Source organism: Cervus canadensis, chromosome 4 (genome assembly GCF_019320065.1).
Source record: "Cervus canadensis isolate Bull #8, Minnesota chromosome 4, ASM1932006v1, whole genome shotgun sequence".
In the NCBI taxonomy this organism is placed as follows: domain Eukaryota; kingdom Metazoa; phylum Chordata; class Mammalia; order Artiodactyla; family Cervidae; genus Cervus; species Cervus canadensis.
Genome location: NC_057389.1, coordinates 55,717,888 through 55,841,841, shown reverse-complemented (window position 1 = coordinate 55,841,841; position 123,954 = coordinate 55,717,888). Strand labels below are relative to the sequence as shown.

The 123,954-nt window shown below is 43.9% G+C and overlaps 4 protein-coding genes across 15 annotated transcripts; 2 read left to right on the top strand and 2 right to left on the bottom strand.

Moving 5' to 3' along the window:
- The first annotated feature begins 22,762 nt into the window (after window positions 1–22,762).
- Window positions 22,763–37,974, top strand: DELE1 (DAP3 binding cell death enhancer 1). 2 transcript variants are annotated; one of them, XM_043465173.1, is made up of 14 exons: window positions 22,763–23,695; window positions 24,367–24,481; window positions 24,572–24,695; window positions 26,184–26,331; window positions 27,829–27,990; window positions 28,240–28,328; window positions 28,430–28,523; window positions 31,287–31,429; window positions 32,577–32,735; window positions 32,829–32,921; window positions 35,286–35,445; window positions 35,975–36,061; window positions 36,394–36,636; window positions 37,398–37,974. In XM_043465173.1, exons 1-13 carry the CDS (start codon window positions 23,665–23,667, stop codon window positions 36,633–36,635), a joined length of 1,647 nt encoding a protein of 548 aa, XP_043321108.1. In that variant the 5' UTR covers window positions 22,763–23,664; the 3' UTR covers window position 36,636; window positions 37,398–37,974. The 2 variants fall into 2 exon arrangements, with proteins under 2 accessions (XP_043321108.1, XP_043321109.1); XM_043465174.1 differs by lacking the exon at window positions 35,975–36,061.
- Window positions 37,975–42,772: 4,798 nt separating this feature from the next.
- PCDH12 (protocadherin 12) lies at window positions 42,773–55,767 on the bottom strand. The gene is made up of 4 exons (XM_043465172.1): window positions 52,316–55,767; window positions 49,217–49,314; window positions 46,965–47,116; window positions 42,773–43,620 (listed from the first exon to the last, which is right to left on the bottom strand). Exons 1-4 carry the CDS (start codon window positions 55,193–55,195, stop codon window positions 43,154–43,156), a joined length of 3,597 nt encoding a protein of 1,198 aa, XP_043321107.1. The 5' UTR covers window positions 55,196–55,767; the 3' UTR covers window positions 42,773–43,153.
- Window positions 55,768–65,676: 9,909 nt separating this feature from the next.
- On the top strand, window positions 65,677–83,462 carry RNF14 (ring finger protein 14). 10 transcript variants are annotated; one of them, XM_043465160.1, is made up of 9 exons: window positions 65,677–65,821; window positions 68,187–68,362; window positions 69,564–69,733; window positions 70,753–70,904; window positions 73,619–74,146; window positions 75,106–75,334; window positions 79,138–79,310; window positions 80,252–80,382; window positions 82,030–83,462. In XM_043465160.1, exons 3-9 carry the CDS (start codon window positions 69,580–69,582, stop codon window positions 82,085–82,087), a joined length of 1,425 nt encoding a protein of 474 aa, XP_043321095.1. In that variant the 5' UTR covers window positions 65,677–65,821; window positions 68,187–68,362; window positions 69,564–69,579; the 3' UTR covers window positions 82,088–83,462. The 10 variants fall into 10 exon arrangements, with proteins under 10 accessions (XP_043321095.1, XP_043321093.1, XP_043321092.1 ...); XM_043465157.1 differs by having other exon boundaries at window positions 65,790–65,888; XM_043465161.1 differs by lacking the exon at window positions 65,677–65,821 and adding an exon at window positions 65,895–66,141 and having other exon boundaries at window positions 68,187–68,332; window positions 69,552–69,733.
- Window positions 83,463–95,351: 11,889 nt separating this feature from the next.
- Window positions 95,352–107,001, bottom strand: GNPDA1 (glucosamine-6-phosphate deaminase 1). 2 transcript variants are annotated; one of them, XM_043465154.1, is made up of 7 exons: window positions 106,498–107,001; window positions 105,502–105,631; window positions 102,154–102,255; window positions 100,445–100,627; window positions 99,282–99,466; window positions 97,469–97,643; window positions 95,352–96,786 (listed from the first exon to the last, which is right to left on the bottom strand). In XM_043465154.1, the coding sequence occupies exons 2-7, from the start codon at window positions 105,623–105,625 to the stop codon at window positions 96,686–96,688; spliced, it is 870 nt and encodes a 289-aa protein (XP_043321089.1). In that variant the 5' UTR covers window positions 105,626–105,631; window positions 106,498–107,001; the 3' UTR covers window positions 95,352–96,685. The 2 variants fall into 2 exon arrangements, with proteins under 2 accessions (XP_043321089.1, XP_043321091.1); XM_043465156.1 differs by lacking the exon at window positions 105,502–105,631.
- Between the last annotated feature and the right edge of the window lie 16,953 nt (window positions 107,002–123,954).

The following is a 123,954-nucleotide window of genomic DNA, read 5'->3' as shown; positions in this document are numbered from 1 at the left end:
TACTTCCAGCTCTTCCTTCATTATTCCTACTTCATTCTTTCTCTGCAGTCTTATCACTTCACCTTGATTCTTATCCTCCTAACACACACACACACACACACACACATCTTTTATCTTCTACATGATTCTCCATCTCATTTGGGGCCATCATACTAAATAAAAGGGGCTGAATTTTCAAGCTAGGAGAGAGAATCCCAAGTCACGCTCTGTGTGTGTGTGCGTGTGTGTGTGTGTGCACGCGCGCATGTGTTTGTATCTAAGGATCACACGCATTCAGTGTGCATTCAATGGTGGATCTGTAACAGACTTCTGAACTCACACATTTGAACTGTGTACTTATTTGCCTTCTATCCCCTCTGTATAAGCCTTACAGCCCTTGAAATATGTCTATTTCTTTTCCTACTATCTACCTAATCTGCCTCGCCTCTATCTTTGTTATAATCTAATTGGGAAAGCCTACTGGTTGTCAGTAACAGAAGCTGATTTATGATAGTGTATTTTTATTTTTGCTCGACTGGTTTCCTACTTACCCTTCATTATACTGACCAGTTTGTCCAAGAAGTCATTCCACAACTCTTTGAGAGCTTGATTCAATGCAGGAAACAGAAACTACTCTAGGTGTTTTAAACTGAATGGAATTTAATATAGGGAATTGAGTCCTTACAAAAATATTTTAAAAGACTTGTGGAGTGGACTCCTAGAAGTTGTACCAAGAGGGCTAGGACATATTCCATAATCAGAAATGGGGACTCAAAAAGCCACCATTGGAACTATTGAATTAAAGAACACACTGCCAAAGTTTGCTGTCTAGGAATTAGGAAGAAGAGACCAGGAAGCTGGAATAACTATTGCAGAAGAACTGCACCTCTCCAGAATCCTGCTTACCAGCAGAAAGCCCAAAATAGTAGAAAGAAGGCCTTTTCTACTTTTCTGCCTTCCAGTCACACAAGTGCAGTTAACTGGAAGGGAGTCAGGGAAATGTAGTCTAGCTTTCTAGTCTCTAGAACACAGTAGAAGAAAGTAATAGGAGAGGATGCATGCCCACTGACCCTATTCAGCACTAATTTGGACCTTGCCCTTTAGCAGTTCACAGACTAGAGGAGAAAACACCAGGATCAATGCAGGCTAAAAAGATGAGCCAGAAAGTATCTGTGACAGACCAAATTTCAGCCACATGGGGTCTGGGACCTTAATGGTCTTAAACTGAGTCCAGACCTAATTTGGAGCTCAGGCTCTGCTAATCACTGGAGGAATAAAACTGAGGTGAATGCATGAGGGAGAGGTGGGGAAAAAAGAGACCATGACCCAGTGTCCACAATAGTTCTCATTTTCTAGACAGGTCTCTACACAGTAATCCAGGACCCTAAGTGAGATTCCAAGAAAACAGAGCCCATGCTCCATAGTAGATCCTCCCTCATACTGGCTGGTTTGGGTTTATGTGACCCTGTCTGGCTCATCTGTCACTTACCTCAAACCATCAGTCTAAAATAAGCCCTCAGGATCACCACTGGGAGAAGAGAAGTCCAGAGGGGAGGCTAAAATGGGCCTGACTTTCAAGCAGGAGGCCCTGAACCTGGGCATGTTTTCCTGGGGAATATCCAGGAACTGGCACCTTCCAGCAATATGTATCTGCTTCCTCCTGCAATTCCAGATGTTTTGCCATCTTTCCTCTTCTTTGACTCTAGGAACCAGGAGCTGAGTCTAGGTGCTTCTAGGACAAGATCCCAAATAAATCCCAAGTTTATAAATAGTGTCAGTTTCTATCTTCTGAGTAAGTATGAAAGTCTAAGGATAAGGGGTAGGCTGGCATTTCCTCATGGGCTTAAAATTGTTGTTCAGTCACTAAGTCGTATCTAACTCTTTGTGACCCCATGAACTGCAGCACACCAGGCTTCCCTGTCCTTCACTATCTCCCTGAGTTTGCTCAAACTTATGTCCATTGAGTTAGAGATGCTATCTAACCATCTCATCCTCTGCTGCCCCCTTCTCCTCTTGCCCTCAATATTTCCCAACATCAGAGTCTTTTCCAGTGAGTCGGCTCTTCACATCAGGTGGCTAAAATATTGGCGCTTTGACATCAGTCCTTCCAATGAATATTTAGGGTTGATTTTCTTTAGGATTGACTGGTTTGATCTCCTTGGAGTCCATGGTCCACTGAAGAAGGGAATGGCAAACCACTTCAGTATTCTTGCCTCGAGAACCCCATGAACATATGAAAAGGGCTTAAAATGGAAGGTAGTATATCCCAATGGGTAAAAAATTGGCCTCTAGAGTCCTGTCCTGACTCAACTGCTTCCTAGTTTGGCCCTAGGTGACCTTGGGCCAATGACATAATCTCTCTGAGCTTGTTCCCCATCTGTAAAAGGGAATAATACATACTTGCCTCTCAAGATGGTTGGAGAACTAATTGAAATAATTATATATGTAACTATTGTTAAGTGCTTGATTCAGTTCTTGGCACATTGTAAGCTTTCAGTAAATGCCAGCTATTAGTATTTTGCTATTATTATCGATGTCGTACATTCTCAGCAACAAACATCTTCCATTTTATTTACCAGGAGACATCTAGAAGAGGGCTTCCTCATACAAGGCTTGCTCTAGAATTATAAGTTCTTAGTCACGATTGGGAAAAGTGGGGAGCCAGACCAGGCAGGATGCCCCTCAAGCCTGTTCTTCCAGCTGAGAAGTCTCTGTCACCTTAAATCCTAGTGCTGTCCCTGTGTGGACCCATTCAGACATCTTAACATCACCCAGGGAAGTGGACCTGATGTCACTCTGGCAGGTTAGGAAAGGCAAGACTCATGATATTCACAGGCCCAGGATTTTAAAAGTTTGGAATTATCTGCTCTGACCTTTTGTGTCCCCTTTTCTCCTTTCCTTTCCTCAAACCCTCCAACTTCATTTAAATTTTATTGAACATCTACTGTGTACCAGGCAACATGTTAGGCACTGGGGGTACAGTGAGGATCAGAGAGAAAGACAGCCCCTAACCTACTGGAGCTCTCAGTTTTATTGCAGCCACAAACTATGCAACTATAATGACACAAATAATCATTTAATTACAGTTACAGTGATGCATCTAAGGAAAATGACAGAGAGTAATGAGAGTGGATGATGGAGGAACTTAACCTCCCTTGTTTGTCTAGAGGAAGAGGGAGCTGGCAGGAAAGGCCAGATCAGACCTGAAGAATGGGTAAGAGTCAGCCAGCCACGCAGGGGGAAGTGCCCTGGGCAAAGGGAGTTCCTGCCAAACTGTTAGATGATAACTTTATGGTGTGTTGCCTTGACCAGAGGTATTTGATTCTTGACTGGGGACTCCCAAAGGGATAAATATTTAATGGTGGGATTTTTGAGAGACATGTGACCAGCTGATAGGGTCAGGAGGCCTTCTCAGCAGCCTTCGAACCACACCATGTGGCCAAGAAGCCTATCTCTGGGTATGCGTTCTGTGTTGGAATGTAAATGCATGTTTGAGACTGTGAATGTAGGTGCAGGTGTGTATGAATAAATGCAGAGCTATAACTAATAATTTTGACATCTGGGCCACGCAGCAGAAACATATCTTTAAATCCAGGGATACGCCAACTCATGGGGGAGTTGCAGGAGAACCAAGAAGGAAAACTTACCCTGCATGCATATAGGAGCCCCCATCAGTTAAACCCCACACCTTGACCTTGGATATCCCAGATCATCCATCTCTGCCAAGTGTCAGGGGCAGACTAAGCAGCCCTGCTAGTGAAGCATTGGTATTGAAGGTGTGGGGGGAGGAGAGGCTTTAAAATTTGCACAGTCTTTTAGAAAATTGATATTTAGAACATTGGCATCCTCCTTATTTTTGTTCTTGGGCCCTTGGTGAGTGCTATGTGCTCAGTTGTGTCCAACTCTTTGCAACCCCATGGACTGTAGCCTGCCAGGCTCTTTTGTCCATGGAATTTTCCATGCAAGAATATTGGAGTGAGTTGCCATTTCCTCCTCCAGGGGATCTTCCAGACCCAGGGATAGAACTGGCATCTCCTGTGTCTCCTGCATTGCAGGAAGATTCTTCACCTGCTGAGCCACTGGGGAAGCCCCTGGTGAGTGAGCATACCTTTATTGAGACTTTGAATGTATGCATACATCTATATATGTGTGAATGCTGACTGTACATGCTTATGTGGATATGAATAGGTGTTTGGGACCAGTTTCAATTGTGATAACGAAGAGTCTGGGGCCGGCAGGCATGTTCCTGTGTTCCTCCTCTCCCATTATGCCTGTCTCCACTGATCTCATGAGATGCAGAGGCTAGGATTATCTGCTGGTCAGGGCCGAGTCCTTTCATATTCATGGACCGAAAATGTACTGACCACAAGGCAAGCAGAAATAATACGCTCACCTTCACCTCCATCCCATAAAGCAAGTGGAACCTAGGCCCTTTGCAGTGAATGAGCTTCAATAATTCATCCCAGCTGCGGGTGTGGTATTGACATAAAGCTAATTTAACACTGGGGAAGCCAAGGGAGGTGAAGAGCAATTATGCCTTCACCTGCAGCCTGGTCACTCTGCTAGCTCTCTGATGCTATGTTGGAAAGCAGAATCCTAGAGTTGGAAAAGGTGGGGGAGGTCACTTATCCCTTTCCCTCCTTGTAGGCAGTTGACTTTCTGAGGCTGTTAAGATGATGTTCTGTTTTCTTCTTGAGAATATTCTTGAATAGAGACTTCCCATCCCCATTTCAGGACTTGAACTTCCCAAAAGTAACAGAGATGTTTCTTAGGTCAGACCAAGTTCTCCTGTATCTCTTTCTGATGAATCAAAACCATTGGCACTTTCTATAGGGTGTCATAGGTTTTGGAGAAGTGAGGTTGAGGGTTTTGCTGGACAGAGAGGGAATCTATGGTTAATGTTTTAAATGACATCCGACAACTCCATTTGATTTTCTTTCTCAAAAATAAAAATCACTCATTCAACATCCAAAAAATGCTCATTGAGTTCCTTTCTTCCTTTATTCAATAAATGCTTAGTAAGCACCTACAGGTACTAGAAGAACCAAACAGTCTGAATCTTTGCCTTCATGTGGTTTTATATGATAACAGGAGAGAGAAACATTAAACAGATACACACATGAATAAGTGCAAACTGTTGCTAATGCTACTTATTTGTATTCATTCACTTATTCAAATACCAATACAATGAGGGAGAGTAGTAGGGAACAGTTTTGGAAGAAAAGGCCTCTCTGGAGCCCTGAAGGTTGAGTAGCCTGGGAAAGAAGGTGGGAAGAGTAAAGGAGGGGGGGAAAGGCACGTGTTCAGTGCTTTGCTTCTTGCTGCAAGTAGATGGTGAAGCTTTCCTGGGGCCTGATGGGAGAAAAGGAATTGGAAAAGAGAGCTGAGTTCAGACTTTGCCTTTGCCACTTTATAGTTAGGTGGCCTTGGGCAAGCTACTTCTCTCTTTCAAGTCTCAGTCACCTCTTCTATAAAATGGAGATGGTAACATTTCCCACTTTATAGGACTGTTGTGAAAAATTAAGTAAAATAATGTTCGAAAGTGCTTACCAGTGCTTGGCATATGGTAAGTGTCAATAAATTACTATTATTGCTATTATGATTATCCTCAAACGCTGCAAGTTCTTTATTACCCCCAGGCTTTGGCACAGTTTGTTCCCTCTGCCTGGATCACACCCCATCCCCTTCACTCTCTTATATGCATCTGTCAAGTAACAGCTGAGATGTATTTCCCTGGAAGGACTTTCCTGACCCTAGATCAATGGCTCTCAAACTTTAGTGCATGTAAGAATCAGTGTGTGTGTGTGTGTGTGTGTGTGTGTGTGTGTGTGTGTGTGAGTACGGCTTATTACAAAGCAGATTCTCAGTCTGACAAAGTGCCATGGTAACGTAAGATGAAGCATCATGGGAAACTGAAACTGAATGAGAGACACATAGGAACTCTCTACTATCTTTGCAACTTTTCTGTAAATCTAAGATTATTCTAAAATATTAATTAAAAAGTTTATTAAAAAGAAGATTCCGATGCAAGTCACAGCATAATGAGATAACACCATATACTATTAAAAAGAGAGAGAGAGAGTAATAAGCGCTGGCTAGGATGTGGAGAAACTGAAACTCTTGTGCACTGTTGGTAGGAATGTAAAATGGTACAGCTACTTTGGAAAATAGTATGACAGTATGACAGTTCCTCAAAAACTTAAATAGAATTACCATGTTCCACCAATTCCAATTCTGAGTATAACCCTGAAAGAATTCAAAACAGGGTCTCAAACAGATATTTATACATCCATGTTCACAGCAGCACTATTCACAATGGAAGCAGTCCAAATGTTCCTTGATGGATGAATCACTAAACAAAATGTGGTATATACATGCAATGGAATATTACTCAGCCCTAAAAAGGAAGGAAATTTTGACATATACTACAATATAGATGAAACTCGAGGACCTAAATGCTAAGTGAAATAAATCAGTGACAAAACAATGAATACTGTATGATTCCATGTATGCGAGGTATTTAGAGTAGTCAAATTTGTACAGGTGGAAAATATAATAGGGTTTCTAGGAGCTTGAAAAAGAGGAAACTGGAGGTTTTTTTCATGTGTATAGAGTTTGTTTTGCAAGATGAAAAAATTTTGGAGAGAGGTTGCACAGCAATGTGAATATACTTAACACTATTGAACTATACACTTTAAAAAGTTAATGGTAAATTTTTTTTTTTTTGGTAAATCTTATGTTATGTATATTTTACCGCAATTTAAAAAATTCAGGTAGCAGATCCATGGGCCCCATCTTCAGAGCTTTTGACTCAGTGAAGAAATGGAAAAGCTGACCCTAAAATTCATATGGAATTGCAAGGGACCCTGATTAGCCAAAATAATCTTGAAAAAGAACAAAGTTGGGGAATTCACATTTCCTGATTTCAAAACTTACCATAAAGCTACAATAATTAAAATAGTGTGGTACTGGCATAAAGATAGACATATAGATCAATGGAATAGAATTGGGAGTTCAGAAATAGACTCATATATCTACAGTTAATTGAGTTTTGGCAAGAATGCCAAGAATATTTTATGGAGAAAGAATAGTTTCTTCAATACTTGGTGCAGAAAAAACCAGAGATCCTTATGCAAAAAGAAAGAGGAGAAGAGGGAAGAGAAGAAGAGAAGCTGGACCCCTACTTTACACTATATATAAAGATTAACTCAGTGTGGATCAAAGGCCTGAATATAAGAGCTAAAACTATTACACTGTGAGAAGAATGCATAACAGCAAATCTTCATGACCTGGGTTTGGCAATGGTCTTAAATGTGACACCAAAAACACAAGTAACAAAAGAAAAAATGGACATATTGGACATCATTGAATTTAAAGCTTTTGTGCATCTAAAGACACCATTAAGAAAGTGGAAAGACATTTTGCAAGTTATATATCCAATAAGGTTCTACATGGAACTCTTACAACTCAGCGACAAAAAGACAAATAACTCAATTTAAAAATGAGCAAAGGGCTTGAATAGACATTTTTCCAAAGAAGATTGTTCAAGTAGCCAATAAGTACATGAAAAGATGCTCAACATCATTAGTCAGGGAAATGGAAATCAAAACCACAATGAGATACCACTTTACATCCCCTAGGATGGCTGTAGTAAAACAAAACAGAGCAAACAAACAAACGAACTCACCAAAACCAAAAACAACTGTTGGCAAGGATGTGATGACCTTGGAGCCCCTGTACATTTCTGGTGAGCATGTGAAATTGTGCAGCCACTGTGGAAAACAGTTTGGTGGTTCCCTAAAAAGCTAAAACATAGAATTAGCATGTGACCCAACAATTCCACTTCTAGGTATATACCCAAGAAAACTGAAAACAGATACTCAAATACTTGTGCATGTATGTTCACAGCGACAATATTCACAATAGCCAGAAGGTGGAAACAATCTAAATGCCCATCGACGGATGAATGGACAAACAAAATATAGTATATTCGTATAATGGAACATTATTTGTCAATAAGAGGAAATGAGGTGCCGGCATATGCCACAACATGGATGAACCTCAGGAATATTACAAGTTGAAGAAAACAGGCACAAAGTGTTATATGTCATTCATATGTGTATAATTTCATTCACATAAAATATCCAAGATAGGTAAATCCATGCAAAGCAGGTTAGTGGTTGCCAAGAGATGCGGGGAGGGGAACATGAGGAATGACTGCTTGATGGGTGATGAAAATGTTTTGGAACTAAATAGAAGTTATGATTGCATCATGTTGTGAACATGCTAAATGCCACTGAAATGTATACTTTTAAAGCTATTGTTTGTTATGTAAATTTTGCTCCGATGAAGAAAAAAGCAGATTCCTGGCCCCACCTTCAGAGTCATTGACTCAGTAGATCTGGTATGAGGCCCAGGAATCTGAATTTTCTGCAAAGACGTTAAATGCCTGATGCAGGTACAGGTACATATTTTGAGAAATAGCACTAAACTGTCTTAAGTCTCCTGTTGATACTTTCCCACAGGACCTAAGCTTCTGCTTTTGTTCATTGCTTCATTGTTCAGTGGCTAAGTCATGTCAGACTCTTCTGACCCTACAAACTGTGGCATGCCAGGCTTCCCTGTCCTTCACTATCTCCCAGAGTTTGCGCAAACTCCTGTCCATTGAGCCAGTGATGCTATCTAACCATCTGATTCTCTGCCGCCCCCTTCTCCCCTTGCCCTTGATCTTTCCCAGCATCAAGGTCTTTTCCAATGAGTCGGCTCTTCACATCAGGTGGCCAAAGAATTGGAGCTTCAGCTTCAGCATCAGTCCTTCCAATAAATATTCAGGGTTGATTTTCTTTAGGATTGACTGGTTTGATCTCCTTGCTGTTTAAGGGACTCTGAAGAGTCTTATCCAGCACCACAATTAGAAAACATCAGTTCTTCGGCACTCAACCTTCTTTATGGTCCAGCTCTCACATCATACATGACTACTGGAAAAACCATAGCTTTGACTATATGGACCTTTGTTGGCGAAGTGATGTCTCTGCTTTTTAATACACTGTCTAGGTTTGTCATAGCTTTTCTTCCAAGGAGCAAGCCTCTCTTAATTTTGTGACTACAGTCACTGTCCACAGTGATTTTGGAGCCCAAGAAAATAAAATCTGTCACTGTTTCCACTTTTTCCCCATCTATTTGCCATGAAATGATGAAAGTAAAAGAGGAAAGTGAAAAAGTTGACTTAAACTTAACATTCAGAAAACTAAGATCATGGCATCCGGTCCCATCACTTCATGGCAAATAGATGGGGAAACAGTGGAAACAGTGGAAGACTTTATTTTGGGGGGCTCCAAAATCACTGCAGATGGTGACTGCAGCCATGAAATTAAAAGACACTTACTCCTTGGAAGAAAAGTTATGACCAACCTAGACAGCATATTAAAAAGCAGAGACATTACTTCACCAACAAAGGTCTGTCTAGTCAAGGCTATAGTTTTCCAGTAGTCATGCATGGATGTGCGAGTTGGACTATAAAGAAAGCTGAGCACCGAAGAATTGATGCTTTTGAACTGTGGTGTTGGAGAAGACTCTTGAGAGTCCCTTGGACTGCAAGGAGATGCAACCAGTCCATCCTAAAGAAAATCAGTCCTGAATATTCATTGGAAGGACTGATGTTGAAGCTGAAACTCCAATACTTTGGCCACTGATGCAAAGAGCTGACTCATTTGAAAAGACCTTGATGCTGGGAAAGATTGAAGGCGGGAGGAGAAGGGGATGGCAGAGGATGAGGTGGTTGGGTGGCATCACTGACTCAATGGACATGAGTTTGAGTAAACTCCGGGAGGTGGTGATGGGTAGGGAGGCCTGGCGTGCTGCAGTCCATGGGGTCGCAAAGAGTCAGACACGACTGAGTGACTGAACTGAACTGATGGGACCGGATGCCATAATCTTAGTAACATACTTCATAACTGAAATTATTTTTCCTCAGCTGTTTCCCCCAGCCTGCAAATTCCCTGAGGGCAGGAATTCCCTGTCTTCCTTATATACCGTAATATTCCCAGCATTTAGTAAAATTGCCTGGATGTTACATGCACTTGATCAATATCAGGTGAATGGAGTTACTGAATTGGATTAACTAGAAAGGGTCAGAATAAAAGAGGGAAATCTTAAAGAGTCTCTGGCTCAAGAACCCACAGTCTATGCAGTGCATCCAAGGTTTCAACTCCCTTCTCTCCATGAGTTTCACTGCGTGATGAAGTGTATCCTCCCTGGTGTGGAAACCAGCAGACTCTGGTTGGGTAAAGCCTTCCCCAGGACCCAGATTGGGGTCCCCATGGGAAGGCACACAGCTAGGGAGCTCCTGGCCAAGCCTGGGGACAGCAGTTTCGGTTCTGGGACCCTCAGACGTGGCATCTAGAGGCACACACCTCTGTTGGCATCTCTTGGCTGGAAGACTCGGCCAGGTTTTCCCAGCCTCCTGGCTGATCCCAGTGCCTTTTGGCTGGGTGACTGCTCTTGTTCTTGGCTGCCTCCACGGTGTCTTGGAGCACACCGTCAGCAGAATGGCTTCCCTCGCTGTCACTCAGCTGGGCCTGAGCCATCCTCCTGTCACCTGTGCAGACTTCTGACGCCTCACCACACTGCAGGAAGCATGATGCAGCCCAGAAGGTATAGGTGAGATACCCCAGGAACTAGCCAGAGCCTCACGCCTAGACCTCTCAGATCAGGCCTGTAAAATGCAGTTTTCTCCTCACTGCTGTTACCCCTCCCATCCAGGCTCCCTAGGGTTACCCTCCCCTCTGTGTCTTCTCTGAGGGGGCGAGTGAAGTTTCCCAGCTCTGCACTAAGCTTATGACTGTCAATTAACCCTAAATCACCAACCACCACCCCCCACAGACTTATATTTACATACCAGATATCACAAAAATAGGAAGACAGTGTGTCTCAAAGGAAAAACCAGAGCGTTTAAAATTTTTATTACTGGCTAATTACATATGTGGCATTTCTCCAAGGCCCCCAATATTTCCCTCAACATGAAAAAAGTTACTTCCTTTGAGCACATACTGTACACTAGGAAACAGAGCTTAATACTTCTGTGCATTACCCCATTCAGTTCTCACAGCACCCTACCAGGTATGTGATACTTTAGAAGCTTAATTGTAAAATGTAACAGATACACAATGTCTAAGATGTCTAAAACATGTATATGAACTGCTTGACACATACTTGTCCCCTATAATATATTAATATAATAACAATATTATAACATTGGTATACCATGTATTATTATCACCTATATCTGGGGTAAACATTCCCTTGTTTTTCTTCATAGTTTTATTACCCATGTATGTATTCCTAGGGCTTCCCAGGTGGCACTAGTAGTAAAGAACCTGCCTGCCAATGCAGGAGACATAAGAGACGTGGGTTGGGAAGATCCCCTGGAGAAGGGCATGGCAACCCACTCCAGTATTTTTGCTTAGAGAATCCCATGGGCAGAGGAGCCTGGCAGGCTGTATATGTAGTCCGTTGGGCTGCAAAGAGTTGAACATGTCTGAAGCGACTTAGCATATGCATTACTAAATCATATAATTTTCTTTTGTTTCTTTTAAAACTATACATGAATGGAATAATACAATATATATCCTCAAAAGGTTTTTTCTTATCATGAATCTATGTGGAATTCATTTATGTTGTTTTATATATCTGAAGTTAACTGGTATTCATTGGTATATATTCCACTATATGAAATACCACAGTTTATATTTCCATTCATTATAGATGGACATTGGGGTTGTTTCTCCTTTTCGGACCACACAAGCACTCTTGTACATGAGTTCAGGTGTATGTGGGTTCATAATTCTCTAGCACACATATATAATTAGTAATGGAATTGCTGCATCATAGAATATGAGTATCTTTAGCTGTAATGAACAAGCCCAAAGATTGTTTTTCAAAGTGGTTGCGTTTAGTGTTGTGTTTATCCCTCTCATTTTACTGATGAGGACATGGATACTCATCAGCAGGATCACTGGTTCCAGGTGGAGGGGAGCTAGGATTTATACCACGTCAATCTGACTTTGAAGATCAGGCTCTTTACCAGCTCACTACCTACCCTCTGCTCTAATTAAGGTATACTCAACTGCTGTAACTAGAAAGCCAGTAATAACTCAGTAGTTTAAAATGTAAATCTCTCAAATAATGGTCTGAAGGGAATGTTTCAGATCAGTAGGCAGTTCTGTTCCACAAGCCATTAAGAAATCAAGGTTACTCTAGGACTTTGTCATGAAATACATGGTTGAGGCCAGATTGCTGCCATGTTCGAGATCCAGCTGGTAAGAGAGTAGAATCATGTGTAAACCCTACTGGTCCAGTGGCTAAGACTCCACACTCACAGTGCAGGGGGCCCAGGTTCGATCCCTGATCAGGCAGCTAGATTCCCTATGCCACAGCTAAGAGTTTGCATGCTGCAGCTACAGATCCCATATGCAACAACAAAGATCAAAGATTTCGTGTGCTGCAACTAAGACTCAGCACAGCCAAATGAATAAATATATAAAGATTTTATGTACATGTAAGGTTTTATGAATTTGGCCTGAAAGTGCTCTATATCACTTCTTAGTCACCTGGCTATACCTAGCTGTGATGGATGGTGGAAAATATAGACTGACTAGACAGACATATCCCAGCTCAAATCTATTACCATGGAAGAAGGGGAAGATGGATTTTGGTGGATAATTAGCCTCCTCACCAGTGTATTGCCTCCCCTCCCCCCATTATTTCTAGAGTTGTTTCTTCCTTGCTTACCTTACTTATAATGTTCCTCTTCTTTTCTATCTCATGGCAATCTCAAGGATAAATTATGTAACAAGTAGTAGGTTTCTGTTCAAGAAGAAGGTAATGGGGGCCGCGGGGGGTGGAGGGAGGGCTTGCCTGATAGCTCAGTTGCTAAAGAATCCTCTTGCAATGCAGGAGACCCCGGTTTGATTCCTGGATTGGGATGATCCACTGGAGAAGGAATAGGCTACCCATTCCAGTATTCTTGGGCTTCCCTGGTGGCTCAGCTGGTAAAGAATCCACCTGCAATGCAGGAGACCTGGGTTTGATCCCTGGGTTGGGAAGATACCCTGGAGAAGGGAACGGCTACCCACTTCAGTATTCTGGCCTGGAGAATTCCATGAACTATACAGTCCATGGAATTGCGAAGAGTCAGACTTGTCTGAGTGACTTTCACTTTCAGGTAGTTGCTGAGCAAAGTGAACAGAAGTGCCCTCCTATACCATCTCATTCTCTTTAATAATATTTTGAGGACTTACTTCTTGTAAGGCACTGAGCACATACAGAGACATCAAACATTTCTATTTATCATATAAGGGAGTTCCAAAAAACAGCTTGTGTGGATGAAGAGTTAAGGACATGTGCACCTACAGAGTGAGCTTAGAACCAATCAATCACAGAGTCCCAGATATGTAGCCATGTCCTGCCCTGCAGGGAGAGCCCCACAGAGCACATGCAGAGAAACTTGGACTGGATGGAATATACATAGGGAAGGAATGTGCTTCACAAAGGATGTGCTACAGAAAAATCTCACACTGAGTAATCCCTCCCTTCTACTCAGGACAGAGATACAGCCTTGGGTCTTAGCAACAAGGGCTCTTAAGGCGCTTGGTCTGTGGAAATCATGATTTGTTACATTCAAATAGTCCCATTCAAGGGTCTGTGGGTTTCCTGATACCTAGAGGCACCCTCAAATAGAAGGGGCTATAAGGAAGTGAGTTTTCTCTATCTGTGGGGAAAGTCTGTATGGATTAGGTGGAAGACAGGATGAGATGCCCTGTAGGTGCTGCCCAAATCTGGGCCTGTGTTCTAAGGTTAGAGGGATATTGTTCTAAGATGTCAGACATCCTGAACCATAACTACTAATCTTTTCTTCTGCCTCATGGAAAAGAGGGTGTCCCCTTTCTGCTGCAAATGGCCTATCCTGAGAAACCTGGAGGAACAGTGGGGCAAGAGTTGGGAGTGAATAGGGTGAGGATCAGAAAGACATAGGACTGTGTCCTGGCTCCAAGCTAGTCAGGCAAATCTCTTAACTACTCTCAGCATCAGTGTCTCATCTGTAAAATGTAACTGTATCTGAGGAAGAAACAGTAATCATCCCCATTTTACAGGCTCAGAGTAGTTTTACAGGTTCATTTTAGAGGCTTAGAGTAGTTAAGGTGCTCAAGAATCCACCTTACAAAGTGAAGTCAGGATTCAGACTCAGGCAGTCTGACTCTAGAAGTGAAGCTCTAAGAATCACTACTGATGTGGGGTGTGCAGGGGCGGAGGTGGGGGGGAGGAAGAGATACTCTTTAATATGTTTAATGCAGACATCTACTGTTAGATGGAGAATAAGTGTCTTGGCGTGAAGGGAGGGCAGTACTGTGGGTGGGCAGGAGGGAGAAGGAACAGACTGGAGTCTCTCCTGCCGTTTCTTTGTCGGGTTTGCAGGCACCAAGCAGGGCAACAGCCTTGTTAATGGGGCCTAGGGCTCCTGCCCCGCCCCAATCCCCCCAGAAGAGGACCTGCCGCTGCCTTCTCCACGGGGTGCCGCTCACTCCCTTCCTTCTGGCAGCCAAGGTTTGGAGGAGGGGGGAGGGGTACAGCGGTGGGCACAGTTTATGCTCCTCCAGAGCTTCGGAGTAAGATTTCCCCAAAAAGCCGTATTAAATAAATAAAAGGAAATTCAGCAGATGGAAACATGAATCAATGAAAACTCCCATATGAGTGCAAAGATTTATGTCAAAAAACGAAACATCAACATCTGGGAGCTGCCGCGTCTCCTCTTGGCTGCTCATTTGGAATGGATTCTCGGTGTCGCTTTCCGTCCCTTTCTAGCCCTGGGAGAGGACGGAGAGAAAGAATGAAACCCATTTTTAAAACAGTCATTTTTTAATCAGAAATGAACGCTGTTTTCCCCCTCAAGGCTGGAGGGAACGTGATCCGGACTACGGGGGGCATCGCCGGGAGAGAGGGCCCTCAGCAGGACGCGGAGGGGCGCCCCTCCTTCCCCACACCCCCGCGGCTCTCTGGGGTCCAGTACCTCCAGATTTCACGGCCGCCGCGGCCACGGTAGCATACATACCAGTGCCCACCGCACTGCGGCCGCGCTCCACGACTCCAGGCGCCCGCGGCCCCGACCCCTCACGTGGGTGGAGGAGGCCTGCGCAGAGGCGGCTGGGTGCCCGCCCCTACCCGCAGTCCGGCCCACCGCCAGGGAGCTCATCTCATCTGGGCGAGCCTCTGCGTGAGTTCCTCCAGTTCCGGGGAGAAGGACTGGGGACATGCTGAGAATAAAATGTAGGCTTTGAGAATGAAGCACACGGATCGAAGACACCGTTTAGCCCATAGGTTGGGCCACGCAGGGATTAAGAGGGCAGGCATTGGCATCCTGATGGTTCAAATCCCATATCGGTCACTGCCAACTGGATGACCTTGAACAAGTTAACCTCTGAGCCAGGGTTTCATCATCTGTAAAATGGGAATTATATCATCAGCCTCCTGGGGGACTGTGAAAAGTAAATGAGAAAACACACATAAAGTGCTGTATTCAGTACAAATATACATAAAATTGAATAAATGTTAGCTATTATCATCAGGATAAAGGCTTAGATTCTCATCATAACCTACAAAGCTCTGCATAATCCATGCTCCAAGCTCTGTGGCCTTGGAGAAGCCACTGACCACTCCATCCTAGGCTCCAGTCATTAACTTCTGCACTGCAGCCTAGCTCCCTTGCACCTCAGGACCTTTGCACATGCTGTTTCCTGTGCTTGGAAGGCTATTTTCCACCTTCCATTTCAACCCAGGCTGCCCATTATTAGGGCTTCAGTTTACTTGTTATGTCATCCAGGAAACTTCCTGATTCTCCATTTCCACCCTCAAATGTAGTCTCTGCTCTGATACTCTCATAGTAGCTCTGGCTTCTTACTAGCAATGCTCCAGTTGTAATATACCATAATTTTTGTTATATGTTTAATGTCTATCACTCCCTGGACAGTTCACACCATGAGGCCTGGAGCTCATCCTGTTCCATTCATTGTGGAATCCCCAGCCCCCAGGACAGTGACTGATGTAGGCCCTCTATTTATGGTGAAATGATGGGACTCTGAGACCAGAGAATCTTGAATCTTCTATATTGTTTTACCACTTCCTTCCAACAATAAATGTATTTACTAAGCAGGGCGCCAAGGGTACAGATCCATACAATTCTATTGCTGACCTACTAGAGCTCATAGTCCCATAGCAGAGACACACATGTAAATAGAGGACAACACAGATAGGGTAGAGTGTGTGGGGGGGATGGGGAAGACTGTCTACAAGGATGGGACCCTTGGTTCCAGGTGGTCTAAGTGGACTAAACTTCATGCTTGACCTGCATTATCTTACTAAAACTCACAACTATTAGCTAGGCCTATTATCATCCCTGTCTTCACCAATGGCCCAGCGGCTAAGAATCCTCTTGCAATGCAGGAGATGCAGGTTCAACCCCTGGGTCAGGAAGTGGAGGAGCAAGTGGCAACCCACTCCAGTATTCCTGAGTCAAAACTCCCATGGACAGAGGAGTCTGGCTGGCTACGGTCCAAAGGGTCACAAAGAGTTGGACATGTTTGAGCAAGTGAGCAATTATCATCCCTATTGTATAGATGAAGCATAGAGGTTAAACAACTTGCCTGGGATCACAAAGATAGCCATGGCAGAAGTGGCATTCAAAGAGGGGTGCATTCTGCTTCAGGCCCAGAGCTCTTAACTACTTGGCATTCTGCCTCAAAGCAAAGGGCTCTCGGTGAGGTTCCTCTTCCCGCCCACGACCCCAGTTCTGGTTCTGGACCAAGTGAGAGAGGGGCACTGCCCCTCACCACGTTCCTGCTGGTAGAAATCCCGCCACCCAAGCAGCGGAGAGGGAGGTGGGAGCCAGGCTGAGGGGCATGTGAAAGCCGTACACCCTGTTCCACACAAGAGCTTAATGAGGAGGGTTCACAGGATGGCAAAGGGGACGTGCAACAGCTCAGCTAAAAACAGGAGTGCCTCTGGCTTCTGTGCTGCGGAGCCCCAGCTCTGGAGGGAGGCCCCAGCCTAAGCCAGCTCAACGCCCTGAGGGTGTTGTTCTCACCTTTCACACCCACCCTGAAGCTCCACTGATCCTGCTGCTTTTCCTCTCACCACCCCCGGGGCTTTTTTTTTTTTTTCCTTAAAGGCTGGATTCACCTCCTTCATTTGCTTTCTTAAAGGCAGCCCTGCCTGTTCTCCCGGATTCCAAGAATCAGCCAGCTTTTGGAGGGGTTACAGGGGAACTGTTCTTCAGTCTTATCTGCTTGAGCCTGGCTGAAGCTAGGTCAGAATTCCTTTGAGGATCTGATGAGACCACTCCTCTTTTTCAGCTTCCCCCTCCTCCAGCTGCATCTTTTCAACCAATGGCTCCTGCAAATTCTGACCGGAGGACCTGAGGTCACAGCAGGACATCCAGTGGAAGAGACTAGCTGGTGATGTTAGGAAAGAGAACAAGGGTAAGGCTGATAATAGCTGCCATTTATCGAGTCCTTTCCGTGTGCAGGGGTAAGCACTTCGTGTGTGCTTGCCCAGTGAATCTTCACATCAACGCTGTTAAGAAGGGACCCATATTATCCCCATTTCACAGACAACGAATTGAGGCTCAAAAATTCAAGTAACTTTCCCAAGTTCACGCAACTATAAAGTGGGGTTGGGGGGTACTTCCCTGGTGGTCCAGTGGTTAGGGCTCTGTACCCCCACTGCAGGAGGCATGGGTTCAATCCCTGGTCCAGGAACTAAGATCCCATATGCCTTGGGGCAACTAAGACTAGATGCAGCCAAAAGTAAATAAATAAAAACAAACAACACAAACAACAACAAAGAAAGTGGTAGGGGATTCAAACCCAGGCCATTAGGACTCAGGAATTCAAGCTCTTAACCACTCTACTCCTGTTTAGGAGTCAGCAGCCCAGGATAGTCAAGCAAAGAGCAATGGACAGAGAACTGAAATGTGGTTAGTGCTGTTACTCAGTGTCAGGAGGAAGAAGCAATGGCAGAAACAGTAATCAGGAGATAAACAAACATAGGAGATCCAGTACAAGGGAAGCTGGAGAGGAGACAGATTCAAGGACCTGACACGAAAGATGGCAATTTTTACAGGACTTGTGACTTGTGACACTCTGGGGTGCAAATCATCCCCAAAGTCTCCTTCTGGAGAAATCTAGAGAGAAAACTCACTCCATGGACTCCAAGTCTACAGTCCTGGGCTCTCCTGGGATCCAGCTGCATCCTGCCTTTGGGGCTCCATTAGCTGTCCCCCACTCCTCCATATTCTGATTAGACTTTTCTAGAAAGCTAGCTTCAACGAGTTTCTAATATTTGCAGTAAGACTCAAAAGTAATGTGGGGGTGGGCAGAGAAGGGAGCTGAACGAACCCTGAGTTCAAGGTTTATTCCTGAATGGTTGGGGAAAATGATACAGTTGACAGAAATAAGAGAGATGATGAAGCAATTTGGCATGTGAGAGTTAAGGAGTGGATGGTCAACTGAGTCAAATACTCAGGGTCAAGGAGGCTGACTGAGCAAAGGCCCAAGGGTGCTTAATGAGGTGGTCTTTGATGACCCTGGTGACAGCTGTGTCAGAAGAACAGTGATGGAAGCAGGGAGGCAGCTGAAAAGTGAAGGAGTCAGGAAGGAATGGGAGGCAATGTGTGTGTTAATTAAGAAATCTGACAGTGGAGAGAATGAAATAGGAGCTGAAAAACACAGGAGGATCAAATAAAGGATGTTCTCCAAGATAGGAAAGGCCTGTGTATATTTCATAGAAAGAAAAAAACTAATAGATATATGCTTGTCATGAGGGTCAGGATAATTATAGAGACAAGGTTCCAGAAGAGACAGGAAGGGAATGGGACTAGGAACAAACACAAAGTTTGGCCTTAAGACAAAGAAAAGAGACAGACCTCTTCAAATGAGTCTGTGTTCTTGTCATTTCCTTCGACTCACATTCATGCCTTACATTTATTTGAACAGTGTGCAGCTAAACATCCACATCTGTGCTCATAGCAGCTCTTCAAGTTAGAGCCTTCTTCATATCACTGTTTGTTGACCATGTGCCAGTCAATGATGTGTTACCTCATGAGAAGGGTTACAACTATCATTCCCATCTTACGGATGAGGAAACCAAGATAAAAGATTATAATTCACTTGACCAAGGTCACTCAGCTAGTAAGTAGGAGAGATGGATCGGAGGCCAGTCAGTCCCATTCCAGTGTTCTTCTGTGCTCTTCCTGAAATTTTAAGTTGAAAACAGTTGCCTCTAGGTAGTAGGATGAGAGGGTAGGGAGCTGTGTGTGGCACGGGTCTGCAGGGTTTTGTTATAAGCTGTATAAGTACCATTTGACTTTTTACTGGAGTAGGCTTTCCTTTAACAGACCATTTCTTAAGTGAGGGGAAGAATCACTGAGCCTGGCACAGTCCCTGCTCTCAGCAGACGAGCTCTTCCTTAACACAGTTCACACTTAGGTATGAACTGTTTGACCACCTGGCCAACCTCATGTCCAGATCCTACTGGGAATAGCAGGCTTTCTGTGACATGTTTTTGTTTGTTTGTTGTTTCCCTAATACAAAACAAAATGAAAACAAAAACTTACACAAAGGAACTTCACTTTAGTCCAATGGTTAAGACTCTGAGTTCCCAATGCAGGTGGCACAGGTTCGATCCCTGGTTGGGGAGCTAGGATCCCACATGCCACAAGGCATGGCCAAAAAAAACCAACTTGCACAACACAAAGGAGTTTGCACTTTTTGATAATACAAATTCCTACTAACAAAAAGCAAAAAGAACTGGTATTGGTGCTCAGGTGATGACTCAGCCTTCTCAGTGATGAGGGTGAGGTCACTGGCTAGAAGGGACGGGATGATGATGAGGGCTTGACTTTCTTCAAACCATCCCCCACACAGCAGCCAACAGTCTTTTAATATCCTACAGGCAGGCCTGATCATGCTTATCCTTCCTTCTTTGATGCTCTCCAGACAGAGTTGAGACATGGGGTAGGGGTGGGGACTATATAAGACTTTGTGATCTGGTCTCACTTACCTCTTCAGACTAAAGGGCTATTGCTATCCCATACCACCCCTGCCCTAGCTATAGCCTATAGATCTTAAATTTTGCTCTCTTTGCCTCCCTGGGCCTTCATACCGGTTGTTTACCCTTCCTGAATTGTGTTTTCCCATCCCTTCTTCATCTGATTAGTTTCCATGCCTCATCATTCAGTTTCATAGTTTAGAGGTCACTGCCTCCAGTAAGTTTTCCTGACTTCCATAACTAAGTTATGAGCCTCCCCTGGGTGTTCCCATAGCACTCTGTACTTTGCCTACATTCCCTAGTATTCATGCCCTTTTGTCTTCCCCCTCAAACACTGATGTTCAGATGACCCTGTGAATTGCTTTAACCACCAGAGTGAAGAAGTGACCCAGGGTAGGTTCTAGGACTAAGCCTGAAGAAGCCTGGCAGTTTCCACTTCTGTACATTTAAAAGCTCTGAGCCACTATTTATGAAGTTCAGCTACCCAGCTGGAGAGGCCCTGGGACTACATGGAGAAAGAGGCCTAGTTGAGCCTTCATATGACTCCAGCCCCAGCTGCCATCTGACTGCCACCTCAGTCATGACAGATCCCAAGTGAGACTAGCAAAATTGCCCAGCTGAGCCCAGTCAATTCACAGAACTGCGAGAGATAATAACATGATTGTTTTAAGCCACTAAATTTTGGAGAGTTTGCTGTGCTGCAATATATAACTAAAGGACAATTTGGGGTTTTAACTATGAGTTTGCTTACCCTGCCAGACTATTCCATGAAGGCAGGGGCCACATCCAGTTTTTAAAAATTGTTATATACTCAGGACATTCCCCAACACAGAATAAGGTCTCATATATTTGATGAATGCAAATTAAGAACATCTACAGAATGAAGGCAACAACAAATGTCTAGAACATTCAGTGTGTTGACTATACAATGATATCAAGAAAAGGTGATTAACTGGACATCTGGGCAGTAAGTTCCCAATGTAAGTGAGATAGCTTAATTTTATAGAAGGATTTGCAGAGCAACCTTGGGAGCAGAAGAGAAAGGCTAATGGTTTGGGCCTGGAAGTTCAGGCCAAGGTAAAGGCAAGGGAACAAAGGTGTCATCCCCGATAGTACTCCCCTGGGCAGCACTAAATAGGTGATCTGGCATATCAGTGAGGACTGCAGCTGCCCTCGCCAAGTACCCCTCACTCAAATGGTCTGTTAGTGTTCACAGGCTTCTAGTGACAAGAGACACCGAAATGCCATTCTACAAATAGAACTAGACATCATCTTCAAAATTTTTCAACTCACTTTAAACACGGAGGGCCTTCAGTGTATGTGGAACGAATACATTTCCGCTCAAATCAATAAATCCCATGACTGAGGTCTGGTGGTCTTGTCTGAAATAATCATCAGCACGAAGTGTCTAGTCAATTCAATGGGTATCTTTCAAACACCTTCTGTAGGTTGACAGTTTGTGTCAAGCCTTATGTGGGACACAAAATGGGAAAATGCCATCCCTGCCCTGAGGGAGAGAACAGGGGAGACTAGACTTACACAAATGAGATAATTAAATAACAGGACAACATATAATTACTGCTAAATTGTATGGTAAGAAACTAAGTGCTACAGGAATTGGGAAAAGTGGAGAACAGCAAGGGCTCGAACAGTTGAGGAGTTGTCACTAAAGAAATGGAGGTGGCTGAGCCTTAAAGGAATGAAACCAGCTCTCCCTCATCTCTCGCTGAAAGGAACGAGGCAGAAGTTCTGGAGGAAGAAGAAACCCGAACCAGCACGCTTGTTATTTTACTTTGATGCAGCGACACAAGGAATGTGAAAGGTGGCTGCCCCAAATTCCAAAGCGAGCATATTTCTGAAGTTTCCCAACATTCGCACTTCTAGGCCTTTATCAGTTTCTTGTGCTTGCAAGCCTTTTTCCCTTCTCCCTTCACCTGGTGAATTCTTACTCGTATTTAAAGGTCCAGCTCAAATGCAACTCCTTTTCTGAATTCTCCCACAGTATCCAATAATCCAGTGCTCATGCTTCCATTGGAACGTGTCTATGCCTTTGGCCTACTCACTTCCTCTATTGCTGCATTAACACCAACTTAAACTTACTAGGCTTTTACTATCTGTTGGGAACTAAACATTTAAAATGTGTTATTCAAGCCTCACAACAACTACATGAGGTTATTATTTTTCCTATTTTATAGATCAAGAACCCAAGATTTAAAGTGGTTAAGTAAACTGCCCAAGAATACGAAACAGGAAGTAAGGAGGCTGGGATTGGAACCATTTGTGGAACTCCAGAAAAGAGAGGGAAAGTGAAGTCGCTCAGTTGTGTCTGACTCTTTGGGACTCCATGGACTGTAGCCTACCAGGCTCCTCAGTCCACGGAATTTTCCAGGCAAGAGTACTGGAGTGGGTTGCTTCAGAGGCCACTCTTAAAATACTAGACCATGTCTTCCTGGAGGCTATAAATGCCTTTTACTCATCAGTCTTCTCAGATTCTAGGACGGTGGCTGACACATGGCTCAAAATTTGCCAAACAAATCAATACACCTATCATAACACATGCCTGGGTCTAAAGGTATGTACCCCCCACCCTGGTACTCTTTTACCTCAGATAGAGACTTGCACCAACCCAGCAGTCACCTGCCAGGGAGAAAGGTGGAGGGAGAAAGTGTGAGCAACTTACATTTGAATTTGAGATCCTTTATTTCATGGATTCAACTGTGGGAAAAGAGGATTGATTCTTTGCCCAACAAAAGAATACACAGATAACACTGGCTTAGACTGAAGATAAGAGCTCTGATTAACAGGCGGCCAGGAGGGGGCCAGTCTCCTCTTTGAAAGCAGCAATTCAAACCAGAAATTTGTTCCTGTCAAACCAGGAAGGAACAGGCGAGATGACTCCATCTGACCCTATAATGGGGCAGCCTGAGGCACTGACAAAGGAGGGGCTCGGCCGGGGGCTACACAGTGAGACAAAGCGGAGCCAGAGCCGAACCGGAACCCCACGTGCAGTTTTTGATCTCCCATCAAGTCGAGCCGGGTCTGCAAATCCAAGCTGATGGCCTTGGGCGGAAAGCTCGGACTACTGTTTTACTCCGACGCAACCTAAGGCTCCTCTCCTCCACCCACTGGGTCTGGAGTCCCCACCTCCTCTAGCCTCGGGGCATGGGGAAGATTGTTCCCCCTCGAGCCTCCAGGGGTCTGCAAGGTCGTCAAGCACCACGGAGGCCGCTCTCGCCCCGCTTCTCAACGGTCCTGTTTCTGAGGCGGTTCAGCTTCGCCACCTGCCACCCCGTGTCTCTGTGTGATCCTTCTTGTGCAGCCAGCAAATGACACCTCTTCTACGGGATGCTGGGCCCACATCCCCGTGCCCTTGTCGCAGTTCACCTCTCCGCTACCCCCAAATACGCCTACACCCCCACTTCCTTTCGCTGATTGCCGTCCTTCCGGCTGGGCTCCCTTCTAATTGGCTGCCGGCAAGCTTCCTAAGGGACTCGGCCACTCGGAGGGCGCCACAGCGGCCACTCTAGCCGCTGTCCCGTGGTTTGGCCTCCCTCTTTCAGCCGCGAGCTCTATGGTGCTGGCGACGACATGTGGCGGCTGCCGGGACTCCTGGGCCGAGGTAAGGGCCGTCGGAGCCCCGGGTCTTAAACCGCACCTGAGACTTGGAACTGAGGAGGGAGCGGCCAGGAGGACCAAGCTGAAAGCAATAGTGGGCGGTGCTAGAGCGGAGGAGAGGCAGAGTCGTAAGGGGCGGGGCTACAATCTGTGTCAAGGGGTCTTTGGAGTTTGAGGTGTGGTTAGTGGGAAGAAGGTGGAGCGTAGAGCCTAGGAGTTGGTGGAGTTATTGGAAGGGGAGGAGTCAGGTAACCGGAGACAGTGCGCAGAGTCCTGGAAAGATGAGCGGAGTAGGCGGAGCCAATGGAAAGACGCGAGATTATTATACAGACCAAGAGCGCCAAACTGAGCGAGAGTTTCTGTTTGAATGAATGGTCGTTTTAGAACGTTGTAGTGGTTATCAGAAGGCCACTAGAAATCACTCAGGGAGCTTTTTCAAAACAGCTCAACCCTGAATGATCCTGGTTTGTTTGGTTCTGGGGTGGCACGCTGGAATCTGTTGTAGGCAAAAGATTCTTACGTGTATCCTTGTTAAAGAACCTCTGCAGAAGCAAGTGCCAGTGTTTCCTGGGGTTCCTGGGGTGGGGCTCTGTCAAGGGTCAGAGGGAAGACTGGTGGATACGTCCTTGCCTCAATCCCATTCATGTCAAAGTGACTGATCCTTGCTCTGTACAGCTCTTCCCCGTCTCCTGGGACCTGGCTTTCCTGGGGTGACCCCCAAGTCCTCCAGCCCAGATGGGCCTCAGGCTACCTCCTCCAATCTGCTGGTTCCTGTGCCCAGTTTTGACAGGTGAGATACTGCCATTCTGTCTCCCATGTGCTCCCTGGTCTCCCTCCACCCTCACTTAGGCCAGAACTTGATAGCCTCTGTTACATCTAGGTCCAGCCCCCACTGCCCTGGCCCAGGCACAAGCAGGGGCCCAAAGTCCCATGGATGGAAGGATGCCTTCCAGTGGATGTCTGCTCATGGCTCCCGGAACACACTGTGGGATGCCATATCATGGGTAAGGCTTCCCCGGTCCTTTCCTTGACCTTTATGGTGGATGAGAATAATCCTGTTTGGAAGTGTAGCCTAGAAACAAGAACTAGGGCATCAATGTGCCCACACTCAAAATTTGAATAACCCATGGTGTTGGAGCATATTTGGGGAGATATTGCTGATCCTGTTCCCCCTGCTCCCCATGTATATAATCCTCCTTTCATTCAGTAAACATTTATTGAACACCTTCATTGAGTCAGGCATTTTTTTGCTAGGCCTTGGGGATATAGCAGAGAACAAGGTAGATATGATTCTTACCTTCATGACACTTCCCAAGTAAATATTACTAAATAGCTAACTTTTAATTTATTAATAGATTCTCTGTAGATTATCTTATTTAATCCTTACAAAGCTTTACAGAGGAAATATAATATTCATTTTATAGATGAGGAAACTCAGGCTCTGAAAGTTTAGGTAACACTCTTATGAGCACACAGCTATTACGTAGAAGAACCAGATTTTACTCTGGAGCTCATGCTGTTAGCTACTATGGTCTGTACCTTGGTTGCTGTATCTAATATAGCTTGTAAAAGCACTTAGTACACATCCTAACCTGTAACAGTACTTAGTAAATATTTGTTGACTCTGATTTATAAAGGCAGAGGTTTAGTAACATGAGCTGACAGGAGGTCTATCAGGGCAGAATCTTTGCCTCTCAGGTTCTGTTTTTAAGATACCCTAAATGAAGTTGACACTCACATCATTCTCATGTCCATCATTTCTCATCCCTCTCACTTTCATGCTGTGTACTTTGGGCAGGAGGTTTGACCTCTCTGAGCCTCAGGTGTTTAATCTTTAATTTGGTGTCATCAGCAAAGCTGAGCCTGGAATGTCTCCACACCAAGGGCACTTCTCTCTGGGGAGCTGTGGCCTAGGGGCATAACACATCCTGGAGAGGCGAGTGTTTTCCCATTCTGTCAATGATATGAACCCTAGGGTGATCCTGTAGTGAGTCCTTCTAGAAACTGGGTCTGGATCTCAGGGGTCCTGATGTCACTCCTGAGCTCTGTCACTACTGCCCATGTGAAAAATCCTGACCTTGTTTATTCAGTCACTCACTCATGCATCTATTCAACATTTATTTATTAGTGCTATATATATTAGGTGCCTGTATCTAGTAGATTATATGTGTAGATAGATAGATAGGTCTATATCTACTAGACTATATCTGTGGTCTACTAGGAATACATCGGTGAGCAAAACAGGTATGGTTCCTGCCCTTGTAGTGCTTAGAGACTAACAGGAGAGACAGACCTTGATGGATAATTGCAGAGATGACTGTTTAAGTACCAGTGTGATCTGCGTTCCACAGGGGAAGTTTGGGTGCTTGTGAGAGTGTGTAGTGGGCAAGCGGCCACAGCCAGAAATCAGGACAGGCTTATCGAGGGAGTGACATTGGACTGTAGGAGTTGATCGATGGAGAGCTGTGTCCATAATATGCTGTCTTCCCCAGGGCACTCTGGCCGTGTTGGCCCTGCAGCTGGCGAGGCAGATCCACTTCCAGACGTCCCTTCCAGCAGGACCTTGGCGAGTGGAGCACTGCTCTTGGTACAGTCCGCTGGACCGCTTCCTCTCATCTCCCTTGAGGCACCCTTGTTCCTGTGAGTTCTTGGTCCCAGGGATAGGAGGGCTGGGCTGGGAGTTTCTCTGGGCCAGGAAGCATCTCTGGACACTCCTCAGGAAAAGAGCCATCAGAGGCTCCTTGCCTTTCCTATCTGCAGTCAGAGGAAGGGGAATGGGAGGAAGTTCTATCCACCCAGGGTGTGGGCCACACCTGCCTCCAGGGTCCCTCCCATGTCCTCCCCTCACCTTCCGTGGAGGGAGCCATGCGGGGGTCCAAATTCTAGGTATGGCTCCCTGCCCAATTCTCAGCCAGTTAGGTTATTCTCTGGTTAGTCAGTCATTAAAAGGTGAATCTTTGTGGTGGTGGCTTAGTCACTAAGCTGTGTCCAACTTTTGCGGCCCCATGGACTATAGCCCACCAGGCTTGTCTGTCCATGGGATTTTCCAGGCAAGAACACTGGAATGGGTTGCCATTACCTTCTCCAGAGGATCTTCCCAACTCAGGAATCGAACTCTGGTCTCCTGCATTGCAGGCAGTACCCCTGCATTGCTGGTGGATTCTTTACCAACTGAGCCACCTTATTGAATGGCTGTCATGTGCCATGGTACAGAGGCAGTGCAGTGCAGTGTAATGGTTACAGGTCTAGAGTCACACTGTCAGGATTCCAGCCCAGAACTGCTGAAACTAGTTTTGTGTCCCTGGACAAATCACTTAAAAAACAAAAAACAAACTTACTTATTTTTAGCTGTGTGCAATATTCAGTGCCCTAGAGCATGTGGGTTCTTAGTTCCCAGACCAGGGATCAAATGTGTGTTCCCTGCATTGGAAGGTGGATTCTTAATCACTGGACCCCCAGGGAAATCCCTGGATGAGCCACTTAACTTCCCTGTGCCTCAGTTTCTTCACCTGTAAAATGAGGAAATAATAAAACACACCCCATAGGTTTCTTGGAAGGACTAAATGAGTCAATACATGTGGAGAACTTAGAACAGTGCCTGGCATGTAGTAAGCACTCAGTAAGTATCACTTTAAGTTCTTGCCTTTATTATTATGACTACAATCATTATCAATATTACCATCAAACCAAGTGCTAAGTGCCAGGCTAAAGAGTGAATAAAGTAGATGCCTCCCTGTGGCTGAAAGAATTGAAGCCGAGGAGAGATTTATGCTTGAGGGATATGGGTATCAGCAGAAATGTGGGCCCCTTTCCACCCCAGTGGAGGGAAGCCAGCCAAGGAAATGGAGGAGGAGGCATGTGACGGACATTTCTCAGGAGTTTCCAGATTCTTCCTTTGGTCCCTAAAATCTCAGGGAGGGCTCAGTCAGTCCCAGTAGGGTGAACTGATCCCCTTCTCTCTCTTTTTTTTTTAAATTTTATTTATTTGGCTGTATCACATGTGGGATCTTAGTTCCCTGACTGGGGATCAAACCCACGCTCCCTGCATTGGAAGCACAGAATCTTAACCACTGGATCGCCAGGCAAGCCCTGAACTGATCCCCTTCTGATATGACTGTTCTCACTGGCTCTTTCTAGCACTGCGGAGACACATTCTGCCTAGCTCTGATAGCCCAGCTCCCAGGCACACTGGCCTCGGGGAATGCAGACTGGGCCAGGAAGAACCTTCCACTCAGCCCAAGAGCATCTCTTCACCCAGCTCTTTGAGAGCAGCTAGGCATCAGGACCCCTCTGAGGAAGGTATGGCCCCAGCTACTAAAAGCAGAAGGCTGTGGCGGGGTGGGGTGGGGGTGGGGAATTGGGCAGGTGGACTTTTGTTGCTGCGTATGCCAGCTAAGGGAATTGTCATTCTTGTGAGTCCTCATGCTTTCTGGGGCAATTTGGAATTATTTTGGTTTTTGGCAATGGTGCTGGCTGGAAGGCTGGGGGCACTAGGAGAGTGGGAGAAAAAAGAAATAACACCTTCCTCCTTTGCCCTTTCCCTCACAGATCCCAGTGACATCAGCTTCCTGCATGCCAGCAGTAGCTTCAAGTCCAAGCCGAAGCCGGCCCAACCTCAACCCACTGACGAAAAGCAGGTATTGTCCAGATGTGGCCACCTGGATCCCCATAACATTTCCTTAAACAGGCAGCTCCTCCCAGGGAACTGTCCCATGATGAGTCTATGTTTCTTCCCCAGGAACAAGAGAAATCAAAACTTTCCCTCGAGGAGGCCGTGACCTCCATTCAGCAGCTCTTCCAGCTCAGTGTTTCCATCGCTTTCAACTTCCTAGGTAACTGGGTGGACCCTGCCTCAAGGAAGGCAGATGGGAAAATGGGAAAGATATGGGGTAGGTCAAATAAGGTCAGGGCAGCGAATGGTTTAATAATAACATAAATAAACATGAGAGAGTTTATTTTCTCCAAGGTATGTTGACCAAAGCTGGCATAATGGCTCAGTCGTGTCAGGGACCTATTCTCAGTCCAGTGGTTCTGCCATTCTTAAAACAGGCTAAAGGTCCAGTTTGCCTCATACGCAAATACTAGCCAGCTGGAAGGGGGAAGGTGAGAAAGCTGAAAAACCACTCCTTCACAACTTAGAAGTTGCACACATTATTGTCCAGAACGAAGACTTGAAGTTATATGTAGTCTCAGAGTAGCCTCGGAAATGTAGCCATTAGTTGAATGACCATATGCTTACCTGGAAATTCTGTTACTGTGTAAGAAGGAGAAAAATCTTGGGATGACACTTTGATTTTCTGCCATACTTAGGCAAACACAGTCTTCTGAGGTTTGGTGCAGGCCCTCAAGTGCCCTTACTTACCCACGTCTGGAGACCCAGATACCTGTCCAACATTTGTCCTATTCTCCACAGTGACCTGGCTTGTTTCAGGCCTTCTCATGTGGAGACCCAGATCCCCGGCAGCATCTCTTGGAGTCTAGTGGGCCTGTGGGTGAAAGGCTGGGATTCATTCAGTACAGATGTATTAGGCAGTCACCTTTGCTAAGCCCTGTTTTAGTTGTTGGAGACACGGTGATTCACAAAACAAAGTCCTTACTCTCATAGAGCTGCTGTGTGAGCTGAGGGAGAGAAAAACAATAAATTGACAAACAAAAAAGAGAATTTCAGTTGATGATAAATCTTACGGAGAAAATTACACAGGGGGATGCATTAGTGACTTGGGCAAGGAGCGGCTCTGATTTGGAAGGCCTTGACCTGACTGAATCACAGATGGAAAGATCCTTGACCTGGCTGACAAAAATAAGCCAGTCTTGTTTCCATTTGGAGAAAGCTTTCCAAGCTGAGGGTATAGCGAGTGCAAAGGTCCTGAGGCAGGATTGAGTTTTGTTTGTTTAAAGGGAAAAAAGCGTGAATGTGGCTGGAGCTCTGGGGTCACCAGGAGACCAGAAAGAGATGAAATTAGAGAAACAGGCAGGGGCCAGATCAGATCAGAGCTTCTGAGCCACAGTGGGTGAGACAGGAAGCCACTGGAGGGTTTTGTACTGCAGCAGGAAGTGGGCAGTCATGTGATCTGATCTACTTTTTCAAAGATCTCTCTGCCTGTGGAACTTGCCTGGTGGTCTAGTGAGATCAAGGCTCTGTGCTCCCAATGCAGGGGACGTACGTTCGATCCCTGGTCAGGGAACTAGATTCTGCATGATTTAAGTACAGCCAAATTAAAAAAGAAAAAAGAAAAAAATCTCTGCCTGCTGTGTAGACAAATGTGGATCATAGGAATGCCAGAAGGGAAACAGGAAACTAGCTTGGAGCTGATGGTTAAACAAAACATGATGGTGACTTGGTCTAGGTTAGAGGCAGAGGAGCCAGTGTGGGGAATGGAGACAGGGTGGGATCCTTCGCCCTCTGGAGTCTCCTCCTCAAGGACAGAGGGCTCTGTGAACCCTCGACAGTGAGTTTTCAGGCAGCCGGGAGGTGACTCATTCACTGCTGGCTGAATGGAACCCAGCTTCCACCTCATTAGCTTTTTGTGATTTTTGATGGGCAGACAGTCTTCTGAGAATTTTCTTGCCCATTCCTTCCTTCATATACATATTCATTTATTCAGCAAGTGCTCAGCACTGTGGCAGAGCACAAAGGGAGCGTAAGCCATAATCATATTTTGCATTTGTATAGAGCTTTCACCCTATGCAGAGTTATTTCTTCTATATTCTTTTTCTGCTTCTGCCTCTGGGATTTTACAGTCTAATTGAGGAGACAGGGCTTGTACTCTCAAAACAGTTTAGTTCCTAGAAAAAGGCTTATATATGAAGTAAGTGCCAGAAGAGTGTTTAAAGCCTGAGTGTGGTCTGAAGATTCTAGAGCAGAAACAGGTTGGGATGGCCTGATGATGGAGGCAGAAAAAGGCATCCCAGGCAGGAAAAACAGAGTTGAGAGTAGGCTGTGCCCAGCCTTTTCCCTGTTTTCCTTTTTGTTCGGGTAATAAAAAGGACACGGGCTTTGGAGCTGAGCTCTCTTATATTATCTCTCACAGTTTCCTTATAAAGCAGGATTAACAGTATCAGCTGTATCAGTTACGTTATGTTGGTGACAAGCAGCCTAAACCCACTTTGCTTAACCTAAGCACAAAAGGAATCTATTGGGATCTATGGATTCCTGCCAAAGAATCAGAAAGGACAGGAATCAGAGAGGCTCCAGAGATCTAGGGGGCAGTAACTGAGCATCAGTGTCTGCAGAGCGCTGCCATCAGAATAACCTGCAGGAGCTGTTCTCTCTCCTGTTGCAACCAGATCAAGATTCAGATTCCTGAGAGAGGGTCTCATTGGTTGGGAAGAGCAGAGGTACATTGATTGACAGCACTAGGGGGAGGACTGTTCCCAAAGGGAAATTAGGATGCTGTTCCCAAGAGAAGGATGGAGTACAGGAGGGCAGAACCCACGGATGTCTATGGCAAATCAGTGAAATATTCAGAGGATGGAAATACATACATGCAAAGTGTCTAGCACAAAAAAGAAAGGAAGGAGCCTCTGGGTATCTGACTAAGGATGTGGGGAAGTTCACAGAGGAAGCTGTGTTTACACCCTGTGCTTTCTTACAGGGACAGAGAACATGAAGAATGGGGACTACATGGCAGCCTTTTCTTACTTCCAGAAAGCAGCAGACCGCGGCTACAGCAAAGCACAGTACAACGTGGGCTTGTGTCACGAGCATGGCAGGGGCACCCCCAGGGACCCCGGCAAGGTACTGCACCTCCTCCTGCGTCCAGGCCCATTGCATGTGCTGCATTGCCCATAGTGACCTCCAGAAATGAGCAGGGGGCAGGGCTTGGGAAAGTCCAGCTTCTCTCTCCAAGCCAGGAGGGAAAAATAAATGTCTCCAGCTTCTCAGAATTTAAACTCCAAACACAGGAAGGCCAGGGACCTTGTCTTTCTTCTTTGCAGCTATATCCTCATGACCTAGAATGTTACCTTGATGAATGGATTAATTAATTCTAAAAAGTAGGGTAGGCAAAGATGTTGTACATAAGAATGTTATTTCTTAGAATTGTATATGATGGCCCAAAAAAGGGAAGCAATTTGAAGTTCCCCCAATAGAGAATTGGTTAGTAACATCTATGTTGGCCTTAAAAATGATGTACTATATCTAGATTTATTTACAGGGGAAGGTATTCATGGTGTATTACTTTTTTTAAACTAGCAGCTTTTTTAACAGTTTTATTTATTTTATTTATTTATTTTTGGCTGTGCTGGGTCTTCATTGCTGCATGGGCTTGTCTCTAGTTGCAGAGACCGGGGGCTGCTCTTTGTTGCAGTGCACAGGCTTCTCATTGTGGTGGCTTCTCTTGTTGCAGAACATGGGCTCTGGGGTGCATGGGCTCCTGTAATTGCAGCTCCAGGACTCTAGAGTACAGGCTCAGTAGTTGTGGCGCATAGGCTTAGTTGCTCTGCAGTATGTAGGATCTTCTCTGACCAGGGATCGAACCTGCATCTCTTGCATTGGCAGGTGGATTCTTTATCACTGAGCCACCAGGGTGTAGTGTTAAGTGAAAAAAAAAATAGGTTACAAAAAGTGTAATTCTCTCTATCCCTACACACACACACACACACAGAGATATGTGTGTGTGAATACATATATAATGTCTATATATATGTTAATATTATAGCATATGGGGGAAGGCTGTACACTAAAATATTAACAGAGAATGATCTTCAGAAGGCAGGATTTCTTGGAATTTTGTTTCTATTTTTGATTTATTTGTATTTTCTGACTAATCTATTGATATAATGATTATATATTGTTTAATTAAAATAATTTTTTAAAACTTCATTCTGAAAAAATGCAGCCTACAGAGTTCTCAGTTGACTGGATGTTTTTCCCCTCACCCCAGGCAGCCTTTTATTACCAATTGGCTGCCAGCCAGGGCCACAACCTTGCTCAGTACCGTTATGCAAGGTGCCTGCTACAAGACCCTGGCTCCTCGTGGGACCATGAGCGGCAGAGGGCAGTGTCCATGCTGAAGCGGGCTGCAGACTCAGGCTTACGGGAGGTGAGTGCCATTGGTAGGGTCTTTCCTGGGTACTTGGGTCATGTGGAACTAGGCAGTAACCAGAATACCTTTCTCCTTCCTCCTTGACCACAGGCCCAAGCTTTCCTCGGGGTGCTTTTTACCAAGGAGCCCTACGTGGATGAGCAGAGAGCTGTGAAATATCTTTGGCTTGCAGCCAACAATGGGGTATGAGGTCTCCATATCCAGGCACGATGGGGATCAAATTGGATAAAGGAAGGGATTTGGGAATGGGTACCGTGCTTAGAAGAAGGTTGACAGGAGCATTGGGCCGGCTTTAAGCCTTAACTCTCGCTAACTTACTGCGTGCCCCTTGGGCAGGTCCAGTGGTGTGCTGGTGTCAGCTCACACCAGCGTAGAAGAATTGTCGTTAGTTTGAAATCAGCTGTGGGGGGAGCATTAGCACCATGGAATTGCCAAATGCTACACAGCTGGGCTTTTCCCTTTAGAGAGCTAGTTGTTAGACATTTACTAGCATACTACTGGACTGGTCACTTATTTTCCTCATCTCTAAGACTGGAGTAATAATGCCTGCCGGACCTGCCTACTGCTTCACAGGTTTGTTGTGAGGATCAGGATCTAACTGAGATAATAAATGTGAAAGCACTTTGAAAAGCGCACACATAAAAGGTGTACCATCACAAGGAACTTAGTCTAGGGAAGTCAGAAGACACGTGAGGTGAAGACATTGAGCAGTTTTGGGGGTAGAGGATGTCTGGTTGTCTATGAAGTAGGGATTGGCATCCAGGTAGCATGACCCAGAGTCTGTTCCAAAGAGTGTTAGCATAAATAATACAAGGAAAAAATGTTCAGTTAGGTTCAGGAAATATTGAGTTAAACAGATATTTTTAATGCAGGAAATTTCAAAGCTTTATGTGACTGAATCACTGAAAAGATGTCTGTGGGTCTGCTGTATCCTCAAGTGTCTTTGACCAGTGTATATATTTTTTGAGTTGTATCTTGAAGGACCAGGAGCCCTGATTTAAAGCCAGCAGTGGCCATGTACTAGAATTTCCCTGCATAAGGGCTGCTGCTCCTCTTTGCTTCCTGGCCATCATGGTGATGGCTTCGGTGAGCTCTTGGGCATCAGAATACTTCTCCTTTTTCACTCTGTTCACTCTGTGTTGTCCAAAGTATCTGCGGCGGTGGCATGCATGCTCAGTCATGCCTGACTCTTTGTGACCTCATGGACTTGCCTGCCAGGCTCCTCTGTCCATGGGATCTTCCAGGCAAGAATACTGCAGTGGGTTGCCATTTCCTACTCCAGGGGATCTTCCCAACACAGGGATTGAACTCACCTCTCCTGCATTGGTAGACGAATTCTTTACCACTGAGCTACACGGGAAGCCCAAAGTATCTGCAGTACCTGTCAAAAGGGGACCAGTGTCACCAAACAGTACCAGCCTCTGTGCCTGCCTTTCCATGAAATAACTGCAGAGCCTTCCTAGAGCTGGGTGGGCCTCGGGACCATGTGAGGGACAATCCTGGGGACACCCTGGCCTGTGTTAGTCACCCAGCAGGCCAGGTGGAAAAGTACACAAAGGGATGTTGTATAACACATACGTGCATAAAAGCATGGGTATTTTGACCTGACTGTGTTCTAACCTGGCCTGTAGCCATGAGTCTACCGTATTTATTACAAAGATTCTGGTCTACATGTTACAGAACTTTCCAGAAATTTGACTTTAGAAGGCAGAAGAGAAATGGAACCATGATTAGGAGACTGAATATAATGAAAATATTTATTATAGAGAGGGAGAGAGTATTGATGTGGGCAGTGACAAGTATGATAACAATAACACTAATCTAGACACTTTGCATGTACTGACACATTTAATCTTAATCACAGAGTTAATAAGGTTGGTGCTGTTATTAGTCCCACTTTACAGATGAGGAGACAGGCACAGAGACATAGACTGTCATGTCTGAGGTTACACAGCTGGGAAGTGGTGAAGCCAAGACTGGAACTCAGGAATCTGGCTGTACAGACTGGGTTCCTAATGCCTACCTGATACTGCTAGTTCTCAGCGAGAGAGAGAGAGGACCCAGAGCCAAAGGCAAAGGGATAAAAGCGTTTTAACCTTTCAAAGGAGGAGGAACACATTCTCAGTAACGTAGGCTTTGTAACCGTCCAGGTAGAGATCAGGAAGGCATACAGGGCTTGCAGAAGCCCAGCCTCTACCCTCTATCAGGAGAAACAGCTCCTGGCTCTTTCAGGAAAACCTAGGGGCCTGACTCCTTGTGCTCCCATAGCAGGACTGAGTGCCTCTCATAGACTTCGCTTCTGCACACTTTCAGTACCATCCTCAGCAAGTTTCCACACTGCTCTGGCTGGAATCGCTCTGGGTGGAGGGATCCCTGTTTCCTCTGTTCTGGGTCTCTGGCTCTTCAGAGTTGAGATCCCTTGGTCCGGTAAGGGAGTCGGAGCTGGGCCTGACCCTGCAGGCGTGAAGCGCCAGCCTGCTGACTGCTGCACCTTCCTCCTGCCCAGTGTTTCAGTTCTCAGTCCTTCCTGTCCGTGTCTTCCTTTAGGACTCACAGAGCAGATACCACTTGGGAATTTGCTATGAGAAGGGCCTTGGGGTACAGAGGAGTCTGGGAGAGGCCATGAGATGTTACCAGCAGTCAGCAGCTCTGGGGAACACGCCCGCCCAGGAGAGGCTGCGGGCCCTCTTCTCCACGGAGGCAGCAGGTACAGACGAGAATCACAGCCATCAGGTCCCTCCCTGAGCTCCGTACCCTGCGATAGAGAAGCAGGTGACGGTAGCCTTCTGTCTCTCTGTTACTTCCTGCTCCAGTGGTGTGTACGAGCCCAGCTTTTTGAGTCTGACAGATCAAACCTGAGTTTTAACCCTTGCTCTGTCACTGAACTTGGATTGCATGTACTTGCACCTCTGTTTCTTCACCTCTGAAAACTCATTAGGTTGTTTCTGTCCTTTAAGAGTGGAGTCTCTGTTTTCCCCAGTACTGTGGAAGTCCTGTAATCAAATCCCACCAGCCTTCAAAGTCAGATTTCCTGGGGATTCCCAGTCCCTTTGCCAGTTCCGTGGGCTGGGAAGCCTGAAGGGGCTCAGAACCTTCACAACAGTGGGAGAACTTCTGTGATACAGTTATTTTCCAGTTTGTGGGCCACTCACCTGGCGGGTATGGGGTTTAATTTTATTGTGATGGTGTCCCCTCCTACCATCTCATTGCGGCTTCTCCTTTGTCTTTGGATGTGGGATATCTTTTCTTGGTGGGTTCCCACGTCCTCCTGTCGATGATTGTTCAACAGCTAGTTATTGGTACTCTCACAGGAGGAGATGAGGGTATGTCATTCTACTCTGCCATCTTGGAATCAATCTCTGGAAACTCATTGAGGATTAAATGAGATGACAGCCAAGGGCTTAGCATAGCCTGGCGCATAGTAGGTGTTGAATACATGGTGGCCTCTCAGATGACTCGTCAGGAGGGACACTCTCCTGAGGCTGCCTCCAGGCCCTAACTTACGGTCTAGGGCTCTGGGAGCCCTGCTCACCCCTGACTCACTCTGGCTGACCTGGTGAACAATGCCAGGGGAGCCAAGTCCTTCAAGAAACCCTTGCTCCAAAGTAGAAGTCCAAGAACACAAGGTAAGAGTTGCTCTCCCCTCTCCTCACAGCCCCAGGGCCCAGCGACCTAGCAGTGAGAGGACTGAAGTCGTTTTCTAGCCCCTCTCTCTGCAGCCTGAACAGGAGCCTGCTGGCAGGAGCCTCTTGCCTGCCACACGCCTCCAGCACAGGGAACCTTGGCCTCCTCTGTAGAAGCGGGCATCTCCGAGCCAGCCCTGGAGCCCCCAGCAGGGCCATCCCCCGACACCCCTACCCCTTGGAAAGGAGTCTCGTCAGACTGGGTTTTGGCTAAGGTGAGATAAGATGCAGTCACCAGGACCTCTCACTGGTGCTGGAGGGAGGGGCGGGCAGGGAGGAGGTGAGATGGCAACAAAAATAGGGTGTCAGTATCCCTTTCTGGGGTGAAAATTCCGTGGGAGTGTAGGTTTTTGAGCCATTTCAAGTACATGGCTAATAGATGACTCCAATCATTTCTCAAAGGCCCACAAATGAGCTGTGGATGCATTCACAGTCATTTCTGGTCTGTGCATAAAAGATTCCTTCACTGACCTGGGGAAAACATTATACTGAAGGGGCCAGAGACCCTGGTCCTCGCCTTGGCCTTTGTCTTTGAGAAATCACTTCCCTTCCCCATGGCCTGGCCTCAGTTTCCTCAGGTTCAGACTACATCATTTTTTGCCAGCATCTGATGTGTGTGCCTCCGGTGGTTCACAAGAGGATTTTAGGTAGCATTCAAACTAATATCTCTTTGTTTTAGTATTTGTATTGTTAAGATATATTATAAAATGTGATTAGCATATTATAGTTTCACAGATATTAAAAAATAGTGAATCAAGTTCGAGAAAAACCTTTGACATTGCATAAAGGGAGCACAGATCCCAAGAGGTGGCAAAAGTCATGGGGTGGTTCTGCAAACGCCTACACCTCAGGAAATGCTGAATCATGTTGCTTTTGTTCATCTCCACTGGATCCACGATTGTCTCCATTTCACCTTTGATTTAGAAGGAAGGAGCTTAGTGTCCAAATGCCTGATGTAACTGTTTGACTTTTTCAGGCCTCCACACTTCACTCAGCCCTAAAGATGGAGCCTGCGAGTTCTCAGAGAGATACCACATCTTGAATCCCAAAGAAGAGGCCAGTTATCCACCTGCCTCCCCAAAGAACCTTAAGTACCTGGCCAGCACAGTCAAGAAGAGGGAAGTGTATAAAGACCCAGGTTCTGGCCACATCCCTTCGAAGCAGTGGCCTGACTCACTGTGTTGTTTCCTCAACTATAGACCAAGGGCAGCGGTGTCTGCCCTCCTACCCGCCAGGGCTGAGGTGGGACATTTCACTGCGAAAGGCCCTTGGTGCACACTCAGGCCCGAGGAGGCAGAGTTATGCCCTGTTTCCATGGGTTTGTGAGTCATCAGGCCAGGACTAGGATCCTGCCTCTTGACCCCTGGCCCAGGGCTCTTTCGCACAGTTCTCACTGAAATTTTATGTGAAAGCCTTATTTTCGTCCTGCCGACAGGAGGGAGATTGAGCCCCAGGAGTCTTGGTACCAGAGAGTGTAGATTTCGAGATCCTCGTTTGTGAAAGGTTTGTGCCAGAAATGGATGGGAGTTTAATAAAAGAGATACTGGAGATTATCTCATCACTCTTGCCCTTGAGTATGTTGGGGAAAGCCAGGGAGACGGGCAGGGGAAGCTGAAAGCTGAGGCTCCATTCTCATATCTAAACTCTCCATTAACCAATTTAAAGGGTCTTAAAAGCTTCTCCAAGAGAGCGACATAGAAAAAAATGATTTCTGAGTCAACGCTAATGACTCCAATTACTGAATTTGTGCATAGCTCTTCCCTGGCTTCTGGATGTTAGCCCAAGTTCAATAGCAGAGATGTGGTGAGGGTGCGGGGTGGGAAGAGCCTGAGGACCAAGCCCCTAGAAACTGTTCAAATGGAAAAGACCACCCAGCATGGCTAGCTCCAAGTGGGGAGGATCTGGGGAGGGGAGTTCTCCACATTTCTCTCTCTGCCAGCCGCACCCCCTCCCACTTCTAGTGGTCTCGCCACTGGAGCCCTAAGCTTCCTCCAGCTCCTGCGTCTCCCCTGCCCTCTACTCACTTTCCAGGGTTGCCCTATACACGGGCCTCACCCTCCTGGTCCCCTCCTGTGACTTCCTCCCACAGATGGTTCCTTGGAAGCAGGGACTTTTTCTTTGGATTCCAGTATCCTCAGCACTTAGCATGAGGCCCTGTTGTGCAGGTAAGGGCTCAAGATACACACTGGTTAAAGCTCAGGGTTGGAAGCTGGGCAGCGCACTCATCTCTCTGCCAAAAAAAAAAAGGTTTCTGTGGTCAGATAAGTTTGGGAAACGCTGCACTAGACATCCCCTTTTTATAGATTCACAATATACATCAGCATATTCAAGGTTCCAAGAAGTCCTGCAGTAAAGAACTTGGTTAACCGGGTGCTCCCCTCATAGAGCTGGGCAGAGCCCAGCTCCCCTCAAATAGCTGGTGAGCCTTCCTGGGGCACCCCTGTGTAAAGTGTCACTTCCTGCCTTTCCATGGAGCCACGCTTCCCAGCCTCTTACCCTCCTTTTGTCCCTGGGGGTTCTCTGATTATCAGCTCCTCTGGTCATGCCTGGGGCCAAGGGGCAGTTCAGACAGTCTGGGGACCTTGGGCCTCCTGTGGTGATGGCCAGGTAGGGCTCTCCCTCCACCTCGGTTGTTACAAATTAAGTACTAATCCAATCTGGCATGCCAGATACAGAGGGGGGATATTTTTAAGCTCCCGTTGTGGAGAAGGAAGGATGGAGAGTCTTGAGAGGAATGTTGTCAAGGGACCAAAAATCCTTGGCTGTTTCAGTCCCTGCGGTCTCTGTACAGCCCCAGGGGATGGGCTTCCTCGCAGCCCCTGGAACCGCTGTGCTTTTGCCATTAAAATTCCTCTATTAATGACTCATTGTCAGTGCCCTGAAAGGAAATGTGAGGGGAGGCTAGGGAGGTGGCCCCTGTTAGCAGGGCCAACCTGGGTCCAAATGACCCAATGTTGGAGCCCTGGTGCCCTCAGTAGTGAGCCCTTTTGCCAAGGCCCTGCTGCCTCAGTTTCCTTATCTGGAGACGCTGTTTTCAGAGGGCCCTGCCGCTGTGGCTTCCCTGGTGGCTCAGTCGGTAAAGAATTCGCCTACTGTGCAGGAGACCCGGGTTCAATCTCTGGGTTGGAAAGATCCCCTGGATAAAGGAATGACTACCCACTCCAGTATTCTTGCCTAGAGAATTCCATGGACAGAGGAGCCTGGTGGGCTATAGTCCATGGGGTCACAAAGAGTCAGACATGACTAACACTTTAACTTTTCACTGAAACTGCAGACACTGTTTGGTTCATTCTATCTTCAGTACAGGGCATTTAGCAAATGTTCAGTAAATTTCATTCAGTGAATGACTGATTCTATGCATTATCTTCTCTCCACCTGACATCAGCCAGTGCCAAGACTACCCAACACATAGGAATTGCTTTAAAATATTTAAATGAGTCTGTGTACCCCTCCCCCCACTGCCATTCCTAGTGCTACTTCTGACCCTTTGTAATTACTCATAAATACAAAATGTTTGTTGAATGAATGTTTCTGATCATGCCTCCCACCCCTGACTCACTATGTTGTACCCACTTACTCAGTCGGGACTAGAAAATACTGACCTATTTTCTAGGTGCACACTGCGTGCCAGGCTGAGCCTGTGCTGAAACTTCCCCTCCCCTTCCTGTCTTGCTGTGTTGGGGATTCGGTTCTCTCCAGAGTCCCAAGGGTGGTAGTTGCCATATCCCTCTCATTTCAGTCAGAGGAGAGGTAGGGTCAGTGAGCTGCCAAGCTGAAGTTGGGTGACAGACAGGGAGGCTGCCTGTCAATCTCGAAACTGCCCCCGGGCTCCAAGTGAGCACTGCGTTGTGGCGCTCCTAGTGCTGGAGAATGGCTGACTATTGATAAAAAAAAATGTCCCCCTGCGCTTTCCAAATTAAGACGACATTTAACCGAGTGCTCGCTAGCTCGCCTGCTCCTTCAGTCTCCCGGGGGACAGAGCCCATCTTGGTGAAAGATGTTTGAGCATGTCCAAAGCCTCAGCTCTGACATCTCAGCTGATGTCAAGAAGTTTCTGTAACCTTTCCGTTCAGCACACTTAGTTCTATCAGCATACGTACTGTCTCACTCTCAACTGTTTCTTGGGGGAAAGGGCTGGCATCAGACCTTGGAGGGGTTGCAAGGTTTGGGCAAGAGCACCAAGGCTCACCAACATACACCCCAGCCCTGATCAAAGGTCGGTTGCCTCAGAAACAGCTCTACCTACAAGTTCTCCAGATTCTGTGGGGAATCGAGGATCACAGTGGTCCTTAATCTTATTTAGGTCACAGACCCCTTTGAGAATCAGATGAAAGCACTGTCTCCTTCTCATGGGAAAGTACGCATCCTCCCAATTTTGCATGCCATTCAGCAGATCCTTAGATCCCAAAGCTCGACCAGGAACCTCAGGTTAAGGACCCTTGATATATCAGAAAGAACATCATCTGAATTTCAGATGTAGAAGCTAGCTCTGCCACAAGCCTGCTGTGTGGCTCTGGGCCAGTCAGTCCTTTCTGCCTTGCTATTTCTTTGGCAATAAAGCGTTCAGACTCCTTGTGATTAAAACTGCCTGTCTGTGGAGGTTTAGTGATTTAGAGCAGTGCTGCTTACCTTTTTTTATAGGTCACATGTTCCTTTGAAAATCTGACAACTCTGTATCTTCTGCCTAGAAAAAAAGCCTGTACACAAAGTTTTGCCTAGTATGCAGGGGTTCCAAGGACTACAGATTTAGGTCTTTTGAACTAGAGGGAGGCAATGATCCAATTGTGAGCAATGGTTCCAGTTTCTTTAGGTCATCTCCTCTTCTCATCTCTTCTCTCCATCTCCCAACATCAGCTCTGCACTGAAAATCCACTAGTGATTGGGGGTGAGCACTGTCTGCTCCAGTGCTATGGTTTTCAGACTGTTTTCATGTAATGGAACCTGTTTTTTGTTTTTTTTTCTCTTTTCTAATGAAGTCTTATACCTGGAGCTCCAATATAGAGAAAAGGGAATCCTGTAGCATTTCTGTACCCACTGTTTCATTTTTTCTTCCATTCAACAAGTATTCATCAAGTGTTACTTTGGGCCAGGTGCCTTGCTGCTCAGATTGGAGACCCTACCTGCTTGGTGTCCCCCAGCCTCTTTCATTGGCTTGGGGAACCAAACAGCTTGCAAATCATAGATCTTGTAAAGAGGTTATTCTGCCTTGGAGTGAGATGTCAGAGACCAAGAGACCCTGCTCCCAGAGCTCCTGAAGCATTTTGGGGGCCCCATTTTATTCATCTGTAAAATGGGATAATGTAATGATGATGCCTCACGACATTCCAAGTATGGATGATTTTCATTATCCCTAGACGGGAGTATGGTTGGCACCTTTCAGTGAACAGTGAACATGTGTTCTGAGCTCCGGAAAAGGACGAAAGGAGAGGCACAGAAATTTTTTCTTTAGTATCAGGGAGACCCTCCACATTGTTGAGAAGCTGAATAGACTAAACCTTGGGAAAATATTTTGCTGTTTTTTTTCATCCCCTCCTCCCCTGGAAGGTTTGCTGCTGTCAGTGTCAATTTCATAGACCCAGTTCACACACTGTCCTCTAGGGCCTGAATTCACTGCTGTGACAGAGGAAGGTTTACCCACAATCAGTGGGTCTGGAAAGATGACTTCTGCACCTGAAGGGCTGCTTGCTAGGGAAGGACAGGAGTCTGCAGAGGCCCAGCCTGCATCAGGTCAGTGACAAGTCCCTCTCATTCTGTGCTCAGAAGAGCAGAGATGTGCAGCCTGAGAGGCTTTGGAAATATACTTTTCAATGTTTTTCCTGAGGGGATTTCAGGCAAGTCCACTCTGGCAAAAGCCCACCTGTGGTAGCTCTTCCTTTGTTTTCCTTGGCTGGCAGTCTAGTGCCAAAGTCAAGAGCATGGGTTTTGGTGTTGGACAAGCCTAGTTCCAATTTCTGGCTCTGCCTCCTTTCTCTGCTTGATCTTGGGCAAGACACTCAGCTTCTCCCAAGTCTCATGGCCTTGTATCTGAAATGGGGATAATAACACCTCCCCTCCTCGGGTTGTGAGGAAATGAAATTAAATCCTATTGTAAAGACTGGTGCCTGGCCCCTGTTAATACTCTATAAATACTCATGCTTTTCTTAGCTTTAATTTTCAGCTGGAAGCGGATTATTTGGTACTGTAGCAATAGGGGAGTGAGGGTCAAGTGTACCTGTGTCCATCACCGCTGACCTAACACTGTACACCCTCCCATCTTGGCCCACGGTGATGCTCCGGCCAGCGACTGGATGACAAAGAACCCTCACTCTGCTCTTCCCTCCTCCCTTGCCCTCCTGACAGGTGCAAACAGGGTAACCACCCACTACTTTTCCTTTATTAGTAGGTCAGAGAGCTTTGCCTGGTGCCCCAGGATCCAGTCCCCAACCCTCCAGTGTGCAACCAGGCCCTCCTTCCTGCTTGGGATGCTCCTTGGCATCTGTTTTGCAAAGAGGATTAACCCTCTGTGCCCTTCTTCCATGTGTTTTGCCAGCAAACACTTAGCCACAAACTGCCTCCCTCCTCCAAAAATTCCACCAGTAGAGCCAGCACTTAACATCGGGTTGCTTTGGTCAGCCAGCTCTTTGTCCTGGGGCTCCCGCCTGCTTTGTGCAGCCTCCGTCACCCTAAAGTTCTCAGGCCACCTCTGGTCAGTGAGTTCAAATATTAGAGACACCAGTTCCTGTCCCAAAATCCTCAAGGCCTGGGCTTCCTAACATCTCCCGGGGTCCCCGGTTCCTGGATCCACTGGCCCCTGCTGCTGCTGCTGCCACTGCTGGTCCTGCTCTCGGCCCCCTTGTTTCCAGCTAGGCCCGTGGGGCCTTCGGAGCCCGCGGCCCCGCTGGTGGCCAGGTCTAGACTGAGGGTCCTCCCGCAGACGGAGAGCCGCCGCAGCACCTCGGAGGCGGCCTCCACCGGCACGGCGGGGCGCTGCTCCAGCAGCATCTCCAGCAGCGAGCTCATCTCCGACAGGAAGGTGCTGGCCAGCCGCGTGCCTGTCGGGCTCAGCTCGGGGGCCTTGCCGAACGTCTGGAAGGTCCTGGGCTCCTCCGAGGTCGCAGAGTCCGGGGAGAACACGTTGTCACGGTAGTTGGTGGAGAGGGGCAAAGAAAGTCTTGCCATCCAGGCCGGGTCGGGGACGCTCAGCCGGTCCAGGGCCAGGCCTGCAGGGGGCGAAGGGGACGCGGTGAGGGCGGAGCCCCGGGCGGACGGGCGGGGCGCCAGACAAAGGAGGGAAGGGAAATGGGGGGGACCGATGGGGCGGCCGGAGGGGGGCGGGAAGGAAGAGGCCCTGACAGGGAAGCGCGCCGGAAGGCAGGAAGGCAGCGACTGAGGTTCGCTCGTGAGCTGGAGTGAGGACGCGGCCGCGGGAGGAGGAAGGCCTAGAATTAGAAATTGGCCTCTTTCTCAAGCATCTCCCAGTCTCCGGGGGCGTTTCGGGTTTAGGTGGCCTCCATCCATCCCTGAACAGCCCGGATTTTCACTCCCTCAGGACAGACACCACTAGCTGAGCATGGGGGCGCTGGAGGGATTCCCCTTTTTAGCTAATGCTGTAGTTCCTGGCTTGGTGCTGCCTTCCTTTCCTATTCATAATAATAATATAATAGTGACCGCTTATTAAGTACTTCTGTGCCAAGCAATTTACATAATTATCTCATTTAACCTCCACACACACCTTTGAAGTCAAGAGTATTTTATGGATGAGGAAACAAGTTCCAGGAAGTTCAGTCATTCATCTACTAGGCACCCAAAGCCAGATTTGACCCACAGGTCTGATGATTGGAAGCCCCCTGTAACTGTACCACTGAGACCCACTGTCTGGAGAGCTTGCCCTTCCTCTCTCCCTGGATGCTAGGTGCTCACCTGTGGTTCTGGTTTCCCTGGCCTGCTAAGGTCTGTACTGTCACTCACTCTCAACACCGCATGCTCTTGACACTGCAACCTTTGCCTCTCAAGCTGCAGGAAACCCTGTGAAGGGGCTGGCCGCCTAAGAGCTGTCCCAGGAAAGGGATGGGGCAGTGAAAAAGTGTCCCCCTGACCCCAAATCCCACCATCACACTTCTCCTTTTGCCATCTCTTCAACAGAAAATCCTGTCTTAGGAAACCAGTCCCAGGCCCAGTGATAGAGGCCAGGGCAGAGGAGACAAAGCATAGGCCTTGTGGTTAAGCATCTGTATCTTTAAAAAAAAAAAAAGCACAACATTTACTTTAACATGTATTTAATACTTAAGGTGAGCCGGTTTAAAATCTGTGCATAGAGTGAAAGACTGGAAAGGGATAAGTCAAAGTGTTAGCTGAAATTGCCCCGGGCAGAAATGATTTATTCCCTTTTTGTTTATCTACATTTGTCTCTATTAACCAAATATTACTTTTGTGATTTTGAACAGTTATTCCAAAATACAGCTAAATGCTGTTTCTATTGATAAATGAGTCTTGTTCTTGCCTTGTCAGTGCGGGGTTAGGCAGGCTGTGAGGCAGGGTCAGCCCCTTTCCTACTGGTCCAGCCCACACCCAGGGCTTAGTGAATGTTTATTGAATGATTGAATGAACATAAATATTAACCCTGGACATTTGGGAAATGTAAACCTTAGTTCCCTGAGACTCTGGGGTAATAAGGTTGAAACTCTTCTGGTGTTACAGAATCAGGCTTTTCCTTGTACAAGGGTCAGAGAGCTTCAGAAGGAATGAAGCTTAGAATGAGAAAATCAGTGGAGTGTAGGAGAATGGCTGAAACATGATGGTGAATTCACTCCGAGGCAGGTGGGCACTGGGCAGACCAGGGTTTGATTTCCTAGCTTTGCAGCTTATGAGCAGTGTGAACTTGGAAAACTTGCTTAATCTCCCTGAGCCTCTTTTTTTTCTCTTATAAAGTGGTGAGATAGTCACACTTATCTTGTAGGTGGCTATGAGGATGCAATGAGCTCATGCAGCCAATAAAATATGATCATCATCACATCCTCCGGCGGGGCTTTTATCTGGTGCGGCTGAGACCCCAGTGTCGGGCACATTCACCAGTAGCCCCATCACGGTCCACCCTGTGGGCAGCGCAGGCTCCGCTACGGTTGCTGTGCTGTTCATTCCCCGACTTGTTACCATCCTCCTGTGCTCCTTGCCCTCTGTGCTATGAGGAATCGGGACCACGTGGGAACGAAGCCCACAGGTTCCCGAACAAAGCTGGGGCAGAGAGCTATAACACCAGCACTGAGGTCATCTGAAATTTTCTAATAGCCAGATTTAAAAAGTAAAAAGAAAAGGTGAAATTAATTCATGTAAGTTTTTTATATTTAATATCATTTTATCATGTAATCAATATTTTTAAAATTATTAATGAGATGCTTATTTTTTCATACTAAGTCTTCAAACTCTGGAGTGTGTTTTATACTTCTATCACATCTCAGCTGGTCCAACCATTTTCACACATGGCTATTGGTTATTGGAATGGACCTCATAGCTCTACATTCTAGACAATGCAGTCCTATAAAGTTCTCTGTATTTGTGCTGTCCAAAGCAATATCCATTAGCCACATGTAGCCCTGGAAACATGGCTGGTATGACTGAGGAACTGAATTTTTCATTTTACTTAATTTTAATTAGATTTCATTTTACTTAATTTTAATTTAGAGCCACACTGCCTGGGTTAATAACCATAGGCTACACAACCTTGGGAAAATTATTAAAACCCTGGCCCCTCAGTTTTTTTTTTTTTTTTCCTTTATGAAATGGGGATAATGAATAGTCCCAATCTCAGAAGATTTTCTCATGAGGCACTTAGAAGAGGAACTAGCACACAGAAAGCACTCAATAAATGTTAGCTATATTTTTTTAACCAAGGAAAGGGAAATCCCTGCCATGCCTTCAGCACACAGAATATGTCCAGATGAGAAGTAGATTATTAACTGTGCCACAGAAAACCACAGCGTAGGTCAGACTTAGTGTGTGTTTCTTGAAGGAGGCTGACTGATGTGTGTTGGGGGGGAGGTATGGGGGTGCTAGCAGATTCTTGAGTTCTCATGGTAAAGAGATCTTCAAACACATTAAAGAAATGCAAATGAGTGGCGTAGGAAGTAAAGAGAGGTCCCCTAATGGTAGGTGGGCCCAGGTTGACTTCCCTTCCATCACTGATGAGCTAGGTGATTCTGGGCAGGCTGTGTTACCTTTCTGAGCCTCAGTTTGCTGATTTCTAAGTTGGAACTCCTAATGTCTACCTCAGAAAACTGTGTGGAAGCTTAACTTGAGATAATGCCTACAAGATGCTTCCTTAGTACCTGGCACACACCAAGAGCTCAGTAATTGTTCACTATTCTTTGATGACTTTTTAAATGCATAATCAAAGGCAAATCTGGTCATTAAACAAATGAAGACCTAAAGCTCCAGGGGAAGTAAAAAATGTTGCTGATAGTCTTCTCCAGAAATAGAGAAGACTGTGTTTCCCTGCAGTGGATTGGAGCAGCCCTCTGAAGCCTGGGCACAGGAAGAGACTGTAGGGGCAGAAGTGGGAAGTTCCTACCTGTGTGGGGGTCCAGGAGGTTTGACAGCTCTTCTTCTAGCAGCTGCTTCACAGAAAGGTCCTCTTCAGGGTCCAGGGGTCCTTCTTCCTGGTCTGGTTCTGCCTGGCCACCAGCCCTGGTGCTTGGGCCATCTGTGTCTGGGATTGCACTCCTGCAAAGGAAGCCAACCCATTCCACCAGTGAGGAAATTCACACACAAATTCATTCATTCCTGCTTATGAATATTCTGCTATTAATGCCAGCATTCATTCATCTGCAAACTGAACTGGGTTCCCAGCCCAGGCTTCAGAGTCAGACCAACCTGGGTTTCTTGATCCCAGCCCTCTTGCCTACTCTGAGTCTGTTTCATCTTCTGTAAAATGGGAGCGATAAATAACATCCCCCTCACAGGGCATTGTGGGAGTAAAATGAGGTGTCACAGGTAAAGGCCTTAGCACAGTGTTGTAAGCACTCAGCAAACAGAAGTGACTGAATGCACAGATATTATTCACCATTGTCCCTCCATTCCTTCTCATTACCTAGTACAGAGTAGGAGTTTAGTAAACCTTGGTTGATCCAGCGCAGTCGCCCTTCCATCTCTCCATCCCTCCATCCAAGTATGAGTTCCAGTGATGGCAGGGTTTTATTTTTTCTTAGCATTTATTTTTATTTACTTATTTGGCTATTCCAGGTCTTAGTTGTAGCATGTGGCATCTAGTTTCCTGACTAGGGATCGAACCTGAGCCCCTTGCGTTGGAAATGCGGGGTCTGAGCCACTGGACCATCAGGGAGGCCTCCAAGGGCAAGGATTTGTGTCTGTGTCATTCCCTGCTCTCTCACCAGTGCTCTGAACAGAGGTTGGCACATAGTAGGTGCTTGATAAATACCTGGTGGACTGAATGACTGAATGTTCCCTCCTCCTTGTTTGAGGCTAAATCCCAGACCAGAAGAGCAGGTCAATAGAGGATGCAGCTGAGGTAAGGCATCCCAAAACTACTAAGAGTCTACTATGGGATCTCTTGCTGTCTCCCTGGCCTTTCCTCCTATGGCCCCTCTCTATCACTGAGGAGGCCAGTTCCTGGGACTACCTCGGCACAGTGGGCAGGCCTGGCTTCTCATCCCAGCATCTGGGAAGGCTCCCTAACAGCCTTTAAGGCCTGGAGTCCTTGCTGCTTTTTCTCTATGGCCATTTCAGCAGGAAGGTGGCAAGTTTGCAAGTAATGACAACAACTAATGTTTATTGAGCAATTACTCTTGAGTCAGACATATGCTTTGCAAGGTATATTCGCCTTCTCATCAAACCTTTCACTTCTGTAAGGGCTTCTCTTGTTATCATCCTCATTTTACAAATGAGAAAACCAAGACTTGTAAGATTATGCATCGTGCACAAGGTTTTCACAGGTTAAGTAATGAAGTCAGATTTCAAAGGCAGGCTGAGGTGACTCTGGAGTGTGTGTGCTCACCCCTACTCTACAGCATTTCTAGCTATTTTTGCCAAAAACCAACCAAACAAAATGACTATAAGTTGTCACAGCAAGAGCACTGAACTGGAAGTCAGTGTCCTGAGAGCCAGCCTCAGCTTTGCCACTCACTGGTCATTTGACCTTGAGCAAATTCACTTTAAGGGGAAAGGACTTAGCATTGTTTGTATACCTCCTTTGTTCCAGGCACTGGGCCACAGGCTTAGAACACTTGTGGTCACTAAATTCTTACCCCATCACTACAAGGAAGTGGCGACCTCCATCTCACAGATGAGAAACTGCAGGCCTGAGGCTTGATCTGACTTACTCAAGTTTACGTAGCTGGGTAGGATCAAACTACTTAGAGCCTCAGTTTCTCCGTCTGTAACAAGAGGGAGTTAAATTAGTTGTCCTCTTGAGGTCTCTTTAATTCTAGGACAGCCCAAAGAAACACACCCACATACCCATATCCTCAGCCAGGAACCTTCATATTATATTTAAGGGTCAAGAGCAAGAAGGCTGAACGTTATAGATTTAAAGTCCATAGTCTAGTCCCTCTGAAGTCAGAGGACGGATAGAGCCTCGGGGATGAAGTCATTTCCTTGACTCTGGGTCCTGTAAATACTATTAATACAGTAGCTCCAGGACCAATCTGTCTGGGTGGGGGGATGGATGCTGTTCGCTGCAGTCTCCCAGGGGAGCAGCATCTGGAATGTGCTCACCCTTCCTTGCAGCACAGAGGCTGCAGGGGTGAGGGCAGGCTGGTGGGGAGGGGGCTTGAGAAACCAGAGTTGGGGCTACGTGCTGCTTACCTGCCGCTGCCGGGCTTGGCCAAGTACTTATTTCCCCGGTGGTTTGGTTTGGGCTGGAATTGGCCCTGATGCAGCAAGGACAGCAGCTGGGAGATTTGCTACAAGACAGGAAAAATCTGTTGACTCCACACAATTCCGACCCAGCACACTTCCTCACCGGATGTTTCCCTCAATGCCGGCGCTTTCTTTTTATAGTCTTTCCTCCAGCTTCAGATGTTTGTGGATTGGTTGGGGGATGGTGAACGGTGATGGTGACGGAGGCAGGGACATGTGCAGGCAGGTTCCCTGCTTGGCTTTGTGTCAACTACAGATTCCCGGGACCTGGGTGTCCGAGAGAAAGAATAAGGGTCCTCTGGGGGACCCCATGAGACCGGCCCCCGGTGGACACTGTGAGATTGGTGTGGAAAAGGCATTTCCTGACTATAAATGTATTATTACTTTAATAAGGATCATCTTAAAGTGTTGTATCCCCCTCTTCAGCAGTATTCAAACACTCAGCCAATGTTGGTGGGTCAGATGTAACTATGTTATAAGGAGGCAGAGGGTGTCTTTGAATCATTTATTCATCCTTTCATTCATTCGACAAGTATTTAATGAGGGCCTGTTTGTGCCAGGGCCTGTGCTTGCTATGGGAGTAAGAATGAGATCATGGCCCAGTCGCTGCCCTCAGGGAACTCCCAGTCTGCCTGGGAGGACAGTCAGGGGAGATAGGGCATGTGGGCTACTATGGGGGGTTACATCGGAGTTGGGAAAGGATAGAGGTCAAGTGGAGCAGATGAAAGCCCCTCACCCAGTTTAGAACAAGGAAGGAGTTGTGTGTGTTGGGGGGTGTAGCTACAGGGGGAAGTCATTCACTTATTTCAACAAATGTTTTCTCTGTTCATACTGCATCACAGGCCCCTGTACTGAGACCTGGAGTTTCCATAGAGGGTTAGCAAGTGGAGAGAGTGTGAGGGTCTGGGTGAGGGGTGAAAGGTCAGTCAGAAGGTGCTCAAGCTGAAAGGCCAGAGGAGACAGTGGAGTTTCAGAAAGGCTGGTGAATGGAACAGGGGTGGGTGAGATGTTCAGGGCCAGGCCGCACAGGCTCTTATGAGGGAGGCAACAGACCAAGTCAAAGTTGTTTCTAGCTTGTTGTGTGATGACAGGCAGGTTTTTAGAGGTACTCAGATCTCAGTTTCCTCATCTCTAAGGTGAATCTAAATATACTACCCAGCCTCCTTCACAGGCTTGTCAGGATTAATTAGGTGGTTTGAAAGTTTAAAATGCTCCACAGAGTCCAGGGGTTTGGGCTGTTACTCCTAGAAATGTTGTGTCTGCCTCCCGGGCCCAGGTTACCTCCCCTCTGAGGAGATCCCTCCGCCCTTTGGGCAGCTGTGACAGAAAGGGCTGACCTCAGAGGAGGTCTGGAAGGGGAGGTGGCTGGGACTGGGGTTTCACTGTGACTTGGGAGTGTCAGGGCCCCACTGCCCACCTCAGAGCCGTTCCCACCTCCTGGCCCAGGCCCAGAAGCCCTCCTAAAGTATCTGTCTCCCTTTTCTCGAGTGACAGTCGATACTTCAGGGACACTCCTTGAGTGCCAGCCCCTAGGTGATGTGCTGTCATTCAGGGTCATTTCACAGCTAGAATCAGACTCGAGTCAGACTCAGGTTCAAATCCTAAATCTTCCCCTGCTCCATTTCCCATCCTACCTTAAGGAATCCTGAGGCTCAGTTTCCTCAGCAATAAATCAGGGGATAATAACAAGACCCAGGTCATGTGTTGGTTGTGTATATGAGGATTAAATGAGTGAAAGTCTATAAATCACTTAGTAATAGATCTCAGGATAAGCACTTATGAACTGTCCAGTGGTATCTAATCTCAGGTCATTCTTTAGTAACCCAAGGAAAAGGATGCTCTTATACCCATTTTGCAGATGTGGCACCTGAGACTCACAGGAGCTATCTAGCAATTAGAGGCAGGGCTGGATGGAATTGGAACCCAGATCTGACTCCACTGCAGCACTGTGCTATTGGAAAGACACAAGCATTAGGCAAGCTGCCTCTTACCCTTAAGTCGATCTCACCTGGGTGCCCTTCTCTCTTTCAATATGGTCACCCACAGGGCCTGCTCTCTGCTGTCTCTGGCAACCACCAGCACCATATTTAACACAAAGAGTTTATTCAATAAGCATTTGATGAATGAATAGGTGAATGAATGAATGACTCTGGGCAACACTTCTGGGGCTGCATAGAGCCAGGGCAGGACTCCTCAAAGAGCAGCTGGGCCACCTCCAGGTGGCTTCCTGGGGAAGAGGTGGGGGAAGGAAGCTGTGTCCTTGCTCTGCAGGAAACATGAGCTGATGGCCTGGCTCACGACAGAAGTGTGCCTTGGGCACAGGGAAATGATCTGGGGTTCAGAGGAGTTGATATGGGTGTGAGATCAGGCCCCATCCCAGAAAAAGCTTTCCCATTTGTGTCCAGTAAACCCTAGGTCACTGGACACAGCCATTCATCTTCCCATTTAATCTTCAACCCCCTGGGAGGTAGACACAGGTAAGTTTGGTATCACAACTCCTATCTTATAGATGAAGAAAATAATATAAAGTTGCCCAGCTCCTAAAGTGACTGTGCCGAAATTTGAACCTAGATCTGCCAAACTCCCAAGTCCCAAGGTTGTTTCCATTGCCCTACCCAGCAGGCCTAGCTGGCAAGCTCTGGGGTCTCAGGCAGCCCCTGAGACCCGGGGGCAGTAATGCCCATGCCAGCTTGCTTCACAGGGAAAATTGCCCAAATGAGATGAAAGCAGGTACTGTTAATCACTGCCTTTGCTGTGTGTCTGCTTGTGCCAGGTGCTCTGAGTAAGTGCTCAATAGGAATTAAGTGACAATTCTGTGAGGCAGATGCTCTTACTGTCATCCCTGCTTTATAGATAAGGAAACTAAAGCTCAGAGACAGTAAGTCATTTGTCCAGGAACACACAGCTAAATTCTTTTGACTCCAGAGCTGAACCACTGCACCCAAATGCATCCTAAGGTACTTGGTGAGCCTAAGGAATGTATGTGAGGGTAATGGGGTCTGATGCTGTTCATGGTGGTCCAGGGGTGACCAGAGAGAGAGGTACCTGAACAGGAGGCGAATCCACGGTGAGCTCCTCTACAGGGTTCCGCTCCGCAAAGGCGGCCACAGACAGCCGGACCAGGCTCCGCAGGATCTGACGGGGGCCTGACTCTTTCTCAGGGGCTACTTTACCATTGAGATTCCGCTGCCGCCTCAGGGTTGCAGAGGAGGCTGGTGGGCTCTGCAGGGCCTCCTCGCTGCCCTGGTCTCCAGGCACTCTTCCTGTGGGGCTGCCCGCAGCCTTCAGGGGCCTTGATCGGGGCTGGCCTACAGCAGGCTGGGGCTCGGCAAGGTTCAGGTTCTCCCGGGAGGCGTTCCTCTGCCTGGGATGGTTGAAAAGGAGGTTGACAGTGTCCTGCAGCACCTCTCGGCTCTCGGCCAGCATTCCCTGGTTGCCTTGGTTACGCAGAGTCCTGTACAGAGTCGGTGTGAGATGAAAGGGGGCCTGCAGGCAGGAGTCCCAGCCTGCTTCCATCATTGCTTCCTCGCCCACGTGCTTGGGGGGCTGCCCGACTTCGCCAGGCTCATCCACCTGGCCCCTGAGCACAGGCACAAGGTGGATGTCCGTCTTCTGAATGTGTTTCTGGGGCCTCTTGGGCTGGTGACGGTAGGTGGACTCAGCCTCCCGACAGTTGTAGGCCCTGTTGTCCTTTTTCTCCATCCGGCAGATAGACGTGATCAGAGCCAAGATCGACCCAAAGACGGCAAGCAGTACAACCAGGCAAATCACTGTGAGTACCGATGTGCTCAGGGCCCCTGGCTCACGGGCTGAATCCCTCAAGTGGTCCACACTGGTGATGAACAAGACCTGCAGCAGGGCTCGGGTCTGCAAGGAGGGGCTGCCTTGGTCTTCCACCACAATCTCCAGCTCCCACTCACTCCCAGTGAGGCTGCTGGCATTGGTGATGTTGATGAACAGCTGCCCCAGGTGGGGGTTGAGGACGAAGACACCGGCTTCGTTCCCACTCCGAATGGTGTAGAGAAGCTCTCCATTTGCCCCCGAGTCTGCATCTCTTGCTATGATAGTCACCAAAAGGAATGGCCGAGAGCTGGGGGTGGCCTGTAGTGGTATGTCAGTGCCTGCTGGGCCCAGGCCATTGGGATTCTCAATGGGCACCAGCAAATGACCTGTGGAGGCATTTACAAGCACCGAGAGGCTGGCTCTCCCATTACTCAGTATGGGGTGAATCACCTCTGGGGCATTATCATTGACATCCAGGAGGCTGACCCGAACAGAGACACTGGATGTGAGCTGGGGCTGCCCGCTGTCCTCTGCAATCACCAGGAACTCAAAGCTTGCCATCTGTTCATAGTCCAGTGACCTTTGAGCGGTGACCTCGCCTGTGTCTGAGTCAATAGCTACCAAGTGAGAAACTGGGGAGTCCTGGATGCGGTATGAGATTTTCCCGTTAACACCCAGGTCTGCATCATGGGCCTTGATGGTGATGAGGTGAAGAGAGGGTAGGTTGTTTTCCCGAGTGGAGACCTGGTACCTGCTTTTCTCAAACACAGGTGCATTGTCATTGGCATCACTGATCTGAATGCTGAGCTGTTCCTTGGCTGATAAGGGCTGGGGTCCTTGGTCTTGGGCCAACAGAGTGAGGGTATATTGGGGCCACTGCTCTCTGTCCAGTGTGGCGTTGGTTAGCAGCATGTATGTGTTACCATTGGTCCTTTTCAGCCTGAAGTGGCCCAGCTCTTGGCTCAGCCAACAGTAGACCAGACCATTGTTTCCTGAGTCCAGGTCGTTGGCCATGATGAGAGCAATGAAACTGTCCTTGGGAAGAGCTTCGGACACCAGCAATGGTTGGGAGGCCCACGTGATGTGGATGCTTGGGACATTGTCATTGACATCCAGAACCTTGATGAGAATCTTGCAGTGGGCTGGGATGGGATTGGGACCCAGATCCCTTGCTTGGACATCCACTTCGTAGGCCGGATTCTTCTCGTAGTCTAGGTGCTGGAGCAGAGTCACCTGGCCCGTCTTAGCATCAATACTGAAGGTGTTCAGCACCTCCGGAGGCACGTGCTTACTGAGAAAGTATTCCACCTCCCCATTGGGGCCTTGGTCAGGGTCTGTGGCGGTCAGGTTTATGAGGAGAGTACCAGGGGCAGCGTCTTCTTGGATTTCTAGGGCCAGTGAGCTCTCAGCAAACACAGGGCTGTTGTCATTGGAGTCTAGGACGCTGACCTTGACCAAGCTGGTGCCTGACTTGGGGGGATTCCCACTATCATAGGCAGTTAACACCAGATCAAAAAATGAGTGGATTTCCCGGTCCAGCTCCTTCACCACCACCAGTTCTGCATGTTTTGTCTGATCGGGCCCCACAATGACATCCAGGGCGAAGTGCTCGCTGGGAGACAGGGTGTAGGAGTGCAGGGTGTTGGGGCCAGTGTCTGGGTCCAAAGCTCTGTCCAGGGGGATCCGGGTGCGCAAAGAGGCGCTCTCAGAGATTTCCAGCTCCTGCTCACCTTTGGGAAACTGCGGCTGGTGGTCATTGATGTCCAGCACCTGGATCTCCACGTGGATGAGCGCCCGCTCCCCTGTGGCCAGCACGTCAAAGGACACCAGGCAGGGATCCTGCTGCCGGCAAAGCTGCTCCCGGTCCAGCCGCCTCCCTGTGCTGAGCACTCCGTCCTCAGAGTCCACCTGGATGGGGAGTCCCTGGGGCAGCTGTAGGACCTGGAAGGCAGCTCCTGCCTGGCCAGGCCCCTCCTCCCGGCCCCGTTCCTGAGGCAGCTTCCCTATCACGGTGCCAGCCGGTACCTCCTCTGCCACCTGATATCTCACAGTGAGAGTGGCCACCTCCTGACAATCCCCTGAAAGGAACAAGTAGCCACCTGGCCCCAAAAGTCCCAGAAGAAGTGACAGAAGTCGCATCATGCTTACCGCCAGAGTGCGCTAGATCCAGAAACCGCTAGAGACCTTCAGGGGCTGGGCGAGTCCTCCAGTGTTTCCTGAGGGGCTTGATTAGCCCCGTTCTCCTGCCCCCAGCCCTGTTGGCACAGCCTTGTCCCATCATTAGCTAATGGAACTAACAGAAAGAAAGGCCATCTTCATCAGAAGAGATGTGAGAGGTGCAAGGACCGATGTGGTAAAATTACCAGGGGAGGCCCGGTACAGAGGCACTGTGGGTCCCCGTCAGCCAGTGATGGACAAGAGTCGGTCCAAGAGGGACTTGACCCAGTGAAGCAGGATGTGGGGATCTGACTTCCAAACAGTTGCTGGGCCAGGGAAACAGAGAAGCAGCTTTTTCCTATGGAAACCCCACCTACAGGAAAAGGGAGGGCTGTGAGTTTCTATGCCAATTAGAGAAAGAGAGTTTCCGTGAAGCTGAGTGGCCTGCCGCTGAGGAGGATGCGGCTGGGGACAGGCCGGATGGGAAGGTGCTGTCCATGTGGCAAGGCAGCCGCTGAGGGGAGGGGAGCCCCTGCTGTGGCCAAGTAAGCAGAGAGCCTGAGCCCCTCCTGGACGAGTCACGCCTCGGCCTCTCTTCCTTCCTTGTCTCTCCTTGTTTCCTTCGTCTCCCGTTATTCCTCTCCCATTCCTCTTTTCCCACCATTGTCTACCTCTCAGTCTTGACTCTGCCCCCATTACCCATTTTTGTCTCAAGGGAAGCGGAGCTGATTAAGAGAGTGGCCATCAGAGCCGAACTGCCTGGATTCAAATTCTGATGCTGCAACTTCCCAGCTGGGTCATGTGGGACAAGTCACTCAGCCTCTCTGGGCCTCATCTTGCAAGTGCAGATGGGAATAAGAACAGTAGACCTCTCAGGCGGAAATCTTGGGGATGAAATGGACTGTGCGTGGAGAGCCTGGCCGAGTCATGGGCAATGACATTGTTCCTGGAGGTGGGTGTTGTGGTCTGCACAGTTTGGCCTGCCTTGGGACTGCCTCTGGCTCCTGCACTGGCCGTGGGGCAGTCCCTTGCCCACACAGACGGGACCGTAAAGGTGCCCGTGGCCTTGGCTCCTGAAGCACAATGACCTCTCTGACCCGACAGTGCACCCTCCCTCCCCCTTCCCTTCTGGCTCCCCAGCCTCCCGGCCCATTGTTCTCCACATCTGGTCCAGCTTGAGCTCCTATCCCGGGGAATCCCCCAGCCTCCCACTCCTTGGTCTTGGAGGTTTTTATATCTTTCCCTCTCCCACACTTTCCTCTCCCTTTCCCTCCCTTCCTCCAATTCTTCACTCCCCACTGCAGTTCTTGTCCAAGAGTCATGTCACAGAGATGAGACCCAGGAGGGGGCCAAGGGCGCAGCTGGCTTGGGTGGCCTTGAGGTGGCTTGCTCCTTCTCATTTCCTCCTGTCGCTGCTGCCCCACCATTGTCCAGTCTTGCCCTTTACCTTGAGGTTGAGTCCAGAGGTTTGTAAAGCATTTGATGTGCTGGGAGTTAAGGGCCAACTTTGCCTAGGTAGGTGTTTGCAGCTCAGCCCTTAGGGCTGGAGGTGCCTGTTGGGACAAAAGTCACTCCAGTCAGGCCACTGGCCTGGAGGCTTGTGGCCATTTGGATGGCGTGATGAGGACTTCCTTGGCCTAAGCATCACCTGTGCTCCCCTCTGTACTTTCTTTTCCACCCCCTACCCCCTGCCCCTTACTCCCTGGAGATTCCCAACAGCACAGGGTCTGAATCCAATCCACAGGGTCTGAATCCTGGCTCTGGAGGCAGACAGAGCACTCACTAGCTTGGAGACAGAGCACAAGTCACATAACCTCTTTGGGCCTCAGTTTCCTTCTCTAGTAGAGCATGGCTATCCTGCATCTCCTGAGTTTGTGGTAAGGATTCGATGAGATGATATAAGTGAAGGCTCAGCGCAGTGCCTGGTACAGAGAAAGCACTCATTACATGGGTCTAATTTACCTGGTATTATTTGCCAGGCTTTATACCCTGAGTGCAAATGGTAAAGATGGTCTTGCATTTGTCCCTTCACTTTTTTCTCTGTCTTCTCCGCCAGGAAGTCTCACTTCCCAGGGTGTCCTCAGCTTGGGTGCAGGCCCAGGCTACCTGTCCTGCAAAGAGAGCCAATGTGGGCCCCAGGTCCTCTGGTGGTAGCCTGCATGGTGGCCCCACTGCCTGACCCTCACTCATCCTGCTATGTGCAAGGCAGTGAGCAGGACAGAGTGACCCCCAAGGGACTCGTAGTTTCAGGTCAAGGTGGGGAAATGAAAGAAGTGGGTCCAGTGGAGTGGCTCTGGATCCAGGTCCTCCTGGAGGACCCTTAGATGCACCCAGAAGGATGTGGAGGAGTGAGCCAGAGGAGGTGGGTGGGCAGCAGGGAGGCAAGGCGGGGGGAGGGAGCAGGATGGAAGAGGCCTGAGGTGGGTGAGCTGGCTCCTTATGGTCCTACAGGAGGGTCTGTGGACAGAGGAAGAGGAAGTTGGGCTGGGATGTCAGCGGGGGCTGCTGGATGATGGCGGGCCTGGGGCCCTGTGCTAAGGACTTGGACTTTGTCCTATAGGCTATGGAGAGCTTTGGAAGGGCTCTGAGCTGCATGATGAAAACAGCAGCTACCTGCCAAGCCTTGTGCTGAGTGCTTCACATACATCATCCCACGCCACCCTCACAACAGGCCATGGGTGAAAAAGCTGAGTATTGAGATTGGGTAACTTGCCCAGGATCATGCACATTTGCCTTCCAGAAAGCCCCACAGGCTGCACTCTGGGAAATGGATCAAAGGAACGGAGAAGAGGGAGGAAAGGCGGCCAGCTGGGAGTAATGCAGGGGAGCTTTGGTACAGGAAGCTCTGGTGCGGAGAACGTTTGCAGAATGCCATCTGGTGGCCAAAGGCAGAGAGGCAGGGAGGTGGGTGGCTGGAGTTCACAAATGTCCACAGCTCCAGGGAGAAGGACATGGCAACCCACTCCAGTACTCTTGCCTGGAAAATCCCATGGACGGAGGAGCCTGGTAGGCTACAGTCCATGGGGTCACTAAGAGTCGGACATGACTGAGCGACTTCCCTTTCACTTTTCACTTTCATGCACTGGAGAAGGACATGGCAACCCACTCCAGTGTTCTTTCCTGGAGAATCCTAGGGATGGGGGAGCCTGGTGGGCTGCTGTCTATGGGGTCGCACAGAGTTGGACGCGACTAAAGCGACTTAGCAGCAGTAGCAGCACAGCTCCAGACCCCTGTTCTTGTGCTATGTGCAGTACAGCGGAAGGACCTATACCCGGGTGATAATCATTTCTCCTAGTGGGAAGCCAACTGTGGCCGAACACCCACAGAGATAATAGAATTCAAGATTTTACCTGAGCTTTTTTTTGGCGGGGGAATGCTGCTTACTTCCTCAACCAGGGGTCAAACCTGTGCCCTCTGCATTGAAAATGCAGTCTTAACCACAGAACCACCAGGGAAGTCCCTTATTTGAGTATTCTTCAAAGGGCATTTGTGTGTGTGTGTGTGTGTGTGTGTGTGTGTGTGTGTGTGTGGCCTTGACTGGGACCCATGGATGCAAAAAATGAACTCACAGGTCATGAAAACCTTTGGATTTCGTAGGTGGTTTATTATTGTTCTCTGTTTGTTTTACTCATGTCGGGGGCAGGAAGCTAAGACAACCCTTTAAGAATCCAAAGGCAGCAAAGGAAGCACCAGAGCTTTTAAAGGCTATTGTCTCTAGGAATGAGGTCCCCATTTAGTAATATTTCCTCCTCTTTTTTGGCTGCAGGGTCAGTTGATCTTTAGCAGCCACACGTCAAGGGGTAAAACTGGAATTTGTTTGGAAAGCCTACATCACCCTGAGTCTTAAAAATAGATTCAAAGAAGCAGAAGTTGTTTCAAATCCCTAAGTCTGAAATATTTTTAAAAAGAGGGCAGGCTTGGGCTTCCTGCTTGGAGGCCTTGTTCACCACCAGCCTCTGGGTTGCTTACACTTGGGTCCATCACTATAGGGGGAGGTCGGAGAGTGAAGTGGGAAGGGTCAGGGATCAGAGGATCTCTTTAAATACCTGGGGTCCTGAAGAACCTTGAGGGGTCAGACCAGCAGGGTGGGACTCTGACACTTAAGGGACTTGAAGACCAGTTGGACGAAGGCTAAGATCATTTCCCCACATTAGGAATGTCCTGCTGGGCTGGCTTCCCACCCCCAGGGCACCCTGTGAATCTGCCCACCTGCTGCCGTAGTCACCATCACCAAATCAATGCACCACCAAAGTAGCATTAGAAGCTGGGAGGCTTCATTCTCAAGACCTTTCTGGTTGGGGAGGTGACTGGACCACCTAAGATTTGCCTCTTTTTTTTTTTTCCCAGCAAAACCTTATTGAAGTTGGAGGCATTCTAGCCTGAGGCATTGACTGGGAGACTCAAGGACTTGTTCTGGGTCACCTGTTTCTGCCCCACAGTTTGTGGTCTCTGTTGGGGGCAGATCACAGATGTCCAATTCCACCCAACTGGGTGGATTTCTGGGCCCACTGTAGAGAGAATACTTAGCAGGGAGAAATTTGCTAAGAGAGGACTTTTCAGGAAATGGAAAGGTTTTGTGTCTTGATCAAGACTGGTATCTCTCAAAAGGGTCCACGTATCATAGTCACTTGAAAAGCTTTTCAAAATACCAGGAACAGGGCAATTCATACTTTTCTTTTTTCCAGACTGCCAAAGAGAATTTTATAATTGCCAGCTCTATTTCCCTCTCTTTGAAAATGCTTCATCTTTCATATCATTTGGGACCAGATTGGGTAAGTCGATCGGACCTTTTTGCTGGGAAGAGAGGCCTAACTGATCTATATAATAAAAGGGAAAATAGATGAGGGGGAGGGGAATTGCTGAAGGTTGAGGATATTGTGAGGGGGTACCTTAGAGAACAGCTGAGGCTGTGAAGGAAGTAGGTTGATGATAAGGACTTTCTGATGGATAGTTGTAAACTGTGTAAACTCCTGTTTATAGAAGTAAACTCCTGTAAACTGTTGTAAACTCTTTCATGGTTTTCAAGAAAAGTGCAAGAAAGGATTTATAATTTATTTTGTGCTTTAGTAACCACAACACAGCCCCCAAAACTGGACCACATAAATTCTGAGTTAATAAGGGTTACACTTATGTCTCTCTCCCTAATCTTCAAAGGAGAAGAGGGCTACTTCCAGCATGTAGGTTTCAATTCTGATATACTATAGGTCATTCTACCACACACCCCTTTTCCACCCCAACCTCATTGAGAACCACTGACATAGAGCTTCTTAAACTTGTTATTTATTTTTAAAAATTTTTGGCTGTGTTGGGTCTCTGTTGCTATGTGCAGGCTACTCATTATGGTGGCTTCTCTTGTTGCAGAGCATGGGCTCTCGGATGCGCAGGCTTCAGTAGTTGTAGCTCACAGGCTCACAGAGCTTCTTAGAAGCACTAACAGCCTGGTAAGGGCGAACTCTGCAGCCATCAGGCCTTTCTCACCAAGCATCCTCCTGGTCCCCACCTTTCTCCTATATCTGTATCAATGCTCAGCAGAAGCTCTGTGCACACTGGTTCTTCCATATTTCTGCAGGCTCTTCTGCCTGCTTCTCTGATTCTCCCTTTGGTTTGCCTTCCTTCTGACTCCCAGGTGTGGGCATGTCCACCAAATATTCTCTTCAGCCCTCTCTTCTAATTAGGGTTCTTAGCCCAGAAGTAGGTTGCCAGGTTTAACAAATAAAAATATAGGGTGGGGGCGTCCGTGGGGGCTCAGTGGTAAAGAATCTACCTGCCAGTGCAGGAGACATGGGTTTGATCCCTGATCTAGGAAGATTCCACATGCCATGGAGCAACTAAGCCCCTGTGCCACAGCTATTGAGCCTGTGTGTTAGAGCCTGGGAGCCACAACTACTGAAGCTCAAGCATCCTAGAGCCCACGCTCAGCAACAAGAGTGGCCACCGCAATAAGAATCCCACGCATTGCAACTAGAGAGTAGCCCCCACTTGACGCAGCTGGAGAAAAGCCCGTGCAGCAATGTAAACCCAGAACAACCAATAAATAAATTTTTTAAAAATATAGAGTGACTGTTAAATTTGAACTTCAGATAGTGAAAAAACTTTAAGTATTTTTATCTGGCAATCCTATCCAGACGTTAAGTATGACCTCACCACAAGTTCTCTGTTTTCCTTTTTCCTCTTCTTTTTATTTTTAGAATTTTGGTTTACACAGTGAATTTGAAAATCTATCAGTAAACACAAAAATCAAACATATTGACTGGGAGCATCATCTGTACATGAATATTCAGAGGCTGACTTTGTTGATTGGCCTTGTTATGTATTCAGCATTTCTGGGTGATTCTAGGATGTAACTGTTCTCACACTAAAAGAACTACCCCTGAGGAGGCTTGGATCACATTCATTAATTTATTTGGTCATCCGGTCACTCATTTATTGGGTGGAATTCAGCATGTTCTTCTCCATTTGCAAGGTCAGTTTTTTTTTTGGCAAGAGAAGTAGCTAAATAGCTAAAGTTGACCCATATTTTCCTTTCCTCTAAACCATTGGTTTAGTTTTCTTTCTTCACATAGAATCTAATCAGCCTAATTCTCACCTTGCTTCAGAAAGATTCTTGCAGGAAGGAAAATGAGTCTTCCCATCGTTACATAAATTCTCATGGGGCTCCCCTTTATAAGTTTATGACAGCCAAGAGTTGAGCCCGGAGCTCTGAGAGAAACAGCCATATGCTGATTTATGATGGCAGCTGCTGCTAAATCTCACCCCTTTTTCCTTCTTACAGTGCCATGTTACCTTGGGGTTACAAAACTCTTTTCACTGTTATTCAGGGGAATAATAATAAAGTGCCAGGTTGCAAGTATAAACATGATCATTCTGTGCCTATTATTGTAAATCAAATTTTACCTTGGATCAGAAGCACAGAAAACATTTTTATACTGTCAGCCACTGCAAGCCTTTTTAGGAGTCTGTTTTTATATAACCCTGGGATGACCTGAGGTATTGTTTGAGCTGTACTGACCAGGGAAGCTGGCCACATTGGTTAGTCTGGCTATTTCTCCTCACAGACCTGAGCACTTTCCTTGGGCAAAGTGTTAACCTGATCTAAGCATAGTATTAGGGTTAATAACGTGGGCTCAGGACTCCAATTGCCTGGGTTCAAAGCCTGGCTTTGTAATTTCCTATCTGTGTGACCATGGCAAGCCACTTAACTTCTCTGTGATCAGTCTCCTTAGCTTTAAAATAGGGATGATGATGATGGTAATACGTTACAGGGTTACTGTCATGTTTAGCTTAGTCCTTGCAGAACATTTAGAGTGGGGCATGGGACATGAATAGTGCTCCGCTTGTTAATTATTTATAATTATGCTTTTAGCTCTCAATTTTTATTTTTGAGTACAAAGCCCCTGTTTTAAAGAAACACCAGTTTTTCAGATTTCCAGGTGATAGTGGTAAATTTTTTGAGATCCACAGAGTGAGGAAGTATATAACGACAGGAGATCAGCTATGAAACTTCTGCACTGGGATGAGGCCTGCTACTATCCAGTCCTGTCCCAGAGTTGGGGCAAGACTTTCCCTTCCACACCGCTGCCCCTCTATATGTCAAGGCTTGTTTCAGGAATGCTTGAGAGAGATGGCCATTGAAAAGGAGGCTGCCCTCCCCGCCCAGGCAGGTGGGACGAGCTCAGCAAAGGCTCTGGACACCATTGGATGCCAGTGATGGACGAACCAGTGCAGGTCCTGATGGAAGGCCTGCTAGTCCCTACAAGACCAGACATATTTTGTGACTCACTTTTGCTTTTCTACCCAATGGCGGGGTCTTGACCTCTGGTCTAGGTCACACATCCCATTCTCTCCTAGCCCTGGACTCCATCATCATCTAGTGTTCATGAGGACAGGGGATGGAGTTAGATGTCTTTCTCTCTGTATTTTCATTCTACCTATCATGACATCATAAACCGTAATCCTGACTTCCCTGGGGCCTTCTCTTTTAATTCTTAAAGCCAGAATGACTTTATTCTGTCTGTATTTCTGTTTCAACAAACCCTAATTCTTTTACAAACTACATGAGAGGGTCAGATTGATGAGGAATTGGTCCTAATATTATAGGTCACCACTGAATGACACTGGTAAAATCATTTTACCCCTTAGCACCTCAATTTCCTCATTTGTAAAACAGGGAGATGTGATTACTTTGGTCATGGGGTCCTAGGTGTAAAAATGAAACAATGCACGTAAAATGCTTAGCACGGCAGAGGATTAGGCATGTAGGGAAAGCGCAATTTAAATGATGCAAGACCAGGCACATAAAACCAAAGCTACAAAAATCTTATGGAGTCTAAAAAGAAAATTAAGTAAAAAATTCTCTTTATCTAAACCTAACCTCCAAAGTGGACTCTGCTTAGTCCACTTTAAACATTCATCCGAACTATTAACACTGCTTTGAAATTTTTCTATTCCCTCTGTCCTGTGACCTCTGACATGCAGCCATGACATGATGTCACAATCACCTTTTACTTTTGACTTTGTGAGAATTTCCTGACTTGGTTCTTTGTATCCCTCGCTTTCAGCAGCTGGGAGATCTCTGGCTGCATTCATGATCTCGTCTCTGAGCACTCTGCAGTAGGGTTTCACTCTTGGTTTTATTTCCTTTGGCTGAATATGAACAATATTAGTGGATGACTTCAGATATTCTTCTTCCTTCCTTTGTCTTTTTAAGGAGTACATTTCTGGTTTTGATGTCTGTTACAGAGATAGCTAGGTTTCTGTTCTGTAACAGTCAAGATTTATAGTACAGAGGATTAGGACTGATTATTTGCATTTCAAAAATTTCCCTTCTGTGGCAGTCAGGAAGCCCCTCCAGTACCCAGTTTTTTCCCACTTGGCTTTTCCTTTCTTCTGCTTGCAGGACCAGCAATGTAATTTGTGAAGCCCAGTGCAAAATGAAAATGCAGACCTCTGTTTTCAAGTGGCTACTCCATTTTACATCCTCAGAATCAATATATGAGGATTCCAATTTCTTTGCCACTTCACCAACACTTGTTATAATCTGGCTTCTTTTTAAACATTCTTTATTGAGATATAATTGGCATACAACATTATATTATATTATGTTTCAGGTGTATAACATAATGATCCAATATATGTATGTATTGAGAAATGATTTCTACAGTGAGTGTAGTTAATATCCAACACAATACAGGTTTTTTTCTTGTGATGAAAACATTTAAGATTTATTCTCTTAGCAACTTTCATATATAATTATGTACTATATTCACCATGGTTTCCATAACATCCTAGTGACCTATTTATTTTATAATTAGAAGTTTGTGTCTTTACCTACTTGCCCACCTCTTGCCTCTGGAAACCACCAAACAGTTCTCTGTATCATGAGATTAAAACTTTTTTTTTCTTTTTATTACAGAGGTTCTAGTGAGTGTGAAGTGGCTTCTAATTGTGGTTTTTGATTTGTATTTCCCTGATGACTAATGACAAGCCTTTTTTCACATGCTTACTAAACATTTGTATATCTTCTTTGGAGAAATGTCTATTTACATCCTTTGCCCATTTTTATTTTTATTTTATTTTATTTTTTTTTTCATCCTTTGCCCATTTTTAAATTGAGTTATCGGTCTTTCTGTTGTTGAGTTGTACGAGTTCTTTATATGTTCTGGCTTTTAAACCTTTATCAGACATATGATTTTCAAATTTGTTCTCCTGTGGGTTGTCTTTTCTTGATAATGTCCTTTGAAGCACATAAATTTTTAATTTTGATGAATCTAATTTATTTTTCTTTTATTTCTTGTGCTTTTGTTCCTAAGAACCTATTGCATAATCCAAGTTCATGATTTACTCCGACATTTTCTTCTAAGAGATGTTTTAATTTTATTGCTTACATTTAGGTCTTTGATACATTTTGAGTTAATTTTTGCATATGGCATGAGGTAGGGGACATGTAATTTTAATTCCCACTCAGCCTATACGCTTTGGTAAATTCTTGAACCTTTCTCAGTTTCAATTTCCTCACTTGTAAAGCAGGAATAACAAATAGTATCTAAATTATAAGGTTATAATGAAGTGAAAATTTACATAAAACCATGAATACAGGACTTGAAGCATCCCTATGCTTAATCAACACGGTAGTTATTACTGTTACAATATGACCAATGAGTGAATGCCTTCATAGTGGAGCTGCCAGAAAGATAGGTAGCATTTCTGAGACCGGGATCCCGGGAGGGGGAAAAGGCTTGCTTTCTCTACTTGGGGGAGCAGGTCTACCCCAGGTATTTCCCTGCCTCATGATTTACCTCTAGTGATTGGTAGAAATTCTAATTCCGACGCACATTCCCAGCAGGGACCCCAGAATCTGCATTTGTGTCAACGTCTCCACAGGCATACTTAAGTGTGGTGGGCAGCGATACAGTGACGGTGGTCGCGGCTGCAGCGCCGGTTTGACCCGCGGGGGGCGGCCGAGGGGCGGGGGCGGTCACGGCGTCTGCGCAGAGCCCTTCTCTCTCCGAGGCCTCCCAGCCAGATCCGCCCGGCTCAGCTGACAGCTCCGAAGACGGAAGAGGCGGTCCGCCGGTTGAGCCGGGCGTCTTCAGGCGGGGCCAGCGAGTGGAGGTGAGGGGACCCGGAGCTAGGTTGGAGGGCGGAACTTTTGAGCCCGGCGCGGTGGGGCAGCCGGAAGGTACAGTGGGAACTGCGCCCCAGGCGCGCGAGGCAGAGAAGGGCGGCCGGGCCGGGACTGCTTGCTTAGCAGGCTTCAACTCCCCAGACCCGGGACCCGGCCCGGCTAAGGTCCCCGGGGTGCCCAAAGGAGGAAGGGGAAGTTCCAGGCCCTGCCCCTTCGAGACCCCTGGGCGGGCTCACACGCGCGCAGCGTCCTCCGTTTCCAAGCGCTGGGGCAGGTAGCAGGGCTCGGGCCTGCCACCCAGTTGTAGGTGAGTCGCACAAACAACGACTCCATACGCCCCGCAGTGAGCCGTGGAGACATGGCAGCGGCGTGCTGACCACCCCCGACTCCCCACCCATGGCTGAATCCTTCATGCTGTGGCTTGGGAGAATGAGTAGGATTTTCCCAGGCCCGAGGGAAACCCGGCGGAGGAGGGGCCTCCCTCACTCTTGTAGCGGTTTCCGGTTTGCCTGAAAGTAATATTAAACTTGAATTCTGTAGTCTCGTGACACCGGGGTTTATTCTTGTTCCTGTGTTAACAGCTGAAGAAACAAGGTGGTCTGAATCCCGTTTTATTTTTATATTAGTTCTGTGATCTTGAGCCAGCGTGGACTTAAAATGTCATTTTTCTGTGTTTAGTGTAAATAGGAGTAGGACTTTCTTCATGGGGTTGTGGGAATCTAACGGGTTAGTGCATTTAAAGGGCTTACCACAATGCCTGACACATGGGAAGAGTTCACTCTTTTTGCTGTTATTGTGACGACCAACCCAACGTGCTCCTGGTGGGATGTGGCGGTGCAGTCCCTGAACCTTGATTCTAGTCTCCCACTGCAGCAACCACATCTCACCCCAGTTCAGTTCTCACTTTTTCTAGTGTCTAACCTAAAGCACTGCTAGATTCTGAGAGCAATATACGCAGAGGCAAGACGCTTGATCCTCGCCCTTAAGGAACTAATTTAGTCAGAGAGGAAGCGCAAGTTCAGAAGAAAAACTGTAATGCAGGATAGGGTGTGATAATGTCATAGGAAAGTTACAATAAAAAAAAGTTTTCTGGATTTTTAAAGAAAGACATGCTAATTGGAAGTTTTACATGGAATAGGGGCTTTGGAGGTGGGTCTTGAAGACTGAATGAGTAGAATCAAAGAAATTTATGTCAGCAATTTTAATTAAGGGACTGGGACCTATGGCAGCTTCAGAAGCTGGGGTCTGGTGAGTTGGGTCATGAGGAGCTGCCAGTGGGAAACAGCTTGGAGTAGAGTTTCTTAATCCTGGCTGCACATTAGAATAACATGGCGAACTTGGATGACCCATGTTTGATTGAATTGCTCTGGGGTATAGCCTGGGTATAAATTCATTTCATCTCATTTATAATGTTTGAACAGGAAGAAACAAAAAGCTTAATTACTTTATCACCATGTACTACAGGTGGTAAAAAGCATTTACAATTATGTAAGGTGATGTGAAAAGACTTAGTATATAGTACATAATACATAGTAGTGAATGTGAAGTCGCTCAGTCGTGTCCGACTCTTCGCGACCCCATGGACTGCAGCCAACCAGGCTTCTCCGTCCATGGGATTTTCCAGGCAAGAGTACTGTAGTAGGTTGCCATTTCCTTCTGTAAATTGATCCTAAATTTCGTTGTTAGCTTATTTGGGAGTCACACATCTAAAAATATGGTTTTAAAATTATTGTTTTATTTTTTTTGCATTTTTAAAAAATTTTTTGCATATTTTAAGGTATTCATAGCATTCTCCAGAACCCATCTATTGACCAGTCTCCCTTTCTCCTTTATTCCCAGTTGAAGAAGCCTGGTAAAGCATTTAGAATAGGACTTAAATGTTTGTGTGTGAGCACTTTTATTATTTTGTTTTTAATTACCCTGCTGTCTTGCTTCAATTAACCTAATGTTGAGTGTCCCTGGCAGGCTTAATTCATTAGCGGACAAAAGGACTAACTGGAGGGGTAGGAAATGAAGGAATAGAAGAAGTGGAAGAGGAAAGGAAAAACAAAAACAAGAAAACCGAAGGAAGTGGTTTGTTATGGGGGCATGTTGTGCTGTCATCTCGTATGACCTTGGTCTTCTCAGCTCCTCCCAGGGCTGAAGGCAGTCAGATAAGAAGGGCACTCTGATTACTGGGAACATGTCCTTTGAACCACGTGGCTCAGTTAGGCTGACCTAGGTGAGTAATATGCAGCTGTAGACTAGGATTGACTGTGTTAGGATGTGCTTGATTTAAGTGGTGGTTACAGAAATTCAGAATTTAAATTTGGAGACGGTGCTAACACCATCTTTTGTATTTTTTTTCTGCAGATGGCAGGATTTCTCTAGTATATCTAGTATGAGTTCTACATCTTGGCCTTTTATCCACCTTCAGCAGTCTCATCTCCATCATCTTAAGAATAAATGAGATTTGCATGAGTTCCAAACTTGGGGCTGAAATACAAACTCCAGTGCTAATATCCTTTTCTTCTAGTTGTTATTAACAGGTACTAACTGACCTTAAATAGAATATATCACTGTGTCTTAGGGACACAGCTTAAGCAGAACCATTATCATCTGCTAGAAAATGTATTTTTTGAAAATGGAATCATTTTAAATGAATTTGAGTTTTGTAGTGTCACCTTTTTATAATGTGAAAAACCACATCCTAACTTTTCTTTGTGCATTCCAATTTAGAAAATATTTGAACCAAGAGGGAGCATATTTGCAAATACAGTTATAGTCTAGTATTTTAATCGATAGAATGGTAATTTTTGGTGGTTGTTTTATTAAAGTAATTTTCACAGATTCTTACTACATATTTTTTGCATGTTTGAATTATCTGACTGTGGTGTATCTTTCAGTTGCTGTAATTAAAAAGCATTTGTACAGTTTAATTATAGCATATTTTCACTGTTGGTGTTACCTAAAATAGTGGTAAATCTTAAAATTGATTTGATATTATTTCAAAAATTTAATGTTATTTTGCTGCTTCCTCAGTTATGTCTCACATGTTTTCATCCTTGTAACAGTCTCTAGAGGGGGTGTTCTCAAGTAGGAGCAATTTTCTTCCCCCTCCCCAGTGGCAGGGTGGTGGTGGATATTTGGTTATGTCTGGAGATGTCTGTGATTGTCACAACTCTTGAGGAAAAGGCGTGCTGTTGGCATCTAGCAGGTTGAAGCCAGACATGCAGATTCATGTCCTCTAATACACAGGACAGCCTCCCACGACAGTTGTCTGTTCCAAAACGTCAGTGGCACTGAGGCTGAGAAAACCTGCCGTAGAGATTCCTGTGGATTTAAAAAATTCATTTATTTTTAAGAAGTATATCAAATATACCTTGACTGCTTTTGTGAGCAAGGCACTTTTCTAAGTTTAGAGAGCAAGTCAAAGTAGTTTGTGAATTGTCCTTGAAAAAATTTTTTATTGTGCTTTCTTTTCTAAATCATACCTAACTGATAAAGTCAGCAATTATAAGAACCACAGCTGTCCTTTTTGAAAAAGGCTGTTACTGTGCTGATCTACTGGAATGTTAGATATGCCTGTCACTTTTAGTTAGATAGAAAAGTGAGAATATTGATTAACTCTTTGCAGTTGTTTTTGAGGAACTTTCTTTAGGGGGGAATGGGGTTGAGGGGGAGGGCCATTAGACTTTTCCAGACTTTGTGCCTTTTCTGTTCTTAACTGACTTGAATGATTGTCTTCAGCTCCTCAGAAAATTAAATGTCGTCAGAAGACCGAGAAGCTCAGGAGGATGAATTGCTGGCCCTGGCAAGTATTTATGATGGAGATGAATTTAGAAAAGCAGAGTCTGTCCAAGGTGGAGAAACCAGGATCCATTTGGACTTACCACAAAATTTCAAGATATTTGTGAGCGGTTAGTTAATATTCTCTTAAACAGATTTTTTCTAGATAAAGGTTATTCTCAATTTCTTAGTGTACCCTAAGTTATTTATCATCTTGTGTTTATAGGCATTAGTGATAGATGGTAGTATTACAGATTTAATGCCTGTTTCTGTTTTAATTGAAAATAAAGGATGAACAATTTTCAATTTAACTCTGCCTTTTTGATCACAAATATTATCCTGCATATTTCATGCTTCCTGATCATCTAACTAGCAGTTCATCAGCTGTGAGTCATTGGCTGTTAAATAGGGGTAATAAAATAGAAAATGAAATAATATATGTGAAAACACTTGGAAAGATTTGGTTGTTGTTAATACTATTTGGTTTCTAGAATCTTTTCAACCACCATAAACACATGACACTACTACTCTGTGACCTTTTGCTTCAGAAAAAAATTAAAAACTAGTACTTTTGATACCGTATTCACAGAAGACATGAACACTTTCTCAATGTTTCTAGTGTAATAGCTTTAAGTAAAGAAAGGAAGTGTGATAACTGAAAATGAAACTTTGATTGTGAGGGTGTTATATGTTGTAGCTTGCCCTCAGCCTGAGATCATTGCATTGGCATAAATTCTCCCAACTCTGATTCGTTGGAGTTGGCACATGCTTGTCTAAGTAGGTCATGACTTTTTGATAGAAATAATGTCTTTTTCTCTAGATTGTGTCTTTAATCATCTACTATAAAAAACAACAAAGAAAACATTGTGTATTACTTGCTCACTAGTGTTAGGAATTATACTCAGAAGTGTAGCAAGAATAAGTTGTATATCTTCATTTTAAATTTCATGATGCTTAGTAGATTTTTTTAAGAGCTTATAAATTTTTTTAAGGTGGTGGCTCCAAAGTAAAATTAAGAACAGAAAGTGCTTTGGGGGAGGGTTTTTATCCCTTCAACTAAAGCATTACGTTTTTCTTGAGCACTGCTCAGCAGTAATGGACACTCAAGTGTTGACCAGCTGATCCTTTCTAATCTTTGTTTTTGGTTCAGGCAATTCAAATGAGTGTCTCCAGAATAGTGGCTTTGAATACACCATTTGCTTTCTGCCTCCACTTGTGCTGAACTTTGAACTGCCACCAGATTATCCATCCTCCTCCCCACCTTCATTCACTCTTAGTGGCAAATGGCTGTCACCAACTCAGGTTAGACCCGAAACTTAATTTCTATCCGTTTTTAGAAACTTAAAAAATCATCTTTAATTGAAGACTACCTTGATGATCTTGAATTCAGTGCATGAAGAACAAATGGGCTTGATGTTGTAATTTTTTCCCCTTCATGAATTGTAATGTTAATAAGTTGAAAATGTTTGGTGTTTTAGAAAGGAATGGCAATAATTAGAATGATTAATCATTTTGAATTGCAGTAGGAGTAATTTTTAATCAAGTATATTGTTTCTCTCCTTTTCTTGCTATTTTCCCATTTAATCTGTATTGTAATGGAGACTATAGGTCATCCTCATTTTCCTCAGATGTTGGTATTGCTTTTTATTTTTTTATCCATTCCTTAAATGAAAGATTTAATTATAATTAGGACTAAAATTGAGTTAATGTAGCTTTAATAAACATTCCTTAAGAACACATAAGAGCGCTTTTGTTTGTAGAAGTCTGTGTATTAGCAACAGTTGTTGACTGTGCTCATGTAATGTGAATGCACACAAATAAAAGTGCATATGATTCCTGTAGATATCTCATTAAGGCTTGAGATCTTATATTACGAGCTTTCATTTCCTCTGAGTCATATATCCTTTTCTAGTAACAACGTCAGCTCTTGATTGAGACATAAATATGGTTTGAAGCTAATATAATGTATTCTGGAGTAGATAATGGATCAATAGCAGGTACTTTTCTAGAAGTCATGATGAAGATTGATAGGCTGATGTATTAAGACAAAAGCTGTCAGAGTTACTTGACCTCAAGGAACAGCTTGTCAGTTTTTCTTTTTTGATCATGTAATTCTCATTCCTACCACTGTTCATCACCAGGCCAATCCTTAGATGAGAGTGCATTTGTTAAATTGAACTTCGAGTTTAAAAACAAAATTAAATTTTTAAAAAAGAATAATACATGTAGAATAAAAAGGAGTTTCACCTTGCATTTTAATATCTTTGTCAGAGGCAACACATGCAAGACAGTGGATTATTTATATTTAGATTACTGAGAGTTGACTAAATTATCTAGACATTTATAGTCCCATTTCTCCAGAGAGCTCTTGATACTTTATGTTCATGCATGTGTACACATGTGGAGTTTCAGATTCCAACCAAATAGCATCTACTTAATGCTGGCTTTTAGGGTGTAGGGAGAAGAGAGTTGCTCATTATTTTATGTTACATAGCTAAAATTATAGTAGGACTCTCTGTCAAGTAAATTTTTGTCCATATAATTGACATTTTAATCTGTTTCCTATGCTCCTTCCTTCAATTCTTGTTTGTTACTGGTCCCTGATTCCTTGGCTTTTTGAATTGCTCCTGTTGATAAGGAAGTTGACACATGGACCTGTTCCTCACTGAATTTGTTTGATAGATAGAAGTGGGTTTAGTTTTCTAGTATTTTCCCTATTTCTTTTCCAATATATATATACAAACAGTGTCTTTCATGCTCTTCTCTTTCTGCCTCCCTTGTTCCTCACATGTATGTACATCTCAGATACCTCTTTCGAGAAAGGACTAGAGAAGAAAAGAGGATGGAGGAGAATGACTTCTTCCTTGGACTTGGTGACTCAAACATTCAGAGCTTCCCTTTTAGTATTTATTACATTTTAAAGATTTCATCAGGTTTCTTATTGATCATGAAAGCACATTTATGCAAATGTGTAAAAGCATTTGTTGTCCAGTCTTGAACAGTGTTTAGTTTTGTGCCCATATAGAGTTTAGTGAATAGCATTACGCAGTATAAGGAAGAGAATGTGGTTCTTTTTCACTTCAGATGTCAAATTTACAAAATTTATTTGCATCTGGAAGGCTTATTCTTTGATGTTTACCTAAAAAGAAAAGCTGCTTATGAGCCTGAGCTCTACTTAAAAATCTTCTTATATTTGCCTTTCAAATTGAACAGACCAATTTTAAGGAGGAAAAGTCAAAATAGTTTAAACTTTGGTTGCGTAACTTAGGAAATGTGAGCTTTGCCTATGGCAGTGAAATCATGTTAAGGGCTTGTAATCATGTCCAGGTTCAATATCAGTCTGCTTTCCTCTGTTAACCAGGATCTGGTGTAAGCTCAGATTGCTTAGTTAAAATCAGCTTATAAAAAAAACAAAAACAAAAACAAAAATCAGCTTATAAATTGGAATAACAAGGGCTCTGAGGTTAGATTCTGTTAGTGATTTTTTTCACATAAGTTGACTTCTTGATACAGCTGAAAGAATTAATTTTAAAGCTTGGATGGTGTTTTTAAATTGTTTTTTGCTAATCTTTATTGTAGGGTACCAACAGTGCTAGTACTCCAAAGGACTAGAAATAGTTCATTTTAAAACTAGATCTCTTCTGCTACATGAGATAGATAGCAATACTAAAGTAAAGAATAATAAAGAACAGAAAAATTCCTCCATTTCAGTAGCCCATATGTAAACCTTGTTCTACATCTGGTAGACTCTTAACTGTTTCTCTTGTTTTATGGGGCTTCTTTTAGCTTCTGACCTTGTGTCTGTGGCTCATGTTGCTGAATAGTTTAAGAAGTACTTTGATAAGAACACTGATGCTATTGTGCAGCACAGTTTGTCACAGAAGTGAAAAGAATACTTTCTACTTCCTAATAGGAAGTATAAAGGTCTAAATTAAAAAGATTTCAAGGTAAATTAGGAGTTGACAGCATCATCATCTTTCCAAACTCAACAGCATCCTCATGTGTTTTTCCCCTAGCTATCTGCTCTCTGCAAGCACTTAGACAACCTGTGGGAAGAACACCGTGGCAGCGTGGTCCTGTTTGCCTGGATGCAGTTCCTTAAGGAAGAGACCTTAGCATACCTGAATATTGTCTCTCCTTTTGAACTCACGATGGGTTCTCAGAAAAAGGTTCAGAGAAGGATGGCTCAAGCTTCTTCCAACACAGAGCTAGATTTTGGAGGAGCCACTGGATCTGACATAGACCAAGAGGAAGTTGTGGACGAGAGAGCCGTGCAGGATGTGGAATCATTGTCGAGTCTGATCCAGGAAATCTTGGACTTTGATCAAGCTCAGCAGATAAAATGCTTTAATAGTAAATTGTTCCTGTGCAATATCTGTTTCTGTGAGAAACTGGGTGGTGAGTGCATGTACTTCTTGGAGTGCAGGCATGTGTACTGCAAAGCCTGTCTCAAGGACTACTTTGAAATCCAGATCAGAGATGGCCAAGTTCAGTGCCTCAACTGCCCAGAACCCAAGTGCCCTTCAGTGGCCACTCCTGGTCAGGTAACTCTTCACTCCGCTGACAGCTGCTCCCTAATTCTCTCACAACTCTCCAAAGGGAGGCATTCTCTCAGGAACTTCTTGATAGGGCTCGTCAGAGCAGTCTGAGGCCTTGGAGCCAGCCCACCAGTTTTATTCTGTCCATGATCTTTATCTAAACAAATGTAAATGCTCCCTTTGCTGGCTTTGGAATGGGTGGTCCTTGGCAAGGATGAGCATTAAAAAAATAATTCTGGTGATTTACTCTGTATTATCTGCTAAGAGGGGGAACTACTACCCAGTCTGTGTTGAGGTTGGGATCTGGAGGGGTTATCCCTTGGGATGATTAACCAAATGTCTACAGACTTTAAAGATAGCCTGCTTGGTTGTTTCTTCTTTAAAAAAAAAAAAAAAATCAGCTCCTTTGAGGCATAAATGTACTCATTTAAAGTGTACATTTTGCTTTGTTTTGACAAATGGGTAGACCCATGTAACCACCGTCTCAGTCAAGATCTATAGACTTCCCATACTAGCTCTGTTGGTAAAGAATCTGCCTGCAAAGCAGGAGACCCTGGTTTGATTCCTGGGTCAGGAAGATCTGCTGGAAAAGGGATAGGCTACCCACTCCTGTATTCTTGGGCTTCCCTTGTGGCTCAGCTGGTAAATAAATCACCTGCAATGCAAGAGACCTGGGTTCGATCCCTGGGTTGGGAAGATCCCCTGGAGACAGGAAAGGCAACCCACTCCAGTGTTCTGGCCTGGAGAATTCTATGGATTGTATAGTCCATGGGGTCGCAAAGAGTCAGACACGACTGAGCCACTTTCACTGACTCACTCACTCATACTTGGTTTGATTTTGAAGTGAGATATAGGGTTTTATTTTCTGTTCATCTGGTTTTTATGCTTGCTTCCTGAAGATCTCCCTCAGGATCAGAACTGGTTGGGAAATCATCAAACTTAACGACGTTTATGTTTCCCTCAAGGTCAAAGAGCTAGTGGAAGCAGAGTTGTTTGCCCGTTATGACCGCCTTCTCCTCCAGTCCACCTTGGACCTGATGGCCGATGTGGTGTACTGCCCCCGCCCATCCTGCCAGCTGCCTGTGATGCAGGAGCCCGGCTGTACCATGGGCATCTGCTCCAGCTGCAATTTCGCCTTCTGTACCCTGTGCAGACTGACCTACCACGGGGTCTCTCCATGTAAGGTGACAGCAGGTAGGTTGTAACCATGTGAACTCAGTCTCCCAGCCCTCCCCCACCCCCTAGAAAAGAGACTTATCACTTCAATTCTGAATTTGGAAGAATTGTGTTCTTCTCTGTTGGTTCAACAGATATTTTTGTGTCAGTTGCTGCCTACATTCTGGGAACATAGCAGTGACCAAATGCCCTCATGGAACTTACATTCTAATGGGGGAGATAGGCAAACCAAATAAATAAGACTATTAGATGGTGGTAAATGCTGAAGAGGTAAAAAAAAAGTAAAGCAGAGACAGTGTGCTCTGAAGTGTTCTGAAGGGGAAGGCATTTGGGATTTTATTTAGAAAAACCCAGTGGGCAGAGTGGTTTGAGTAGACTTGAAGGAAGTAAGGAAACAAACCATGCAGATACCGAGGGGGAGCATTCTATGGAAGGAATGACAGGGTAATTTCTATCTATGAATATGGAATAATGTAGATCCTGGCAAATGCAGATCATCTGAGCTATCACTGTTGTTTCCATGGTGCACATATTTGATCAAGTTCTTTCTCAGTGAGCCCAAGAGGCCTCAGAATCTTCCTCAACACAGTGCTTTAGAAAGCCACCCTCTATTGAGGTAGGCACAGGAAGTGAAACCTGTTAGCCATTTCTAATTTAGATAAGGATTGAGAAATCAGGCCCTTGACATCAATTTGACTAGACTTTGGTGACTTAGTCTTTCTCAAACCAACAGGGCTGATGATAATAGCTACTTCATAAGGTTATTGTAAGTTTGAAATGACCTATTGTAGTGCTACTCAAAGTTGTTATAGCTGTTATACTGGTCAGTGACAGGGTAAATACAGAAACTGAGAGTCAGGGTTTAAAACTTTTGTAGCAATTTCATTATTGCTGGCCACTGACTAAATTTTATGTCAATCAAATACAATAAGAATTTAGGCTTATATTTTTTGTCTTTTTATTCATTTTTATAATAATTCATCTGATTATATTTTGCAAAAGTCCTTGACAGAGTGGGAGGAAAAAACTGGTTCTTCACTGAAGTTTGAGAATGGGCATTTTGCATGTGAAATGCAAAATGGTAACTATTTTTTTTTAATTTGTATATTATTTTTATTTTTAAAGTATAATTGATGTATAATTTGTGCTAATTTTTTCTTTACAGCAATGTGATTCAGTTACATTCTTTTTTATATTTATATTCTTTTTTATTATGATTTATCACGGGATGTTGAACATAGTTCCTTGTGCTATACAGTAAGACCTTGTTTATCCATTCATATATAATAGTTTGCATAACCCCAGCCTCCCCAATCCATCCCACTCCTGGTTTCCTTGGCAACTACCAGTCTGTTCTCTATGTCTACAAGTCTGTTTTTGTTTTGTAGATAGGTTCATTTGTGTCATATTTTGGATTCCACATATAAGTGGTATCAAATGGTATTTGTCTTTTTCTTTATGACTTTACTAGTAGGATAATCTCTAGCTGCATTGATGTTACTGCAGATGGCTTTATTTCATTGTTTATTATGGTTGTGTAGTGTTCCTTTGTACATATGTACCACATCTTCCTTACTCATTCATCTGTTGATGGACATTAGGTAGTTTCCATGTCTTGGGTATTGTGAATAGTGCTGCTGTGAATATAGGAGTGCAGGTATATTTTTGAATTATAGTTTTACGTGGATATATACCCAGGAGTAAGATTGCTGGATCATTTGGTAATTCTATTTTTTGTTTTCTAAGGAACATCCAAAGTGACTTCCATAGTGGCTGCACCTTTTACAGACCCATCAACAGTGTAGGAGGATTCCCCTTTCTCCACACCCTCTCCAGTATTTGTTATTTGTAGACTTTTTATTTATTTATTTATTTATTTTTTGGTAGACTTTTTAACGATGGCCATTTTCACTGCTGTGAGGTGGAACCTCATTGTAGTTTTGATTTGTAGTTCTCTAATAATTAGTGGTATTGAACATCTTTTCTGTACTTATTGGGCCATCTGTTTGTCTTCTTTGGAGAAATGTCTATTTATTCATAGTTATTTTACCCATTTTTCCATTGAGTTGTTTGTTTTTGTTGACCTGTTTTGTTGTATGAACTGTTTGTATATTTTGGAAATTAAGCCCATGTCGGTTGCATCATTTGCAAATACTTTCTCCCAAACCATCTCTTTTTATTGATGGTTTCCTCTGCTGAACAAAAGCTTGTTAAGTTTGATTAGGCCCCATTTGTTTATTTTTGCTTTTATTTCTATTACTTTGGTCAGAAAATGTTTTGCCTCTGTTCTCTTCTGAAAGTTTTATGGTGTTATGTGTTAGATTTAAGTCTTTAAACCACAAAATGGTAACTATTAATGCCAGTATTGCTAGTTACTGATTGTTAGCAGAGAATCATCTCCAAGAAAGGACCCTGACAGGAGAATGAGTAAATGGAGTACTTCCAGTCACCTGTGGCAGAGTTTTGTAGAGGTTATGGGCAGATGGGATGGAGAACTTACCAGAGTATAATATAAGCCTTTACTTGAGACTTTGGTATCCTTATCATTGAGAGGCTAAAGTACCTTCCAGGTATTTCACAATGTTTGGGAAAGAAATCAAAGATAGGCTTTGGGGGCTTCAGCAAAATTGGGAATCTCTTTCTTAGTCTCTATATCTATATGTTAGATATTACCATACAAAATATATGATACACTAATAATTTTATTATTTTGAGAACATTCGAGCAGCATCCTCTGTCCTTAAGATGTCTCGGAATACAAAAACGCTTTGAACTAGTAGAGGAAATACAAATGAAAGGATTTAAAAATACATGTCTGCTGCATCTCAGTAGAAGTGTTGAAGTCATGGGAATGAACAACACAGAGAAAGGATTCATAGGTGAAGGAAAAATGCAGATATAATTCTGCTCCAGAAGTTGTCTACTTCTAAATAATATGAGGAAGGTAAAATAGTAAAAGAGCCAGAACATTGTTGAGAGAGGTCTTTAATTAATTGTGTTGAAAAGTTAAGGTAATAGAATTGTGAGCAGAAGCCTTTGTTGACAAATAAAGCCTTTGGAAATAGCTGCCCATTCCATGTGATAAAGCAGTAGAAACCAGATTGTTGAGAATTAAGCAGAAAAGTTGGTAGAAAGGACTTTTCCTTTACCTGTTGGTGGTAAATTTTATTCACTGGCTTTTTTCTTATATATGCAGAAGTGAACCATTGGTCTTTGCCCTTAAATCAAAGGTGCTTTTGTTTAGTTTGGCAGGTCTTATTATTAAATGGTGAATGATGCTGACTTAGTAGAAAATCAACGTCTGTTTCAACCTTTGTGTCATTTGATAAGTCAGCCTTTAAACTGTACTACTAGTTGTACTAGTTGCACAAAAATGTCAACATTAATAAGTTAAAATCAAAGGAAAAAGATAAGCTATTATTCTGTCAATTTAAGAAGTCCAGCTTTTCTACTTGGAGAATTCCTGTCTGTTCTTTGTCTTTCATGCATGTGTAATTTTTACCTAGTTACAACCTAAATATACTTTTTGCTGGCTTCTGTAATGAGTATTTTAATTGAGTTGTAGCCATCCTAATTATAAGTTTTAATAACTAAATATTATGTCATTAAGTGGTTCCACACATAATTATTCTCTTGGACATTTAATTTGTTTGCCATTGTTATATGTGTCTCTTTGCATATAATTTTACTTTGGATTAATTCCTTATGATAAAATCCCAAGAATAACATTATTGAATAGTCAAAGGTTATGATAATTTTTAATGATTTTTTAATGAGCTTTACAAGTTGTATAAAAGTTAATTTTCCATTTCACCTTCTAGAAAAACTAATGGACTTACGAAATGAGTACCTACAAGCAGATGAGGCCAATAAAAGATTTTTGGAACAGAGGTATGGTAAGAGGGTGATTCAGAAGGCACTGGAAGAGATGGAAAGTAAGGAGTGGCTAGAAAAGAACTCAAAGAGCTGCCCATGTTGTGGAACTCCCATTGAGGTAAAAGTTTGGGGACAGACTTGGAGACCTACCTACTTGCAAACATGTTATGATTTCCTCAAGAAGCCTTTTAATTTTGAACTAATTAAAACACATTTTGGTATTTATTAAACCTTCTTGGAAGATTCAAATTTACTACTAATTATTGTTACTGATATTAAATATATGTAGACTTCCCTTTTCAGAGTGCTTTCCTACAGTGATGGTTTTTCTCACCTTGTATCCACCTCAAAATTGAATGAGTTATGAGGAGGCCATACTAGAGCTACAGTCAACTCAACTCATCTATGTTATTTTAAAAAAAAAAAAAAAGGCTGACTTCTCCAAACTATTTATCCTGGAATTTAACACGTCTTTTTAACAAGTTCCTGCTTATGAAATACAGATATAAGTCAAAATAGACAGATAAATCTATTGCTTCTTGACAAAACCTTAAAAAGGTTTAAAATCAAAGTATATGTTTTTGTATTTGATTCTGTTGTTCCAATCCATTATATCTGAGCTAACCTGGATGATGATGCCCTAGTTACTCCATTGAGGAAACTGGCCTTCTATTTAACCACTTTGACATGCCTCAGCTCTGATAGAATGGGAGACTTGGGTACCAAATGTTTACTTAGATTTATGTAAAAAGTTTAAATACCACATATTAAAGCCAAACATTTTCATATCAGTCTAACTACATAATTCACATATACATGTTTGGATTGTTTTTACTGTTTATCAGAAGAGATTTTGCTTAGTATCTAAGTATTTCCTGTATTTCACTTGTAACGCCAAAGAGTTTAGGCATTAATATTTACCAGTGTGTGTTAACCTGTGTTTCTCAACCCTGCATTAGAAAAGGGAGACGATAAGGAGAATGTTGTACCAAATCATTTTGTCAAGTGCATTTCTCTTTTGCTTTTACAGCCTTGATATTTTTCTCTCTTTCCCACCAGAAATTAGATGGATGTAACAAGATGACATGTACTGGCTGTATGCAATATTTCTGCTGGATTTGCATGGGTTCTCTTTCCAGAGCAAACCCTTATAAACATTTCACTGATCCTGCTTCCCCGTGTTTTAACCGGTACGTTTACACAGAACTCCTAGTCTCAGCAGTTTTGGGTACTTGATTTGCAGACCACGAGCCCAGTAAGTTTTAGCTTTGGTACTTTGTTTATTTAGAGGATTTTCTTGTATTTTTAAATATTTTCTTATATTTTCTTTCATATATTTTTCATATTTTTCTTTCATATATTTTTTATATATTTTCCCCATATATGCATTTTCTTGAAAATGAGTTTTATGATGAAAATATACTATCTGAAGATTTTCTTTAATTTATTATCCTCCTCAACTTTTTTAGTGAAAAATTTCAAACATACAGAAGAGTTGAAAGGATAGACTATGATATCTTTCACCAAAATGAACAATTGATAATATTTACCATATTTGTTTTCTAAATTTATTGCTTAACTACTTGACCATAAGTTGGAGATATGATGTGTCATCTCTATATACTTCCACACATCTTTCCTAAGATAAGAAAAGTCTTGTACATAACAGTAATACCTCAAAAAATTTAACAATGGCATACTGTCATCTAATAAAATATTTAAGACTTATCAACTATTCCTCAAAATATCTTTTAAAGCTGTTTTATTATACCAGGATCTAATCAGGTTTAATTATTTTATTTGATTCTGTTTCATAATAGAGAAAAGTATTACCCACTTTTTGTTTGTTTGTATGGAGTGGAACATTGACCTTTTGAAGAGTCTAGGCTGTTGTCCTATATAACCTTACCTCCTGGAGTTTTGTTTCTCCATGGTGCCTTTTAGTTTGCTTCTCTTTCCTCTCTATTTTCTGTAAAGTGGAAGTTAGCTGTAGAATGGAGTTTGACTAGATTTAGAGCAACATTTTTGACAGGAATACTTAACAAGAGGTGGTGTACTTCATGTTGTATCACGTCAGATCCATAATGTCAGGCTCTCTCACTATTAGCATGATGTTCAGTTCTATCATTTGTTCCATTGTAAAGGTAAGGTTTTTCTTTTGTTATTAGTGAGTGATCTGTGGGGTGATTCCTTGGCACAATGTGAATATTCTTTTTTCCACCAGCTTCAGTTTCAACATCAGTTGATAATCTTTGTTAATAGACATCTGTGGGGTACCTTCAATCAGTTCTTGACGTTATGAAACTATGAGTTGAAGAAACCAGCTCTGCCTATGAACCACTGGAAATAAAAGTGTTGAAAATACAAATGTTAAGTAACATAAGAGAAGGAAAAGAAATTGGCAACTGTAAAACATTCTACTGGTGGAGAGTACAAGCAAGGTGAAGATGGAAAGGATGGAGTGATTAGTGTGTAGTAAAGTTACAGTGTTTTGAAGGAGTGTAGCTTCTAGACTGCCTGAATTTTTCAGTCTTGACTTATTCCACATATTATACACATTGAGTGTCAGTTTTTGTGATACCTGTCTCCCACTATCGTTTCTCCTTGGCCCTTGAGAATTGTCTGGATCCTTAAAAAAGGGTTGTTCCTATAAACTTTAAGATAGCTTGTTTAGAGGGATTCACATTTCAGCCCTTCCCAGTAGAATAATTAAAGGAAAGGAAAAGATATACAAAGATGTTATCAGAATAGTGCAGAAAATATATTTGAAAAAAGGAAAGAAATTATATTCAGTTTCTATCAGGTATATTAAAATGCACCTTGTTTTATGCGTCCAGGTTGTTCCATGCTGTGGATGTTAATGGAGATATTTGGGAAGATGAGATTGAAGACTAATTAACTTCTGCTGCTCAAGATATGGAAGTGGAATGGTTTGCCCTAATCTTTTGTCAAGTATACAGAGTAACTTTGTAGGATATTTAGGGTGCCATTGATTCAGTCTTCCTGTGTAGAAGATATGGAGGAACAAGGTTTTATTTTCACGTGGTACTACTGATTAAGGCACATGTATACATTTTTTCATTGCAGCATAATTGAAGAAGTATTAAGCCAAAGGTTCAGAAAATGAAAAATAGAAAATATTAATATTACAATGTGCCCGAAGCTTTGAGTAGTTAAAAATTAAATATTTATTTTCTTCTCCAAGCTTTAGGGAAAGAGAGACGGGTCAAGAGTTAAAGACCTTTTTATCTCTGAGAAGCATCCCTCTAAGACATTCTGTGGGAGCTGTCTCAGTAGTACTCCTTAACACCTGGGGTGGGTAGAAGCCTTACTAAAATTGTGCCGAGAGCCTGATCTTATTTACTTCATGTTACATTCTTTCCAACCTGAATTTCTGCTGATTTTATTTGGAGGAAGCCCTTTACTTTAACTGATTGGATGGCCCAGTGTCATTTTGATCTGCTTCTTTTCAGAATAGAAATTTACAGATAATTTAAAAAATATTTTTTAGTACATAAACACTGTAGGTCACCTGATATATTTATCAGTGGTCTATAGTCCACTGGTTTTGAGCCAAGTCTAGAATTTATTGATAGTGGCTTAGAAGAATTTCAGCCCTTTTAAACTTTGCTGTTTCTTCTAGGCAGTAGAGCTTAGATTCAGAACGACTTGTCTTTGCTACCTTTTGTTCTACATTCTCTCCGGTTGACCCTTGCCCTGTCTTTCATTGGTAAGGACAATTTTAATATTAGCTCCAAAAGCTCATAGTTTTATTTCCCCTGCTGGGATAGGAGAAAGCCTAATATGTTCCCAAGCTGAACTTTAATTATCTGCGTTTTGAACACTGCACCACCATAGTTCCAGTGCTAAGTTTCTGAATTCTTTTTAAAGGGCTTCTCTAATGTGCTATGGAAATTTGTTTTCCTATCCTCTTTTTTTTTTTTTTTTGGCATCAGCACTGTTCCAGGGGATGATTTTGGCTTGATACCTAGATCCCTGTTCTTGAGTTTTGTTGGCTTTTTGAAAAATTGTCTTTCCGTATGGTTTGGTGAGTGGGTTGGTAGCAAAATAAGATTTTTGGTAAAAAGGACAGAAGAATTCAGCTATAGCTGTGAACATGTTCTTTTTTCCTACCTTGTCATTGAAAATTGGGGAATCACTTTTAACCATTTTATGTGTGTATCCAAAGAGCACGGACTGTTTCTGGATTGTCAATGAGGATGCTAAATCTTAAAAATAAAAATTATTTAAAACTTGTCTTATAATTAGAGCAGAGTTGCTGCTGTGTGTTCTGTCACCAAGGCAATGATCACATTTAAAAACTATATGGTGTATAACACATATTCTTAAAGTGAGCAGAAGAAAGTGATGGAACAGCATCTCCTCTTTTACCTAAGCTTGTGATTAAACTTAGATTTTAGGGCCCATATTTTGTTTAATCTACATGGACGTCAGTTCAGCACATTTTATATAAGAGCTAAAGTTAACTTAAAAAATAAGTTGAAGATAAATGGAAATTAAAACAACTAATTACATATAGTACATATTTAAGAAGACTGACTCTTCTCAATGACTGGGTAAGATTGTTCATTTCATACCTTTCACTGGTAGCCTCTCAGAAGCTCTTAGGTTCATGGGCTAATTTGATGTTGCTAGGGGTTATTTGGGGCTGTTGTACATTATGTTCATGATGTATTGAAAGTAGGAAAGACGTCTTAGTTTTGTGAAAGAAATGACAGGATTTTTCTCTATGATTTAAAAAAAACACAACAGGTCCTTAGCCTCAAAGACTTGTTTGTTCAACTGAGTGTTTTTTCTTTAGGTACAAGATCTTCACCCTTTAATTTTCACAAAGACAGTAGGACTTATAAAGTCTTATTTTTATTTATTTATTTAATTTACTTATAATTTGCCAATCAGATAGGGCAAAATGGTGCACAATTAAAATTTTTTTGCATACACATTGATTACTAATGAGTATAATTTTTGGAAATTTTCATTCTGTGAATTGTTGTTAAGTTCCTTTGAATTTTTTAAAAATTTTTATTGGAATATAGTTGATTTACAGTGTTGTGTTAGTTTCAGGATGAAGGCCTTTTTTACAGTTGGGCTGAGATTTGCCATAAATTGATATGGACCTTATGAGTCCTTTTGATGGGAATGAGAGAGCAGAGGAGGATCCCTTTGAAGATTGCTAAAGCAGTTTTGAAGAGGGTGCATCCCTTGATTTTATAGAAAAGGTTTGGATCTAGAACTGATAAATGAAAACAACCTGCTAAATAACTTTTAAAGTCAATATAAAGCTTTTGTGACTTTTAAAGCTTGGGACTGAATCAACTTAAGCGCCTGCTTTTGTCACTTGAGGTAAATCTTGTCTCATTCATTTTTTCTAAAGTAAACATTTTGTTTTACAGTAGTTTTAGATTTTCAGAAAAATTGCAAAGATAGTACAGAGTTCCCACCTACTCTACACCCATTTCCTTACTCTTTTTTTTTTTTTTAATGTGGACCATTTTTAAAGTCTTTATTGAATTTGTTACAGTATTCCTTCTGTTTTATGTTTTGGTTTTTTGGCCTCAGGGCATGTGAGATTTTAGCTTCCCAACCAGGGATTGAACTTGCAAACCCTGCACTGGAAGGCGAAACATTTCCTTATTCCTTTTTTTTTTTTTTTCATTTCCTTATTCTTAACATCTTATATTACTATGATACATTTGTCACACTTAATGAACAGTGTTATTAACTAATCTCTATACTTCTAATTTCCTTAGTTATTTTTTTTCCTAGACACTTTTATCTGTTCCAGGATCCCATCCAGGATACCACATATTACTTTTAGTCATCCTGTCTCCTTAGACTCCTCTCGGCTATCACATTTTTATTAGTAATATTACATAAACATTGTATCTTAATGCATCTGTATTGGTCAGAAGCCAAAAATTTTTGCCTGAAGACTGATTACCTGTTCTAGGTAGGCTCAGAAAATCAGTGAAATTCTTTGGTTGAGATCTTTTTCTATTTTTTTCTGAGGACACTGGCTATCTCTGGAGTTTTAGGCTGTGTGCCTGTTATGGTCATTTTTCTGCTCAGTTTCATAAGGAAATCATTAAACACTGGACAAGTTGATCAGACTTGTGGGTCATCTGGACTCACAGAGGCTCTGCACTAGTGTGAGAAGATGAGCCCTGCCACCTCAGCTGAATACTGAATTGAATGAGTGCGCATCTAGTGGCTGCACGCCTTCCTGTTGAGGAGATGGGTAAGAGAGAAAACAGTTGGCAGCCATATTCCCAGACCTATAGTATTATCAACAAGGTCATTTTTTAGTAAAGAGGGTTCTCATTTTTTTTTGTTCTCATTTACATTAGAAATTCATTAATATGCCTACTTTTTATTTTTAAGAGAAAATTAATCAAATCTGATAATCATAAAGTCCTTCATATGGTTGCCTGATCTAGAAGGGGATTTCAAAATTTTGACTGGAATTTTGGAGAGCCTAACATGTATTAATTTTTAAAGTAAGTCATAAGCATCACCAGCAGGTGGCAATAGTTCCCATGGTATAAATGCAATAACTGGTTATGACAGGGGTAGTATTTTGTTGTAGAAGCAGACGTATTTCTGGGATTTTAATTTTTCTCATTGTATTTCATTACAGTCTGTTATACACTTTGCTAGGTAGAATAACATCTGATGATACCAGCAAGGCAGGAACAGCAGTACTACCAAAGACTGTAGGGCCACTTAAAACTGTACTTGAACCATAGTTGACATCCAATTGTGATGTGATATTAAAATGTCACCCCTGATAGTAGTGCTTGCCTGAAACCACTGAAGTGAAGAAATTAAGTTATATCTGAGTAAGACCAAGGAATTTTAAACTGTGGTGCCATCTCATATTGGTGAGAGTGGCTAAGTAGTGTGTTCCCTGAACTTTGGCTCATTAAAAGTAAACACTGGCCTGCAGGCCAGGTTGAGAGGTTGTGGTCAGAAAGCTGTTTGTAATATCAACTTTGAGCACCTATAGTCTAGTGTCTGCATAATTACTCAAGTAGCCTGAAGATTTACCACTCCAAATAGTACCATATTTCTCTGAGCCAGAGGATGCTTTGGAGAGCATTGTGCACATTGAAAACTTAGTGAGATCTGATGCCTAAGTTGGTAAGTACAGTCAGCGTAGTTATTTCTTTTCCTTGACTCTCTTATTTTCTTCATTGAATCAACAAACTAAGCTAATATTAATATAACCTAAATGCATATAAATATGAGATGATTGTGTGTCTTAATTTCAATCCCATTCCAATACAAACTTGTTGTGTTTCTTAGTATTTGTTCACTCATTTAATGAATATTTATGAAACACCTCACAATAGGGTGTAAAGCAGATATAAACCTCCTTGCCCTTGTAATTTTTTTGCATACACAAAAATTCTGGTGGAAGGAAACAGACACTAAGCAAATTACATGATTTATCAGAAGATAAGCACCATAGAGAAAAGTTGGAAGAAGGAATAGGGGAGGCTATTGGGGAGGCTGAGTGATGCTGGAATTTTAAAGAGTAGAGAGGAGTTCATCAGCATAGCCCTTGAACAAAGGCTTGGCAGTGTGGAAGTGAACCTTGTGGACACTGTGAGAAGAGAGTCCAGGCAAAGAGAACAGCAGAAGCAAAGGCCTTTGGGATAGGAGTGTGTTAGAGGACTCCGAGAATGGCATGGTAGCCAGTAAGGACTTAGGCAGACTGAGAAAAGGAGAGTATTAAGAGGTGGGATGGCAGTGGGTGGTGCTGCAGACTGCTTGGGCCTTGGGTGAACTTTGGCTTCTACTCTGAGATGGAAGCCCTTGGAGGACTTTGAAGTGTGATAGTGTCTGGTGTATGAGGGAACAGGGTGAGCAAGGGCAGAAACAGATTAATTAGGAAACAACTGCAGTAACTCACGTGAGACGTGCAGGTGCCTTGGACCAGTGTACCAGCACTTGGAATCTTGACAGATATTCAGATTCTGTACTTGAAGGTAAAACTAACAGGATTTCCTGATAGATTGGACATATAATGTGAGAAGATGAGACATCAGAGTCGATTTCTAGGTCTTTGTGAATAGGCGATATGGAGAAACCTATAGGTAGCAGAAGTTTGCCAGAGGACTTGAGTTGTGGACAGAAGAATTTGCTATGTCTAATGGTTATCTCAGTGGAGATGTTAGGTAGGCAGTTGGATATTCTGCTTTTCAAGGGAGAGATATAAATATGGGAGGCTGGATATGTAAATATCAGGCTGGAGATGTAAATATGGGAGTCAATGTATAGATGGTATTTAAAGCTGTAAGACTGGATGAAATTACCAAGAGAGTGAGTTTTAAGAGAGAAGAGGTCTGAAGACTGCATCTTATGACACTCCAAATGCTAAGAATTCAGGGTGATGAGGAGGAACCAGCAAAGGAGACAGAGTGACCAGTGAAGTAGGAAAACCAGCAGTGTGATGTCCTGGAAGCCACATCAGATGTGAAGGACAGAGTGGTCGGCTGTGTCAGATACTGCAAATAAATCAAGTAATATGAGCTCTGAGAATTGACTTGGCAATCCATTTAGAGGTCATTGGTGACCTTGGCAAGTGCTGTTTTAATGGAGGGGATGAAAATCTGGAGTGTGTTTGAGAAAGAGCGGAGTATTTTCACAGTAATAAATAAAATGAACAAACTGAAAATCAACTTTACTTAGCTCCACCAGAGAATTGAGGTCACAGGGCAAACTTCCATAAAAACTAGAAAGACAGGAAAATGCAGAAAATACAGATCTGCTTACCCAAAGTAGAAGTTGCTGGAGGCAATAATTAGACTTTAAATGAATTGCTAGGGGGCTGAGTGTGGATTAGTTAGAGTTTAAAAGTATGGGGAGCAATTTGTAACACATACCATATAAATTATTACAACTTAATTAAGAAACCTCCTGTGAGCTCATTTGAAGGGGACCCATCCATACGTGGGTTTTAACCACCAGGAGCTCAATCCCCTTGCCACTCTGAGGATGGCAAACGAATCTCCTTCTGTCGGGTATTGGCTGGTGGGGATGGGGGGTGGGCTGGAGGGACTAACTTTTGAAATAACCCCAGAGATTTGTTTCCAGGACAGAAGCCTGCCCTCAAGGAAAATTACTTTGCTGGTGTCCGAAGAGATGAAGCAAGCACCAGAACCAAACTCAGAAGTGGCAGAAATTTTAGAATTATCAGAATGGGAATTTAAAACAACTAAGATTAATATGCTAAAGTCTTTGACAGAAAAAGTGGACAACGTGCACGAACAGATGAGGAATATAAGCAAAAAATGGAAAACTAAAAAAAGAATGGAAAAGAAATGCTAGATATAAAAACTATCAGAAATTAATGCTTTTGATGGGTACATGGGTAGACCTAACACTGCTGGAAAAAGAACCTTGCACTTGAAGATATGTCAATAGAAATGTCCCAAACTGAAATTTAAAGAGGAAAAGGAATGAAAGACAAAAGATACAGAAAAGGTACAGAGTATCTAAGAACTGTGAGGCGGTTGCAAAAGGTGCATAATGTGCGTAATGGGAATACGAGAATAAAGAAAGAATTGGAGAGAGATTGAAGCAAGAGTATAGATAATTCCAGGAGTTTCTTATTGCAAAGGGAATCAGAATGAAGCTATTATAGGAGGGGACAAACAGTAAAGAGTTTTGTTTTTAAAGCTTGCTTTGTATTCTTGTAGGGGTGATTCAGGACAGTTTGATGCTGTAGGTATGAAAGGAGAGTCTTGCAGGGGCAATGCCTTCAAGGAGGCAAGAAAAGAAGGGATCTAGTGCACAAATAGAGGGATTGGACAAGGGACAAACCACAGGAAGAGGGCAAACTGAGGGCAAGGCTAGCAGGTGGGTGTATGTGGTGGTGGGAACCTGTGGAAGTTCTTTACCACTTGCTTCTATTTTCAAGGTCAGAGAAAAGCTGGAAGAAGAGGGATTAGAGGCCTGAGACATTATGAGTTAGGTCTCTTTAAGGAGACTGAAAGGACTAGGGGGAAATAGTTGTTAAGGGCACTCTTGAGGTCCAAATTACTGCGTTGTTTTATTTTTCCATTATTTAATGATCAAGGATTCTATCACAGTCTATTTATTGGAAACTTCTGCACCTTTCACTAGCATCTCATCACAGTAAAGATGTTAGTTCCCTGGAAAGAAGCATCAGAAAATATCTCAGAGAGGCATGGGGAATCAGGATTGCTACTTTACACTGGATGGCCAGGGAAGATATCTCTGACAAATGACATTTGAGCCAAAGACCTGAAGAAATAAGGGAGTAAGCCATGGATATATTGACCAGGGTTGGGTGTAGATAGTGGACTAGTCTCTTGTATCCATCTACAGTTTCTAAACATGTATTTAATAGGAGGCATGACAGCCATTTGTCAGCATGCTGCTACTTTTTACTAAATGAAACTTTAAGCACATTCCATCCAACCCCTGAAATACAAATTATATATATACTATCTTTTCCTTTTTGTGTATCACACTAAGGGTTTTACAGATAGATTCACCTTTTTCTAGTTAGCTGTATTTATTTTTTTTTTAATTTTATTGGAGTATAGTTTACTTACAATGTTGTGCTAGTTTCAGATGTGCAGCAGAGTAATTCAGTTGTACATGTATTCATTCTTTTTCAGATTCTTTTCCCATATAAGTTATTATAGAATATCCAGTAGATTTCCCTGTGCTATATAGTATGTCCTTGTTGGTTATCTATGTTATATATAGTAGTGTATGTATGTTAATTCCAGGCTCCTAATTTATCCTGCGACCCTTGCCTTTTCATTGTGTTCATGGAGTTCTCGAGGCAAGAATACTGAAGTGGTTTGCTATTTTGTTCTCCAGTAGACCACATTTTGTCAGAACTCCCCACCATGACCCTGATGCTGGGAAAGATTGAGGGCATGAGGGCAAGAGGAGAAGGGGGTGACAGAGGATGAGGTGGTTGGATGGCATCACTGACTCAATGGACATGAGTTTGAGCAAACTGGGAAATAGCAAAGGACAGGGAAGCCTGGCATGCTGCAGTTCATGGGGTTGCAAAGAGTTGGACACAACTTAGTAACTGAATAAGAACCCCGACATTTCCCTTTGGGTAAATATGTTTGTTTTTGAAATCTGTGAGTCTGTTTCTGGGTTTTTTTTGTTTGTTTCTGTTTTATAGATAAGTTATTTGTCATTTTTAAAAATTAGATTCCACATATAAGTGATATCATATATTTGTCTTTCTCTTTTACTTCCTTCACTTAGTATGAAAATCTCTAGGCCCATCCGTGTTGCTGCAAATGGCATTATTTTGTTCTTTTTATGGCTGAGGAATATTCCATTATAAATGTACCACACATTCTTTATCCATTCCTCTGTCAATGGACATTTAGTTTGCTCCCATGTCTTGGCTGTTGTTAAGTAGTGCTGCAGTAAACATTGGAATGCATGTATCTTTTTGAATTATGGTTTTCTCTGGATATATGCCCAGGAGTGGGATTGCTGGAATTTATGGTAGTTCTGTTTTAATTTTTTAAGGAAGTTCCACACTGTTCTCCATAGTGGTACCAATCGACATTCCCACCAACAATGCAGGAGGGTTCCCTTTTCTCCATAACCTCTCCAGCATTTATTGTTTGTAGACTTTTTGGTGATGGCCATTCTTAAAGCATCCTTGTTTTCTGGCAACAAAATATTCCAGGCCTACTGTGATCGCTGCCCAAAACATATATTAATGATTGCTTCTCTCCAAGAAGCCCTGAGTAGCATCAGAGGCCCAATCTGGCCCAGGAGTATACATCCCACCTGATCTGCACAAGAGCTGGTTGAAGCATGATGACACTGCTGCTGGGAAACACAGGCCTTGGAAAGACAGATTAAAAAAAAAATTTATTATTACTATTTTTAAAATTTTTATTGGTGCATTTACTTGATTTATAATGTGCTGTACAGCTGTATAATATCTGCTCTACAGCAAAGTGAATCAGTTTTATATATACATATTTGTTGTTCAGTCACTAAGTCATGACTTTCTGTGACCTCATGGACTGTAGCACACTAGGCTCCTCTGTCTTCCGCTGTTTCTCAGAGTTTGCTCATATTCACGTCCATTGAGTCAGTGATTTTATCTAATCATCTCATCCTTTGTTGCCCCCTTCTTTTGTCTTGATTCTTTCTCAACATCAGGGTCTATTCCAGTGAGTCAGCTCTTTGCATCAGGTGGCCAAAGCACTGGAGCTTCAGCTTCAGCAGCAGACCTTCCAATGAATATTGAGGGTTGATTTCCTTTAAGATTGATTGGTTTGATGTCCTTGCAGTCCAGGGGACTCAAGAATCTTTTCCAGTACCACAGTTCCAGAGCATCGATTCTTTGGCACTCAGCCTTCTTTGTGGTCCAGCTCTCACATTCATACATGACTACTGGAAAAACCATAGCTTTGACTATAAGGACCTTTATCAGCAAAGTAATGTTTTTGCTTTTTAATATGCTGTCTAGGTTTGTCATAACTTTCCTTCCAAGGAGCAAGCATCTTTTAATTTCATGGCTGCAGTCATTGTCCACAGTGATTTTGAAGCCCAGGAAAATAGAATCTGTCACTGCTTCCAATTTTCCCCCTTCCATTTGCCAGGAAGTGATGGGATCAAGATGCCATGACCTTAGTTTTTTTAGTGCTGAGTTTCAAGCCAACTTTGTCAATCTTCTCTTTCACTTTCATCAAGAGGCTCTTTAATTCCTCTTCACTTTCTGTCAGTAGAGTGGTATCATCTGCATATTTGAGGCTGTTGATATTTCTTCCAGCAGTCTTGATTCCAGTTTGTGATTCATCCAGCCCGGCATTTCACATAATGTACTCTGCATATAAGTTAAATAAGCAGGGTGACAATATACAGTCTTGATGTACTCCTTCCTCAATTTTGAACCAGTTGTTCCATGTCTGGTTCTAACTGTTGCTTCTTGACCTGTGTTCAGGTTTCTGAGGAGACAGGTCAGGTGGTCTGGTATTCCCATCTCTTTAAGAAATTTCCACAGTTTGTTCTGATCCACACAGTCAAAAGCTTTAGTGTAATGAAGCAGAAGTAGGTATTTTTCTGGAATTCCCTTGCTTTCTCCATGAGCCAACAAACGTTGGCAAGTTGACCTCTAGTTCCACTGCCTCTTCAAAACCCAGCTTGTACATCTGGGAGTTCTTGGTTCTCATACTGCTGAAGCCCAGCTTGAAGGATTTTGAGCATAGTGCTAGCATGTCAAATGAGTGCAACTGTATGGTAGTTTGAACATTCTTTGGCATTGTCGTCCTTTGGGATTGGAATGAAAACTGACCTTTACCAGTCCTGTGGCCACTGCTGAGTTTTCCAAATTTGTAGCACTTTAACAGCAGCATCTTTTAGGATTTTAAATAGCTCAGATGGAATTCTATCACATCCACTAGCTTTGTTGACAGTAATGGTTCCTAAGGCCCACCTGACTTCACACAACAGGATGTCCAGCATCATCATGGTTATCGGGGTCAGTAAGACCTTTCTTGTATAGTTCTGTGTATTCTTGTCACCTCTTGTTAATCTCTTCTGCTTCTGTTAGGTCCTACTGTTTATGTCCTTTATCGTGCCCATCCTTGATGAAATGTTCCCTTGGTATCTCCAAATATTCTTACAGAGATCTTCAGTCTTTCCCATTCTCATATTTTACTTTTTTTTTTTGCATTGCTCATTTAAAAAGACCTTCTTATCTCTTCTTGCTATTCCCTGGAACTCTGCATTCAGTTGGGTATATCTTTCCCTTTCTCCCTTGCCTTTCGCTTTTCTTTCCTCAGCTATTTGTAAAGCCTCCTCAGTCAGCCACTTTGCCTTCTTGTATTTCTTTTTCTTTGGGGTGGTTTTGGTCCTGCCTCCTGTACAATGTTATGAACCTCCATCCATAGTTCTTTGCACTCTACCAGATCTAATCCCTTGAATCTATTCATCACCTCCACTGTATAATCATAAGGAATTTGATTTAGGTCATACATGAATGCCCTAGTGGTTTTCCATACTTTCTTCAATTTAAGCCTGAATTTTGCAATAAAGTCTCATGATCTGAGCAACAGTCAGCTCCAGGTTTTGTTTTCGCTGACTGTATAGAGCTTCTCCATCTTTGGCTGCAAAGAACATAATCAATCTGATTGCAGTATTGACCATCTGGTGATGTTCATGTGTAGAGTCGTCTCTTGGGTTGTTGGAAAAGGGTGTTTGCTATGACCATCAGGTTCTCTTGACAAAACTGTTAGCTTTTGCCCTGGTTCATTTGGTACTCTAAGGCTAAACTCGATTGTTATTCCAGGTATCTCTTGACTTCCTACTTTTGCATTCCAATCCCATGATGAAAAGAATATCTTTTTTGGTGTTAGTTCTAGAAAGTGTTGTAGGTCTTCATAGAACCGGTCAACTTCAACGTCTGCATCAGTGGTTGGGGCATAGACTTAGATTACTATGATTTTGAATGGTTTGCCTTGGAAACTAACTGATATCATTTTGTCATTTTTGAGATTGCACTCAAATACTGCATTTTGGATTCTTTTGTTGACTATGAGGGCTATTCCATTTCTTCTAAGGGATTCTTGCCCACAGCAGTAGATATAATGGTCATCTGAATTAAATTTGCCCATTCCCATCCATTTGAGTTCACTGATTCCTAAGATGTCAGTATTCAATCTTGCCATCTCCTGCTTCACCACATGCAATTTACCTTGATTCATGGACCTAACATTCCAGGTTCCTGTGCAATATTGTTCTTTACAGCATAAGACTTGACTTTTACCACCAGACAGATCCACAACATAGCGTCATTTCTGCTTTGGCCCAGCCATTTCATTCTTTTTGGTGTTATTCATAATTGCCCTTTGCTCTTCCCCAGTAGCATATTGGACACCTTCTCACCTGGGGTGCGGGAGGGCTCATCTTCTGGTGTCCTATCTTCTTGCCTTTTCATACTGTCCATGGGGTTCTCCAGGCAAGAATACTGGCGTGGGTTGCCATTTCCTACTCACTGGACCATGTTTTGTCTGAACTCTTCACTATGACGCATCTGTCTTGAGTGGCCCTGCACGGCATGGCTCATAGCTTCATTGAATTATGCAAGCCCCTTTACCACAACAAGGCTGTGATCCATGAAGGGGACATATACATCTACCCACTCTTTTAGACATTTTTCCCATGACATATTTTTTAAAGATCCCGAGTTCATATAGACATCTCCGTTTAGCATTCATCACTAAATCCTTTCTCATTTCATTCTGATTTTTTTCCTATTAACATTGCCTACCTATAATGTAATCCCTTCTTTACAAAATAAACAAAATGTGGTATATCCATACAATGAAATACTCTTCAGCAATAAAAAGGAATGGATGGTTTGCTACATGTTATATGGATAAACATCAAAATATTATGCTTAGTGAAAGAAGCCAGACCCAAACGATGTCATGCTGTATGATTCCATTTATATATGAAATGTCCAACAAAGGTAAATCTATAGAGACAAAGCAGATGAGTGGTCACCTGGGCTGGGGTAGGATTAGGGAGCTGTGGGGGATGATGGAAGGGGCTATGGTGAGGAATTGTACAACTCCACAGACTTAATAAAAATCCTTGAATTTATATTTAAAACAAGTGAATCCTATGGGCGCATATATTAATAACAGTTGTTAAAAAAGTAAACCTGTCTCTCAACTTCTATTCATACCTCAGTTGGTTATGTTTACCCAAGATGTTCCACTGTATTGACTTTTAACTTAAAAAAACTTAAAACCTGTTTTCCATACCTTGCAGTTGATACATCCCTCCTGGTCACAAGTCTGCCTTATTCTATTTAACAGGCATATATTCATTTGGGTGTCAAGCAGAGCCAGAATCTGACCATTTATTGCTCATCTGTTCATTCCTACCATTTTTTCACACAGGCACCTCATTTTTGTGAAATATTTTGGTTATTTTCCTCTCTGGTGTTTGAAGAAGAGATCAACAGTTGCTGTGACTGTGACTTCCTGCTGAGCTGCTATGAGGAGTGAGTGTGATGCTTTACTCACTAGCTGTTCTCAAAACATAGAAATATCAACCCAGGCCAGCTTCTGACCTCTGGGAGAGGAAGTCCACAAATGACACATTTTACTTGAAAATACTGGATTTAATAGAAAATAGCACATTGTAAACAAGTCCATTGATCCACTAGCTTAAAACCGAATGGCAGCACAATCACGTATAAAAGCTAAAGGTAAAACACTGGTACCAAAAACAGCGCTTAAAGAGAGGCCTGAGCCAGGCTCTGAAAGATCTTTCCCAGAAAAGAGGTGGCAGCAGCTTCCAACTGGCACAAAAACAGGGAGGAGGAGGCAGCATCCAAACCGTCAAGGCATAGAAGTAAGAGGAAAGAGCAGTAGACTCATTTTGTGATCAAGGAACAAAGGAGAAAGGGGCAAAAGCATTGTGTTTCCTGATGTTGTGGAAACATGAGGCCATGCCACAGGAGCCCACGAGGGTTAGGATAGGGTGTTTTATGTGGGGAAAGAATATTAGGCAACTTCAAAAGAAGTTGGTATGTTTTGGGCACTCAGCTCTTAGGGGTGTAGAACATGTCACTTGTGTGTTTCTAAATTCAACTGAGCTGCTTGCCCTGGCCCCATAACCTTGGCTGAATACAGCTTTGAATTTGACAGTGTCTGTTGCCCCTGTGGACCTCGTCCATGTGTATGAGAGGTTCCACAGTGAGACTCTGGAACAAAACACAGGACTCTGGTGGGGAAAATGTTCCGCCTTCCAGTGCTGGAAGGTCCCTGTGGGAGGGGAGTGTGATGTGGGTGGGTCCCTTTAGGCTCTGAGTTTATCAGAGAAAGCCTTCTCTCTAGCCCCACCCACCCAAATCCTCCCTCAGAGTCCTCTGAGTTCAAGGAAGGGCCAACTCTAAGAGTGGGGGGAAAAGAAAGGAAGGGATAGTTTCCTTCCCATGGCCTCTGTTATTGACCAAAGGGACTGCTTCCTCATACTGATTTTAGTTTATTCCTTAATCTAAAACAGTGATTCTCAAATAAGGGGCAGGTCTGTTCAAGGGGGACTTTAAAGACTCTCCAAAGAGGTTCTGTCCAATATATATAAGCCCTTAACTCCCTCCCCAGTTGAGAATCAGTGCACATGGTAGAGCTTACTGATGGGAATGTAGTATACATGTGAACAGTGTCAGAGACAGAACAAAAAGCTAAAAACCCCTAGTCAGTGGGGCAGACATCAAAATTATGGATTTTTTTTTTTCCTGATTAAGAGTAAGTTACAAACAAGTAGCTAAACTCCATGACCAAACTCCACGCTGCATAGCCAAGAACAGTTCGCCCACTTATCTGGAGTAACCATACTAGATTAAAGAAATACAATTCTGTCATCCTAAAGACAATTTCCAGAAAGATCTGCCTGTCCCAATGAGGTACTTGATACCAGGATTAGCACAGGCTAATCACTGTATGGTTTCTTAGAAGACTGGCTTTTCTCTATTTCTTTCTCTTTGATACTGTACAAGGGGTCCACCAACTTGTTATGAACAAGCATTAAACCTACAAAAAATAAGAACGAAAGTTGTTAATGCAGGTAGAGGCAGAGTTCCATTATCAACAGTAACGTCCAGGAGCTCTCAAATTTTGTCCTAGAACTGGTACTCATCATCATTTTTCTGTGGGCCCAAATGATAGACATCCTAAGAATAGGAAAAGAATTTGTTATTCCTATTGAATGCTAGAATCCATGGGACTTTTATAAATTCAGTCTCTAGGACATTTGGCCATTATAAGTTGGCCATTTGTTCACCAAAGAACAAATTCCTATTTGCCTACTCAGTAAATGAGGATTTTCATGTTTGAAGCAGTGAGTGTCCTCTTTAAAGTAGAAGAAAAAAGATCTTCATGACAGTTCAGTGCCTTGACTAGAAGTAAAAGGCCTGTATGAGATCTGAAAAGATAAAAAACCTGAGGCTCAGTATCACTGCAAGGAGTTTACCAAATTACCCTAGAACTCCAACTTTCATTTCATTCTTTTCTCCTTCTCAGAGCAAGCAGGTCTCCAAAAATGGACCCTTACAGTCATGGATGGAAGAAAAAACTGTATTCTGAGAGGAGGGTTTGTTTTTTTTTTAAATCACAGTTGTGAATTACAGTTGCCAGAGCATGCAAGCTAGATCCACTCTTCACTCCTGGCACATCTGAAGTTGGCTACCTACTCTCTGACCCACCTCACCCTCACCTTTGAAATACTTGACGGTCTTCACTTTCAACTCCAGGGTAGCATCCTCGTCACACACAAACACTGTGCGGGGATGCTGCTGGAAGGCAGACACGGTCCACATGTGGTTCACTCCCTCCTCGATGGCCTTGTACAGAGCAAATGCCTTGTGAGCACCTGTGATGAGGATCATCACCTGGGGATCAGAAAACAAGCCTGTGATGGAGGAGAAAGAGCAGCGAAACTGGAAGTCTAGACACCTGAATTCTAGTCTGGCTACCCAAAATGATCGTAAGGACTGTTTTTATGTCACTGTAAGTCATTAGCACAGGGCACACTGTGCTCCACCCTCTATGTGCTTTATCATACAAGTAGCCTGAAGTGGGGAGCGTCAGTATCCCTACATTCTAGGATAAGGAAGTAGGTTCTGTGATGGGGGTTTAAGTAGCCTGCCCCAGGTCATTTCTAACCTAGAGTCCGTGCTCTTGACCACCACGTAATTGTGTCTTCTGGCACCTCTGATGACGTCTGTGAAAGTGCCCTGTGGACAGATGTGCCGTGCACACACAGGCCCACACCTTATCCCAACTGTTCTGACACTAGGTCCCAGGGCTTCTAGGCTGGGTGAGTTTTCAGTGACAAACTGAAAAAGAGGGGCCACCATCGGCACTGCCTACAAGGAGGCCTTGGAAGCAATGGTGCGAGTTATCTGTATGGCTGCTAAAGTTGAATCCCAATAAGGCTGCCCCTAAGGTCATTTTTCAATTCAGAGTATTAGACCTGCTCATGTGACTTAGAGTAATGCTTTTTGCCTAAGTAAAACAGGCACAGACTCCCCTTGACACTTAAAATATCAAGATATTAAGTGTTGGAAAGTGATTATAAATAGCTCTCCATACACCCTTTCATTGTAATTTACTTGTACCATGGAATTGTGAGCAGGATCTACTGTTCCTTGCTTGAAAGATGAAAAAACAGAGGCACAAAGAGAAATGTGACTCTTTGTTCAGGACGCCAGAATTCATTTTTAAAAAGAGAATTCCCAGCCCCAGGTCCTTTCTGCACCTGCAGGAAGAGCCCTCAAACCACAGTATTTACCAAAACCAGCAAAATGACCTCCCTAGGTACTGATCAAGGTTTCCCAACAGGAATCTGCTGCCATTGATCATTTCACAAAAGCTCATTTTAGACAGGGAACCTTTTTCACTGATTTACATGTTTGTGTACAGACTTGGGCAAGGAAAGTTGAAGCTAAAATTTCTGTAGCTGCTTCTCACTGAATATATCAGAAATGAAGAGAAAAAGCTTCTAATGAAAGTAAGGAAACTGGAATCACAAAAAATTCGAATGATACCCAGATTTCTATAGAAAGACTCACTAAATTCAGGTCAAGATACTATTTCCATCACACTTCTCCACATTTATGAATCTCTGCACACAGGGCTATAAGCACAAGCATCTTGCAGTTGCAGGGGGAGCTCCCTTCAAGCAGTGACTGACCGCCACCAACTGCAGGGAACCAGAGGGCCCCCTCAGTGCCTGGACAGGTACAAATTCATATTCTGACATTAGTGGTGCTGGGTAAGCAGAGACTAGGAGCCTGCGGCTTCCTGGGCAGTCACTGCTGAAAGGTTTCGCCTCACACTGGGAGGAACGGTTACTTCCAGAGAAGAAAGAGTACAGTAAAGGGTCTCAGTTGGGACTTTAGCCTTATTTATAATGTCTTCATTTTTAGTAAAAGTGAATTCAGGTAGTACTTGTATAGTTAAAATTAACAGCAAAAAGACAAGTCTAGCACCCCAGTGAAAGGCCTGTGATCCCCTTGCACCCTTACCTCTCTAGCATCCATGACAGTGCCCACGCCCACCGTCAGGGCCATAGTGGGCACCTTGGCAAGATCTCCATCGAAGAACCTAGCGTTGGCCAGGATGGTGTCCATGGCCAGCGTCTTCACACGGGTCCTAGACACCAGACTGGAGCCCGGCTCATTGAAGGCAATGTGTCCATCAGGGCCGATGCCTGCCCAAGAGAGACGGGGCAGCCCTGTCGGTGCCAGGGATCCAAGACTTCAAGAATGGACAATCTCTCCTTCCTCACTTAGGGTCTGAAAAAAATCCTTGAAAACCGTGTCTCTTACCTCATTCAGTTAAGGTACACTTTAAGGTACCTTCCCCCCTTGTTTCTAGCTGAGGCATACACACACATTGTTAACTTGCTAACCCCCTCAGAAAGCTAAGGAGGGAGCAGTTCAAAAAGCATCTGCCCCCCAGATCATCCAAGTGTAACTTTTCTCTCGTCTGCCACTAGTCCTGGGTCCCACTGCTTGGACAGAGTCACACTGAGTAAAACATATACAGGGCCTGGAAAGGGGCTGCCAGGTTTATAATATCTCAAAACATGAGCATTCCTAGCCTCTTCCTCCCCACTTTGAAGTAAAGAAGGGTTAAATCTGGAGCAGTAAAAAACTGTTCAACTTCAGCCTCCCACCTCCACCCGCTGTGGGTGACTCCAGAGGCCATGAAAGACGGAAGTGTAAGAGGGCAACTCAGGGTAGGGACACCCTAGGTCCCCACCCTCTCTCTGCTGCTCTGACTGGCTGACCCAGGGCAAGTCACAAAACTCTGGGGTTCAATCGCTATTTATAGTGTGCAGGGGTTGACGGTAGAGTCTTTTGGAACTACATGAGTCTCTGATTTTTAATGTTTGACTGATCAGCCAGTTCCCATGACTGATCCATAAAACTCTGTCTAGGGAACAGAAAGAATCTGAGTCCGAATCCAAATACCTCACTTTAGGCAAGACGCTGAAGAAGAGGAGATGCCCCATATCACAGTTTCTGAGCAGCAGGGGCTCCCACTGTGCCTTCCCTGCCACCTCAGGCTAACAAATGACCCCTGTCACTGGCACAGAGAGGAAGCTGTTTGGGAGACAGGCATGGGTCTTGTCCTCCTCATGTGTTCCAGCCACCCTGGACACCTGCTGCAGTGTCGAGCTCACCTCCAACAAACAGCTCAATCCCGCCCGCAGCCTTGATCTTCTCTTCAAAGGCATCACACTCAGCCTGCAGGTCAGCTGCATTCCCATCCAGGATGTGAGTGTTTTCTGGGTGGATGTCAATGTGCTTGAAGAAGTTGTTCCACATGAAGGAGTGGTAGCTCTCTGGGTGGTCTCGAGGAAGGCCTGTGGGGCAATGGCTGCACTCAGTCATGCCAGGCTGAGCCAGAGTCCACCTCCCAAAGATGCCAGGATACGTCCTGACCCCCAGAGACACTTTCAGGGAAGAGCCTATCAGGGAGGCTGGAGCCCCAGCCCTCCTACCTCCAGCCACTCAGGATAGGCTGAGCTGGTATCCTTGTCTGCTCATAACCATGGGACTAGGCCCTCATTCTGATCTCCTTTCACAGGGGAATGCCCAGAGGCTGCAGGCCAGGGTCATTCTGGGCCTCTAGAGGTGGGCTAGCCTCCTGGGGGGTAAGGACTGGGTCCATCTAGGGAAGGAAGCAAGCATACCCCTTACCCTATGCCTCCTACCCCACCATTCATTCCCAGTTACACCCTGCTCAGCCTGAACCCCAACTTGAACACCAGGTGGCTGGCGAGAATTAATTTCAGGGCTTCCCAAAGAGGATATTTTTCAATCAAGAAGAATGTCTAAAATGCATGTTTCAGGGGCTGGGTATGGAGAAGGAAATGGCAATCCACTCCAGTACTCTTGCCTGGAGAATCCCATGGACGGAGGAGCCTGGTAGGCTACAGTCCATGGGGTTGCTAAGAGTCAGACACGACTGAGTGACTCAACTTTCACTTTTCACTTTCATGCACTGGAGAAGGAAATGGCAACCCACTCCAGTATTCTTGCCTGGAGAATCCCAGGGATGGGGGAGCCTGGTGGGCTGCCATCTATGGGGTCGCACAGAGTCGGACACGACTGAAGTGACTTAGCAGCAGCAGCAAGGGCTGGGGCTGGGGTGCGGAAATGGGTAGTTGATGTTTAATAGCTAGAGTTTTAGTTTTGCAAGATGAAAAGAGTTCTGGAAATTGGTTGCACAACAGTGTGGAAGTATGTAATGCCGAACTGTACACAGAAAAACAGTTAAGATGATAAGTTTTATGTTATGTGTAGTTTACCACACTTAAAAAAAAAAAGAATCTTTCAAGTGAAACCATTACAAGATGATGGTAGGTGGTACAGAGGGTGACAGGAGTCCAAGGTGCCACTTTTCATCAGTGGGACGGACACCAGTCTCAGCTCCCCTCCCGGTATACGTGGCAGGAAGGGGACTGGAAGATGAACAGTAGAAAGTCCAGACACAGACACTGGGGGACACGCCCCAGCCATGGGACCCCAGATCCCACCTGCAGCCATTTGTTCCAGAAAGAAATGGCATGGAGTTGGGGAGGAGACAGAGGGGCAATATGCTAAAGTTTATCAAGTGTCTGCTCTGTAAGTTTATCAAGTGTCTGCTCTGTACAAGAAGCTTCCACATCTGTTATATCACTTAATGCTTACAGCCCAAAAAGTCAGCTTCATTAGCTTCATGTCATAGCTGAAGAAACCAAGGCCTGGAGGATATGGTATCACCAATTGAGCCTACCACCAAATGTCACTGGTTCCGAGATGTCCCCAATCCTCTCCTGGCTGATCTGTAAGGCGAGGAGTACGACTTTCCTGGAATCAGGTAAGACTGTGAAAGACAAAGACTCACCCACATACTCATCCATGTTGAAAGTCTTCACATACTTGAAGGACAGGTCTCCATTCTTATAGTATTCAATCAGTTTCTTGTAGCAGCCAAGTGGGGTGCTCCCTGCAAGAGAGGCCACAGCAATGAACCCCCTTCAGCCTCCCACTCCTAGAAGCCCAGAGGGCAACCAGGAATGAATGAGGGATGCTACACTAGGAATACCTGTCAGATATCTGAAGTCCTACCTAATGCTCAATCCCAACTGCCATCCATTAAGTTGCTGGTTTAATAACCTATTTTCCCCCTAGACTGTAAGCTCCAGGAGGGCAGGGCTATGTTTGTCTTGTTCACTGCTGAATCCCTAGCACTTAAAACACTGATGATTGAAATGACTGTGATTAGCACCTGAGTGAATGTCAGACTTAATTACCAATACGATATTCCCTGAGCAACCAGTATGTGAGAGGTACATTATGGGCATGCAGAGAAGTGACAGACTCAGCAGCCACCCTGGAGAAGCTCACTGTCTAGGGGAGGGGTCACATTACACCACGTAATGTCAGCTGTGGTACAGGCTAGCCTGTGGGTTCGGGGAGACTTCCCCTTGGAGGAGCAAACTCTTGTGTGCAGTCTCATTAAAAAGTCAGTCATAAACCCATAAAGAGGCAAGAGGACTGCTGTAGATTAAGAAACTAGATATGCATGAAGCCTGACTGGACATTGGATTAATTTTTTAAAAAATACAAATAATAAATGTGGACAATTAGAGGGAAAATTAATATAGTTTGTGTATTAGATGACATTGTGAAATGATTTTTAATTTCCTTAGGTATGATAATAGTATTGTGGTTATATAAGAGAATGTCCTTATTCTGAGGAGTTATGTGCTAAAGGACTTAGAGGTAAAAGACTTAGAGGATCTCTGGACCTTTCAAGTCGCTTATAAGGAGTGTGTGTATGTATAGAGAGAGAACATGAGCCACAAGAGATGAAAGTAAATATGGCAAAATGTTAACTGGTGAATCCAGGTAAATGGTACCTATTCTTTCAGCTTTTCTGAATATGTGAAACTGCTAAAAATAAAAAGATGGAAAGAAAAAAGCCCCACCCAAACCAGGTCATTCTTTTCATAACCCACTAATGGCTTCTTATTTCACTCTGAATAATAACCAGTCCTAACAAAGGCTGTATATAACCTGGCCCCTGGCTGCCTCCCACCTGCCTTAGGAATCCTGCTTCAAGCAGTTTCACCTCAGGGCCTTTGCACATGGGGTTTGTTCCCTTTGCCAACAATGCTATCCTACCAGTATCTGCACAGCTAACTCACCTCTTCAGGGCCTTTACTCAGAGACTTTCCCTGCCCCCATATCCAACACTGTAACTCCCACCCTTCCTGGACATTCCCTATCACTTTCCCTGCTTCCTTTTCTCCTTCCCTCTTACCACCATCCAATCTACTCTGTATTTTGCTAATTCACTTGTTTATGATCTGTCTCTCCCACTATAATTTAAGCTTTAGGAAGGCAGGAATTTGTGTTCTTTTTATTCATTGCTGTATATCTGGCATCAAGAACAGTTTGGCATACAGCAGGTATTCGAAAAATATCTGCTGAATGAATGGCAGCAGCAGCCCCATTCACACAAAATAACCAGCCTGGCCCTGTGACATGGTCTTAGCTATGCCTGAGCTACACAGCTTCCCTGTCCTCCCCCTGAACTTCGTTATGTCCATTTTCCAAACTTCTAGCCTTCCCATCAGTCCTGTGTGTTGTTGTTGATCAGGCACTACGTTGTGTCTGGCTCTTTGCGACCCCATGGACTGTAGCACACCAGCCTCTTCTGTCCTCCACTATCTACTGGAGTTTGCTCAAATTCATGTCCATTGAGTCAGTGATGCTATCTAACCATCTCATCCTTTGACACCCTCTTCTCCTTTTGCCTTCAATCTTTCCCAGCATCAGGGTCTTTTCCAGTGAGTCAGCTCTTCGAATCAGGTGGCCAAAGTACTGGAGCTTCAGCTTCAGCATCAGTCCTTTCAATGACTATTCAGGGTTGATTTCCTTTAGGACTGACTGGTTTGATCCTGTGAGCTCCCCATTATCTAGCCAATAAATTCCTTTTCTTCTTAAATTAGCCAGAGTAGGTTTTGGTAGCTTCCACCCAAATCCCTGACTGGTGCTTCATCTAACAGAAGGAATAGTCCAAGGAACCCACGTGGAAATGCTGTGCTAGTTCAAGTGTGATAGTAAGGAAGGAGCCATGTCTTCAATGGCCCTGAATACCACTCTGAGGGGCTGGATCTATTTTGCAAATGACAGGGCAATGGGGAGGGGTTTCAGCAGAAGCCCAGACTCCAATCTAGCCTGGCTGTACAGTTAGAAAACAGGATGTTAGTGTAGCCCCATCCTAGTCTAGGATGTTAGTGGTTTCACATGCACCTGCATATACTGTTCCCATAAACCTCTCCAGCAGAGATGGGGAAACTTCAGCTCACAGGCCAAATCTAGCATACTGCCTGCTTTTGTAGCATTCATAAATTAAAGGACAGTTTAAAAAACAAAAGAATATTATGACATATGAAAGTTATATAAGCTCAAACTTCAGTGTTGGTAAAGTTTCACTGGCAGTCAGCCATGCTCATTTATGTATTGTCTATGGCTGCTTTTGAGCTACAAGGGCAGAGTTAAGTGGTTGCAGTGGAAACTGTATGGCCAATGAAGTGTAAAATATTTATTACTTGGCTGTATATAGAAAAAGCTTGAAGACTCACCCAGTAGTATCTGGGCCACTGAGGCAAATCCACCCCACCTCTGAAAGAAATAATCAGAACATTTGCCTTGATGAGCTAGAGTCAAAATATCCTCTGATAAAGGCAGCATTCTGATTTTTTCTCCAAAGAAATTGGGACTGTTTTTCACTTAGGTTCTATGTTTAATTAAGCCTTACAGAATTGCTTTGAGTGACTATCTTCTCAGTTCTTCCAAAGACGGTGCTTAGTTACTAGCACTATAGGTGCAGAGAAATTAATTCATTACATAAAATGTATGTCTTAAGGTATTAGGACTTAATTCTGTTAAGGGCACTTGGCTCCCAGGGCTGATTTAGAGAATATAGCCTAAAAATCAAAGTTTTTCATGCCTAACCAAGATCTCTTCTACTCCAGGATTCTTAAGGAGCAGGCAGCAACAAAACCAACCCCAGAGAAAGCTAGGTCCTCTGTTTTGTATGCCCAGGGCGCAGGGGAGTTGTTCACTCATAGGGGCAGTACCTCAGAGCCCTCCTTGCAGTTCCTTGGCTGAATGAGCCTACCTACCTGGACCGTTGAGAGCCCCTAATGCCTTTGCCCACTCTCCCCATTCCACAACGCACCAGTAGGGAGCCCCAGGGTGAAGTACTTGTCTGGCCCTGGGTTAAACTGGATGATGCGGTTCCTGATGTATTTGGCCGCCCACTCACTGGCCTGAGAATAGTGGTCCAGGATGATGAGCTTCATCGTGTCCTGCAGCGGCAGGTGACAGAAAGAATCATTGGTAAGCCATAAGGAGAAAGGGGTGGAGGTGGTTGGGATGGAGGGGTAAGCCCGTAGGCTGAGCCAGGAAGAGGAACGCTCTTTCAGTTCACAGGAATATCAAAAAGCTGGGCCAAGTGGCTCCACCACCCAGCAGGAGGCGCTGCTGCGGGACAGACCTGGGTTCTAATCTCGGTTCCTCTATTTATCACTGCAGGACGTCGGTTAAGGACCCAAGTTCTTTGAGCCTGTTTTTTCTTAACGTGAAAATGGGGACAACAGCGCACCTACCTGAGAGATTTCATGATGGTGAATATTAAATGAGAAAACGCCTGTAAACCACATAGTATTCAACATAATATGTTGGCTAGTATGTTGTAGCTCGACCCAGGCCCCCATTCCCCTTCTTGACGACCCTCACCTGGCTAGATGCTATGCTCTACCCTTGAACAACTCCTCACTAAACAGGTCACGGGATCATCTTCGATCACTAGAGTAGGTGGGGGACTGGAGAGGTGTGTTCTCTCAGTACCAGAGAGAGGTGCTCCTACCGGCCGGCCTTGCTTTGTGAATCCTGTTTCCACCAAAGAACTCAGGAATTAGGGCGTTTACTCCTCCCCCAGCACTGCGGTCAAATCAGAGTGGGAAGGCCCGAGGCTGAGGTGGCTGGGTCTGCGATTCATGGGGTTTTCCCCACGACCGAAGTTTTTCCCCCATCCCAATGGCAATCCCATCGCCCTCCCAGGGAGGAGATCCAAGCAGATCGCTGGGAATCCCGGCCCCGGGGTACCAGAGGCTGGGCAGCGCCCGGACCCCGCCCGCGAAGAGCGTCCCCGCGGACCCCGCTCCCCACTTACGCCGATGCCTCCCGCGGCGGCTGCAGAGACAGCGCCGGCAGCCCCGCCCCGCGCGGGTCATGTGGCTGCAGGTCACGCGGTGGCGCGCTCGGTCTGCGGGGCTGATTCCGAGGGGCCGCGGCTCAGCGGAAGATTCTGCCCCGCGGGCCAGGGCCGCCCACTCTTATCTGAGTTCCGGGGCCGAGTAGTTCCGGGCCGAGTAGGCCCGGGGGGCGGCGGAGGGGGTTGGTGGGAAACGGGACCTGGAGACTGGTTTGGTGGGAGAGAGAGACGGGAGGGGGATTCCAGCTTGCTCCCAGGGATGCAGTCCCCCGGGCTGGGGTTCTGGGACCAGGTTTTCAGTTTTGGGGGTGAGGCCGGGAAGGAAGAGCAGAATCGCTTCCTCTAGGGCTGAGCTTGGCTCCGACCTTTATTTTTTTAGATACCATTTCTTTACCTAGATAGTACTGCTTTTTGTTTGTTTGTTTTCAATATAATTGGATTTTTTTCTGCCCCTAGGGGGAAAAAAAAAGATCAATCTTTGCAGCAGTATAAACTAGAGAAAAATGTAAACTCTTGGTCTCCTCTATTCCTCCATCCTGAGATAATCGTGTTAACAGTTTAGACTACATCCTCAGTGAATTTTCGTTAAGATCCTTATATTTTACAGAAATGAGAACATGCCGAACGCGCCATCCCAAGGCAGCTGGGCGCCCGTGTCTTGCAGTTCCCCTGACTCGGCTCGCCCCTTTCCTTTTGGGCCCCGCTGCGGCTCCATTTTCTGGTGAGACCCTGATGAGCTGGGACTGTGCAGCTAACACAAGTTCTGGGTACTTGTACTTTGGCTTCACTGTTGGTGTAGGGTTTTTTTGTTTGTTTTGCTTTATTTATTTTTTTAATTTAGTTGGAAATCTCATCTCAGCCTGAGGATTGCAGATGTTTCTCAGTGAGGTTCCCACCCCATCTCCAAACACTTATTATTTTAGATAATAAGCTAAAGAGTCGGACACGACTGAGCGACTGAACTGAACTGAGTCAGCAGCTAGTCAGTTGGCTGATAGGTCCAGGAAGTGACCTTAATTGGGCCTGTTTCCCCACAGTTGGGCTTCCTACATAGCTCAGTCCTTAAAAAATCTGCCTGCAATTCAGAAGACCCAGGTTCAATCCCTGGATCGGGAAGCTCCCCTGGAGAAGGAAATGGCAACCAACTCTAGTATTCTTGCCTGGAGAATCCTGTGGACAGAGGAGCCTGGCGGACTATAGTCCATGGGATCGCAGGAGTCAGACATAATTTAGCAAGTAAGCCACCACCACCCCCCCAGAGTTACTCTTTCTGTAGGGAACCAGTGCAGGTGTCTGTTAACTCTGGAGACTCTGGAGTCCGCATGGGGACTAATCAGAAAGGCCTGGGTTTGAATTCTGTTCTTGCCAAAGTCCACTTCTTGAGTGAGTGACTCTAACCAATGACTCCCCTTCACCAATTCTTAATTTTCTTCTCTGGAACTTGGGAATTGAGTGGAAATTAAGTAATACTGACCTCATGTGGCTATTGTGAGCATTAAATGAAAAACAGCCCTCCATGTCCTTGTTTCCACATGCACAAATTCAACCAAACTTGGATTAGAAAATATTCAAAAAATAATTTCTAAAAGTTCCTAAAAAGCAAAACTTGTGTTTTTCTGTGTGCCCGGCAACTGTTTACATAATATTTAGGTTGTCTTAGGGATTATAAATTATCTAGAGGTGATTAAAATATATAGGAGTTTGTATATAGGTTATATGCAAATACTGTGTCATTTTATGTAAGTGACGAGCTGGTGTGGATTTTGGTATTTGCGGGGGGGTCCTTGAAGCAATCCCCTGGGAAACCGATGGCTGGCTATATTATCATAGATCCATAATACCCCTTATTTCCTCCTCCCCTCCTTACAGAGCTCTGAAATACTCTCTAATCTAACCTTCTGCCCTCCTCAGGCTCCACCCGCTCCATGCCTAGGTTTAAACTGCTACCCATACTCATCCTTCTATCCTCTTGTTTTGGAACTAAAGTTGTCTAATTAAAAGAATTGTGAGTGCGCTCCTCATCCCACCTTTTTTGTTTATGAGTTCATCTGTATAGTCTCTGCGCCTTTTCATTTCTTCCTGTCATGAAGGCAGTTGTGATGCCTGGAGCTAGGGAAACCATATTATAACTGTGAGGCAATGAGCATGAAGTCTAGCTTGGAGGATAGAAAGAACTTAAGTCTTTGATATTTGACAAGTGCTAGACCTCCTACTCCTGACTTCCTCTAAGGAAATAATAAATATCTGTGTGGGATATTTATTTAAGCCACTGCTGGTGGAGTTTTCTGTGACTTAAGATCAAAAACATGACTCACTGTTATAGCAGATGACTCAGGTCAGAAGAAAGGAGACACCTTTCTTCTGTATGAATCTTTCTTCTAATAAAATCCAGGGAAGTTTAGAGCTGTCAGTGAGGGATGTAGAACCAACAGAAAACAGACACAAAGCCCGGTTGACATCAGTTGAACTGTCTAGATCTAACCATATCCGAAGCCAAATATACTCTGTTGGGTTTAAGTTGGGTGAATGACTGAATACAAAAATAAATATCTTTTTCCCCCTGAGGCTAGTTATGGGATACTCTGGAAGAATTTTGAGCTATCTATTGCTGCATAACAGATTATCCCAAAACTTAGTGGCTGAAAACAATAATTACAATAAGGGCTAAAAAGAAATATGCTATCAAGTCATGAGACCTGGAGGAAACTTAAAATGTGTGTTATTGAAAAGACTATATATCATAATATTCCTTTTATTCCTTTTTCTTTTCTGATTGCTGTGGCTAAAACTTCCAAAACTATGTTGAATAGTAATGGTGAGAGTGGGCACCCTTGTCTTGTTCCTGACTTTAGGGGAAATGCTTTCAGTTTTTCGCCATTAAGGATAATGTTTGCTGTGTGTTTATCATATATGGCTTTTATTATGTTGAGGTATGTTCCTTCTGTACCTGCTTTCTGGAAAGCTTTTATCATAAATGGGTGTTGAATTTTGTCAAAGGCTTTCTCTGCATCTATTGAGAAAATCATATGGTTTTTATCTTTCGGTTTGTTAATGTGTATCACATTGACTGATTTGTGAATATTGAAGAATCCTTGCATCCCTGGGATAAAGCCCATTTGGCCATGATGTATGATCTTTTTAATATGTTGTTGGATTCTGTTTGCTAGAATTTTGTTGAGGATTTTTGCATATTATTATAATATTCCAACCACATGACTTTCTGGAAAAGGCAGAAGTATGGAGACAATAAAAAAGATAGTTTCCAGGAATTAACAGGAAACAATGGAAACAACAGGGAGGCTGGGATGAATGGGTGGAGTACAGAGATTATAGGGTAGTGAAACTATTCTATATGACACTGTAGTGATGGATACGTGTCCTTCATTGTACTTTTGTCTAAACCCTTGTAATGTACAAGAGTGAACTCTGATGTAAACCGGACTTTGGGTGATTATAATGTGTAGGTTCATCACTTGTTACAAGTGCACCACTTTGATCAGTAGTATATTGAATGAAGTCTCATGAGAGACCCTGAACCAGAATCACTCAGCTAAGTCAGTCTTGAATTCCTGACCCACAGAAGCTGTGAGGAAATAAACATTTGTTGTTTAAAACTGCTGCGTTATGAAGTAATTTGTTATGCTGCAGTAGATATCTAACACTCAGGAAAATTCCATAGGTGGATAGATGTTGAGCAAGAGATCCAACCCCTGTTTTCTCTCCCCCATGCCTGGAGGTGCATCAGCTGACCCACCAATGACTCGCCATTCCTCAGACCACACCTTCCCACATTGTGCTGCCTTCTGCTATGTTTGTGAATCCCCTGCCAAGACTTCTGCTGTTACTTGCTGTCTTCTCATTATCTGAGGCCATGTCTTAATCACTATTTCCTATAGCTCTTTCTCACTTTCTTTCTGATCTCACAACTTTCTCACTGATCTTTGCATTTCCCATACCACCTAGCTCAGTACCTTGCATATAAAAGTCAAAGCTCCACATGTTTCAGAGCATTGTCTGTGGAGCCCAGTGGGTTCAGATACTAGATCAGCCACTTATTAGCTGGGACGTTTTCTTAATCTCTGTGCCTCAGTTTCCTCAACTGTGAAGTAGGGAAAGTCATGGTAACTGTTTCATAGGGTTATCATGAGGTTTAAAATAGATTGTCACATGTAAAGCATTTGGAACTATGCCTGAACATGGCAGCTGCTCCATAAATAGCACTTACTAGGTTGAATCATACAAAAATTGTCATTTTTATGGATTAGGAACCAAATACTGTCCATTTTACAGTTTAATTCCATATTATTATTGTTGTTGTTGTTCTTTCACCAGAGTTATATTGAGAGAAACAGTCTGGTGACCAAAAGCAACTAGAATTGTTGTTAAGGTCTCTAGAGGAATATCAAAGACAATCCAAATCAGAACTCAGAGCACCTTTTAAAATTCTCCTTGCCTCATTCCTTTTACTGCTAACCAGGAAATCTTTTTCCACTGCTCATTCTAAATTCCTAACTAAAAAAATCTGCCCCAACACCCAATCACACATAACCAGCCAAAGCAGGTGACTGCCTCACCCTTCCTTCAACATCCATTCTCCTTTTCCTTACAGTAAATTTCTCTGTCTTTTTTGATGCAGATACCAGAGTTTGGCTTCCCAGTTATTCTCTTTTCCTCTCTCTCTCATTCCAAAAACCCAGATATGATACTCCCAAAAACTGGCTTCCTAGAGAGCAGGTGAGAGGGGAGCGACTAAGAAGGCAAACGCAAAATTCCTTTTTCTCTGTTTTAAAAAGTCTGTTTATGGTAAAAACAGCATAGAGTTTACCATCTTACTCATTTTTAAGTGTTCAGCTCAGTATGGTTAGTACACTCATGTTTTACGACTCATCTATACAGCTCTTTCATCTTGCAAAACTGAAACTGCATACCCATTAGACAACAGCTCCCCATTTCCTCCTGCCCTGAGCCCATGCAGCCACTACTTTCTGTCTCTACCAATTTGTTTACTCTTGTTCCCTCATATACAAAGAATTATATGGCATTTGACTTTTTGCAACTGACTTATTTCACTTAGCATATGTCCTCTAGTTCCATCCACATTGTAGCATGTGTCAGAATGTCCTTCTTTTAAAAGGTTGAAAATTATTCCATTGTGTGTGTGTGTTGTGTATATACACATATATACATACATATCTTTTAATCTGTTCATCTGCCCAGGTACACTGGGTTGCTTCTACCTCTTGGCTATTGCAGAATTCCTTTTAAGCGAAGAAATGTGAACAAGTTTAGTAATTTCAGGCTCCTTCACAAGAGGATGACAGTATAATAAGCTGCATGATTGTGTGGTTCAGATATTAGATGGGACAGCAGCTCAGAGCCCCAAGAAAGCCACGAAGATCAAAGCCGGAGAGACCTGGGGCATATCCACGAATGCAGGCCAGAGCCACTGTTTGACTTTGATTCCCAGCTCTACCACTTACCGATTGTAACTTCTGGGAAGTCACTTAATTTCTTTCTGCTTAATTGCTTCATCCATAAAATAGGAAAAATAACACCTACCTTATGGTATGTACTATGATTGCCAAGAGTAGTTACCTCAGGGAGGAATAAATGATTTAATACATGTAAGGCACTTAGAACAGTGCCTGGCACTGAGTTAGCTGTCACTAAGGTATCGTTATTATTACTAGAGTTTTGAGATGGGCCTTGAAAGAGAGTTAGGATTTGGTCACTGAAGAGGAGGAGGGTGGCATTGTAGACAGGGATGATCAGAAGCAGGAAGCCACAGAGGCTGGAAGAATAGTGTTTCCAGATTTAAGAAATATAAACAGGATAGCAGTTAAATTAGAATCATTTCTACTTTCTTATGCATATATACTTTGAGATAAAAGAAATCCTCCATGAGATATACTTATTCTAAAAGCATTTTTTTTTTTTTTTTTTTTTTGGCTGCACCGTCTTTGTTGCTGCGTGGGGCTTTCTGTAGTAGCAGGGACTGGGGGCTATTTTCTAGTTGTGATGCACGGTCTTCTCATCGTAGTGGGTTCTCTTATTGCAGAGCACAGACTCTAACTGCATGGGCTTTAGCAGTTGCAGCATGTGAGCTCCATAGTTGTGGCTTTAGTTTTTTCTTGGCATGTGGAATCCTGGACCAGAGATCGAACCCATGTCCCCTACATTGGTAGGCGGATTCTTACCTCCTGTACCACCAGATAAGTGTCTCTAAAAGCATATTTATTGTTGTTTATCTGAAATAAATTGCATCTAAATTAGAGACCTCTTTCTTTCTTTATATTTCCCTGGTGATTTGGCTCTTGTTTGTTTTTTATTTTTTTTTAATTTGGCTCTTAATAGCTCATTGTTTTGCAGGATTTTCTTATAAAATTCCCAAAAGTGACAGTCTATATATGTTTCATTTACATTTATAAAATTTTACATATTTATTTTTGGCTGTCCTGGGTCTTCATTGATGCGCTCTGGCTTTCTCTAGTTGCAGCAAGCAGGGGCTGCTCTTTCATTGTGGTGCATCAGCTTCTCTTGTGGAGCATGGGCTCTAGGTGCTCTCGCTTCAGTTGTTGCAGGAAGCAGGCTTGGTTGCCCTGCAGCATGTGGGATTGGCAGGTGGATTCTTAACCACTGGACCACCAGAGAACTCCTATTTACATTTTAACATGATTTCCTTAGTGGTCACAACCAAGTTAACTTGTCCTTGGCCATTGAACTTTCGCTAAGGAGAAATCATGCTCAGTGTAATGTAAACACAATTATAAATTTAGTTAAAATAGCCAGCATTGAAGATAAAATTGTTCTGTTGTGTCAATAGAAATATATATTTTGGTGAACCACAGCTTCATGATAAAAATGATGTGTTTACTAAATTAGCAGTGATCTTGGAATTGGTTGTCACTCACATGTAATTTATTTTTTTTTTAAGAGGGAAGATAGTTTGGATTTTTAAAAATTTTTTAAATTAAATTAAATTAATTCATGTTTTTGTTGTGCAGATTGTGGGTATCTTAGTTCCCTGACCTGCGATCGAACTCATGCCCCCTGCAGTGGAAGCACGGGGTCTTAACAACTGGACCGCCAAGGAAGTCCTTCCCTTTATTTTATACTGGAGTATAGTTGATTTACAATGCTGTGTTAGTTTCGGTTGTAGAGAATAGTGGTTCAGTTATACATATACATATATTCATTCTTTTTCAGATTATTTTCCCATATAGGTAATTACAGAGTATTGAGTAGAGTTCCATGTGCTATACAATAGGTCCTTGTTGATTATGTTTTATATATAGTAGTGTGTACATGTTGAGTTTGTTTGGTTTTGAAGTACAATTGACCTACACCACTGTGTTAGCTCCTGGTACAGAACATAGTGATTTGATACTTCTGTATGTTACAAAATGATCACCACAATAACTCTAGTTACCATCTGTCACCATATAAAGATGTTACATTATTATTGATTATATTCCTCACACTGTACATTTCATATTTCATATTTCTTATTTTGTAACTGGAAGTTTGTACCTCTTAATCTCCCTCACCTATATCTCTCATTCTCTCACCTCTCTCTGCTCTGGCAATCACCTTTTGTTCTTTGTGTCTATGACTGTTTGTTTTGTTAAGTGTGTTCATTTGTTTTGCTTTTAGATTACAATTCTACATATAAGTGAAATCATCCAGTATTTGTTTTTCTCCGTCTGAAGTAGCATAATGCCCTCCAGGTCCATCCATATTGTCACCAATGGCAAGATTTCATTCTTTTCTTATGCTTGAATAATATCCATTATGTATACATATATACCACATCTTCTTTATCCATTTATCTGTCAGTAGGCACTTAGATTGCTTCCAGATCATTGTGGTTTTGGTTAGTATTATTAACTTTTTAATATATATGCAAAAACTACATATATTTAATGTATATATTTGATGAGTATGTATGGGCATATGCATTCCCTGGGGAACAGTCACCACAATTAATAGATTTATCCATCACCTCCAAAAATTTCCTGTGTCTCTTTGGTTTTAGTGTGTGTGTGATTAACTTAACTCAGTAAGACTGTGGCAAAAAATTGCTACTGTTTTTGAAGTCTCATCTGGAAGGCGTTCTACTTGCAATTGCCTTATATACAAGTTTTTCTCATGAGAAAAATATTGCACAAAACAAAAATAATTTCTGCACTGTGATTCTTTGCATTTGGTTCTGCCATAAAAGGGGGCTTCCCAGGTGGTGCTAGTGGTAAAGAACCTTCCTGCCAATGCAGGAGATATAGAGATGCCAGTTTGATCCCCGGGCTGGGAAGGTCCCCTGGAGAAGGAAATGGCAACTACTCCAGTATTCTTGCCTGGGAAATCCCATGGACAGAGGAGCTTGGTGGGTTACAGTCATGGGGTTGCAAATGGTCAGACAGGACTTAGCAAGTAAACCATCACCACCACCACCATATACACAAAAATAGATATCTGATGATGTGTTAATATTCAAAATATATAAGGAACTCAGACAACTAAATAGCAAAAAAGCCTGAAACAATCCCATATAAAAAATGGGTAGAGGATCTGAATAGATTTTTTCTAAATAAGATACAGATGGCCAATAGGTACATGAAAAGATACTCAATACCACTCAATCATCAGGAAATGCAAATCAAAACCACAATGAGGTATCATCTCACACCTGACAGAATGGCTGTTATGGTAGGAAACAACAAATGTTATCGAGACTGTGGAGAAAAGGGAATCCTCCTGCACTGTTTGTGGTAATGTAAATTGGTGCAACTATTATGGAAATCAGTATGGAAGTTCCTCAAAAAATAAAAAAAATAGAACTGCCATATGATCCCGCAGTTCCACCCCAAGGTATTTATTTGAAGACAATGAAAACACTAATTCAAACAGATGTATGCAACCCTGTGTTCACTGCAGCATTACTTACAGCAGGCAAGATATAGAAACAACCTGTGTGTCCATCAATGGATGAATAAAGATGATGCAGCATAGATTACACAATGGAACATTATTCAGTCATAAAAAGAATGAAATCTTGCCATTGGCAACAAAATGGATGGGCCTTGAGGGCATTATGCTAACTGAAATAAAACAAAGTAGCCTATGACACATACTTAAAACAACAAAAAACCAGGCTCACAGACATAGAGCACAGATTGGTGGTTGCCAATCTGTGAAGGAGTGAAGGATTAAGGAATAAGGTGAAGGAGTAAGGATTAAGAGAAATGGGTGAAAAGGGCCAACAAGTACAAGTTTCTAGCAATAAAGTAAATAAGTCATGGAGATGTAATGTAAAGCCTGATGACTTTAAACTTTATCGCATATTTGAAACTTGCTAAGAGTAAATCTGAAAAGCCCTCATCACAAGAAAGAAATTTTTCTAACTGTATGGTGACAGTTGTTGACTAGACTTGTGGTGATCATTTAGCAATATTTATAGATAGCAAATATTATGTTGTTCACCTGAAACTAATGTTATATGTCTTTTATACCTCAAGAAAAAAAATATTTCTGGAAGGTTGAAAAAAGTAATAAAAACCACTGCAAGAATCAGAGATTGATAATCTCACAGCTGTGACAGACTACATCTGTCATTCACAGGTTCAAACTCTCACTATAAACAGCTGGGTCTAACTGTTAAAAGGGCTGCAAAACTGCAAACTAACATACATTGAATTTAACGTCTGATGATTTTTTTTTTTAAGGTGAACTTCCTGTTTGCCTGAAAGTGGGAACTGCACTTTTAAGGCAAGGTCCCTCCAGCAAAGCCGGAGCTGATTTTATGAAAGCGTCTGGGAAGCCCGGGAGCGGGGTCTGGTGGATTTTCAAAAGAGAAAGTTTTTAGGGATGTAAGGACTTTTCAGCTGTGTTAATGTATCCGTGGAGCAAGGCTGCCTTTGGCTGGCTGGCTTTCCAGAAAGGTCCTGGGAGTGAGACGCTTGCTGATTGGCTGTTGTCTAACAGCATGGACACTGTCACTGATTGGCTGGCTTTTGGAGGCTTGGGGCAGGCCTGAATTTGCTCACATGCAGAAGCATAGTTACTGAAGTTAGGGTGTCGCTGACTGGCTGGTTTTGAGAAAAAAAAAAAAAAATCACTGTTATTTCTTATTAACGGTGGTTACTGTTCACGGCATGGGGCTATGGCCAAAGAACAGTGTTCTCCTTTCCTGAATGTGCAAATAAATACATTTAATTCTCAGTGACCCCTTTTATTTCCCTCCACCAAACCTGCAGGAGATCGTAAGAGGTTGCCTGAATCTTTATTTGTGGAGATACGTTTTTCAGCTGGTGTTGCCATTTAAGTGATTCAAGCACCAATTACTGTGGAGGAAAAATAGCTCTGATGTATTTCGGTACTTTATTGGAAAAAGCTGAATACAAGACATTCAGGGTGTCCTGACAGTCAGTACGGGACACAGGACAAAGTAATGAACACGACCTGTCTGTATAGGCAACTGTATAGGCAGAGTGCTCAGGGAAGAGGAGGAAGCCACACCTCATCAGAAGGGAGTTGAATTCTCATTTCCTTCCCGAAAAGCATTCATTGTAGCCTGCTTGTTAAAGGAAAATACTGGAAACAGCCTAAATATCAATCAGTTGTGAAGTGGCTGGGTAAATCTTTGGATACCTTTTAGATGGAATACAGTGCAATCATTAAAAATGAGATCAAGTTCCATGAACTAATATGAATACTATCATGATAGCTAATTTTTGAAAAGAAAACAAGATGTGATGATTAGGGTATCACTTTCTTAAATATTTGCAAGGATTCCTCAGAGAAGCCATTCAGACCTATAGTTGTATTTCTGGGAAGACTTTTTTTTTTTTTTTTTTGTCTTTTGGAAAAAGGATTTAATTTCCTTAATAAATATTATGGTATTCAAAAAAGAAAACAAGATGCCAACTCCTTGTAAGGTATCATTTATGGTAGAGTATGTGTGGGCGTTATAGAAGGAGGAATAAGTATATGTTCCTATATGAGCAACCTGTCTCTGGAAGGGTATATAGGAAACAGTCATGATGATCTTGGAGGAGAAAAACTGAAAGGCTGAGAGGCTGAAGGGCAGGGAGCAGAAGAGACTTCCTTTTCATGACATATTCTTTTATATATTAAACACTTTAAATTATTTTTGAAATAATTACTTTTTAAAAATCAAATGTGTGACCTGTGAGAAGCACAGGTTTGATATGTTTAGGGTGTGGACAGGATGTTTTTTGAACCTAGTGACCCATCTGGACCAGGGTGGACATCTGAGGTTGGCCAACCAGCTGTGTGGGATGTCTCCCACAGCTCCAAATCTCCACATCACAGAGCACAGGAAATAGCCTGAGGCTGGGAGTGGAGCAGTGTCATCCCACGTAGCAAATGACCGAGAAACAGAGCTAACAATAAATGCACTAAATTACTCAGGCAGCCAAAGGGAACAGGAACCGCTCTAATGATTCTGTGTCGGACTCACTTCCTGGGAGTTCTCCACTGCTGATGGAGATTAAAAACCAGGAAGGGTCCTACAGAACATATTTGGAATTTCATTGCTGGAGATGTCTTCTCTGGGGAGTCAGTCTGCTCTGAGAATAGCTGCTTTCCTGGCAGAAACATCTCTGTAGCATAAAATGTATTAGCAAGTATGATGAAAACTTGAAAATGGGTTGGAAGCAGTGAACTCACTCTAGCAGACCACCATCATCATTATAGCAGCTGATATTTACTGGGCATTTATCATGTCCTAGGAATTGTTCAAGTGCTTTGCATGCATTATTATCTCACTTAGTCCTTAAAATAACCCTACCAAGCCAGGCTTCAGCAATACATGAACTGTGAACTTCCAGATGTTCAAGCTGGTTTTAGAAAAGGCAGAGGAACCAGAGATCAAATTGCCAACATCCACTGGATCATCGAAAAAGCAAGAGAATTCCAGAAAAACATCTGTTTCTGTTTTATTGACTATGCCAAAGCCTTTGTGTGGGTCACAATAAACTGTGGAAAATTCTTCAAGAGATGGGAATACCAGACCACCTGACCTGCCTCTTGAGAAATTTGTGTGCAGGTCAGGAAGCAAGTTAGAACTGGACATGGAACAATAGACTGGTTCCAAATCAGAAAAGGAGTACATCAAGCCTGTATATTGTCACCCTACTTATTTAACTCATATGAAGAGTACATCATGAGAAATGCTGGGCTGGAGGAAGCACAAGCTGGAATCAAGATTGCCAGGAGAAATATCAATAACCTCAGATATGCAGATGACACCACTCTTATGGCAGAAAGTGAAGAAGAACTAAAGAGCCTCTTGATGAAAGTGAAAGAGGAGAGTGAAAAAGTTGGCTTAAAGCTCAACATTCAGAAAACTAAGATCATGGCATCTGGTCCCGTCACTTCATGGCAAATATATGGGGAAACAGTGGAAACAGTGGCTAACTTTATTTTGGGGGGCTCCAAAATCACTGCAGATGGTGATTGCAGCCATGAAATTAAAAGACGCTTACTCCTTGGAAGGAAAGTTATGACCAACCTAGATAGCATATTAAAAAGCAGAGACATTACTTTGCCAACTAAGGTCTGTCTAGTCAAGGTTATAGTTTTTCCAGTAATGTATGGATATGAGAGTTGGACTATAAAGAAAGCTGAGCACAGAAGAATTGATGCTTTTGAACTGTGGTGTTGGAGAAGACTCTTGAGAGTCCCTTGGTCTGCAAGGAGGTCCAACCATTCCATTCTGAAGGAGATCAGTCCTGGGTATTCATTGGAAGGACTGATGTTGAAGCTGAAACTCCAATACTTTGGCCACCTGATGTGAAGAGCTGACTCATTGGAAAAGACCCTGATGCTGGGAAAGATTGAGGGCAGGAGAAGAAGGGGATGGCAGAGGATGAGATGGTTGGATGGCATCACCGATTCAATGGACGTGGGTTTGGGTGGACTCTAAGAGTTGGTGATGGACAGGGAGGCCTGGCGTGCTGCGATCCATGGGGTCGCAAAGAGTTGGACATGACTGAGTGACTGAACTGAAATGAACTGAACAAGGTAGATACTCTTATTCCAGTTTTACTGATGAGAAGACCAGCATCCAGAGGTTTAGAAATTCACCCAAGTTCATGACGTAAGTAGTTGATCTGGGGTTTGAATTGAGGCTGTCTGTACTCCAGCTGTTTGACCATACTTCCTCCAAAAGAGGACTTCTCCAACACATGAACAGCATCAAGCATAAGTGTCTTGGGAAACATTTGGTGTTCCTAAGTGTCCGCATAGCTCCTGGAATATGACTTTTTTTAAATTTAGGTAAAATTCACATAACAAAATTAACTGTGTTAAAGTGAACAATTCAGTGGCATTTAGAACACTCATCTTGTTATGTAATCATCACCTCTATTTAGTTCCAAAACATTTTCATCCCCCCAAAAGGAAACTCCCTACCCATGAAGAAGTTTTTCTCCATTTCCTCCTCCCCTCAACCCTGAAAACCCCCAGCTCTTGTGTTCTATCTCTGTGAATTTATGTATTCTGGCTATTTCATATAAGTCAAATCATACAGCATGCGACCTTTGGTGTGTGGTGTCTTTCCTGTACGTTCAAGGTTTATTCATGTAACATGTCAGTGCTTCATTTCTCTTTATGGCTAAATAACAGATTCCTTGTATGCATCTGCCAGTTTGTTTACCCATCCATTCACTGATGGATATTTGGGCTGTTTCCTTGTGTAGCCGTGAACATGTGTGTACATGTGCTCATTTGGGTAGGGTTGTCAGGTCTTTGGGTATATACCTAGGAGTGGATTGCTGGGACATATGGTAATCCTGCTTAGCTCTTAGAGGACCTGCCAAATCATGGTGTGATGTTTTGAAATTAGAATATTTCCTTGGTATCTTGGAATTTCTTCTATCCAAGAAGAGGAGAGTTCCTTTTTTGGGTGGATAAGGGAAACATAGTGTTGGTGTAGTGGAGGGAAAACTCAAGCTGATCTGGTTTTGAATCTCTGCTCTACCACTTACTGTTCTTTCTGGACTGATTGAGCCTTTTCCCTGGGGGGCAGTTGGGCTTCCCTTGTAGCTCAGTTGGTAAAGGATCTGCCTGCAATGCATGAGACCCAGGTTCAATTCCTGGGTCGGGAAGATCCCCTGGAGGAGGAAATGGCAATACACTCCAGTGTTCTTGCCTGGAAAATACCATGGACAGAGGAGCCTGGCGGGCTACCGTCCATGGGGTCGCAAGAGTCAGACACAACTTAGCGACTAAACCACCACCAAATGAGTTATAAGCTTCATTTTCCTTATCTTTAGAAATGGAGATGATCACATTATCCATCATTCATTCAGTGAATCCACTGAGGGCTTCTTGTGGGCCAGGCACTGGGGATAGAGTAAGCCATCATGAAGTTTACAAAATGAGGGATAGGAGGACCCAGAAGTGAATTATTTTGCAAAGGGAAGACTCTTTTTGTCATGAGAATAATCACTCCCTTTAGTCACAAGAAGTCAGTGAGCACATCCAGGTAGGCCTGCCTGTTCTTCCTCTCTATCCCCAGCAGCCAACACAGGGCTCACAGAGATAGGCCACTTAGGGTTCTGGGGTAGTAAGAAACAAACTCAGTGGCTTGGTATAATACAGATTACTGGGAAAAGACTGGGGTAGTTCCTGGAATGGAAATAATAGCTTAAACAGTCAGTCCTCTGGGAGGCTGGGAGAGGCCAGCCAGTGATGGGCATCTTGGCACCAGCAGCTCGTAGCTGGGCCTCCCCTGGGGCTCTGCCTTGGACGATCCAGCTGCAACCTTTGTTGGTGTGGCAGAGTTCTCCCTTATCACAGCAGTTTGAGCTTTGCAACTAGGGGGTTCCTTCCCATCATAGTCATCAGAGGATTGACTTCTCATTAGGATAATTTTCTAGCAAATGACAGTCAAGTGTTTTGAGGACGGGTGTCTTTGTACAAAGCCACAGTTGAGGCTGACAGTGAAGATCAGCTTGGAATGCGAAGTAAAGTTGGCTGGGAGGACAGGGGAGATAAAGTCAGCTGCAAAGCCACAGCTTTGTGTTTCTCCCACTGCGGCAGCAGTTGTGACATGCCGCAATGACCTCTCTTGGGATGACTGCTGCTTTCTGACTTCTGACAAAAGGCAAAAGCAAAGGCCTGCTTTGTTATTCTTATCTCTTACTGAGAATAACTAACTGCTCCGAGCCCTCACCTCATGACAGCACTCCATCCCTAGTTAACCTGTGCTTTTCTTAATCCTGAGACCAAAACAGCAACCAGTCCAGAACTGATTCCCGCTTCTCCTTGACTCTCCTTGGAATCCTTGAGGTGGAATCCAAAACTTACACAGAAGAACTGCAGTCCTTCCTCAGGTCCTCTGGATGCCCCACCTTGCTGCTTGGTGACCTCTGGCTGGTTAGTCAGGAACTATTATATTTTAATTTTTAAAAAATTTTATTATTTTATTTTTGGCTGCGCTGGATCTTCATTGCTGCGTGGACTTTACTTGGAGCGAGCAGGGGCTACTCTTTAGCTGTGCATGGGCTTCTCATTGTGGTGGGTTCTCGTGTTGTGGAGCACAGGCTCTAGGGTGCCTGGGCTTCGGCGGTTGCAGCACATGGGCTCAGTAGTTGTGGCTCCCAGGCTATAGAGCACCGGCTCGGTAATTGTGGTGCACAGGCTTAGTTGCTCCATGGCATGTGAGTTCTTCCTGGATCAGGGATTGAACTTGGGTCTGCTGCATTGAAAGACGGATTCTTGACCACTGAACCACCAGGGAAGCCCTGGAATGATTTAGTAATGACTGTCAGGAGCTGGAATAGAGCACTGTGATGGGCAGCCCTCCTAGAGCCACAGGACGGTCTACCTACTAGGATGGAGGGAGGAAGTTCCCCAGAGAAAAGTGAGATGCTGTCATCAGGAAAAGGTGAAGGTATTCAGCATGCAGACCCAAGAGATGGCTCTTGGAGTAGGTGCTCAATACGAATGACTATTACTGAGGTCTTGTTTTTAGAGACACCATAGCAGATATCTTATAAATTAGAGATAATAACAATGTCTAATAATGGTTGAATATTTACTCTGTACTGGGCTCTCCACTACTTCCTTTCATTCTTAAAGTGACCTCACATCTACCTTATGGATCTCTGCAATTTCTAGGATGCACTGTCTGTGCAGGGGGAGTCATCTGGCATAAATAACTGGTGACAGGTTGTTTCCAGCTCTGGGTACACCTTGGTGATGACACTGGCCTGGCAGTGTCCTCTGTATTCCTTTGCATCTTGGTGGGAACGTGTGAAGTCAGAACTGGCTATAGGCTCAACTCTTGCTCTCCTTTAGTATAGGGGACTCAAACTCTACTCAGGCAGCAACAATGATAATAGCAACCATTAAAAATACTTATAACCTGGTTTTACCACAGACTGAGGACTGTGCTAAGAGCTTTGCACGTATCATTTTCTTTAATTGAATGAACAGGCCTGTGATGTACATGCTGCCTTATTTCTCAGATGTACCCACTAAGACCTGGAGATCTTCCTTGCTAAGGTCATATAGTTAATGAATGATAGAGCCAGGACTTGAACCTGAGGCTGTCTAGAACTTGCTAAAACACAAGGCTACATTGCTTGACTGACTTGTAATCATCTGTAAATACAGCCTCAGTTTTTCTTTTGTTCATGTTTACTTATGTAAATATATGTTTAAATCAAGTAAAGTACTTAGCATAGGGCCTGGCTCAATTATAAACGGATGTGTTCTTGACAAGTGTGTAAACAGAATCCTATTCTCTGTCTGTGCCTTTGGCTTGTGATTCTGATATTATCTTCATTACTCAGTGAGATACAGTTTGCCATGGATCTTAAATGCTCTCCATCTCTCCCCTGAATGCCATCTGCCAAAGTTCTTACACTCTTAATCTGGCAAACAAATACTTACAAGTACCTGAAAAGTGAAAACATCTTTTAGCAAATTCTTTCGTGGAAGGAAGAGTCCTGGGTCATGGGATAATAAGTCATTGTCCCCTAATTTTTCTGTTCATCATCACAGGAATCATTCCCAGTATTTGGGGAAGGAGAGGGGAGTAGAGACTATGATGGCTGTCCCACAGACTGGGGATAGCCCAGGGGAATCTCTGCCACTAAGAGTATCCAGAAGGGTTCAAGATATGGGCTCTAGCCATCGACACAGCTTTCATCTTGGGCAGCGGAGCTAAAATACAGATCCTCAGGCCCCACCTGGACCCACTAAGGATGCATCTCTGAATATGGTGCCTGGGAGTCTGCATAGTGTGTTCCTGGTGTAGAGTTATAGTCCTATTCAAATTCTAAAGGAGGGAACCTGGGCAGGGCTGGGGTTACTATCAGAAGAGCAAGTATGCTTAAAAAGTGTCTCGTGGATGGCTGTCATTTTAGAGGATCTCCTGATTTTATT

Excerpts from the sequence above, each read along its gene's own strand:
- DELE1 (XM_043465173.1), top strand. The coding sequence starts at position 23,665 with ATGTGGCGGCTGCCGGGACTCCTGGGCCGAG. Across the intron at positions 24,482-24,571 it reads CCTGTGCCCAGTTTTGACAG|GTCCAGCCCCCACTGCCCTG; the intron begins GTGAGATACTGC and ends TGTTACATCTAG. Across the intron at positions 28,329-28,429 it reads AACCCACTGACGAAAAGCAG|GAACAAGAGAAATCAAAACT; the intron begins GTATTGTCCAGA and ends TTTCTTCCCCAG.
- RNF14 (XM_043465160.1), top strand. The coding sequence starts at position 69,580 with ATGTCGTCAGAAGACCGAGAAGCTCAGGAGGATGAATTGCTGGCCCTG. Across the intron at positions 69,734-70,752 it reads TTTCAAGATATTTGTGAGCG|GCAATTCAAATGAGTGTCTC; the intron begins GTTAGTTAATAT and ends TTTTTGGTTCAG. Across the intron at positions 75,335-79,137 it reads TCCATGTAAGGTGACAGCAG|AAAAACTAATGGACTTACGA; the intron begins GTAGGTTGTAAC and ends TTCACCTTCTAG.
- GNPDA1 (XM_043465154.1), bottom strand. The coding sequence starts at position 105,625 with ATGAAGCTCATCATCCTGGACCACTATTCTCAGGCCAGTGAGTGGGCG. Across the intron at positions 97,644-99,281 it reads CTGTCATGGATGCTAGAGAG|GTGATGATCCTCATCACAGG; the intron begins GTAAGGGTGCAA and ends TCTGATCCCCAG. Across the intron at positions 96,787-97,468 it reads GACCGTCAAGTATTTCAAAG|GTTTAATGCTTGTTCATAAC; the intron begins GTGAGGGTGAGG and ends TATTTTTTGTAG.
- PCDH12 (XM_043465172.1), bottom strand. The coding sequence starts at position 55,195 with ATGATGCGACTTCTGTCACTTCTTCTGGGACTTTTGGGGCCAGGTGGC. Across the intron at positions 49,315-52,315 it reads TGGATTCGCCTCCTGTTCAG|CAAATCTCCCAGCTGCTGTC; the intron begins GTACCTCTCTCT and ends CCTGTCTTGTAG. Across the intron at positions 47,117-49,216 it reads GCCAAGCCCGGCAGCGGCAG|GAGTGCAATCCCAGACACAG; the intron begins GTAAGCAGCACG and ends CTTCCTTTGCAG.